The sequence below is a fragment of the Argiope bruennichi genome, chromosome 10, assembly GCF_947563725.1.
Source record: "Argiope bruennichi chromosome 10, qqArgBrue1.1, whole genome shotgun sequence".
Taxonomy (NCBI): domain Eukaryota; kingdom Metazoa; phylum Arthropoda; class Arachnida; order Araneae; family Araneidae; genus Argiope; species Argiope bruennichi.
The window spans coordinates 23,541,973-23,686,151 of record NC_079160.1 but is presented as its reverse complement, the minus strand read 5'-3'; the positions used below and the strand labels follow the sequence as shown (position 1 = coordinate 23,686,151).

The window sequence follows — 144,179 nt, the reverse complement described above, 5'->3', positions numbered from 1 at the left end:
AATAGTTAGAGGTGAAATCATAAACATGAACATTCTCCTTCAGTATTCCTCATTCATCATGGTCATTGATCGTGAACTGTCCCACCTTAAAAATGATAAATAGTTAGAGGTGAAATCATAAACATGAACATTCTCCTTCAGTATTCCTCATTCATCATGGTCATTGATCGTGAACTGTCCCACCTTAAAAATGATAAATAGTTAGAGGTGAAATCATAAACATGAACATTCTCCTTCAGTATTCCTCATTCATCATGGTCATTGATCGTGAACTGTCCCACCTTAAAAATGATGAATAGTTAGAGGTGAAATCATAAACATGAACATTCTCCTTCAGTATTCCTCATTCATCATGGTCATTGATCGTGAACTGTCCCACCTTCCAAATGATAAATAGTTAGAGGTGAAATCATAAACATGAACATTCTCCTTCAGTATTCCTCATTCATCATGGTCATTGATCGTGAACTGTCCCACCTTAAAAATGATAAATAGTTAGAGGTGAAATCATAAACATGAACATTCTCCTTCAGTATTCCTCATTCATCAGGGTCATTGATCGTGAACTGTCCCACCTTAAAAATGATAAATAGTTAGAGGTGAAATCATAAACATGAACATTCTCCTTCAGTATTCCTCATTCATCATGGTCATTGATCGTGAACCGTCCCACCTTAAAAATGATAAACAGTTAGAGGTGAAATCATAAACATGAACATTCTCCTTCAGTATTCCTCATTCATCATGGTCATTGATCGTGAACTGCCCCACCTTCCAAATGATAAATAGTTAGAGGTGAAATCATAAACATGAACATTCTCCTTCAGTATTCCTCATTCATCATGGTCATTGATCGTGAACTGTCCCACCTTAAAAATGATAAATAGTTAGAGGTGAAATCATAAACATGAACATTCTCCTTCAGTATTCCTCATTCATCAGGGTCATTGAACGATATTGCTGTTCCTACCTTCCAGATATAAAGAGACCGATAGCTTTGGAATTAGCAATACGATTACCCTTGTTAAATATTCATTTTATTTGACTGTGAATTTAGAATTTCGAAAGATCAAGTGCAGTGGGCTGACAACTAGAAGAACTCAAAATTTCCCAATCACCATCCTGTGGCCTCAGAATTGAAAGAAATTATATTCGCGATACGACCATCTTATTTCAATACAACTTATATTTTCTAAAATTAGTATTAGGTGTAATTTATTAACATTAGGTAAAATATAACAGAGAATCAACATTCTGTAATATCATCCAATGAAAGGAATGTAGTCATTAAACGGAAATATGACAATCTTATATTAAAAAAAGTCATTAACGTTCAAGAGTGAAGTGAGATTTTAAACTCAATAAATATAGAAATATGATTATCCTAAATTAAACTTCATCCATTCCTGCAATTTTGCTGAGGACTGGGAGAATTGAATCCATCTGTAAAGTCATCCTGTGTCAATATTCCTAGCATTTTGAAATAAATTCGACCACTCCCTGAATGTTTTATATATAATTTAACTTTTATATTACAAGTGATAAAATTTATTCATAAATCAAATTATCTTTCATTGAGGAATGATAAAGGATCTATAAGTGAAAACGCCATAAATCGTCTTCAAGACTTCATGTATTCGTGTGGTATTCTAAACACTAGAGATAAACTGTATCCACAAGACACCACAATAATCAGTATTTTCCAGTAGGCTCAGTACTGAAAAGTCAGATTTAATGTCACGGCTATTAAACAAAATTTCTAATTCTTTTTTGATAGAAATTAGAACTCTCAAAGATATTTCATAGACACAATGTCCAATGTCATTTTCTTGGCTACAGAAGAGGCAGTCAGGGTTGTTAGAAAGTCGAAATTTATTCAGTAAAGCTGGAGTGATGATTTTCCAGGTAATTTGACGTTATCTTATCTGATAGAAATTAGAACTCTCAAAGATATTTCATAGACACAATGTCCAATGTCATTTTCTTGGCTACAGAAGAGGCAGTCAGGGTTGTTAGAAAGTCGAAATTTATTCAGTAAAGCTGGAGTGATGATTTTCCAGGTAATTTGACGTTATCTTATCTGATAGAAATTAGAACTCTCAAAGATATTTCATAGACACATTGTCCAATGTCATTTTCTTGGCTACAGAAGAGGCAGTCAGGGTTGTTAGAAAGTCGAAATTTATTCAGTAAAGCTGGAGTGATGATTTTCCAGGTAATTTGACGTTATCTTATTATATCATTTCTTCTAAGTCATGTGGTAATGGAAAGAATGGTTGGAATATTTCCTAATATTTCTTGGTATTTGCTATTCTCATAAGTTTTGTGCAAATTTTGATGAGGGATTACTTGATAATAAGATATTATATCTTCAACAGCAATTCACTCAAAATATGGATACGATTCCATATCTGTTTTGAAAGTTAAGTTTCTATTTCAAACAATATTTGAATGTCCTGGAGTGCATAGCGATAATATTCTTTGGTTGAGAATTTTTCTAATTAGAATTATATTAAGCATTTTATGAATAACTCTCGAAGATTTGTTTGACAAATTAAATTTTTGAAGAATTTAAAGACAGAAAAATTATCTGTTAACAACAGTAGATTTTATTTTCGCACATACATAGTATAAAATATAATAATCGTCAAAAAATTTGAAATCAAGCTTTTGACGTATTTCTACGTTTTAGGCCTCCCTGAAATAGAAAAACACATTTTTTGAAAAATGTCTGTCTATCTGTGACAAAGATAACTCAAAAGCGCTATGAGCTAAAAGGTAGAAATTTGGCACTCGTTTTTTACATCACATTTTCGGATTTCTATCAAATTTTGAGTAAAATCCTTTCAGAGGAAGTACGGCTGTTCGAATATAAGTTAACACGATAATTATAAAAGAAAGAGAGCTAGATAGATAAGATTGGATACACAATTTTAACATCTATAGTGTAGATACCTGTCAAATTTTGAGCCAAATCGAACAAATTAATGATCGTCTGTTGATCTGCACTTTCAGAAACATTTCAACGCGATAATTCAAAAAAAACAATTATTTAAATATATCAAATTTGGTATGAGGTGTTTTTGATTACAAGTGCAATTTTTTGTCAAATTTTTATTTCAATCGGTGGGGTTACGTGTGTCGAAAATAAAAATTCGATTTTTGGATACAATGAACCGCATGTCAGAGATTAATCGCCAAATAATTCGCCAAGGATGATACGATGGATTCAGTAAAAATGCTTAATTCCCACTAAAGATAAATATTTCGTAACTATTGTACTCCAATATCATGTAAGCCATTATTACCATTATTACATAACAAGTTTGTTAGATAGTATGCGAGATAGTTTTGGGTAGACCACTCCTGCTGGTTTTTAGTTAGACCTATCTCTCTATTATACAAGAAGCAGCTCTGATTGTCAGTTTTAGAGTTGCTGGTGTTTGTATAAATGTTGATCTTATTATGTATTGCTCGATGGACACTGCATGATCGACTGTTTCCGGTAGCTGACATTTAGGTCTGGATGAACAGAATGAAGATGTCTTCCATTGACACTTCTAATTTCTGTCTGCAACACTGAAAAATCCAGAATTCCACTGCAGAAAAGGAGGAATATTAAGATTTTTTTAAGGCCTCTGCAATTTTACTTAATAAAGGTCAATCAGAAAATGTCACACGTGCAGGAAAATAAAAAGGAACAAAGAACTTTGAAGAAAGTAAAGGTTGAAAAAGTAGGGAGAAAGAAAAAAAAACATGCTTAAAAAAGAAAGAAAAAATTTAAGATGTGAAAAGCAAAGGAATCCATTTTAATGTAAGATTAAGTACCAAATTTTTCACCGTGGCTACTTGCATTTAGTTGCATCTGAATAACGTTAGATTTGGCGAGATTTTTTAGTTCTTTTTTCCTTCTGATCGGCCAGCCGAATTTTTCACCCCTCATTAAATATATTAGGAAAGTTTTGTAGGAGAGTCACAACTGCTTTATCGAATATTCCGAAGAATCCTTTGAGTGCTTTGAGTTTTTTTCATTAACAGTTTGAATAATAAAGTCCATTTTGTCATTGAATGTTTTTTCGATCTCGATAATTGCCGCATTTACTTTGATGCGCCAATTATTTTGTTGAATGCCTTGTGGATGCTGATTGATTAAAATTTCAACACGAATCACCTGTTATGTGATTTCGACACTTTAGTTCCAATATCAGCTTCTCTTTAGTATATAAGGCACAAATTTTCACCTTAGATGACTGTGCACCTTGATACTTTTTTGATTATTTTGATTTTGCGTTCTGTATCGTAAGCTGTATCATACAGGCGATAAAACCTTTATTTTATCGCAATTTTTTTTCTGATGAAAGAAACTAAAACAATTTGGACATTGTCTTGAACCCTCAATAAAAGGTTGAATTTTTTTTATTTGTGAAAGATCCAAGAATAGTGATAAGAATGGCAAAATTCCTCGCGTCTTATTTTGTTTTACAAATAGATGCATTTCGATGATTTCTATATCACCATATTTGCTTTATTCTTTTGTTGTTTCTCCAAGTGGTATTTCGGTGGAGATGTCAAATAAAAGAAAGAGAGACGTTATGTTCTCCCATATTGCGTTCGTTGTGACAGGAATATTCATACTCTATTAAGTTTAAGCAGTATTTCCGCACGAATTGGATCTTGAGACGTAAAGGTCTTTTTCCTTTGTCGAGTAAATTTCATATTTGAAATACTGAGTAATATTGATCCTTAATATATATTTCAGTAGAAAAGATTTCATTTGAGGAATCTCAGCATCAAAATTTGATGTAATAATACTCATTTCCCCGTATTGCTTTTAGCCAGTCTTACGGATTCCGCTTTTTTAAAAGCTTTTCAATAACTTGCGGATGCATTTTCAATTAATCTTTCACTGAATTCAATGAGAGTATATCATTATTGAAACCTTTTACAGTCAACTCTTTGGAAAAGGAAAAAATAAACAGATCTCGCCAATTTCCTTCAAAAAATAAATAGGAAACAATCCAAAAGTAAAAAAGAAACAGCAACAACGCTCTTTGCAGAAAGAATAAGTTAATTAGAAAATTTCCTCAGTCAGTAAAATAAAAGCAAACAACCGAAAAAAAGTCACTTATGTAAAGAATTCTGTATTTTTTAAAATTATATTGCCAAATTGTAAAAAAAAGAAATAAGGAAAATTTCTATGAAATAAATAGCGCAATTTGTTATTTTAAAAATGATTAAACTCACGTGGACTTAAGTTTAAGAGTTGGGAGGTAAAGAGATGGTCAGATGAATAAAACTTTTAAAAAACTGTAATGTTTTTCGCAACACATGCAGAGATTGATTGCAAATTTCTAGAAACTGCAAGTGTTTTTGTTTTGATTTTTAAGATGGGTTTACACTGGACCAGTTATAAGACGGCCAGTAAGACAACGCATGCGCAGAAAGGGACGGATTTATTTTTGCCACAGTTTCATAAGATAAATTCTGGCTTTCCATGTTCGGCTATAAATTGCCGTTTTGGCATCCCTGAATTTTTCTTTTTCATTGCATATCGTATTAGAATGATGCATATTTATACAAAGAAACATGGTAAAATAAAAAAAAAGCTTTCCATAGCTAATTTGGAAAACAATAGAAAAAAATGGCAAATAAAATGAAAAGAAAAACACAACCTCGCCTCAGAAAGGAAAAAAAAAAGGAAAAAAAATATCTGAATTAATCTATGATAAGTGGTTACTTTTTTCATGCCAAAAAAAAACGCCAAATTCTACAAACGCATGAGCAGTAAGAAAAAAATTACAATACAGCGGCTTGCTTACTTATTGTCCCGCGGAAATTAGTACTTGCCATGGAACGAACAGCATTTTTCAACCTTTCTACGCATGCGCTACCTATTGACCGTCTTATAACTGGCCGAGTGTAAATTCACCTTTGTATTTAATCTTGTTCTGAAAAAGCAACATTGTGAGCATTTCTTTTTCTTCAGAATTATTCGTTTGGATTCCAGAGAGTTCATATCTGCAATGATTAAAGCAGAAATTATTGTAATTGCCATCCTACTTCCTGATTTCTCATAGCATATTGAAATGAATTCCAATGTCTTAGAGGTATGATATTATAAATTTCCAGATTACATATATTTATGATGAAGAAAAATTTAAACTAATCAATTAAGAAATTATAATAAAAGCAATTATGAAACAAAATTATTGCTAAGAAAAGTAATGTGAATTAAAATATTCAAAATTAATTTGTAACTGTATATCTGAGATTTGGAAATTTATAAGGTCATCTATGTAATTTTTTCAAAAGTTCCCCAAGGACTTAAATTACTGAAGAATCTAACAGAATTAATTTGCCCCTGGTATTAGAGACGAAATTGAAATTCTTAATGGGTTCAAAAGTTTACTTAAAAAGAAAATACAATGTTACGCCGCAGTTGAAAATTTCACAACGTCTTTTTTGTAAAATGCTAAATAGTCATGAGGTGTTATTATAAAAAGTTCTAGCAGTAAATGTTAAAGAATCTTGCGAGTGCAAATATATTGAAGAAAACAATCCAAAAACCGCTTAAATGTTTTAAATTCTTTATATTCTGGAATGCAGCGTACAATATCGTTCAAAAAAAATTTTTTTAAACTGTACATATAAGAACAATATATATAAATGAATTAGGTAATAATTGCCAAAAAATCATTAATTAACAACAGTTAATGATTTTTTGTTAATTTTGAAATGAATTACAGGTAGGCAAAAGTTTTCTTGTTTAAAGTTGCCTTGAGGTAAAAGGTTTCCTTCTTTGTCTCTTATAAGATAAAAAAAGTTGATTTTACTAATTTCGGTAATCATTATCAAAATTCTAAAGTCCCCAAATTATGAAATTATAAGTGGAAGCTACTGTAGTTCAAGTTGTTGATTTTCAGCTCTACATGTATCATTTGGGTAAATGAAATGCTAAAAAACAATTTTTACTTCAAAACTGGTTCTAAACGCTGACTAGTCTAACTTTCAAACTCTACGTTACAAGTATTTACCATAGATTAACAAAAAATTTCGTCTTCTTTTTGAGTACAGAGATAATGTCAGAACTAAGAGGTCTAAATTCTTGAGACATCCATGTAAAATTGTAAAAATATAGTTATTTTAGGTTTAATTATGTTAGTTTTTTAGAATTATTCTCATTGTTAAAAAAAATTCATTATTTCATAAAACGAAGGAAGTACTGTTTATTGATCAACTATAACTTAAACAATGCATAAATTGTTGAAGAACTCTATTTTTGTGCTGTTGTTTTTAAAAGCTGACAATCTTATTTCGACGTAAAAAAGCGAGTTAGTTTTTTAAACTGTGTGCTTTTTGATTAAAAAATAAGTACTTAATTTTGTTTGCGACACAACGATGGAGTCATATGAAACTTTTCGTACTGTTGTGATTGCTGTAACCATCTGGATGTACAGCGCCTACCAAGTATTATTTCATGGCAATTTTTTCTATCTCATCAATTTTCTTCCAATAATTCCTTTAACCATCATTTATAAATTTGGATTTCAGAACGATCAGCATAAAGGCCAGCATTATGGGAAGAAAAAGGAAAATAAAAAGTCTACATCATCTGATGATGATTTCTATAAACTAAACTTGTTATCCAAACGTATCGGCGAAAATTCTGACCTCCTCATGTCTATGTCCTCGTCCCTTTTAGATGCATTTGAAATAATACCAGCAACTGAAAAAATTTTAGAGAAAAATTTTATTCCAGATTCACCTGAATCTGATGAAAATTCTGAAATTGCTCTGATTGATTTGAATGATAATAATATCTTAAAAAATTCACCTCACAACAATATACTAACAACCAATATCTTCGAAAATCAGATTCATAATGAAACAGCTAAAATCTCTGAAGCTTTTCAAGAAGATATCTCTGAAGCATTTCAAGAAGACATCTCTGAATTCGAAAACTTATATCGCCAAAACCAACAAGATGCATTCGAAGAATATGTCAAACCTAATTTTAATATAACAAGATTGCCAACCAATTCATACTGCGCAGAATGGCTTTTAAAACATGCTCAATGCTGTATCGGAAATTGGAAATTGGATAACTCGGACTATAGCATGGATTCTCTGTAATAAGCTGATAACAATATCCCTTTTCCCAATAAGAAACCTTTTGAAATATAAATTTTCTGTAAAATATTCAATGGGATGAGAACATGCTAAATGAATCCTCCATCTAGATTATATACACATAGACAAACATACTGCTTTGCAAAATATAAAACCATACAGCCTTCCAGACTGAAAATTCATCATCATTTTTTTCACTGGACTAAGTATTGGAAGAAGTACAATTAACAATACAACCATCTTGTTTCAATATTTCTCCCCACAAGTGGTAAGATGTGATAATATAATAATTATATGTAAAGAATAAATAATAACTTTCGGTCAGATAAGAAGTGGTAGGCCCTTCTTATATAACATGACATGAAAATATATTATGACAGTACTATATTAAGATCACAATGAGTTAACAATAAGAAAAGAATTTCATGATAGTAAATATACAGATATTGCAATCATATATAAATATTCACCATCTTCCATTGGGCTGAGAACTGGTAGTGATGAAATTAGAAATATGATCATCTTACGGCAAATTTAAAGATTTCATGTTGCCATGAGATTTTTATAAGTGCAAGACATGAATCCCAAGTATTCAGTATTCAGTATTCACCAGTTGGGTCAAAATAAGTAGAAATGAAACAAGTGTCAGGGAGAAGACGATATAATATGAAAAACAGTCAAGACGTATGGCCATACGGAATATAGATTCAATAATATCTATAGAAAGGACTCAGAGTCTATCGACAAGGAATTTCCAACTTGTCTATAATATTTCAAGATTTCTTATATATTCAGTTGTGGATTTCTATTGAAAAAATGAAATTATGTTATCATAACATATGAATATACCGTACTAACATCCATTGAAAAAGGACAGGAAGATAATAGAAAATCGTTCATCATTATTACATATTTATATCAGACAATCTTCTTAAGTATTGTAAAATTATTTAGTTATCCTACCCGAAAATTTCAAAATATCTACCAGAATGCTGTAGACTTATACAGGCAACACTAATGAAAAGAGCATCTTGTCTCATTACTCCTAAAGGAATTGGAAAATTCAAAGTATTGAACATCAACATAAATCCACTCAGAATATCCCCTTTCCCAGATATTTTACAGTACAATCGGAACACACAACGCTTAAATATCACCAATATCTTTACGTGGGCTGAAGAATGGAGAAGATAATTCTTAAATATACTCCGAATGAATTTTCCCGGATACCTCATAGTAAACTCAGAGTAAATAGAGCACAAATATCACCAATATCTTTACGTGGGCTGAAGAATGGAAAAGATAATTCTTAAATCTACTCCGAATGAATTTTCCAGGATACTTCATAGTAAACTCAGAGTAAATAGAGCACAAATATCACCAATATCTTTACGTGGGCTGAAGAATGGAAAAGATAATTCTTAAATCTACTCCGAATGAATTTTCCAGGATACCTCATAGTAAACTCAGAGTAAATAGAGCACAAATATCACCAATATCTTTACGTGGGCTGAAGAATGGAGAAGATAATTCTTAAATCCACTCCGAATGAATTTTCCAGGATACTTCATAGTAAACTCAGAGTAAATAGAGCACAAATATCACCAATATCTTTACGTGGGCTGAAGAATGGAAAAGATAATTCTTAAATCTACTCCGAATGAATTTTCCAGGATACTTCATAGTAAACTTAGAGTAAATAGAGCACAAATATCACCAATATCTTTACGTGGGCTGAAGAATGGAAAAGATAATTCTTAAATCTACTCCGAATGAATTTTCCAGGATACTTCATAGTAAACTCAGAGTAAATAGAGCACAAATATCACCAATATCTTTACGTGGGCTGAAGAATGGAAAAGATAATTCTTAAATCTACTCCGAACGAATTTTCCAGGATACTTCATAGTAAACTCAGAGTAAATAGAGCACAAATATCACCAATATCTTTACGTGGGCTGAAGAATGGAAAAGATAATTCTTAAATCTACTCCGAATGAATTTTCCAGGATACTTCATAGTAAACTCAGAGTAACTAGAGCACAAATATCACCAATATCTTTACGTGGGCTGAAGAATGGAAAAGATAATTCTTAAATCTACTCCGAATGAATTTTCCAGGATACTTCATAGTAAACTCAGAGTAAATAGAGCACAAATATCACCAATATCTTTACGTGGGCTGAAGAATGGAAAAGATAATTCTTAAATCTACTCCGAATGAATTTTCCAGGATACTTCATAGTAAACTCAGAGTAAATAGAGCACAAATATCACCAATATCTTTACGTGGGCTGAAGAATGGAAAAGATAATTCTTAAATCTACTCCGAATGAATTTTCCAGGATACTTCATAGTAAACTTAGAGTAAATAGAGCACAAATATCACCAATATCTTTACGTGGGCTGAAGAATGGAGAAGATAATTCTTAAATCCACTCCGAATGAATTTTCCCGGATACTTCATAGTAAACTCAGAGTAAATAGAGCACAAATATCACCAATATCTTCATGTAAGTTCAGGATTGGAGAGGACAATTCTTAGATATTCCAAAGGATTAAAATTTAAAAGATGTAACAAATTATAATTTGATCATAATTTGTGAACTTTCCGAAATAACACCCAATGGAATGTGAATGGGTAAACACAAGACAAACAAGTCTACAACCCTCCATCAGTATAGCATATATTCAGCTTACACAACGAAAAATGTTTTGTTATATTATGATCCTATCTGAAAAATCACCAATATCGTCCAGTGGCCTGAGGATTCGTATAGGTGAAAATGACGATATGACGACCCTGTCTCAACATTGCCAATTTTTTTTGCAAGTTAATGCAGCATTAGACAGAACTAGCTTTTGCAAATTTTTTACATATTCTAGTGATTTCCCAATTACAAGATACAATAGGTTGCACTATGTATCTGCATCATAAAGCATCGATTATTTCAAAAAGATGAGGAGCAGTAGAGGTGAAATTATGGACAAGATATTTGAAACTATCATATTTGTCACTAAATTTAGAACATGATCGAAATTTCATTCAGAGTCATAATTCACCGAAATAATTCAGCAACAATAAAACTGGTAGAGCAATATTACCAGCATTTTCCGAAGGCCTGAGGACTGGTACAGATGAAAATGGCGATATAACGAGGCTACCTAAATATTGCTAATTTTTTGGAAGTGAACTCAAAATCAGGGACAAATATCTTAGTGAAAGTTTCGAATTTGCAAGATACAATAAGTAGCACTATTAAAAACTACATCATGAAACATCAATATTATCCAGAGGGTGAGAAGTGGAAGAGGCGAAATTATTGGCAAGGCAATCATTCTTATCATGCTTGTCAATAAATTTGGAACAGCAGAATTAGAAAATGGCCATTTCATTTAGAATCATAATTCAACGATGTCCATCAACAGCTTTATAATTAGTAGAGCATAAATGTCATCAATTTAATTGTGGCCTCAGATCTGGTAGATGTCAATTTAGGAATTACCATACTATAAAAATATCCCACGCATTCATGAGTGAATTTTAAATTAGATTAGAATATTCAACATAAATGTTCTTTATGAAAGTAAAGTGATTTAATATTCCAGAGATTCATTTGAATCAACAGTCAATTATATCTTTCATTGGGTTGAGGAGTGGAAGCTGAGATACAAGCAAGACGCATACACAGTACCTCGAGATGTGATTCCTAAATGAAAGAGAAAATATTTATCTAAACAATCGATCTCAACCGTTAATAATCAGGATTCTCCTGTGGGCTTAGAACATACATAAAATAAATGAAGGTAAAGCCGTGTCACCTTTAAAAACTCCTCATCCTGTAAACAACCAAAAACTGCTAAAGGTAAAGCATAGCCATCTGGCCGCGCGTAATGACGATTCATTGTTAACTTAGCGAGCGACCTGAAATAACCAACGTATTGATTATATTTTTAATTTTTTTCATATTTTTGGAAAATTATACATGCTAGGAATGAAATTTGATAATGTGATCAAACGTCTGAACATTCTTAATAATATCTAAAGGAATGTGAATTGTTACATGAAATATAACACGACTCCATTCCTCTATCAAGATTAAACATATGTAACAAACAGACTGTTTAAAATGACATAATCATAGAGCCATTCTGCAAGAAAATTCAACAGTACTTATCAATGGGCTGAGGACTGATAGAGGTAATATTTGTGAGAAGATCTTCCTGGTTCCATTTCTTAATATTTACCAAAAATTTCATAATTAGAAATCAAATTCTTTTATTATAATTTCATATGTCCTTGTGATTAGCTTCTCACAATACAATAATTTGCATCTACCTACTTACCAATCTACCTACAGCAGAAGATATTGCAGCATCAGCATCTTACGACGGGCTTTGAAATGGAAGACTTGAAATGATGGTTTCCGAAATCCTATTTTAAAAATCTTCGTACGTGTCACTCAATTCACAATTGTAAAAGACAAAACATAGCCAATTCCCTCCAAATTGATAATCACAATATATCTGTTAGCAGACTCGGAACTAATAATGCTCAAAAATCATCTATATTTTCCAGTCGGCTGAGGACTGGAAGAAATGAATTTAGATACGGTGTCTTACTTTAATATTTCTTACTTAATTCAAATGATGCTAAAGAATGTATAATATTATGTTATCATAATCTGTGAACATTCTGTGACATCTTTGAGTCAACTGATGAGTGATAGAAGGAAAATTGTCTAAAAATTGTCTAGCAAATTAAATCCAATGCTAAATTTGCCAACCTTTAATTATTAATTAAGAATTACAGGATAATAAATAACAACATAGCAAATATGGAAAATCACCAATATATTCCGGTGGACTGCGAATTGGTAAAGATGAAATTAGAAATTGCCATCCAAAATGAATATTCCTTGTGTTTTTGAGTGAATTTAAAATTAGATGCATACGTTCTACATGATAATTCCATATATATTCTATTAATTTAAAACTCAACAGAAAAAAATCTGTCAAAAAGCATCTTTAATTAGGTTGAAGAGCTACAAGCTACACGAACATCAGGCTTCAATATTATACCCGTGATTTGATATTCTAATAGCAGAGAGAAAATATTGCACAAGACCGATCAGAACAACGAGTAAAAAATAATGTCCAGCGCATCGGAGAAGAAGTGTTGAAATAAATGTCAAGACCCTTCAGCATTATATTTCTTACAGTTACTCATCATGACATTTTAACATTGGTTCTGTTCCAACCTTTCAAATAGCTTAAAATAAGCAAAATGATCATTCTTCCTCAATATTCCACAAAGCCGTTTATCGTGCACTGTTCCAACTTTGCAACTGCCTGAGGACTGTAAGCGGTGAAATTAACAACACGAATATCCTTCTTCAGTATTCCTTATTCATCATGATCATTCAACTTTATTCATCATGATCATTCAACATGTTCTTACCTTCCAGGTGTAAAGAGATCTACAGCGTTAAAATTAGCAACATTATTATCTTTCTCAAATATTCCTTCTATTTGACTGCGAATTTAGAATTTCGAAAGATCAAATGCAACTCTATGGCCTTCTAGCAGAAACACAATTTTTCCTCAAGATTGAACTTCCAATAAATCAATAATGTTTTACATCCTACGTTGCCTCTTTCATTTAATTAAATTTTATTAAAAAAATTCCAATAATTTTAAAAATAATTTTGTTTCTTATACTTTAAAAAAGTTTCAAATTATGATGTAAATCACTTAGAACTGTTACAGTAAAGTTTAAATCGTAATCAAATCATTAGATACTATTCAATCAGTTTTTGTCAACAGAAATTTGATTGGTTTTTATTTTTGTCAGCATTATGTTTGAAGCACTTGACAATGAGTATTAAGGAGTAATATCTGATGAAGAAGTATTTTTTTAATATTTATGTCTATGAAGTTTACAAGAAGAATAAATAAGTGGAGTTACAATATCGGTAAATTTAGAAAACAGTTTAAATAAATATTTATGTTTCTAAAAACGCTATGATTTTATGAAACTATCACTATAACAAAGTTCCATTTCAATTATAAATAACTTAAACTACTACAATTAACTTAACACTACTTTAATATCTAACAATTTGGGAGAATCAGAGACATAAAATACCTAACGATTTATCTGAAAACAAATATAAACAATGTTATTATTGGAGAACCAGCTGATAACTTGAGGTGACTAACTAATTATAAAGAATGATATTGTGTGTGTGTGTGTGTGTGTGTGTGTGTGTGTGTGTGTGTGTGTGTGTGTGTGTGTGTGTGTGTGTGTGTGTGTGTGTGTGTGTGTGTGTGTGTGTGTGTGTGTGTGTGTGTGTGTGTGTTTCGGTGTGAGTATTGATGCTCTGCAGGTTACACTGTTTAGTTAGAAAAAGACTTAGACTTAGAGTTTGGTGAAAATGTATATCCCGAAGCAATTTTTTTATCTTTAATCAAAATTTTAATCAATTGAAAATTAAGCTAATTTTAAAAATTGTCCGTGATAATTTGAAAAATAGCACATAAATAAAATTTTATTTTGAATTTCAAAAAAAATTCCTTTAACCCTTTCTAGGGCCGTGGGAAGTATGCTTCCCACCAAATTTATCAATCTTTGTATGAATTTATCTAGGTTGGCATAAGTTCTGACAAAAATTTTTAGAAAGACAGAAACTTAGATGCTTGAGTTCTTTATCTTACACAAACTGAAGTGTCTTGATTTGTTACTTATTAATTAACCAAATTAATTAATGAATCAAATTAAATTTATCTAATAAGTTAAATGAATCCCTTTCCTTATTCTAATTTCAAGCCTAAAAATATTTTAACATAATATGACTAGAAAAAAATGGCCCTTTAAAAGGTTAAATCAAAATTTTAATCAATTGAAAATTTACATAATTTTAAAAATTGTCCGTGATAATTTAAAAAATAGCACATAAATAAAATTTTATCTTGAATTTAAAAAAAAAATTCATTTAATAGTTATGCCAAGGATTAATGGTCATATACGTATAGTCATTAAATAGACATGCATTTCCAACCATATATGTTATAATGGCTGTAACGTTTTTTCTAATACACTTAGGAAAAGACGGCAAGCAGTTTTAGAGTGAAAAACTGTAGTCTGCGAAAAGTTTTCGCGAAAGTGGTCGGATATTGATGCTTTCAACGTAATCGGATACCTGAAAATAAACCAACAGACCAATTATAAAACAAAAATATTGTTAATAAACGTAGTTACAGTGAATTAAAACATTCAAAATTAATTTAAGACAGTATATACGCGAACTCGGAATTTACAAGTTCTTAAGTGTGATTCTTTAAGAGAGTCTCAAAGTGAAGGGTATTGTGACAAAATTAAAATTTTCAACAAATATAAAAAATGATTTAATACAAAGCTATGGCACAGCTAAAAATTTAGCAGCTTCTTTTTTGTAAAATGATGCAAAATTATTAGCTTTTTGTGATCAATATCAAGCAATAAATGTTGATGATTTTTGAGAGTACGAATTTATTAAAGAAAGCCCTCCAGGATACGTGGAAATGATTCGAGCCATGATATTCTGGAATGCTGCATCCAACAATTTTTTTAAAAACATAACAAGTTCAAGCAATATAAAAATGAACTATTAAAGAATCAATTGTTGACTATCAGTTAACGATTTCTGTTTCTTTTTATTATATTATATTATTATTATTATTATTAGTATTATTCTTAAATGAATTATAGATATCCCTGAGATAAGTGTTTTTATTAACTTCCTTGATATGATGAAAATACCGTTGTCTTACTCAATTCGATTATTCTTACTAATCGATTAATGTTATCAAAATTCTTAAGGCTCAAAGTAGTACCATAAAGTTGTAATTACTAATTTGCAGCTCCATATGCAACATTTTGATGAATGTAATTCTAAACAGCTTAAATGGACTCGCCTTTTCTCGCATACTCACTAATAAGTTTTATCCGCTTTCCCCCGAATAAAACTGTGGATCTCGGGTAAGGCCATGTATATCTTGCATGGAAGTGGTGAAAGATAGTTGCGCTATATAGATCTTTGGCGTAAATCTAGCATTTTTACTGAAGGTATCTTGACAATATGTATTTTAGGCACTTTTTTTGCTCGCCAATTGGCATCAAAATTGACGTAAAATTACAGCTGAAGTTATAAGACAGCCTACCAATCTTTGTTTTAAATCAGTGTGTTTGGGAGTTATTTCGATTCATGCATGCAAAAGTTCAGATTGATACGAGCTCAACCATTTAATTAATATGGTTCAAAATTTAACAAGAATTTAAATTTTAGATACTAAATCTGTGCCCCAAAACTTATCTACTTAGCTTTCTGAATTTTATAGTGACGGTGTTCATATGTACTCAAACAGATGTACTAGACAGACTAACTCTTGTGAATGGATTTCTCTCAAACCCGCATAGAAATCTACAAATTCAATTTAATTTTATGTACCAAATTCCCGCCTAGTTGCCCAAAGTGCTCTCAGTTATCTTATTCATAAGCGAACCGACAAATAGGCATAATGCCAAATATGTTCGTTTTTCGGACTCACGGTGATCTGAAATAGAGAGATGTATCAAAATTTTGATTTCAATTTTTCAATTTTTATCAATTTTATCAATTATTGTATCAATTTTTTTGACGATTACAATACTTCCGCTGTACTTAGTATAGAAGAAAATAAAAATGCTTTTTACCATAAAACTACTGGTCTAACTATAAAACTCTATTTTAAAAAAAGCTTAAAAGTATTTTTTCAGAAATGAGCACAGAATTTTGTCCTCCTTTATTTTGTGCGCGTGAGCACAGAGCATTTTTATGGAAAAAACTTTAGCATTAATGGGTATACATTAATGAGACATCAGTATAAATTTTAAAAGTGTAGATTTTTTTTTATTCTGATTGTTCGCTGCGAATTAAACTCATTGTTGACAAATTCATTATTCCATTAAACAAAGAAAATACTGCTTATTGAACAATTATAACTTCAATAATGATTTAAACAATGCATATATATATTGTTGAAGAATTTTATTTTTTCTGCGTCTTGACAAAATATATAATTAATATTGCGCTGTTGTTTTTACAAGTGATTAATTCAGATTTTGAAGTGAAAAAGTGAATTTGCGTTTTGAATTACGTGATTTTTGATTAAAAACTATTACGTGATTACGAGATTTTATTTGTGACACGATGATGGTGTCACATGAGACTGTTCGCACTGTTGTAATTGCTGCCACCATATGGATATATAGTGCTTATCAGGTATTACTAAATGGCAATTTTTACTATCTTATCAATTTTCTTCCAATAATTCCTCTGGCCATCATATTTAAATTTGGATTTCAAAATGATCTTAAGAGAACCCGCCATTTTAAAAAGATAAAGCAAAATAAAAAATCTTCTTCGTCCACTGAAGACGATTTCTACAAATTGGATCTGCTGTCCAAAAGTATGGACGAAAATTCACTTGAAGACCTCCTCGTAACCATGTCCTTATTCCCAACAGATGCTATTGAAATAATACCTACAACAGAAAATATTTTGGAGGAAAACCTTATTCCAGAGAAAATTTCTATCTCACCTGAATCCGATGAAAGCCCTGAAACTGTTCTCATTAATTTTAATGATAATAATATCTTACAAAATTCTCCTCACAATAATACACTGGCAAATAATATGTATGAAGTTCAAACTCATAATGAAACAGTTGAAATCTCTGAAATATTTCCAGAAGATATCTCTGAATTCGAAAACTTATATCGCCAAAACCAACAAGATGCATTCGAAGAATTTGTCAAACCTAATTTTAATATAACAAGATTGCCAACCAATTCATACTGTTCAGAATGGCTTTTAAAACATGCTCAATGCTGTATCGGAAATTGGAAATTGGATAACTCGGACAATAGTATGGATCCTCTATAATCAGATCATAATAATATCTCCTTGCAAATAACAATCCTTTTGAAGTATGAACAATCCTTAAAACGTCCAATGGGTTGAGGACATGGTAGAATAAAGAATGTGCAATCCTTCATCAAGTTTACAAATAATTCAAACAGATATACTGCATGATAGAATATAAAATCATATGGTTCCAGATTAAAAATTGAGTGGTATCTTTTTTCACTCAGGACTAGAAAAACTGATAATAACATTAAAGACATGTTATTTTTGAATATTTCTAGTGCTAAGGATTATAGACTGCAAGTGGTAAAATCTGATCATATGAAAAGGCTGTGTGAACACTCAATAATACCTTTCAGAGAAATTGGAAGTGGTACGCACACAAGATATAAAATGACTCTCTTATATCAATATCAAAATGATTTATTTAATAGTAAATTACGAATTGTAAGATAATAAATATGAATATAACGTATTTCTATCTAAGTATTCGCCACTTCCTTCCAGTGGGCTGAAGACTGGGGGAAGGCGAATTAAAGAAAACCGCCATCTTATATCAAACTTCTCCATATAATGATGTGATTCTCTAAATGCAAGAAATAAAATTTATCCACAAGACCGACCTGAATCATATGTAACGAATTTTCTCCAGAGAAATCAGAATACATTCAGTTGAAAGAAATATCAAGGTGAAGTCGATTAAATTTTAATAACAGACAAATATAGAGAAAATACATATGGCCATACAAAATGGAGATTCAGCACAATATCTTTAAAAATACTCGTTTCTGATCAACCTTTGTGGATGATATTTCAAGATTTCTTATATATCCAAATGAATTCAAAATATCTTTAGATAAAATATAATAATGTGAACATAGTTCGTGACCATTTTGAAACAACATCCTTATTGTTAACATTGGTGACATCCTTATTGGGGAGCAACATCCATCCAACTAAGCTTATTGGTGATTCCGGAATGAGAGCAAGTAGACGCTACAACAAGAATCTACGAGGGTCATCCATAAAAAAAGTTTTCCATTGCCCATAGAAAGGAGCAAAGCACAATAACCTAGAAAGATTTATTGCAAAATACTGAGAAATGTATCAGTTACATGACAACATAAGATCTACCAGAATTGTAACACTTGTCATACCATGGATAAGTTTTTTTATTCCAGTATAATAGAACTCTGCCGCCTGTGAATGAAGCCAGCATATCACAGTTGTCTGCAAGTCAAGTCTGTGGGAAAATGATGCACGAACAGGTATTTCTTCAGGTACAAGAAAAGACAGAAGTCGGTAGAATGCAGAATCAAGATCGGGATTATAGGGTGGGTGGCAAACATTTCCAGAATAAAAAACATCTGAAACGAATGTTTTATGGAATTCACCATATGCGAGCGAGGGTTGTCGTGCAACAACACAACACTAGCACTGAGCATCCCATGCCTTTTGTTCTGTCTGGCTCGTCGCAACTTCTCTAGTGTTGCGCAGAAACGTTCAGCGTTCACCGTATCACACCTCGTCAAGAAATCAAAGAGCAGAATGCCATTTCTGTCCCATAAAACCGTGCACATCAATTTCCGAGCCGATATAGTCTGCTTATCTTTGGTTCTACACCTGTGAGTAACGCCAATGCGTTGGTTTCCGGAGGGAAATGAACAAACCATCACCCATAACTTTCCTTTTGAGGAACTCATCATCATCATTGTGGTATCGCTGAAGAAAAGTCAATGCCGCTCTCACGCATTTCGTTTGTTTTTCGATTGAAATGCATTTCGCAATTTTCGACACAACAGGTGTTTCGTAACGAGTTCATGCTTTACAGTTCGTGATATCTGCAGTGATTAACAATGACTGCAGACTAACAATGATTTTGCATAATGCACTGCCGCACTTGCTCCAACAGGTTGTCAACGATGTGAAATGCCGTCTGCAGAGCTGTTTGTAACGGACATTATGCTTACGTTTGGAAAATTCCCGAAGCAACGACGAACCATCTGCTTGCGCATCATATCCGGTCCATACACTAAACACGGATACGATGGATTTCAATCGGCATTACATTCTGTGCATTTAACATTATCCTACAGAAAACTGAGAACAAATTGATCTGAAATTACCAACTTATGAATCGTATTTCAAGATTTCATATGTGCTTCTTAACAACTGAGAACTCACGGTGATAAAATTTAATAAAGTGATTATACAGTCTTAATATTTTGCACTTCTATCTAATGGAATGAGAGCAGACATATTCTAGAATAACAAGTCTACAACTCCCCATGAAAATTAAATATCTTTGGTGAACAACATAAAATGTATAATTAGATGGGCATCTTGTCATATATAACAGTATCTTCCAATGGGCTAAAGAATGTTAGATGTGAAAGTATACCAATGATGCATCAATACTCCTTATATTTTGCAAGTAATACTCCTTATATTTTGCAAGTAACACTCCTTGTATTTGCAGATGCAGTTATCTTAATGAACATTTTACAAAGCTAGTGAATTTTTATCTTTTCTAATAAATTTTCCAGTTTAGACAATATATTAGCAGTAAGGCAATAAGTATCTTAAATCATCAATAATTTAAATTGGACCTAGGAGCGGCCGAGGCGAAATCCGTGGTGCAGAAATTTTCCAAAAAATTAAATTTGCACTATGTTTAATATTGTGTGAACCTTTTGTAATATCATCCAGTGAACTTAGGAGATATACATGCTAAAAAGAAATACGAAATTCCTATGTCAAGATTACCAGCATTTCAGTGTGTAGCATCACTTCGAAATGATTGAGAATTGATAGAGGTGAAATCATCAACATGAACATCCTTTTCCGATACTCCTTATTTATCGTTAACAATCAAAATTCCTTCTGTTCTTACCTACCAACTGAATAGTGTTGTAATTAATAACACGATCATCCTTCGTTAATATTCCTGATACTTGAATAGAAAAGTTTAGAATTTTAAAAAATCAAGTGCATCTGTGTAACTTTCCAGCAGAAAATGTCACCGAATCTTCACCTGGATATTGATAATCTGTACTGATTCTCATAAGTAATCAATCCTTCTTCAATATTCCTTATAATTCTTAACTGTTTAACACTTTGAAATGATTGAGGATTGACAGAGATGAAATCATCAACAAGAGCACCCTTTTCAAGTATTTCTTATTTATCGTGAACATTCAACATTCCGTCTGTTCCTACTTACCAACTGAATAGTGTTGTAATTAATAACACGATCATCCTTCGTTAATATTCCTGATAATTGAATAGAAAAGTTTAGAATTTTAAAAAATCAAGTGCATCTGTGTAACTTTCCAGCAGAAAATGTCACCGAATCTTCACCTGGATATTGATAATCTGTACTGATTCTCATAAGTAATCAATCCTTCTTCAATATTCCTTATAATTCTTAACTGTTTAACACTTTGAAATGATTGAGGATTGACAGAGATGAAATCATCAACAAGAGCACCCTTTTCAAGTATTTCTTATTTATCGTGAACATTCAACATTCCGTCTGTTCCTACTTACCAACTGAATAGTGTTGTAATTAATAACACGATCATCCTTCGTTAATATTCCTGATACTTGAATAGAAAAGTTTAGAATTTTAAAAAATCAAGTGCATCTGTGTAACTTTCCAGCAGAAAATGTCACCGAATCTTCACCTGGATATTGATAATCTGTACTGATTCTCATAAGTAATCAATCCTTCTTCAATATTCCTTATAATTCTTAACTGTTTAACACTTTGAAATGATTGAGGATTGACAGAGATGAAATCATCAACAAGAGCACCCTTTTCAAGTATTTCTTATTTATCGTGAACATTCAACATTCCGTCTGTTCCTACTTACCAACTGAATAGTGTTGTAATTAATAACACGATCATCCTTCGTTAATATTCCTGATACTTGAATAGAAAAGTTTAGAATTTTAAAAAATCAAGTGCATCTGTGTAACTTTCCAGCAGAAAATGTCACCGAATCTTCACCTGGATATTGATAATCTGTACTGATTCTCATAAGTAATCAATCCTTCTTCAATATTCCTTATAATTCTTAACTGTTTAACACTTTGAAATGATTGAGGATTGACAGAGATGAAATCATCAACAAGAGCACCCTTTTCAAGTATTTCTTATTTATCGTGAACATTCAACATTCCGTCTGTTCCTACTTACCAACTGAATAGAGTTGTAATTAATAACACGATCATCCTTCGTTAATATTTCTTATACTTGACTGAAAGTTTTGAATGTCAAAAGATCAAGTGAATCTGTATGACCTTCCAGCAGAAACTGTCACTGATTCTTCACCTGGATGTTAATATCAGTACTGATTTTCATAAGTAATTAATCCTTCTTCAATATTCCTTATAGTTCTTAACTGTTTAACACTTTGAAATGAGTGAGGATTGACAGCAATGAAATCATCAACAAGAGCACCCGTTTCAAGCATTCCTTATTTATCGTGAACATTCAACATTCCTTCCGTTCCTACCTTCCAGCTGAATGCAGTTTGCTTTAAATTTGCACTGTAATAATTCCATTAAACAGGCCCATTTCAAGGCCAAAAACATTTTGTATTGATAAAGGTGAAGACATCAAAATAAAATCAGTTTAGGATTTTTATTAATTCGAAAAGGTGACTTTATAATTTTGTCAAGACTTTACACTGCAAGTTCTTTACTGTTAAATTTAAATAACTTATTTTTAGGGTTACCTTTAAATAATTCTGATGTTTTTTTGTATTTTGCACATACATAATTTTTCTTGTTAGTTGCAATGCTTGCAAACATCATCAAAAAAAACCTCTTTCAAAGTCAAAATACCTTATTCAGTTCAGATTTGAATTAGTAAATGGATTAAGCTCAATCTTTGTACTTTGCAATAAATGTGTGAAGACGCAGTGTCTCCATTAAAGCGAATATTTTTTTCTTAGAAAATATGGGAAGATTACTATGAAATATCATATGCTTCTAAAAATTGACTATTTTGTTTTTAAATTTTTACTTTTTACTTGAAAATTGCGCAATAATTAGTTAAACAAATATTAAGTGTAACAGATGTTTAAAAATTCAGATTAGTTCATTTCATGGCGATGGAACGAGTTAAAAAATGAGTCATTTCAATAGTATAAGAATGCTTCATGAAAAATTCATGCGTCTTCCAGCAAATTCAGAAATAAGGCTATTCTGAAGTGTCTAGTTTTAAGTTGATAACTGATGGCAGCCCCGAGCGCAGTGGACGGCAAAATTCAGATGTTGTTGACGTTGATTGGCTTTTAAACAAAAAGTTAGGGAACATTATGTTTGAAAGGATGGCTAAGAAAAGGTCAATTAATGCAGAAATAAAATTCTGCACAACACAATTTTGAGAACTTATGAAATAATTGACTAATAAAGCTAAGTTTTTAGATGGTTTTAATTAGAATAAATTGCTATCCAGTTGCGATACTTTGCTGTAAATTCGAGAGAATATTGATATTAATGATTTTGTTTTATGAAAAAGAAATATTGTGTGATATTTATTTTATTAAAAGGAGGGTGGTTGAGATGATATAATCATTAAAATAATCGTGGATTATGCCCTTTTTTTTAAGAGTTAATCTTTATAATGCAGTGTTATTATTAACAGATTTATTTTTAGAAGATAAAATGCGAGTTATTTGTTGGTATCTACCATTTAAAAACGATCCACTTTAATTTTATGTATTGTAATTCGTTAAATATAGCCTCAAAGGTTAAACATTAACATTTAGATTAGCCTGTATAAGAAATATATAGATAAAGAGAATTAATACATTTGACTGTCACACTGAATTTCTTGCCGTGTAATTTCTATGGGCCAGCCGGTCATCGATAACCTCCGTGGCAGTCAAGATGTTAATATTGTTACGAATCTGTGAGGCGGCTTCCCAGCATAGTCGGTCCCATAGGAGGTCACAGAGCTTGGCGACCATTTGGCGACGAATTTCGCGACTTTGACGCCAAAATAGATTATACCCGAAACATCGAGAATTTTCCCGATCCGTCGAGTAGGAACGGAGATACGCCTCGAACGTTCCTGATTGGTTGAGAGGCGTCTAGCCCCGCCTCCTGAGACCTATAGAAGGAAGCAGCCGCAGCAGCCGGGCAGTCGTAAACCGGGACGGTGAATTGAGAAGAAGTCGTAAGCGGCGGAGCAGACCAGAATAGTGTGAACCAGTGGTGAGTCGAGTGGTGAACTGAGTAGTTGGAAGCGACAGAGAAGAGAGGTCGTGGACCAGTGGAGTCGTCGTAGTTGTGAACCGACGGTGGATTGAGTCGTGGACCAGTGGAGTCGAAGAGTGGCGGTGAACCAGATCGGGGAGCTGTAGCAAAACCCCCGATAGACTAACTAGATAGATAGATCTCTAACGGGGGTCGTGGCTGTAGTCGGAAGCGACAGAGTGAAGAACTGGTCTTCGAGGGACTAGCGGAGCAGCGACGGAGTCGAGCTGCTGTTGTATTCTGCTGTTATATGCTGCTGAGTATGCTGTTGTTGCTGCACGTCTCGGCTGAAGATAATCGTCTTCTGTGCTGTATATAGTTGTCGTCTTTGTGCTGTCCTGTGTGTCTTCGTGTAAATAAACGTCGTTGTTTCATTTTCTACTGCCACCTGGTGATTGAGTGTTCTCCACACCATATAACTCCCACTATCCAAACGAACCCCGGAAATTTGACAACAATATATATTTTAAAGAAAAATGTTTGAAATTTTCCAATCAATCAGGCCAGTTTTAAATGCATTACATTTATATGATTCCTACAAACTTTGCGTGCTGGCCCAATCTCTTTTAATTTCAAAATGCTGATAATTATAGGCATAAAAATGATGTATAAATCGTATATTGATGATGTATAAATGATGTATGACTGTGTCATCTTTTGAGATTATCACAATGTGATCGTTTACAGCGTCACCTAGTAGCAAAATTATTACATCTTTTCATCTTAAGAAATAATTCGAGATACTTAAAAAAAAGTTGAAGTGCATTGTGGCAGAACGTATGCGCGAGGATAGAACCTGGGACCTTGTGGTTCGCAGCCGAGTAACAAGACCACAAGACAAAAGTAATTACTTGTATCCCGTAGTTGTTAGCTGAGGATTAGCTATGGGATTACTGGCTCGACACCCGAGCAGCATCCAATACAGATGATTGTAAATCGGTCCTTCCGTGATATAAATAACCCTGCTGGGAAGCAACATTATAGGTTTGTAACAATATGTTTAGTTACTGACTGTTTATTTATTCATTGCTAAAACATAAATATGAGGTGGATCTAATTGTTATTCAGATCTAATATGAAGGTATTTGGGAGGGTAATAGGGTCGAATTATGAAATAAGCAAATTAACCAATTGCATAAGGGCCCATAACATTTAGGGATTTCAAAATTTTGATATATTATGTGAGGTTTAATTTACAAAGATCTTGAACTCGAAATGTTTCAAATCAAATTAAGTATCGTTCAAAAGTTAAGATATTATTCTTGTATTCCTAATAAATTATCTTTTACAAGTTTTATATTATGTTAAACTCTAAAAAAAATGTTGCTTTTTAATTTTAAAAAAAATGCCCGATATCAAATAGTATTTAGATTATAATCAAAGGTTGGTTATCTTTATTATTATTATTATTTCTTTTAAAAGTTAATCAAATCTCCTCTATATCCATAATACTGAAATCAAATGTCTCTGAAAAAACATATTTGACTTTTTTGTCAGTTTTTTTACATGAAATTACTTATATAGAGAATAAAAAATATATTTTTAAAATTTTGATGTAAGAAATTAGACAGGAGAAAATTAGATATTGGGTATTGTATTGTCTAAGGACTCCTACATGGATACAGCCCCGCTCAGAGGAAGAATAGAACATATGCAAAACTAAATCAACGGCACATTCTCAAAAGTTTCTTGACATATTTTGGGCATTTGAGATGTATTTTATTGTTTGCAAATAGTTTATATTGTTACAAAATTTTTCTTCTACAAATACCGCTAATCAATCGCTAGTTCAGCAGCTTGCTTGCTTGCTGTCTAATCCTCTGCTTCAATACTTGTCGGCGACTCCGACTCTCACACACGACTTCTCTGACGATCCACACAACTTCCTCCCAGCTTTAGAGTGCTCGTCTTTTATAGTTCCGGGAGGCGGGGCTAGAATCTTCAGACCAATCAGGGCGTACCTGGGTGTATCTCGGTTATTACTGGATGGATCGTGAAACTTCTCGAACTTTCCGGTATTATCCATTTAGTCTCCAGACTCGCCAAATTCATCGCCAAGTCGCCAAATGGTCGCCAAGCTCAGCACGCACAGGACAGATCTTACAAAGGTTTTAACGGTTTTTCCAGGATGACACTATTCATGCCGGTTAGCAAAATTACAGATTTGTAACAATATTATAAGCAAACAATAGTATAAGGAAAACAATTCTAGAAGGAAATTGTAGTGTATGAGATGTATTTTATTTTTTTAAGCAGTTTATACTATAAGGAAACAATAGTATAAGGAAAACAATACAAGAAGGAAATTGTGATGCATGAGATGTATTTTATTTTTTTGTAAGCATTTTATACAATAAGGATATTATGGCTTAGTATCTGTTAAAAGAAAGAAAACTCTAAAATATTTATTAAAAACTTATTATAAAGGAATTCAAAATTCTAATAAAGTTAAACTACGTATTGTTTTGAAATACTTTCCAAAACGCGAATGCAAAATATATATCTTTTTAATATTGCGTACAAAAAAGACTCATATCATTTTTACTCTAAAAATACAAACCACATCAGCCCTTTCGCGGAAATTTTTATTTTTTCCAATCCTTCCAAACATACTTTAAACAGAAGGGAAGGGTTCAAAATTTACTTCCACCCTTTACTCCCCCCCTCCCTTCCAGGAAGGCCATCCAATTGGAAATGATAAATCTCAATCTAATTTCGTTCGACTAACTCCAGAAAATAAGATGGTGGGAGGGTACATCCATGAGAAACTCGATCGTCTGTCCAAAAATAAAATCGAGTTTAGGAAGAGGAAAATAAAGAGGGGTGGTCGAGGGAGAGTGTTAATGAAGCTATAGCGTGCCTTGCTTATCTGAGGTGTGGGTCATCAAGCCAAACAGACGATCGAAATTTTTATCGGCAGACGAGAATGGAATGGCCTCGCAGATGAAGTCAATTCCGGATGCGTCAGTGGTTGTGAGAAGAATCCAAGTTGCCATTTGAAAACCAAAATGAGAAATAATAGCTCTCTTGTTTTATTTTTGGCCATTTCAATTATTTGTTGCACCGATTCATGTAGCAAATACAAGAGGAAATGGGCTCGGGTTTTCCTAATATATAATTTATTTCTTTATGAAATAGACAGTATGGTTTGTTATTTTAGACTTGGGTTATAGCCAAAATTACCAGTCTTTGGCTAGTTGTCTCGACTAGTTTCAGGTTTTGAGAATATTTGTAATTCTGTAGATGGTTTATGTTTTATTTTCTTTTACAGTTAAAATGATTTAACCCTCCAGCTGCATATCCCATGATTTCCTCAGGTTGTCCTTTAATCCATTTTCTGTTGCATCCCGCATTTTTTGCAGTTTAGAATGTTTATTTTTACGATTACAGATTTTTATTATATTATATTATTATCGTGTAGCATATAGTATCGGTTCACTTTCTTCGAAAAATATTTGACCTTATTTACAAATAACGCTTCTAAATAGTGATTTTAAAAAATTGCGTAGTCAGAGGGTTAAAACGTAGGTTCAATTTTATTTTTCTGCTTACTCACAATTATCATTTAACTCCAGCGGCCAGAAAATAAAGTAAAATTTTAAAAGAAAACTCAAACACTTTTTTAAAAAATCATACTCTAATATTAAAACTACGTAGTGCCATTTTATAATAAAGTAAAGACTTGAAACTCATTGGCATCAGAGCCTGAATGCTGGTGTAACGCCGACAGAATTGAAATTATAAACTCTTAAGTTTTAATTACGATGTTTCTTAACTATTAAAAGGCGTGAGATAAAGAAATTTGCAAATTCGATGTATTGTTGCTGAAAAAATGTTGTCTGTTTTGTACATTCATTTCAAATTCTGTAACTGCTAGATCTATTTATGTGATTTCTTTGATCAACCGAATCAAGATTCAAAGTATTGTTAAGAGCACATAAGTTTAATTTTCATCTCTAAAGTAGAGTAAGCAAGTAAAGTAACTTATTTGCAAACATCGCATCTAAATAGTGATTTTAAAGAATTACGCAGCCAGAGGGTTAATGTCTATCTAAAATTTAAACTATAAAATAAAAGATTTTTTTAGGAAAAACCAATAATATTAAAGAATGAGTTGCATTTCAATTAATATGTCAAAATAGATTTTTTAAAATAAACAGAACCTTATAACTTTTTTTACTTTTTCGTATACGTAGAATACTTAGAGAAGCAGAATTACTTATATATCGAACTTCTATACATTGAAAATATCTATTCATCAGTATTTTGTCAAGAATTTCGAATTCTCATTAGAAGAAATTTTTGTTTATTTAATAAAATTTCTGTATATTAAACAAAAATGTTTCGATTTCTCATTAGAAAAACAGTTTTCTATTTATTTAATAAAATTTCTATATATCGAGCAAAACTTTTATCGGATGTGGTAATATAAAGAAAGGACGAAATCTGTACTAATAATAAAAGCAAATGAGTATTTGAGTATTGTTCGCTCTCAGATTCTAAAACCCTCTGGGCTTTTGCGCATGCGTCAGGATGTGTTTAGTTAATCAAAATAGGGGTGAAAGAAAAGATAAAAGGAGGAGATGTTTGCACTTAACAATAAGGTAAACTCGGATTATCCGCGAACTTGGAAGGCGTAAAATCAGAGAATAACTTGTAATATTGTCGGTACAAGTATTAATTTACAATAAAACATTTCAGAAAGATTTTTATTTGTTGTAAGGAACCTAAACAATAAATTGCGATGAATAAATGGAAAATTTCTGTTCTTAAAATTTTATCATTCGCTTTTTTATAAAATAATTAATTATAATTTCCTATATCAAAACACTATTTTCGTTATTGAATTTTTTGATAAAATAAATAGAAGTTTATTTCTGGACAAAAAAAAAAAAATAGGGAAATAATTTACAGAAATCATAGAACATCAATTTTCGTTCTTCAAAGAATACTATAAATAGAAATCATACCATATATTCACATAAATTTGAAGTTTACTTGTGCTCTTGGAAAAATGAGGCTTTGCTAGTGATCCTTTAAAAACATATATTCACATTTTGCTTTATCTTAATTTGATTGATATAAGTATTAGTTTCCAAGCAGACGATAAATTCTAAACATTTATTTATTTTTTTTCTCAAGCAAATTGGTTTTAAACAAAAATGTAAAAGATTATTTTTTTACCTGCAAACGATAGTTATTAGAAAACATCATAAAAATAAGAATAAATCATTAAATACACATACAATTCTTTTTTAATTCTTATCTATTTTCAGAACGTGTTCGTGTTAGATGACAAAATTTCAGCAAACGAAAAAAAAAAAAATCACTTATTTCGTGTCAAAAGTTATTCTATTTTATTCGATATCTGGTCAAATCTCTCTAATGGTGATTGAAAAATTCATTAATTCGATATCTTGATAAGTCGCTATCAAGAGATCAGACATTTTTTTGGCACCAAAATATCGTTTTCATTATAACGTGCGAGAATTCAATAAAACGACTTTTTTTTTTCCCCTTTAGCGCTATTACATTTTCGTAGCGGAACGACAGCTGGAAGTTTTCGCATTTCAGATTAGAAGAATATAAAATAATAAAATTCAGGAATGGCCATTAGTTGACGTGATATAGCCTCATTTTTGCGCTGATATATGGACCCCAAGATTTAATATTTTGATCTTAATTACCTTGTGGCCACATTTCGGTTGTTATAGACCATTACTATCTTTATCGTCGAGAAATCGAACCGTTAAACGAGTACATGGATTTTTTTTTCTAAAAATTTTGATCATTGTCATTAATTCTTTTTTTTTTTTTAGAGGGTGGGGTTAATTTACGGGAAAATTAACTGATTTCGAGCGAAATTTTAAATATGAAGATGGAAATAATAAGCTTGATATTTCAAAAAGAAAAGGCTATCTAAAATAAATTTTAAAGATTAATTAAACTTTTGGCATAAGACATTTTTCATCAATTTCATAATGCTTATTTAAAACGTCATATAATTGTAATGAGAGTCAATGTCTAATCAAAATCGTATAAGATTTGTAAAAAATAAATAAATAAATATTTCACTAATATGCATAATTTTATTTTAAATAAAAATTTAATATTTTAAATAAAAAAAATAGAAGAATAATTCAGAATTTTTTATAGTAATATGTAGAAATAGTAATACGTATGTATGTTCAGTTTTATAGTAAATATAGAAAAAAAAATTTATATAATAAATTGAACAACTTCAGAAAAGGATACTAGTTAAAAGAAAAGATAGGAGGTTTGGACCAGATATAAAAAATAAAAAATTCTGAATGAAATAGTTAATTATTATTAATTTTTTACTAAAGTAATCATTATAAATAATACATTTTATTTTTATTATTTTATTTTTTATTGTTTTTACTCGAGGACAATTGACCCATATAATTTATGTTAGGTTGATCCTAATATAAGGGTTAATTAAGTTTAATTAGGTTCTAAGTATAGTTAAAATTTCAGAAAGAAAATTCATTGAAGGTAACTATATGAAAGAATTAAATCTTGCTAATATTTTTTGGTTTTTAAACTATATTTATATATTAACACATAAAGAAACTTAAGAAATGAAGAATTAAATGAAGTCTGGTATATTTATATTGAATTTAGGGACAAAGAGATATAACTTTAGAATGGATGGTCTGAGACGTCTAATAACTGTAATTATAATTAAGATTCGCCCATGAGATATGCAAATTTTTAATCGAAGCAAAAGAAATTTAAAATTTTCAAATTAAAAGGGATGTAAGAAGGATTACAAATATAAAGTTTTGCTCTGCTTTAAGGTCCGGGGTGATTGAAAGGCCGAGCTGCTGCGACAAATAACATTGGGCACCACTGTCGACGCATAAAAGACCCTCTTTTGAACAGCATAGGCACAGATTCCTTATACAAAGGTACCTTGTTGTAAAGGCAGTATCTTGTGTGAATAAGAAAAAAAAAAACTATTAACTCTTTTACTAGCCTTTTGTTCCTGATCATGAAATCTACTTTAGACTGAACCATTGTATATATTTATTTTTTTCATTTATTTATTTATATTTTTCTCTTTTCTTTAAAATTCTTTTATTTTCTTTTTCTGTTTCCAAAATTTAAACTGTATCTTTGGTAAACTTTTTTATTTGCTAATTGTGTTTCAATGCTACTGCTACTGAGGAATATTAAGTAGGCTCTTCTGCTTGAGCCATTTAGACCTTCTCCACTTTTTCTTTTTATGCCTCCTCTTTTATGTTTTTTTTTTGTTTGTTTGTTTGTTTTCCTGGCTTTTTGATTTTCTTTGACTGTCTTTGCACCTAGTACACATGCGTATGAAAGATTTTTTTTTGAGTGGCTAGTTCTTTGATAAATATTTAAATTCTTTTTTTTTAATTGTGAGCTTTTTTACCAATTAGTTTTTTTACCAGTGTAACGCCACTTTTGGCCTACACCTAATCTCTAAATGTAATACTTTCTCGTATACGAAGTATTGAGGGAAATTTTCCGTTAGCCGGGCGCAAGTGAAAAATCGGCAAATGTAGAATTCCGCCAAATTTCTTATGCCAAATTCGCGTTTGGTTCACAATTGGCGACATTTGCGCCCGACTAACGGAAAAGTACCGTATTGAGTAATAGTCAAAAAATTTTAATTCCAGATTTTGACGAATCTCCACTTTTTAGACCTCCTTGAGTTCAAAAAACACATTTTTTTATTATGTCTGTATGTCTTTATTATGTCTGTTAATCTATGAATACGGTAGTTCAAAACCGCTTTGAGCTAGATCAATGAAATATTGGTATGTTGACAAATTTGCAAATTTCTATCAAAATCCAATCACAGGAAATCTATCTATTTGCCTGTTTGGTTGCAAATGAACTCGATAACTCCAAAGCGCAAACATCTAGGGAGAAAAAATTTAGTAAACAGGTGAAGAATCTAAAATATAGAATATTAACAAATTTTTAACCGAATATGTCAAACGGTTGACCGGTACGTACTTTCGCAAGCATATAAGAGCAATAACACATCAAATCAATGTCTGAAATCAATAAAATTCGATTAGTTATCTTGTGACTATAGCTGTAGTTCTAAGCCAAATTTTGGCGTCATTCGATCCGCAAAATTTAATAAAATTATATATTTGCAAGATAAATTAAATAAAAATGATAAATTCAAGCCAAAGGTCGATATTTCATAACTATTTTTTGCCAAAGCTATGCATTTGCGGCCTTACAAAAGATCCAAAAAACCCCGGGGGGGGGCACCTCGAAATAAGGGTGAGATACTTCCGGCATGGTGGTTGGATCTCGCCACCCTGGAGGGTACACTAATAGGTGGGGGATCTGACTCCTCCCATCGATGACTGGACGTACTTCCTTCGGGGAGGGTTGTACCGTGGCCGGTGATGGCCCTTAGGACTCAACCACATTTCCCGCCAATGTTGCTGTTGCGGCGGTCCGGTCATTCAGTTTTTATGGTTTAAATCCGTGTGCCTTCATGGCAGGCCGGAGAGTCTGATGCTGACTTACAAAAGATCCATAATTTTATACGGGGAGAAAGTGATGAGGTTTTAATTGAAAAGAATGCAAAAAAGTTTCGGGGAAACCTCTCTCATTGGTGTAATTTTTTATATCCATCAAGGAGATGAGAACCAACCTTAATAAGAGAAGCTTCTCATACTCCATCTGAGGAATCCCGAATGGGCAAGTTGGCAAAGGAAGTTGAAAACCTAACAAAAAAAAAATCCTCCGATAAGCTTAAAGGTCGGTTAAGTATTGCAGAAACAGGTCTTTTTGACAGAAGAGCATGAAGTCACAAACTCAAAAGGCGGACATAAGAGAAGAATCTGATAAATTAAGTAAAAAAACTGATACGGTAGGTAACTCAGGATAGTATAATATAAAATTACAATAATGCAATTTTAGTATGACGCACAAATTATTTGAATACTAATAGCATATATCGCTTTGAATGGGAACACTTACCACAGGCTGTTTGTTAATAGCGTGTACCATTCTTCAATTCAGGAATCCGAGATTATCACTTTGGAGGATTTTACTTCACAAAGGGATCATGCGCAGTGAACAAAACGAACAACGGAGCTCTTCGGTATACCTTGGCCTTCGTCTTGTTAGATGTGTTTTTTATGGGGCAGAGGGGGGTCCCGCTTTTCATATTAAACTGTATTACTTTATTTTAGGGCGAAATTATATTTATTATTCATGGAATTTCAAATTCAATTTTGAAGATTATCTGCCACTGCTACGCCATCTAATACCATTGATAATCCGGCCTTATTCTACTGCTAAATATAATGTCTATCTTGTGGAAACTGATTACTTATTGTTCAGATGGCTAGTTCAATGCGAATTATCTGCCGTTGATCATCGGCCTTTATTGTATAACCAAATAAAATATGAATGTTTTATCATACATCTTTTTCCTATTCCTTATATTCACCTGTTTCACACGAGTGCTTTGCAGTATTGCAAAAAAAAAAAAAAAAAAAAAAACACTATGTATTTTAGACTGCTTTTGTTGCTTGATGCTTGTTTGTTTTTTTGTCAGATTGATATTAAGATTTATATAGGGCTACAATAGTAATAAAAAAAGCATACCAAATTTCATTTATTCAAGTCCATGCGTTTCTAAATTATCGAATTTCTATTCATACGAATTCCCAGAGATTTGGTTCAAAATTTGAAATGGAATAAATATACCTATGTACGTTAAAACTATGCATTTATATATCTTGCTCTTTACATTTTTCAATTATCCATTTCACTTCATTCTTATACAGGCAGCCAATAAACTTCCAAAAAAAATTTATGTCAAGACTACAAACCAAATTTCATACATCAAGCTCAAAGCGTTACTGAATTAGCATGTTCACAGACTAAAAGTTTTAGAAATGTATTTTTCGTTTCATAGCGATGTGAAAAGTAGAAATTCGTCAAAAGCTTTTAATTTTTTAATGATTATAAATATCAGAAAATAAAGGTAAGAAAGAGCAACAAAAATACTGAGCGTTATAGAGAAAAAAATAGAATAGCAGAATTATCTTTCTCAGGACTGCTCACATATTTAAAATGCTGCATAATGAAATGCTTCATTTTTATTATTAGATATAAAAAAAAACCTATTATTCATTTCAAATTTCTTTTTAACTTAAAAATTGGCAACATCAATATAATAAAAAAAATACTCTTATTTTACACAATATAAAACTTTATTATCAATTTTATATCTAATCACCAAAATACAAACAATACAGGTAAATATTTTTTTTTCAAAGAAAAAAAAATCCGTAATATTTCTTTAAAAAAAATGTTAATGTACATTGCTGTTCTGTTTGTTTGATTTTAAAATACAATGATTTACAAAAATAGATAGATAAAAAAAAAAATCTCAACTAAAAATTCTAAAAATAAAACAAAAATATTCGTAAAATACATAAAATACAATAACAAAAAGAGAATGATTTTTTTTTCTGGAAATTTCATATGCACAAAAGCAGTTTCAGTTGGTAATAATCAAAATTGTAATCAAATGCAATTGTTTTCAAGAAAATTAATTAGAAATTTTTAAAAGACAACAGTAGTCTAAATTTTTTTCAATATTTCATTTATTTGTAAAAATAATTATTAAACAGGATTATATGCAAAAATTACGAGAAGTATACCATCATTTACAAATGACTGATATTTTTTTAGAAATACGGCATAAAAAACCATTATAATTAAAAAATAAAAATTATTTGTGATTACAAGATTAATTATAATTATTACATAAAAAAAAACTAAAATAAAATTTTATCTTACTGTATATTGTACAATGAAAAAAATTTTTTTTAAGTATTTGAGAAAATAGTTTTCATCCTTTATATGAAATATTAACTATTAACGTTTTAATCCGAATTATAAATAACTTTGAATGACAATTAAATTTTGAATCCCACACTTCTTGGCATACAGAATTTTAATAATAATAATAATAATTCTTTGCACAGTGGCGTTGTTGAAAATTGATAAAATCATTCTGAATTCAGACATTTCATTTGAATTTCTCAATTTAACAAATATGAGATGAATTTTTTGAACATTAATAAATGCTTCAATTTGTTTGTTTTTTAATGATAGACTCAGAAAAAATATTTTAAATAGAAGTGAAATCTTGAAATAGAAAAATTTAAGAAGCCCTTCTTTAATTCTAACAAAAAAAAATCCATTTTTATTTCTTAAAAGGATTAAAATACAAAAAAACAGCAGCCATTCAAAAAAAAAAAAAAAATCCACATTTAACCCTGCAACAAAATTAATAAAAAAAGAAAATCAATTTTACAATATTTTTTAAATCTCTCTTTACATAACATTATCACGCACTGGTAAAATAAAAGCAAATACATAAAATAAAACTGCACGATTTAAAGAAATCGCTATGAGCAGTTGATGTAATAAACAAATAAATATGCTTCAAATAACTTTAAAAAGGTAGAAATGAAGTGATTTAAGTATGATATTATGTTTGAGATCATTCGTATTGATGAAAATAAATAGCCGCTATCTGAATTATGCTGGTATATTTATGAATGCTTTTTGTACTTTCGAATGTAATTACTATAAAAAAAATGGATATGAAAAAACATAGATCATAAATAAGTAGGCCTCAAATGTTACTTAAAAAAACATTACAATCATGTGCATGTTAATCACAAACATTTGGACAGAAGTAACTTCTAAAATCTAGTCATAAGCGTTTAATGTAACAATGCTAAAAATAAAATTTAAAGAAAAAATGTCTTAATTAACATGATATCCTATTTGCACTTTTGATGTAATAGATTATTAACTTACATATAGAAAAATCTTTGGACTTATTAAATAAAAATCACACTTGTTTGTAAAAAAAAAAAAAAAGAATTAAATCTAAAGAACCACTTTGAAAATATTTCAGACACATAATTTAGCAAAAAACTACTTAAAACTTTCTAAAGGTTTTTCTATTAGAATCATCAAGTTCCATACTTTCTTAGAAAGAATTAGGAAAAATACAAATTAAACTACCACTAGAAAATATTATAGTATAACTATTATCGGAAGTTAAAAATGTTGAAACATGTGCGTTATTAGTTGTAAACAAATTTTCAGTTAATTTTGCGAACGTTTCATTTAAAGTAGTTTTAGCTCCAATAGATGGCAGTACGATAGTATAACTTGTGTCTACAACACAAAAATAACAAATGTCAGCTGATAAAAAATCTGACAGACACTTCTTATTTATCGTGATCTGTAAAAAACAATCTTTCCATTAATTCAGATAATGTATCGGATTTCAGATCTGTTTTAAATGGTTTAAATTAAAAGCTATTTTAAAGTAAGTGAATTTTAATCTATCTCCATTTCACTCCCAATTTAAACTGTATTACATTTGTAATTTCAAATACAATATTGAAAAGATATAATACAAATGCTCATACAAAACGAGTGGCTGTTCCATTTACTTTCCAAATCATAAAGAATAAATATTTTAATAATCTTACACAGAAAGAAAAATGGATAAGAAAATGCTATGATACAAAGAATGAAAAAATCAACGGATGAATTCAAATTATCATGATATTGCGAGTGGCGCTATCTGGCGGAGACGAGTAAAACGAGTCGTCTGTCAGCTTGAACAATCTGCAAAGGAAAAGAATCATAAATGAATACATTAAAAATGTCATCATAAAACAATAAAAATAAATAATAAATATGGCAAATATAATCATCCCGTTTCAAAAAAATCAATATTAAATAAAGAAATTATAAGCCACGTTATTAAAACTTTATATAGCTAGGAAATGTATATATAGCAAATTTAATGATTCATAAAATTTGAACACATTTTCCATCAAGAATTATATATCTGTTGCATTATTTTTACAAAATATGTAAAAAAAAAATTTAAAGATACAGAAATGGTTATCTCTCAAATAGAGAAACAGAAAACAAAACTCATTTTAAATAATAGCCATTAAAAAAAATGTACAACTTTTTTTTTACAAAAAAATATTACTTATTATTTATTTTATCAATCACGAAATTTAAATATACGCCTTTTAATCGTATTTAATTTTTTTCTTTCTTTGAAATTGTGTTAAAATTATTTTATAATAAACTGCATTAATTTTTAAGGACATTTTTTTTTCAACTCCAGATGCTTTAATATATGAAAAAAAAAATAATTTTGCTTCCTATTTAGACAAATTACGCTACAGAAAACGACATGGTGAAAGTTGCCAATGACTCTCATAATTTCACATAATTATATGCAATAATTCATAATTATTTTTAATGTTTTGATTTTAAAAGGTCTTCAAAAATCTTTGAAATAGAAAATAACACCTCTCAATAAACGCCTCACTTTTCAGTGGATTCCATTTTAAATTCTAAAAAATTGGTTATTTTATTGAAGGAAAAAAATTTACTTAATTACTGAATTGTTTCTTAGCAACCATTTGCTATATTTTGAAAAAAGTTGTAATCCTAAGCGTGAAACGTAATGTGTTTTTTCAAATAAAATGTCACAAAACCATTTTTACTTCTTTAAAACCCAGAATCCATTTACTGTTATGGGGGGGGGGGGGGAGTTGGTATCTGCCGCAAGGGGAAAAAAGTATATATATATATATATATATATATATATATATATATATATATATATATATATATATATATATATATATATATATATATATATATATATATATATATATATATATATATATATATATATATGACAGTGACAAAGAAACAAGGTGGGTAATTACTGAACTCGAAATTTTTTAATGCTTCAAAATAAATTTATTCTGTCTTGTCTAATTATTGTTTTTTTTTTCCCCCTCTAAAATTAACGAAAAATTTAGTGACTTTAGTCCACAGATATAGTCAGTAGAATACTCAGACTAGTCAGAATATTCTACTGAAAAATCTTAAATGAAAAGAAAAAGAGTAACTTTTAAAAGCAATTCGCAAGTTTTCATCTTAATTTGAATTCATTATATTTGAAAGTTGATTTGAAAATTTGAAACTGTGATGACCAATGCAAACACTGTTTTGCATTGCTGTAAAAACAATGCAAAAATATTTTACTTTTCAAATAGCTTATCCATTAGCAAAATTGAAATTGAAAACTATTAATGCATTTTCATATGCCAAATGACAAAATTCACACAATTTTAAAACCGAAGAAAAAAATATGCCATGCTTTACTTTCTTGACACGCGCGCGAACAAGTATTAAATTTAAATTTATAACCGCTCTAAACAAGTCATCTTCGATCCTCGGTGGTTTCAGATGGAACATAAGAACACAGAAAGAAGGGGGGGGGATTTACAGATTACGTCGTTCCGAAAGGGGCGTGGCAGATTGACCTTGGCAGCGTGCCTCTCGTCGAATCAAAAAGCTCAGAGCTAATAGTGCGTTTTGTTCAAACCTTCAGGCGATTATTTCTTTCTGCCTTCATTTATTATTGCTTCGTTTTCTTTTCTTTTCTTTTTTTTTTTTCTTTCTCCTTTTCTTCGCTTATTTTTTTTTTAAATCTTATTAATTTTACCAGCTCGATCAATCAAGGCGATGCGGGTTCGTCGGTCGCTGGATTGCACCTTTCGCGACACAAGTGTTCGCAAAAAATACAAAGCGTCTGGTTTGCAATCGATTTTTATCAATTTGGAATAGATACGAATAAAAGGAGGGTGCGTTTCGAGTTTTTCTTGCGTGTCTAGGGAAGAAAAAGAAAAAAAAAACGGAAGGAAAATAAAAACGTTTATAATTATTATTATCGTATTTAATGATCTTTTCGAATATTATGATATAATTAAGCAACAGCAAAACTCGCCGTCACAGTCTCGGTTTAAACTCATTAGCTGTCACAATCCTCGTTTCGAGATTTTGGAAATTTTATGTACACCACTAGGGTATTTGGTACATTATATTTGATATTATAATTTAGCTTAATTCAATATATATATATATATCAGTCAATACTGTGTGAAGCAGAAAGTCTGTATTCTGTGCTCCGTTTTTTTATAACAAGCGAATTGATGTCATATTCGTCTGTAAGTTGAATGGAACAGAACTGTCATATTTGAAGCAATATATTTTTGGTTTGTGTTTTATGTTATAAAGAAATACCGCACAAAAATATGTAATTTAGTGTTATAAAAACGATCTTACTTACTCAGTCTCTTGTTTTTTCATTCAAATGATTTTATTGATTATTTTATAACAATATTATTATTTTTTAATTTCAAATATTTTAAAAACAATACATAATTTGAATATAAATATACTGTTAGATAACTTTTGATGCATATATATAACTTATCCGGTAAAAAATGTCAGTTAATGGATTAAGCTTGAAGCATTCCACCGAAATCTTCAGGAGCCAAATACTCGCCAATTCTGTCGCACTGGATTGGCTTATTTGGAAAATGAGATACCGTCTCCTAATATTTCCCATCGATTTCTGAGGAATGTTCAAAATTTTATTATCTGTCTCCATATGTTGTCGTATAATTTCTAAATAGAAAGTTAATCGAACAAATCAGTCGGCATTAAAGCAACCCCACCGGAAAAATAAAGCCAACAATTAATTTTAAAAAAATAAATTATCATCATTGCATTCGAAAAAACAAATACTAGTTTCAAAAATATGACTGCATATAAGACAAAGCCATATACTAAAGGTACAGTAAATAGTGGATTTTTTTTTATTTGATTGAAACGGATTCAATTAATATTCGCATAAGTCTAAAATTATTCGCATAATCTTAGATTGTGAAATCTAGAACATATTGTGTCATTGCTATTTGTAACAGTAAGAACACTTCTTTTATTGATTAAAAATAATTATTTAATAATATTCCTAATTTTTTTTAATAAGAGTACTCAAGTTCATTTATTATTACAGTTTACAGTCAGTTTTTATTTAAATAAATGCGTTTAATTTAAGATATAGCATGTAACTTGACTACTTTTCCGGTTTATATTAAAACCATTCATATTCACCAACTTTATGGGGGTTCATTCTAATCTAATCTACATTGACAGGGCATTTTTTTTAATATTTATTTAATCTTACATAAATTATTTATTACATTTTTTTCAACAAATTGATAGATATGCTTATAATATAAGTGTGTATATTTATAAGTTTATTATTACTATTATGGTCACGCTTAGAAGAAAAATAATATAAAGACTAATCTAGGTTTAAAAATCGTTTGGAATCCGCTAAAATTTGCACCAAAACAATTTTTTTTAAACATTAAAATGAAGTCAAAATTATTTTAATGCTGTAAATTTTAGAAATTTAAGTTGTCACACGTCGTTATTTTTTTTTTTAAATCGCTTTAGGGTGTGTATTTTTATCTTACCTAGTATATGAGTGGCAACTTTAGAAGTTTCAGATTATAGAGTGGCAACATGCACATACAGATACAATCTTCTTTATTATTAGTAGGCAAAGAGAACAATAGAATGTAGTATGCTAGTTCTTTTTCAGCTTCCTTAGTATTATAAGACAAATGTGTGTTTTTTTTAATTTGAAAAATAGCTATAAATTAAACTTAGCAATGAAGCTTTCCACTATTTTTATATATAATACTTTAATGCAGGCTTATTCAAAAACGGAAAGCATATTTAAAATATTCATTTCTAACGAAAGAATGTGACATGTACGATATATTACTGGATAGAGGTAAGTCCATGCATTCGAAGCTCAACTGTTTGATTACGAAAAAGATGGCGGCGTCCAGAAAAGTTGTTTTATATGTTATAGTATACAAAAAATGAATACAACTGTTGTACTGTAGCATACATTTCGTTGTAAGTTAAAAAAAGAGACGTTTTCTAATAAACAGATTTAAATTTGCTACAAAAAATTCTCAGAAGATTCGTTGAGTGTGTAGCGGATAGGAATGCGCGAGGATAGAACCTGGGACCTTGTGGTTCGCAGCCCAGTAACATGACCACAATACAAAAGCAATTGCTCGTGTAGCGTAGCTGTTAACTGGCTAATAAGCTTTCACCACAAGTGAATCCGAACTGCTTACAAACGTAAACCTAGGTAATTTAGCGCTATTTATGCGAGAATATAAAAGCCAAATTGTATGTACCATCTGTGTCTGTTATTTTCCATGATCTGCGAAATCGAATTGTTACAGCAGTGAATTCAATAACCAGGGGCCAGTAACTTCAAGTATGGCAATACTCATGCTGAATGTCATAAATAAGAATGCGAAATTTCTTTTATCTAGTGATGTGCCCCATGTGTATGTCTATATCTATTGTCGTCCATTAGAATTAAATATTTAAATGTGATCCTTTTTTGAATAACCTTGTATATACATGATCATACTGTTTACAAAATGTCTTATAGCCTTAAATCTTATATTATTATTCAAAAGTAAACAATTGTGTTTAATATTTTTGCTACTAAGCCAAACAAATGAATGTAGTCCAATTTACTACATTTTTATAGAATAAATTTTATAGATATTTATTCAATGAATCAAAAATGTATGTCACCTATTTGTTAAAGGACTTCGAATTGGCCCAAATACTTGATTATTTCATCATATAAACACGTAATCTGAAATGCCTGCACAAGCATCTCGGTTAAAAGGAGTGCGGGGGGGGGGGGTAATGCATGATATCAAAGGGGAAAAAAATTCCTTATGTAAATTTTTTGAAAAACGTTTTCCTTATTTTATTCCTTGCACGTGGGAATTTGCCTCGGTTTTTTTTCTTTAAAGATGAAATGAGGTAAAAAGAACACGAATACACAGATCACATTTTAGACTCCCTAGTTAACATCAATCGGCATGCCGACTCATTAGCGGGGCTATGAATATGTTAATTAGATCATTAGGACGCAATAAAACAGGTATACACGAACGTGACGAGTCCTTTAATTTAAAAATTTTTGCATTTATAAGATATGTGAGAAATTCTGTCTCTTGCGGGGAGGGGAGGGGAATAAAACCAATGTTCCCCCCACACACTCAGTTTCCAAAAATTAAAATTTCTGCTCGCCAAGCATAACGAACTCGCAGCTGCATGCCACCCGCAGTTCATTATTTGTGCGGTACAGTCAATGTATTAAAATACATCGAAATATTTCAAAAAAACCTTATAAAATAAGCTTTGAAAATGTACGAAATGAATGTAGTCTTTTCTCCCCCCCCCACCCTTTACCGCTCTTTTCAGGGTGCTAGTTAATGTAACATTACAATTACAATATTAATTTCCTTTCCTTTCCTTTGCATAGATTATCTATTGATTCTCTAATCTCCCCGTAGATAATTATAATTCCTTTGATATCATTATACCACTAAATATGCTATTAGATTTATTACAAACGAGCAGCTTTTGACGTCCATATGTTTCATCGGGAATACAGCGTTTACATTTAGTTAAACACATCTTATACAAAGCTTTCATTTTATTTAAGAATCTATTTATAAAGTATTTTTTGCTTCGAATTATGACGGTAGTAGAGATTTGTTATTTTGACAATTTTGCAGTAGTTCATTATGTCCACTAGTTCATCCATGTAATCAAATTAAACGTTATTTCCTATTATTCTGTAATTTCATTTTCTCACACGTTATGTAACCTGTTGAAGTAATAAACAAAACAATTCCTTAGCTATCAACAACAGAAGAAAATTGCGCGAGATTACATTTTTGGTGAAACATTGAAAATGGATTGAATCTATCTCACTGTAACAATAAAATTATGAAAATTATGGAAAAAGAATTTTTTTTCAAAAAATGTTCTTATTTCAAGAAAAAATTATACGGCGAATAAATTGATTGAAAAAATAATTTTTTTTAATTTGAAAATGGCGCAAAAATTATTTTTGTGTAAAAATATTTTTGAACAAAAATTATTTTTGTGTAAAAATATTTTTTGAAAATTGTGAAAAAAAACGCCAACATCTCATTTGCTTTTTAAATAATTAAAATTTCAAAAAATGCTTCTCTGAAGTGCACATTATCTACCCAAATTCTCAAAATTTTGGTAGCTCAAAGGTCTGACCTATACAGCACAAACACAAAAATCGATTTTTTTATAAACAGGAATGTAGGAAAACATGAGAGGGATAATTATTCTATTTTGAATTCAAAAACATTTTTTTTTTTTTTTTTACCACGTCGTTCAAACTCGAGCCGTAAAAAGTCATTTGAAATTTAACCTAACTTGTAGTATAAAGGTTCCTAATTTGTTAATATAGTAGATTTTCACTATCCAAAATCAATTTTACAAAAATTATAAATAAAAAAATGCATTTTTGCTTTTTTCATAGTTAAGGTTAAATACTTTTACGATCGCTTGATTATTAAAAGATTGAAAGTTTAATGATCGCCGTTCATTAAATTTTTCTCTTATTATTTATTCATATTTTTGTATTTTAATACCAGAATTTCATTTGTATTCTTTCACACAATTAAAAAGAAAATGGTTTAATGGCTGGGCTTAGAAAACAATCAACTGAGATCAGTGATGGTAAAACAATCAAGGAATGGACTAAGGATGGACTCTTATTGCAGCAGCTTCGAAATTATCGAACAACAAGATTAGTTTAGTTATTTATACTAATGTGCGGCGTTGGAGCAACACAAGACCCATTTAGAGATTTTGAGCCGCGGTCAGATGACGAGGACAACATCTGAATTACCACTCTCTTCTCCAAAGTTTGGAACTAACTCAATAGAAAATAATTTGTTCTACTAATGCCATGTCGCATTTTCAACAAATTTCAAAGCGTAGCCAAAGGCAAATGAATTGAGATTTTTTTCTGGTTAAAAAAAAGAATACATTATTATTATTATTATTTTGCCAGCATAGAACGCATTGTTCTATTTGAGATGGACTCATTGGAAATTGTTTCGCTTAAAGCGTAAGACTCGGGAACGGATTTTACACATTGAAGCGAGGTTCCAATACATGCAAACGCATGATTACAAACAATCTGTAACATATAATAGGAAAATTTTAAATGTTCAACAAAAGATGTATTCAAAGGGAAAAAAAGAGGGTGGTTAACTCACCTGCCCCTACGTGCAATCTATCCCGTAGGAGGAGGCATCGTTGAGATCCAGGGGTCTTCCGGCATCTTCGGCCTCGTTGAGCGCCCTATCACAGGAGACCGTCGATTCGGAGACCAGCGTCGTTGTCGTCGTCGTGCTTTCGGGTTGCGCCCTCCGTTTCTCGGGACGCGTGCATGCTGTGGAACAAAAGAATAAGCCATATAAAATCAGTTTTTAAAAATGCTTTTATTAGTGCACAGGAAAATAGCTTTTATTTTTAGAGAGGTATTTTGCAGTTTTAATTTATAACTCCCCAATTGCCTTTGACGACCAGCTGGCTCACCGAAGATACTGATTGCATTAAATTCAAACTAAAATTTCTAACATATAAATTTTATTTTGTTTACAATCCCTTAAAAGTATCAAATCGTGACAGACATTAGAAAGAATAATCTATATGAAAACAGTTATTAAAAGCTTGCTTTTATTAATGTACTGGAAAATAGTATTCCTTTTTACATTATTTTTGGAGAGTACTTTTATTTTTAATTTATAATTCACTAGCTGCCTTTGGCGGCCAGCTGATAACACAGCATATTCATCGTGTTAATTTTCAATCAAATCTTATGTATAAATTTCATTTTAGTCTTATTTCCACAAAAAAAAAAATTACTTTTAAGCATCAAATTGTAATAAACAGTTTTATTACTGTAAAAGACTCGTGTTTCTATGCAAAATAATTTTAATAGAATCAACTCCCCTTATACGATTAAATAATCCAGGTATTTCAACATAGACCCTTCAAATTATACGTCGCCTTTCGCTATACTATAACTTCTTTTTCTTGTATCCCACGAAAGATAAACAGAATACCTCCTTGGTTTTCAACAGAAGAAAAAAAAATCAAGCGATTAAAATGTGATGAAGTTCATTCAGATTTACGCTTAATTTAGAACTACACAAGGATGAGGCAAGATGGGCTTCGATATTCAAAATCGGGGTTAAACAGCGCTGACAACGAATGAGTAACAACGTATATTCCACGCTAAAGTCCAAATATTTGATTCACCACTTAAATTCATATTTTTAAATCCACTAATTGTTTATAAAAAATAAAAATAAAAACATTTGACTCATTGTAGTATAACCAACAGTATAATTGAATCTCGAAATCAAGATATTTTAAACCCATAATCGAAATTTGTGATCAGAATTAACGGTGAAAATTCCATATCCATCATAGATGATCCATAGAAACAAGAAGAGTACAGCATATCCATCATAGATGATCCATAGAAACAATAAGAGTACAGCATATCCATCATAGATGATCCATAGAAACAATAAGAGTACAGCATATTCATCATAGATGATCCATAGAAACAACAGAGTGCAGAATTTTTTCCAAACCTTGGTGAAAACAATATAATTTTCTTTATTGCTTTTATAGGTTAACAGAAAATTTACTCTAATGTATGATTATTGGTTTCATATTTTGAAACGCATTTCATGTCCAACGTAAGTATGCTTTGACATCAAATTTAAAAATTAAATATTCATTATTTTTTTCATTGTATTACTTTTTTTAAAGCCAAAATATACAAGCCAAACGAACACATTTTTTTTTGGAGGGGGGCTCACAAAAACCGGTTTTATGTCACATTTTACGTAAAAGTCTAAAGAAAAGTCGCCAAAAATTACAGTTAAAACATTTTTGTCTCTAAAGCCGAAAATTATCCATGTGTGTATATATGCGTACACATATACATAAAAAAAAAAAAAAGTGTGTTCAAGATCTTTATAAAAATATAATAAAAATCGTTTCATATTTATTAAGGTCCCGCTTTCGTCATGCTAACATGGCCGCTAACAATAGTTCCTTTCTATCTGTGCAACCACTAACTTCATCTTTTAACAAAACATAGTAAATCCAAATTCAACAGATTTTACTACAAAACATTATATATACTCCAATTGTATTCCTTTTTCCAAAAAAGATATTCGCGGCGTTTTCAGAAATGTTTGTAAATCAACGGCGTGAGCATCGAACTCGGCACCTATCTCACGATTTGACCATATTTCCGAGTTCAACATATGTCCGGAACTAAGTTATTCAAAGCGTTCTCAGGGATGCTATGCGAGCTGCTGTCATTTTTACGGCCTGCCGCACCCCCTTATGTCAGTGAAACGATTTTTTATGGCCCATAAAATAGACGACAACAAATAAGGCCTACTTTCTCCCTCCAGAGTTATGTATTAGGAAAGGGGGCCATATTTTAGGGCCCTTAAAAATGACATTCTTTCACTTCTTCTGTTATATCAGGTGACATTTTTTTTTAACTTATGGTGTTAATTTTTTTTCGTTGTCCGTTACACTGAATAATCGTAATCGTTTGGAGCTCATTCAAAAGGAATTCCATTGTATTAAATTGTGGGCAACTGCCGACGAATACACGCCTTCTACTTAATTTTCGGAATGCTACAATTCCTTAAAAGAATTATCTTGAAATTAATTTCGCTATCGTAAATTATATTTTAGGAACAGAGACTATATTCTAGAACTTAAGAAAATGGTACTCTTCAACCATTTCGTGGATGATTTTTTTAAAAACTTTTTAGGGTTTATTTTTCTTTCTGCGTTCATATGGGTTGGTAACATATTAAATCAAAAAGCCCACCCAATTTGTTCATTATGTGTAAGAAATAATCGCTCGTACACTCGCATAAAAAGGATGTTGATGATGATGATGATGTATCCGCGTTACCACAGAAAGGGTAAAAAGAAAGTAGACGGAAAGTAGCTCCTGAGGGTAAAGATCCCTGCGCACCCGAGGGCAGAAGTCTGACTTCTAGCTCATATGAAGATGAAATTCACACATTCGCTTGCACAACCCCTTTTTACAGGGGGGCACATTCACACACCTCACAGATAAAGAACAACCATGCCTGAACCAGGATTCGAACCCGAGACGCCCCGATCACGGGGAAGATGCGCTACCCCTATGCAAGGACGCCGGCAAAAAGGATGTTAAATCTACAGATACATAATGTCTATTTCGACGCTACCGTATTCAGGTAAGTCTTGACTTCCGGATTGAAAGGTGAACTGATTTGGAATAAGATTTTGTGTTAAAGAATCCGTGTGTGCGCAGCTCTGAATTTGCTACATGTACAGCTCATTCTACGAGTTTTAAAGACGGGTAAAATATTAAATAGAAGTATTCGCATAATTGTTCGTTTCATGTCAGAAAATAATCGAATATCCAGTGGTTCCTAAAGAGGATCTTAAAGCTGAAAAAACATAATTCTATCGTATTCTGATAAAGAATCTTTGATTCCGGGTAGACAGGTAAAAGGACTTGGAATAAGATTTGGTGCTAAAGACCCTATGTTATGCAGCAAGTACAATCATTCTGCGTGTACCATGGGGTAGGTAAAATATTAAATCAAAGTATCCATATAATTTGTTCGTTTAAAATCGAATATCCAGTTACCTAAAGGGAATCTTAAAGCTGAAAGTACATAATTTAGCGCTACTTTGGACGCTATCGTATTCTGATAACAGGCTTGGCTTCCGAATCGAAAGGTGAAAGAATTTGATATAAGATTTTGTGTTAAAGACCCTATGTTATCCATGCAGATCTAAGTATGCTGCAAGTACAATCATTCTGCGTGTACCATGGGGCTGATAAAATATTAAATTACCTTCAGAATTCGTACGTTTCAAAATAATTGAGTATCCATTTGTCTAAAGAGGATCTTAAAGTTGAAGATATATAATTCAACACCAATTTTGACGTTGCCTTATTCTGATAAAAGTCTTGATCGAAAAGTGGACGGATTTGGAATAAGATTTTATTGTAAAGACCCCATGTGGTTCCGGGTCTGATTTTGCTGCGAACATAACCCCCCTTCTGCGTGTCCTTTGGCCTGGTAAAATATCAAATCAAAGTAGCCGCATAATTTGTTCGATTCATGCAAACAAAAAAAAAGCATCCAACTGCCTGAAAAGGATATTAAAGTTGAAGATACATGTTACCACCAATTTTAATCAAAGTCTAGGCTTCCGCATCAGTATTTAAATGAATTCGATACCAGACTGGACCCTAGAGCTATTTTGTGTCGGACTTCGTAATTTTGAACCGCAGTCAAATAATGAGAATGACACCTAAGCTGGAACCCCCTCTCCAAACTTTCACGCCACAACAGCGGGAGGACGTTTGACCCTGACTGATTTAAAGCGCGCCAGGCCCGCTTACACGACAGTTCTTCGGTAGAATCGGGTCTGGAACCTAGAACCCTCCGGCTCCGCAGCCGAAACCTTACCATCAGGCCACCGCGGCCCCCCAGAATGTACTGAAGAGATATGACAATGTGTACGTTGACTGGAACATGCTGTTATTAAATAATAGCTTTCAATAATTCTATTTAAATTCAACATAAATTTTAAATATTCTGTTCAAGAATGTTTCAATTTTTCAAGTAGTGTGTATGCAGTACGCTCACGCATTGGTTTTTAATTCAATATAATACTGAATCCGTTCACTTTTCGATCCGAAAGCTAAGATTTACCAAAATACGGTTTTTATCAAAATGGGTACTAAATTATAAATCTGCAGTTTTAAGATCCTCTTTAAATTGGGAGGAGGGGTGGGGGGTGTTGATTTAATATTTTACCAGTCCATAAGAAGCTCAGAAGGGGTTGTACACTCAGCATACTCAGAGCCGCGTACACACGAGCTCATTATTACAAAATCTTTTTCCAAATTCTTTCGATGCGGAAGCCAAGGCTTATTAGAATACTGTCCCTTCAAAATTAACGCCAAATTATGTGTCCGCAGCTTTAAAGTATTCTTTAGATGGGGCGGGTTCTTTGATTTAATATTTTGCCAGTCCGTAGGACACGCAGTTGGCAATCAGGAAGCTGCAAAAGATTAACACCGCCAGAAAAAAAAAGCACAATGAAAAAGCCGAAAGTGATGATAAATGTATGCGCAAAGAAGAATTTAAAAAAAGGGAGGAAAACCTGAGCTAAAAAGCTGACAAGTTCAGCTGAATGAGGAAGGCGGTTAAACACAAAGCAGTACAAAGCCTCTCTTTGAGAAGTGTGAAAGAAAGGCACAAAAAGCCGAAAGTAAACTGCTCTTTTGTTTTACCAGCTTTGTTTCACGGTCAAAGCTATTGGTAGGCGGAATAACAAGTTTTACAGGGGTGGCGGACGATTCGTCTTTAAAAACACATAAATTTAAATTTTTACAATTATATTTATATACCAGCTTTTATAGATACTTTTAAAAAATAAAACAATCTATGATTTAAAATAAATTTGTATTTCTTTTTAGCGGACATCAGTAAATATGGTTAAAATTTCCCCCACGAGCATTTTTCCCCCTTTCTTGCTGCAAGGGGGGGGGGAGAATTTTTTTTATTTATATTCTTATTTGAAAAAAATTATCAAGATCCTGTTATTGAAATATTAATAAGAAAACGAATGCCCATCAATACTAAAGCTGGAAGAAGAAAGCATCATAAAAAATTTTGTGGTTCTAAATCGATTTAAGGAACACAGTTTGCAAAGATAACTGTATTCCACCAAGATTTCAATAATTTTAGCATCATGAGAATTTACACACAGTTATAGAAAAAGTGCATCAACACGCGTAGATTTTATACCACATTAACCAGAAGACATTTGAAAATTAACAAATTTGCTTCAGTTTAAGATATTAAATTATTTAATTAAACGATATTAAAAGTAATTTTCACTTTTTTATGTATTTCGCTTTGATACTAACAATGTATACAAGTATAAAATTTTGTACGCAATAGACTGAAAAAAAAGAAATAATATAATGCTTTTTTTTTTTTTTTTTTCTCTACGATGGAACTAGACACAAACCGTATCATATTCAGTAAATACACTAGAAAATCAAGGAGAGATACTTAGATGCACTTGAAAAGATATCACAAATAATAATTCGAAAACAATCATAGATCACAAAAAAATCAATTATTTACCTTCAAATATGTTACTTTAGCAGTTACCTTGATTTTTCTATCACTTTAATAAGTTGCTTCAATAGTCAAATCGATAATCTACTGCTAAATCTATTACCTCAATCGATACATCGATTATTTATTTTTAGTTCTACTTCAGTATTTACATCGGTTATTTACCTTTAATTAAGCTAATTCAGTCCTTATATCCATTATTTACTTCAATTCGGTTATTTAATCTTTACATCAATTCCGTTACTACAGTCTTTACATAAATTACTTACTTCAATTCTGTACTTTAATCTTTACATCCATTATTTACTTCAATTCTGTTACTTCAGTCATTACATCCATTACTTACTTCAATTATGTTCTTTAATCCTAACATCCATTATTTACTTCAATTCTGTTATTTAATATTTACATCCATTATTTACTTCAATTCTGTTATTTAATATTTACATCCATTGTTTACTTCAATTCTGTTATTTAATCTTTACATCCAATATTTACTGCAATTCTGTTATTGAATCTTTATATCCCTTATTTACTTCAATTCTGTTACTTCAGTCTTTACATCCATTATTTACTTCAATTCTGTTATTTAATATTTACATCCATTATTTACTTCAATTCTGTTATTTAATCTTTACATCCAATATTTACTGCAATTCTGTTATTGAATCTTTATATCCATTATTTACTTCAATTCTGTTACTTCAGTCTTGACATCAATTATTTACCTTCAATTCTTCTACCTCAGTCTTAGCATCAATTATTTAACTTCAATACTGTAACCTCAGTCGTTATTTATTATCAAAATAGGCTTGCATCATGTCTTTGCATTAATTATTTATCTTCAATTCAAGTCTTTACATCGATTATTCATTCATCTTTAATTCTATTCTTCGGTTATTTACCTTCAATTCTGTTACAGGGTTTCAACAATATCATTTTCATAATCAAAAATTTAATTAAAGCTATTCTGCTCTAAATAAGAAGAACACAAAATAGAAACTACATTACAAATTCAACGAAAGTTTTTTTTTTGAAGGGGGGGAGGGGGAGGGCAAACATTACTTCATGTTTATCACGAACTACGATGCCACATTTCATCTCCCTCACTCAGGCGAACACCCAACTCCGCCCATCAAACAGGTTTCCAGAAGAAGTCCCAAAAGATTATGAATTGCGCTGCCTTCCCACCCAAAGGTTAATGTGATTGCTGTATTGTCCGAGGGACAATCGCACCCTCCACGGCCACAACTGCATCGAGAAACGCTCGTAAATTCTTGGTCGCGTCATTTCGGATGAACCACCCCGCACCAGTTGCCTGCCCTAGCAGCAGCTGCGTGAGTTTATGGGATCGTAAAACCGAGTTCTGTAAGGGGTGCTTCGACCTTTGTCCAGTTGGAAACATTCCCATGATTACGGGGTGATGATGGAAAGATCGTTTCCATTCGAATCCAGAGGTGCAAAGAAAACGGACGCTTTATGGTGAGGAAAAAGAATAATCATTATTGCACAGGATTCCTATGTGCCATTGAATACATCTATTGTCAAGCTTTAACTATACCAGAAGAAGATGGGACTCCTCGATAAAGCACAGACCAAGCTTCAAGTATGTTGTCATACACTCAAATTGAATTCTTTGAGTCAGAATCATTTTAATCATATAAAAATCAGAATGCGATTGAAGTAAAGATTACAGTTCTGCAAAAGCCCCCAACCCAAAAATGTAAGTTTTATCATGGCACTTTAAGAGACGAGAAGCACTCGTGAATTTATTTTTTTCCCCAATGGTCAATTCAATTTTCGCCAGGAACAAAAATATTTCCAATCGAAAACTATTGTCCCGTTTTGTTTAATACTATCTTTTTGAAAGAAATATAAAAATTCGAACGATTTCCCAATCTTCAATTGAAATTTGAAGAAAAAAATAACGTTTGGATTTTCTTCTTGCAGTTTAAATTATAGTTTCTGTATACATGTATTTCATGCTAGTTTGATGTCAGAGGAACTAGTACAATTCCGCTGCCCGAAACCAATCACATTTGGTGTTGCTCTTTTTTACTTTCTCGTATGAAGTAGAAAGTATAGTAACCGTCAAAAAATTCGAACTCGAGATTTTGACGAATCTCCACGTTTTAGATCTTCCCGAAAAACACATCTCTGCGAAATGTCCGTCTGTGATTAAGATAACTGAAAAACGCTATGAGTTAGAGGGTTGTTGTTGTTGTTTCTTATGGCACTTGCCACGGACAAACCCGTTGTTCAAAGACAGCCGAAGCCTAAAGGGGAGCGCCTCTTGTTTTTATCGTAGAGCCAACTTGGGCCAAGAGTACGACTTAACTACTCACGCATCACTCATTCGCTTGCACAACCCCTTTTTACAGGAGGGCACATTCACACTCCTCACAGATAGAGCACAGGAGTAGGAGAACAACCATGCCCAAATCAGGACTCGAACCCGGGACACCCAGATCACAGGGAAGATGAGTTAGAGGGTTGAAATTTGGTATATAGTCTTCACACCAGATTTTCAGACACATTTTGGGCAAATTCCGTGCATAGAAAGTCTGTCAGTCTGTCCGGCTCTTCGAATATAAGTCAACACAGCAATTACAAAATGAAGAAAACTAGGTAGATGAAATTCAGTACACAGATTTAATATCCATAATGTGAACACGAATCAAATTTTGAACCAAATCCATTTGCGTGTTTAGACGCGCTTTTCCCAACCGATTTAAATTAAAATTTGTTAAAGAATTAAAAATAAAGTAAAAAAATTCCACACCAAATTGGACATATTTAAGTCATTGCGTCGTTGAGTTGTCACATTTACATTTTTCTGAACATACAGATCGAACGATGGTCAACCCCTTGTTGGATTTGACTCAAAATTCGAAAGGTGTCTAGACTATAGATGTTAAACCCGTGTACTATATATTTTTTTTCTATCTAAACATCTTGTAATTATTGTGTTAAATTATATTTCGAACAACCGGACAGGCAGACTTTCTCAAGAGGGCGAAAGAGTGGGAGGGGTTCTGAAAATTTCATAGAAATCTACAAATTTCGTATAAAGACCGTATACCAAATTTCATCCCTCTAGATTAAAGTGTTTCTGAGTTATCTTTATCACGGACAGACAGACAGACGAATATTTATCAAAAATGTGTTTATCGAACTCAAAGAAATCTACAACGTCGAGAATTGTCAAAATCTCGAGTTTGAATTTTATTGACGATTACTATATTTCCTCTATTCTACAAATACGAGGAAGTTAGTATTTAAACAAGAAATGGGCAGATTTGGGTCGACAAATGAAATTCAAAAATATTCCTAATTCATCAACATAGGCCGAAATAAAAAATAAAAATCCTTTTTCCTCATAATTTGTGGGAAATGTTATCAGATAAAAAATATATATGCATGTCCATTTTGATAATAAGTCTCATTTGACAACAGTACATAAAATGTATTACAATACGACGTTTTGATAACGACTGCGAGATTAATTGCCCCCAAAAAAAATCAAAGTCAACATAAAATAAAAGAGAAAAGCCATTTGAAGAAACAAAGAGTAACAGAAAAAATGAGGCGTATCGCAGTTTCCATCTCCACTTTTAATTCCCCCTCATTTCCCCTAATGGGCCCCGAGCCCTATTTACCTTCAATTTAGAGCCCTAATATTACCTTTCAATAATTGCAGTTACATTGAAAAACTGCATGCACGATCAGACAATTAAGACAAACAAACGTGTGGTTTATTTTAAAACGTATCACTGCACCTCAAACTTTTTTTTTTTTTTTTTGCATTAAGAGCAACCACTGCCAAACTATTTCCTCACGCTCCACCAGATATTCTATCTCGAACAGTACAAAGCACTTAGCACAAGGACAACACACATGTAAGTTGATGATTGCGAGAGTGGAATAAGTCAAGGCTTCTTCAGCTTTGTTTCATTCGTTATCCTTTCTTGGGTGAAAATAATCATCATGGTTTTATTTTAGCCGTGAGCCCAAAGTGAAAAATAAATACGATAATAAACCATTCATCAGTGATAATTAATTTTTAAAATTCATATTATTTTACTAAAAAATTTGTAAACATTTGAAAAGTGATTTTTTAAATGTGATGATTAAAATGACGAAAGTTTTAATTGTATTAAATTTTTTAGTAATTCTGGGGCTATATAGAAAGGCAGTCAGATGACGAGGACGATATCTGAGCAAAACTTCCATTTAAAAAGTAACTGATATATTCAAATAGAATTTTAAAATTCGTGACAGTACTCGCCGACTTGGGACGAAAGATGCTAGCATGCAACATAAAATACAATTAAATAATATATTAAGTGAAGAAAGTAAGTAATATATAAAAATTTAGTTCCCATCAGAAAAAAAAATCGATATTATATATAATAAACATTTAAATGAAAGTTGGATCATTTCACTTTCAAAGACGTTTAGTAAAAAATATCAGGTCATTCTAAGTTTTCTACATGTTGTTAACTTCAATCTTCATGTCTTACATTGAGCTTTATATTAACTTCTCGTGTACTTGGCTATTTAATTAAATTATTCATAGGGCATTGCTTTTTAAAAAGGACAAAACTAAACACTGATTATATATTAAAAAAGTGTACTCGTAACTTAACGTACACATCGTAATTTACGTTCTACAATATAATTATTATTATTAAAATGGGTAAATTGTGATTTTCAGCAGCAAAAGTTATCATCCCTTAATGCCAGAGAGTTACTGTTATAATAGATATCAAAAAGCTTCGGCGAAAGAAGAAAAATTTGAAGACAGTGCTTATAAAAAACAGTTTTGAGGGGTCAAAATTTTAAGAGACGAAATTTCTTAGTGATTGAAAATACGGTATTATTACTGTTTGGTTTCCAAATATCTAGCTATTATCTTTCCACAATATACATTTTCTCTCTAATAGCAATAAATATTAAACTACTCTGCTTTTGTCAGTTATAAATTGATTACAAATTGCATTTGAGCCTTTCAAATTACATGCAAGAACACAATAACCCTATTTAAAGGAACCATAATCTTGACAGCTCAATTTATACTACTTCGGAAGGATTGTTTCAGTCTAAGCTCAGCTGATTATGTTAATAATGTTTAAAATATGAATCAAAGGAAGAAAGTTTTCTGATTCTGTTCTCCGTTTGTTCTTTCAAACCAGCATTATTCGAAAATTGATAAGACTGATTGGTCTTTAGAAGTAAACTACTGGCTTGGTGCAGTCTGGTTGTTTACTGTAGGTTTTCAGCCAAGGGAAACGCAAATGTGTGACAATTTTCCCACTGGGCCTTTCCTGAAAGCAATGCATCATAATATATTGGAATCACCATCAGATAGTTTTAGCTGAAGTAATGTAGCTTTCATTAACAGAAGATGCCATCATTTATCAACAGAACTTGACTAATTTTGGTTCAGCATGCTGGACCAAGTAGATTAGGATCATAAGCATGAAATGAGCAAAATAAAATGATCAGATAATCAGAATTTCTAGTCACAATACTCTATCTATTACAGGGAGTAGTGAATGTAGCCGGACAAAATGATATTAGTTTCTAATGCTTGATCCTTGACGTTTAATTCAGTCATTTTATAAATGAGAAAATGAATTTGTGTTTTATGCTAGGTCACCGTAAATATTAGGAGAATTTCTTTTCTGTTCTGATCCAAAACATTTGGTCACTTGACAAAATGGGCCTGCATTTTAGACCGAAACACTGTATATATTAGGAGAATTGTAGTCTAATTGCATGAAAGATATTGGTCTTTCTTCTGATCCGGTACATTAGTCCCTTTATAAATGACAAAATGGGTCTGCATTTTAGATCGGAACATTGTAGATATTAGGAGAATTGGAATCTAGTTTCATCAAAGTGCCTGGTGTTTCCTGTTCTGATTCAAGTCACTTGATAAAATAAGTCTGCATTTTAGACCGGAACACTATAAATATTAGGAGAATTGGTGCCTAGTTGTGTCAAAGAGCCCATTCTGATCCAAGACATTTAGTCACTTTATAAATGACGAAATGAGTCTGCATTTTAGACAGGAACACTATAAATATTAGGAGAATGGGTGCCTAGTTGTGTCAAAGAGACTGGCCTTTCCCATTCTGATCCAAGACATTTAGTCACTTTATAAATGACGAAATGAGTCTGCATTTTAGACAGGAACACTATAAATATTAGGAGAATTGGTGCCTAGTTGTGTCAAAGAGACTGGCCTTTCCCATTCTGATCCAAGACATTTAGTCACTTTATAAATGACGAAATGAGTCTGCATTTTAGACAGGAACACTATAAATATTAGGAGAATTGGTGCCTAGTTGTGTCAAAGAGACTGGCCTTTCCCATTCTGATCCAAGACATGTAGTCACTTTATAAATGACGAAATAAGCAGTGATACTCATTTTGTCATATTAGGACACAAATTAAGCTTATTTCACACCGGGACATCGTTTCGGTGTTTGTATTACTTCACCACAAACATAATGAACACGTACTAATTATAAGCAAATAAGACTCTCTTTTATATACATAATAAAAAATATAACTTTTTAAAAAATTTTATGTTTGATTTTTTTGTCTTTAATGGATATTTTATTATTACAAATATGATATCATGAAATTTCAATCTCATTCTGAGAAGACAATATTAATACAAATTTAATTAATTCAATCATTAAACGGGAAATAAAATCGGTAAATTTTAAAATCTCTTATTATCATTAGTATGCAAGAATATAAAAAATTTTAAAACAAATGTACCAGATTTTAAAATAAGGACCAATAAAAAAAATCTATCAGAAAAATTTATCTTTACATTAAAAAAAAACAAGTTAAATAAATTGTGTAAAAGATGGAATATTCCGTAGCATTTCTTTATTAAAAATAAAAACTCTTTAACTCGAAATGAATCAAATTTGAGAATATCCATAAACCCCAAACGGTTTGTCACTTCAGAAAAACTCATTTTTTAGGCCCCTTGACTTAGATCACTTACGCAAGCGAATAGCTTTTTTAATCTCTAACCTTGGCAGGAGCATCATGAAGGTCAGAGAAAGCTCTTCTTCCGGCAAAGTCAAGGCAAGCAGCTCCCCCTAGTGATTATAATAAGAATCATATAATTATTAGATCATTACGGAGTTTGACTCCACCTTCTCCCCCACCCCCTCCTTTATCCAATTTCGTATTCCAAGAATCAGGTGTAATTCCAATACAAATTGCAAGAAATTTATGTGCAAAAATCCATCGGAACTGGTTTGAAACCTACACCACTCGTGAAATTAATGCTTTGACGACAAGAAACTGAAGCCGCCGATTAGTCACATCGAATCTGATTTTTGATACAAAGTTCCTAATTTGCCGGTGCTCAAAAACGATCACGTATTCAGGGCGGAATTCACACTCATTTGAGCTTGGGCAAGAGTGAATTGGTAAATTGTGTTGACATGATGGGAAACTTAATAAAAGAATGCTACCGGAAAATGGATACTCTGGAAGAGAATAACTGTAACTGTTTCGCGTTATAGTTCTGGCACTGCTTTTATATGTAGAAAAGTGTTGAACAAATAAATAACAAGAAGCAAAAATCGTGACCATTTTTTACCGACTCTTTTGAATACATTAATTAATTTGTTTCGAGACTAACATAGAAATATATGATTATTAATATTATATAAATATTTGATTATTAAATAAAAGAAATATTTGATTATTAAATTAAATAAATATTTGATTATTAAATTAAAGAAATATTTGATTATTAAAATAAAGAAATATTTGATTATTAAAATAAAGAAATATTTGATTATTAAATTAAATAAACATTTGATTATTAATATTATTTTATTTAAAATCGTGAGTGCCATCTTTTACAATTAAAGGTCGTTTATAAAATAAGCAAAGTAGGTGGCTGCTTATAACCTGCAACTTTGGGAAGGGGAAGGGAGTTGAATCTTGAGAATTTCTGCAATATTTTCAGAATAATTAAATTTTGTATTTTTATTGAATTTCCAAAGACCGTGTACTTGAACTAATATAAATTAAAATCAAGCACCGCTGAAATTTTGTAAGTTATTCTGACAACATTCCTAATTAATTGCCTTTCTTAAGTTTACATTACGCTGCTTTGTAATTTTAAAACAAATACTTTCTTCATAATTTTTTTTTTTAAATGTTCCAATTTTTTTTTTTATTTTAGATTTTTAGATTTGAGTTTACAAGGTTTTTTTTTTTTTAATAAGAATATATATGACATTGGAAGTTGAGGAGAGGGAAGGCGAGACTTCTAAAAGCCCCTAAGAGTCTTAATTCGGCTCTGCTTATAGCTCAAGACATTTATCAGTAATTCCTAAAGCATTTCTACAAAATTGCTAAAAGCTGTAATGAATATACAAATAGTTTATGTGAGACAAACTAAAAAGGTATCAAAATTTGAACATTCCAATGTTTTAACTTATTAATCGCAATGAAAGAAAACGAGAAAGCAAAATTAATTTCATTTTGGAGGGAGGGTGGATGTTTTTTATTTTTTAGTTTTTATAAAGAGAAAATGTCTGAAAAATAGCAACATCAGAAACACAAGATTTCAGAGAGAATTATCTGATTAGGAAGGAAAAAATTTTTCCCTTAACAGATTTTGGCATTTAAAACCTCAACAAAAATTCAGGTACACTCATATTTGATAGAAATAATAGTATAGCTATCTAGAGACGGATTTTGATCCTACATATATTAAACGACTATACATTCCAGTTTTAACCAATGTGATTCAGAACAAGTAATATATAAAACAAAATTTTTTAAGTCAATTCCTACTTAGGTCAACAATTGAAAAAACGGAACCCCAGGTGCACATTCCCGACCTCCAAGGTATACATGTACCAAATTTGGTAACTGTAGGTCAAACGGTCTGTCCCGTAGAGCGCCAACACACGCACACACACACATTGAGCTTTATATAAGTATAGATTACAAAATTGGTGACAAACTTGGCGACCATTTGGCGACATGACGACGGATTTGGCGACTTTTGCTATCAAATAGAAATTACTGGATAAATTTAATTAATTAATATTTGAAAAAAAATTGTATTAACATCAAGTGTCATCCACTGCAAGTTTCAAAAAATGTATTTGAACTTGAGTGGATGAATAAAAAGTATTTTATTAAAGATTGAAAATTTGAACAAGATGTCAATACCAATGATGTGGGTTTTTTTAAAAAGCTGCCAGGCTCGATGGCCTTTCATCTTCTGTTCGACTAACATGATGGATGAGTACCAGACAATATATGTTAAATATAATTTTAAAAAGCTTATATTATGATTATTTTAATAGTCATATTTACGTGATTTGAACAAGATATATATATAGAGAGAGAGTGTGTGTGAGCTAATAGTAGGAATTGAAAAAAGTGCTACGTTCGTTTGAGTCATAGAAATTACTGCAAAACTGTTTCTTCTATTTTCATTTAAAAAATAATTCATATTAAATTGAATTAATTAGGATTTATCTTTAATCAACAACTGAAAAAATCAATTTGCAAGGTTTTCAATCAACAGAATACCGTCATTCAATTTTATGGTAGAAAACTCACATGACATGAAAATATTAATTTGCTTAAAATTAATTTTTATTTCCGGAAACCAATTGATAATTTTTCAAAACTCTTGGTTCTTAAAACTGAATTCAATAACACTCAACGGGAAATACCAGAAATATAACTGAAATGTATTATTATTGATACATTAAAGTAACATGCTAAACCAATAAAAACTATTAGTAAAAGTAAGTGTCGTAACTGTCAAATTTTGAAAAGAATATTCATAACACGCATTTTGATGCATTAAATTTATAAATATCAAAAATTCAAATGCATTATTATTACGAAAAGACCGTATATTTTTTGCAATGCCATTTCCAAACGAACAAGTTTGGACCTGATAGCAATTTTCAAGAAAAATCAATCAAATCTGTGTAGGAGATAGTATATGGAAATAACCATAAAATATAAACAAAGCACAAAATTACCAAAATTTAGCTGGTATCATTTTATTATTATGGCGACCAGCTGGTTCTCAGGAATTAATAGCTACTAAAGCCTTCAATCAAGTATTTTGAAAACTAGGTCTTAGTGGCTCACAAAACAAAATATTTAAGCTTCAATTTTGATAGACATAAAACTCAAACTATTTTTTAAAACCTTCACCATTTATTGTACTGTATATTAACTTAATTTTCTATTTGTAACTTTATGTATCCAATTATACCACATGCAAGTAAGTATATTGCACGAAAGAATGAAAGCGAAAAAAAAAATGGTGATATATTTAAAAAATTTTAGAACTAGTTAAATCTGAATTAATTCTGAAGCTTAAGTTTAGTTAAAAGTACAACGAAATTTCAAAATAATATTAAAAACATACCTATACTGAGACCAACTCAACATGAAAAAAGAAACTGCATATGATGATAAAAAAAAAAATGCTTATGAAGTTTAGTCTAATTTAATAATATATTACTATCTCGTTTGAAAGCGGCACTAGGGTTATTTTGAAACGGACCTCGTAATTTTGAATCATGGACAGATGACGAAGACGACACATGAACTAGCACTCTACTTTCCAGACTTCTGCACCACACTAATGAAAGACGCTCGGTTGATGAAACTAGATCTAATGCACACTAGACCCGCATATAGGACGGAACCTTAATGGAACTGGGTTTCTAATCTGAAGCCCTCTGGCCCCGAGACCGAAATATTATTAATGGATCACTGCGGTTCGAATTTGTGATGATATATTAGTAGTAACAATAAAAACGATTTACATTAGACTTCAATAATAAAATAAATTGTTTATAATTATATTTAAAATACATTTTTTTACAATTAAAAATAGAAAAAATATTGATATATTGAGAGGATATATAATCTTAATTTCAACATGATGGAATAACAATTTTTGCGCTGTAATATTTTCGGAATTTATCGTGGAAAACTGCCAAAATATCTTTTAATTAAAATTCTATTTTTTTTAATTTCATTAATGTGCGCATTTACACTTTTCTAAATATATATGTAATAAGTTTAGTAACTCTAAGTCAAACAATTTAGACTGTAGAACATCAGAACACAAGCACACACACATTCTACTTTAATATTAGTAGATATAAAGATTATTAGAATCAAAAGATTTTTTTGTGTATTTTTAAATGCTTCCCACTCAAGTTTCTCCAAAACTCTTATGGCAAATCCCAAAACGAACGAGTTACAAGATTCAAAACAAAGTTCCGATAAATGATACCACATGTAGCTGGCTGGATACAACGTCCCCCAGCAAGCGATTTCTAATGAGTTTTCTCAGCTATGGTCGATTAAGCAAAATTCGTGTCAAACAAGTGCGGTGGGAACGCTCGTCAAAGCGAGGCTGAAATCTGAATTCGCGATAAGAAGTCGCTAAATGAATGGATTATGAAATGTACGTTGAAGTATCATTTGTCTCAGCAGTGACAGTGCAAGATAAGTATAGATGAGACGGTGGCCAGTCCACTTTCGTAACTGTGATCGGACGATAAGGCTATACAAGGGCAGTCAGTCACCCCCTGAGTGTTATTGTGAAGATTTTCTTAATAAAAACAAAACTACATGACTTTTAATAGGGGAAAAAGAAACGGTAAAGTGATCAACTGGGATTATTGATACCGTGATAAATATTTAGATAATTTGAGAAATAAAGAGAATCGGTATACAGTTAGTGAAGACACAATTTTTTCTAAATTTGAAGGTCATTACAACGATTTTGAACACGACAAATGTATAATAAAGGTGTGTGTGTGTGTGTGTGTGTGTGTGTGTGTGTGTGTGTGTGTGTGTGTGTGTGTGTGTGTGTGTGTGTGTGTGTGTGTGTGTGTGTGTGTGTGTGTGTGTGTGTGTGTGTGTGTGTGTGTGTGTGTGTGTGTTGGCGCTGTACAGACCAGACCGTTTGACCTATTTAACTTGGCACTACATACTCTAAAGGGTGTGAATATGCACCTCGAAGAGATTTTATTTTTAATTTTTCAATTACTTAAAAATTGAATAAAATATACGAGTTTCCCCGTGATGACTTCCGAAGATATTAAAGAGCAAAAGGGAAAAAAATGCTTTTCTCTATGTCTGTTTTTCAGAAACAAACAGAGAAGACACAGAGATAGTCTGCGTATGTGGGGAGGAGGGTTTATGAGTGATGCTTTTAATCAATTATTAATAGCGTCTGTTATTATTAACAACTGAAGTTTTCATATGAAATAGATTTTTAAATATGTTATGAATAGTTACCACGATTTGTATGAATTATAACAGGCAATCATTCCTATGAAAAGAATATATTTCTAACATATATATTTGTAATGAATAGCATTGTTTAATATTATATTTAAAACCTATATTAAAGAGGGAACATGCCGTATGTAATAAAGATAAAAAAAACAATAAAAAATTTTTGTTAAGTCTTTAATAACGTATTCCGATTACTTTTCAATTTTATTTTCTTTGTTAATTTAGTTATATAATTGTCTTGCTTAAAAACAACAATGGGGATGGAACTAGTAATCTTTAACCCTGGCCACTTGACGAAGATGACGCCTCAGCTGGCTCTTCCTCTCCAAACTTTCGCACTATGATTGGACCACGAAGTCGGATTCAATTTGTTTCAGACCTGTATACACGACGGAACTAAAGTAGAATCAGGTATCGAACTTGCAGTTCTAGTGTCCCAAAGTCTTGACCTTACCACTAGGTCACCGTTACTAAAGATAGATCGTCAGATGGGATATTTATTTACGATTTACAGATTACACTAATCTCCATTATACACAAGATACCAAAATTTGACCGAGGAAATTGCACTCTCGTGACGATTTTCAGATTACGCCAAGATCGCAAAGCTTCAATATACATAAAATGCCAAGATGGTTGACGAGACGACGATTTCACTTTTTTTTTTTTTTGTGAGACCAATGGGTGACACCAATGGATTCCCACAAATAATAATCTTCTCAATAGATTTTGCTAAAATTTGTTATAAAACCGCTCTTTTTAAAAAATGTATTTTGTTGATTATACTAAATCGTATGCAACGGTTATCGCGCCTAGTTCATTCTGCTCGTGAATGACCGTGGTTGCATACGTACGGACGAATGCACTTCTCGCAGACAGATTTCTACAAAAAAATATATATACAGATTTACAATTTTGGTACGAATAATAAACCAAATTTCAATCGTTCAGTTAATTAGTTATTGAACTATCGTCTTCATAAATACACATAAAACTGCTTCTCTCAGTTACATTTATAATTACTGCGACAACCACACAGTTGAATATATATTGCTCAAAAATTAATCACTAGAGATATAATTCCAAAACATTATTATTAATAAATATTATATACATACCTGCACACACACACACCCCAAAAAATATTGGCGGATCGGGAGGGGCTCAGTGAGATCTAAAATGTAGATTCCTTAACCCGTTCACTGTCTTTTTAGCTTTTTTTAAAAATTTTTTGGTTTGATAAATTATATATATATATAAACAAAAAGTTGTGCAACACTATAATTGCATCGAATTAATGTTTTGCTTTGAAAATATTTGATATTTTTGAAAAAGCGTATCGTTACAAAATGATCACTAAAATCATTTCAGTTAAAAAAAAAACCACAAGACTGAATAATAAACAATCATCATTATAACCACAAAAATCACATATTTATGTACAGCATTTCATTATAATATACAAACCAAAACAAAAATCTAATGCTTCAAATATGACAATTCTGTTTCGTCCAACTTACAGATAAATTTCAAATTTGTTGGCTTGTTGTAAAGAAACGAATGAACTTTTTGCTACAGATAATATTGACTGATATATATATATATATATATATATATATATATATATATATAGAATGAAGCTAAACTGCCAGGCGTACGAAATATACTTTTGGTGTCGAATGGTGTAATAAAATTCCAAAATCCCCAAATAAGGATCATGGCTACTAATGGGTGTTAATCTAATTTTTCTTAGCATATATTATTATTTTTATATAGTATATAAAGATAGCATATAATATATAATAATATAGTATATAATATATTATAATATACATATAGTATATAAATAATTAGTATATAATTTTTTTAATAATTCTTTCTAGTGTAAATTTTAATATTAGTTTTACCAATATTAGTACCATTTAGTTCTTAAAGTTATCTTGTTTTGTCTTAAGTTCATCATACAAAATATAAAAAGTTTTTTTAAAAAAATTGAATTTTCTTCCTCATAATGTAATGTATTGCCATCCAGAGCACGCAAACACAGAAAATTTCAAAATCCTGCCAGGGCAGAAAGTGAATGTTAAATCGATTTCAAAATTACATCTTTAGAATGAAGAAAAAAAATCAAGTTAAATAAAAATATTTGTAAATAACGCAAATAATAACAGCAAAAAAAAAAGGGGGGGGGGAATAGTTCATAAAAAAAAGTATTTCACTGACTAATAAGAAGTTAAAATTTTTGTCCTGCTAACAATCGTCACTTTCATTTTTTAAAAAAAAAGTTCTTAACTGAAGTACAATCTTATCAGAACTCATTTACATTTTTTAATAATCGTTTACATTCAGAATAGGGGGGAAAAAAAGAGAACAATTTTACCAAATTCATTTTGATTTTTTCTAACAATCGTTTTCACTGACAATAGGAAATAAAATTCTTTTTTATAGTTCAAATATAAAAAAAAGGAAAACAATACAGAAAAAAACGAACAGAAAAAATAAATATTTTTACAATATGAAACAATACCTTAAATGAAATATTCGTAAGGGTACATTAAATATTAAAAATATTAAAAATAAAAAAAAAATTCATGGAACTATACGGTCAAACTCAATAAATTAAATATTTGTTGTCCATTTCTGTGCTAGCGAGTGGCCGCAGAAATGGATATGTTTGAACAAGTCCGGTGGAAGCATGCATCACTTCTATCGAACTTCTAAAAAAAATTTTCTTCGAAGAAAATACCAAATGAAAGGTAAGTTGGTTGCCCTTTTGTTCATGCATGGGCATGTCTTGCCAGTAGTGTTGTACCACGTGATATCGAAGAATTGTTCATACAGGTTGTAAGGAGGAAAGAAGATGGGAAAAACATGATTAAGGAGTCATGCCTGGTCAAGTTTTGTCAGAGTTAATCGCATCTACGTGATGGAAAACTTTAAAAAAAAAAAAAAGATGCTAAGGTGAATCTAAATAGATATATGACTCGAAGGTATTGAGTATGAAAGATCAAAGATACAGAGGGAAAAGTTCACGGTGCACCTACTATTACGCTAATGAATTTCAGACCATACAATTCTTATACGATTTTGAATAATAAAATATATTTTTCTTCCAACAAATCTGTTAAGAAATGCGAAAAAAATAGGGAATAAAATGCTGTATCTTGGACATGAGTGATAAAAGGTATTTAATCCAGTTTTCTTGTAATTGGAGAACAATTAAAATGATTTTTGAAGATTAAAAAAAATGTGTTACAAAAATAAATCAAAATGTAAGACGCATTGTGGGATTGAGATTAATTACAGAGAAATCATTTTGTTTATACGATTAAATTACTTTCATATGATAATTAAATTAATTAATAAAAATTAACATCAAAATACTTCATTAGGATTTGAGATACGTAACTGAAACATCTATTTAATTAATTTAGTTATATTAACGTCCCATTTTAGAGCAACACTAGGGTTATTTTGGGAAGGATCTTGTAATTTTGATCCGTGATCAGATGACGAAGACGACACTTGAGCTGGCAACCCTCTCCAAGCTTCCACACCACACCAACGGTAGGACGTTTGGCCTCGACGGATTTAACTTGCACCAGACCCGCTTACACGACGGTTCTTCGGTGGAATAGGGTTTCGAACCTGAAACTCTCCTGTTCCGAAGCCCTTATCACCAGGTCACCGCGGCCCCTCTGAAACATCTATGATTTGATTTCATAAAAAGGTTTGGCAATAACACATGCCAAATTTCTTTAAAGCGTTAGATATTAGCGCATTAATATCTTAAAATAATAATTTGCAGCATTCGCCAATTAACAGTTCGCACATTATATTATAATATGAATGTGGTCGAATCAACTACCTTCAATGAATTATAATTTATCACAAAAAAGACTACTTTAATTTCACCACAAGAAAGTACTACTTTAATATATACTTGCACAAAAACAAACATTAGAGCGTTCTGATTGGATAGCTAAGCTTAGAAAGTTGTGAATGGAATTGGCGAGATTAGTTTAGTTGTTATGGTTAGGAGCTCAGTCAAAGTTTCCTTTAAATACAAAGTATCCCTTGAAAATTGAGGTGGTGGCCAGGTCTGGGTTTTGCAATCGGAGGGTTTTCGAGTTCGACACCCCGGGCCTGGTGCACGTTAAATCCGTCGGGGTCAAACATCCTCCCGCTGGTGTAGTGTGAAAGTCTGAATGTAGCCAGCTCAGGTGTCGTCTCGTCATCTGACCGCGGTTCAAAAGTACGAATACCGTCCCAAAAAAGCCCTAGTGTTGCTTTAAAAACGTTGTTAATATAACAAAACTAACCCTTGAAAATGAACGTGGAACAGGTTAAAATACAGTGATACTTAATTAGAATAAAAGGTTTTGCATACATATGACTACAGGAAGACTATTATTAATTTATTATTTTATGTATACCATGGACAAGGATCCTAACATCATTTAAACATAGGCTGGTGTTTCTTTTTTCCTCGGGTTTCAAGCAATACAGCGAATTCAATGATACCATGACAGGCACACTTTAAAGTGGAAAAACCAATTACGATAGATCTCATTGCCGTTGTTAGTATAGGAAAACGTCATCCCTTTTCAAACTTCTATCAAGTCCCTGTCACTTCAAAAAAAGTTCCCAGTCACCCATTATCACTGAATTAGCAGAGATGGACGTAGAAAGGCTGCAACATCCATCAACGATGCGCCGTTGCTGCATGCGTTGCTAATGGGGTGGCCGCGTGAATGAATGATGCAGCTTTCGTCAATGGGGAGCAGAGAAGTTAATTGAAACTGCTCGTCATTGTGGTCCTTTTAAATGGATGACGGAGTTGACGAACACGGGCGAAAATGGATTACAAAGACGAATGGCTTCATTTTTTTTTCAATTAGTTATGAGTGGGTTTTCAAAAGAATTATTTTTCTTTCTATTGCTTAACCAATGTATTGATTGGAAGTCTTATCAGCTAAAGAAAGGCGCGAAAGATTACAAAAAAATTACTGTAAAAAATATTATTACTTAGTATATGATTGCTTACAGTATATCAATCATCTGATTACTTTGATATACTGTAAAAGCATTTATTAAAATTTTAATACAATCACTCACATCAGTAAATTTCAATATGAGTACTCTTGCTGGCTAGAAGAATGCCAAGGCGATATTCTAATTCTCGCCAAGTATTTCGGTTGTCACACTAGACACAGCATCTATGATCCTAATTTTAAATGTATCAGTGTCTTCAATCGGCATTCAAAACACACTGTCTTTCATGTAATCCAAAATTGACAATGGGCCGGAATAGCCTGGTTGGTAAGGCATTGAATTCGCATCCCTTAAGTTGTGAGTTCGAACCCCGCCGGCCGGAGATTCTCCGTGTACATGGTGACTAGTGTACGTATAAATCTGTCGTAGCCACAAAGTCCTCCAAGTCGAGACAATACCACTAGGGATACTGGAGTAGCGATCATCGTTCTCTGATTCAGGTTTAAATTACAATCTATGGATGAGTAAATGAAATGTATAAATGAAGTCCATGCCGTTAAAAGGGCTGTGACACATGAGTAGATGAGACGGACTTTTGGCTCCAGATGGCGCTACTGAAATAAGAGACGCTAAAAATCGGCTTAAAAAATCGCTGACATCATCAGCGGGCTTGTCTATGACAAGTCCAATAAGCAACAACAAAATTGACGATGAACAGAAAGCTATGTTCCTATTCCAATTCGATTATTCATTCATTAATTTTCAGATTAGCAATTTTTCTAGAGCCCACTGAAACTGGAGTAATAGAGAGTATACGAGAAAGTTTCAGGGCTAACAATGGTGTTATCACCATCCGCATAAAATACTGGACATGGGGTAAAACCGCGAAAGTCACAAATACTCACATTTTTATTTTCAGAGTCCCGCACATGAAGGGTTTTGCTTCGAAATATATAGAAGAAAACCGAATATAAATTTCAGACATTTCTATTTTTCGACGGAATTAAATGAAAATTTTACATAAAACTATTTTTACGTATCAAATTTCCGACATTGCGTTCTTATATGAATACGACAATACAGATCAACGGACGGACGTCAACCCCATGACGGATTTTGTTCTAAATTTGATAAGTTAAAACTGTGAGCCAAATTTAGTCTAGTTCTTTACGTTTAACAATTATTCATGTTCAATAGAACAGGCAGACTTCCCTTGAATGAATTTCGTTCAATATTCTGGTGTATAAAAACCTATACCATATCCCATCCATCTAAAAGGCGTTTTGGAATTACCTGTTTCACAGACACATATAATACCAAAAATGCGCTGACGTCCTGGCCAAGAGTATCGCGTTTTCCCCGTGATCTGTCCAGGGTGCGTCCTGGTTCGGACATGGTTGTTCTTCTCCCTGTTTTCCATCTGTGAGACGTGTGAAAGAGCCTCTCTGTAAAAAAGGGGTTATGCAAGCAAGTGTGTGAGTGCCATCTTCATATGAGCTAGAAGTCAGACTTCTACCCTCGGGTGCTCAGAGGCCTTTACCCTCAGAAGCTACTGCACAAACTCGGCTTAAATCGCTGACTTCGTCAGCAGGCTTGTCTATAGCAAGTACCATAAGTAACAGCAACATAACAACAATGCGTTACGGATTTAAGGGGGTCTGAATTCGAACACGAAATTTTGATGGCGATTATAAGACTTTGTATGCTTTATATACACAGAAAGTAAAAAGCAAACGTCATTAACCACTAGCGGAGGAAAGACGAGCTAGCACGTCAAGATGCCCCCCCCCCTACACACACAGAGAGAGAGAGAGAGTGAGAGAGAATCACCACCAACGTGCTTTACACGTCAGTAGGCAACTGTTATAGAAGTAAAAATGATGTTTGGAAAACCCATCGATTGAGATTATTTGCCGAAACACTTTTTACAGTAGCACAGTCTTAGGTCGAAAATTAATTCCTTTAGAAGATATAGATCTTTTCCGATTATTGTAAGGTATCGGATATTTCATGTGGCCTCGCTGCAAGTTATAGTGCACTGTTCTGGCACACGCACCTACAAACTTCTTACCACCGCAAGTGGTTAAGTGGTATTATCACTTTAACTAACACAAGGCAAGTTAAAACGTAATAAAGAAAAGAAAGACATAAGGTTAGCGACCGAAAACGAAATATTAAGAAAGAAAAAAAGATGCTGGAGGCTACGTATTTAAATCAGAAAATAAAATCTGATCGATCAAAAAGTGAACTCCGTGAAGCAAATCTGTCAGTTTGATTGACTGCGCCATACAGATTTTTATGCGCTAATGGAGGGCATTCTTCTTCATTTTTTAACAGGGTTAAAACACTTGCGTGCCTCCGATTCGCTCCTCTCTAAGTGCCACGTGAGTTTAATAAGTGTGGAAAATCGAAATCTGTCGAGGACGGTATCAAGTTTCTGATTGGTCTGAGCGAGCAGAGAGCATTTATTGGTTTGACAGTTCGAAGATTATCGTTTTTCATGCATTCGATTCAGTTTGTCGGTTCCATACCGTGGCTCCTCCTCCTCATTCATAAATAAAAGGGGGGAGATTTTAAAACCCTACTCACTGAATGTAATAAGATACAGGAAAGATAAATGAAATATCACGGAAAGCGAAAGGCTGTCGTTCTCGTTTTCTAACAATGGTTCAAAATTACATGATCAGTCTCGAAAAAAAAAAAATACTACGCATAGCTTTAATAAGGAATTATAGGAATCAAAATGCAAATAATTCCAATGAAAGAAGAGGTGTAGTAACATTTCTCCCTGCTATTCATTCTCCTTCGACGTTAAAATTATTGAACTTGGGCAAGGATATGAACGCCACGAGTGCTCACATTTTTATTTTCAGAAATCCACATATGAACGCTTTCTGCTTCATGGTATAGAAAAGAAAACCGAATAAACATTTTGGCTGTATTTTCGCCGATCCATTGAAATCAAAATTTGAAACAGAATTATAATCTTAGCAGTAAAACACATATACCAAATTTCATTTACCTAAAATGTTGATTTATCTAAATCGTTTTTTTTTTTTTTTTTTTTGGATAACACGCTTACGTGCATATGCAAATATACAGACCTTCTTCTTGCGTACAGCCGTCCACCCCGCCACCACTGAACGTAGCAATATCGACAGGAGCAAATATACAGACCAATCGGAAAATGAGTTTAAAATTGAGTTAAGAGCTAGTAAAAGCTGAAAATTAGAATCCAAGCAAAATTAGAAATAGCATAGTTAAGAAATAGTGAAAATTTTGACCTAAAAAAAAAATCTAAAGTTAGTTGATGGCTTAATAAAGTGCCGAGTAAAGCAGAAGGATTGGTTTCTTTTTCACATCACTTGAAAGAGCATTTAATACTAAAAGTGTTCCCGAGGTTAGTTATATTAACGTCCTGTTTTAAAGCAACACTAGGGATATTTTGGGACGGACCTCGAAATTATGAACCGTGGTCAGATGACGAGGACAACACCTGGCTGGCATCCCCTCTCCAAACTTCCACATTGCACCAGCGACCAGACCCGCTCACACGACGGCTGAATCAGGTTTCGAATCTAAAACCCTCCGGTTCCGAAGCTGAGACCTTACCACCAGGCGATCAAAATGTCCCTGGGAACTTAAATGCCGAGATTCTATTGAATTTATTAGGTAACAGAGTTCTAATATTCTTACTTATATTAAAGAGATGAGGAAATCAAATCCTCATTGTTTTGAGGGAATTTGAGCTACCCCCCCCCCAGAAGTGTTTAAAAAATTTCAGAAATGCACACAGGCAAAAAAGAAACACAAGAAACGACATTTGGCCTGTTATGCTTCCTTCACATTAATACTTTTCTTTCAATCACTTTAAAGGTTAATTTTTTTTATTTATTTCATTGTCATTTTTTAACTTATTTTAATCAAATAATACCACAACTTTTTACTTACTCGTATACAAAGTAAATATAAACTGTCAGAGCAAAATCGAAAAGAGAAAATATTGCAATCGACAAAAAATTCGAATTCGAGATTTTGATGAATCCTCGAGTGAGAAAAACACATTTTTGGAAAATGTCTTTCCGTGGCAAAAATAACCCTAAAAAGCTTTCAACTAAACGAATGAAGTTTGGTATACAGTCTTCGCACCAGATATGTAAATTTATACCAAATTTAAAGCAAAATACGTTCAGAATAAGTCTATCTGCCCGTCTGTTCGAATATAAGTTAACACAATAATTATAAGACGAAGAGCTAAGTGGATAAAATTCGGTACGCATATTCCACATCTATAGTGTAGGCACTATTAAGTTTTGAGCCAAATACAACAACGGGTTGACCATCTGTCGGTCTGTGCTTTCAGAAATTTGTAAACGCGATAACTCAAAAAAGCAGTGATACTTAAATATATCAAATTCAATACGAGATTTTGTGACTACAACTAGTGGTTTTTTTTTAAAATCTATCTATAGTGTCATCTCTATAGTGTTTTATCTATCTATCTATAATGTATAGTGTAGTTTCCAATAAATATATCTATAGTGTAGACATTAATAAGTTTTGTGCCAAATACAACAACGGGTTGACCCTCTGTCGGTCAGTACTTTCAGAAATATGTAAACGCGATTGCTCAAAAAAGCAGTGATACTTAAATATATCAAATTCAATACGAGATTTTGTGACTACAACTAGTGGTGTTTTTTTTAAATCTATCTATAGTGTCATCTCTATAGTGTTTTATCTATCTATCTATAATGTATAGTGTAGTTTCCTATAAATATATCTATATCTATAGTGTAGACATTAATAAGTTTTGTGCCAAATACAACAACGGGTTGACCATCTGTCGGTCTGTGCTTTCAGAAATATGTAAACGCGATAGCTCAAAAAAGCAGTGATACTTAAATATATGAAATTCAATACGAGATTTTGTGACTACAACTAGTGGTTTTTTTTATCTATCTATAGTGCAGTTTCTATAGTTAGTATCTATAGTGTTTTGTCTATTTATAGTGTAGTTTTATATATATATATATATATATATATATATATATATAATGTAGACAGTAAGTTTTCAGCCAAATACAACAATGGGTTGACCGTCTGTCGGTCTTTACTTTCAGAAATATGAAAACGCGATAAATCAAAAAAGAGTGATAAATATATCAAATTTAATAAGAGATTTTGTGACTACAACTATGGACTTTGTTTTTTAATTTTGGCTTTAATCGACCAGGGAAAACACGTCTTAAACACAAATTCATCTTTATTAGACAATATGCGGGAAAGTTTTTTTTTTTTTTTTGGGGGGGGGGGGGATTATTCCCAGAGGGTTTTTTTCCTGTTTTGACTCTCCCTTTAGAAGAATAAATTCCGCGCTTTTTCACTAGCATGGTACTAGCACTAATATCCCAACATCTCACATCAATATTTGGCTATTATTTACACTATATTGTTACGTTATTGCCAATTTTTGAAAACAATTTTTTTTACGCTTGACAACTGGTTCGTGCTAACAGAAAACTGCCTCAATTCGAAACCAATGTCCTTTAAAATGTATTTCCACAGCTATATTTGAAGGCGACTCGTTCATTTAACTCGAGTTTAATTATGATGAACGCCAGAGTTATGGAACACGGGATTGATTTAATTGGGGGTGGAACGATTTAATTGGGAGAAAAAAATACACATTTAGAAGCCAATGCATCATAGCATGACAAGACTTGATGCATCGCCAGCAATTAGACCTAACGCACCCATGATGTTCGATCCGAAATTCGAGTGAAATAAGAGGGGGGGGGGAACGACAACAGGGAAATCATCATCTTTGATAAACTTGTTCAGCGAGGTTTTTAGTGATAGACTAATGATCTCCATTAACGTACTTTCATTGCTTTTTTAAACGTACACTGGATATTTTTAGGTCATTTGGAAATGAGAAACTGTAGTTTCCACCGAACTTTTGCTTGCCATTTAACACACAAGACCATTTAAGCCAACAGATAACACCAATGATGCAATTTCAAAATTAAAGCAGTTATAGTATATAAACGTGTATTACATAAATCGATTATTTTGTACAATATTTGTATACATAAAGCACAATTATCTATAAAGCAGTTTCAAAAATAATGATTCTCTGAAGACTTTGCCGATTCCAGCAAATTTCGTCAAGATTGTTCTTGAATGACTTCTCCGATTCACATAAGTCAAAGGTATAGATGGCATATGAAACCCAAATAACAAGTAAGCCAGTGTCACATATATTCTCTCTGGCAAATAAATAGAAATATCTTGCTTTCTACAGTTACGGTTATCATATGGTCTCCTGTTTGAAATAGAATATCTGGAAAACCGAGTTTATGAATTACATATGAATGTTTTTCCAATCTTGCCTACATATGGACTGGCCATTTAAATATTTTAAAAAATCATGAATGTTTAGTTTAACTTCGAAACAATCTGCCATATTGTAGAATTCATTTTACAGTTTATCTATCATTACTTATATTTTTGAACTTACACTCAGTTTTATCATGGAGAAAACGGGTCCGAAATGGCGCTGCGTGACACTGTCAGCATAGTTACAAAAAAAAATTTATTTTTGAGCAAAATAGCTATTTTTTTTCCTCCCTAAGAAAGACACCTATATAAATAAACTTAAAAAGCAAAAATATTAAATATGAATAAATAAGTTTTAAAAAAAAAAGCAAAAAGCGCGACTCAAACCGAGAACCCGCAACAGACGCATCATTCATGTTGTTCTGATCACTATAGTGCACTGCCCACACTTCGAAACAGAAATTGAATATACTTATTATAATAATTATACAAAAATGCTTTTTGTATGTGTAAAATCGCGCTTTTTTTCCAAGAAAGATAAACAGATAAACTTAAAAAGCAAAACCTTATCTAAATATAAAATTTGATCCAAATCATTAGAGCCGTTTCCGAGATACACGAAATAAATGTATATGTTACCGTTAAAGTATGAAATCCGTTATTTTATAGAATACCTAGTTATTCCATGAACTACTTATTTCATAGAATAACGATCTGCAGCCCGTTAAAGTGTAAAATAATCTATATGATACGAAGTTGAGCACAAAATCTGCAAATTGTGTTTTAATGAACTTAATGTTCAAAAAGAAAGAGAAAAGTCTAAAAAATGTTTAGAAATTCAAGCGAAAAAGATAAAATTAATGTCGGATAAATCTCATTCTGAAGCCTCTGTGGGGTTTACCGTCCTTATCCCAGTGCCTGAAGTGGACAGAGGAAAAGGTGATGCCAAATCTATTTTACCTATCATCATAAAAATAACAGAAGAAGGATTTTTCCAATTGGTCACAAGAAACGGCCGCATAAAACAATTATATTCTCGATCCCAGTTCAGTGTCTGCGAACAAAAATTAATTAAAATCGAAGAAGTACCGGATGTAGAAATATCGCTCCAGTCGGTTGCTACAGCTCAAAGTTTAGGTACTGGTCAGGGATTTAAAAAATGTTCGTGTAAAACCCAGTGTGTCAACAAAAAATGTTTTCATTTTAGAAATAATGTTCTTTGTAATTCCAAGTGTCATTTTAGTAATCCTTGTTGTAACAAATGATTTTATGGTACGTTTCCATAAATACCATTTATACGCTGCATAAATTAGATAAATTGCTTCTTTTTCATTTTAATTGTCTATCATTAGTTTAACTTCATTTTAAATAATTTTTTTATTTTACACTTTAACTGTCTCTCATTAGTTAATTTATAGAATACCTAGTTATTTCATAAAGTAACTAGTTAAAGTGTCAAATGAATAACATATTACACACTTTAACGGACACGATCAGTTATTTCATGGAATAACTAGGTATTCTATGAAATAACTGCATTATATACTTTAACGGTAACATATATACATGCAAGAATTGCTCGTTTAAAATTATAAGATATGTTCATGGAAGGGCAATACTTGATAATGCATCTCAGAACTCTCCAATTCGTCTCTTAACTTGGTCTTATAAAGCAACCGGAGGCAGAGTCTCCCCTAAACTTTCTCGCTTACTCTCTAATGAAGGTGAATTTTTAACTTAGATGCGTCTTTTCCCAATCGAATGGAGCTACAATTTGACGCAGAGCCACAATTGCAATCACACATTCACATACCAAATTTGATAAATTTAAACTATTGTGTTTTTGAGTTACCGTGTTTACGTGCTTCCTGAACTACAGACAGACAGACAGACGGTCATCCTCTTGTTGATATTACTCAAAAATTTTATCTCTCTTTGTTTTGTAATGAATGCGTGAACTTATATTCGAGTAGCCGGACAGACTGACTTCCACGGAAAGATTTTTCTCAAAATGTGATAAAAAATTTACAAATTTGGTTTAAAGATCATATGCCAAATTTCATCTGCTTGACTCAATATTCCTTTAAGTGGATGGACATTTTCCAAAGATGTATTCTTCGAACTTAGGGAGATCTAAAACATGGAGATTCGTCAAATTCTCGAAGTCAAATTTTTTGGCGATATTTTTGGCGGTATTTTTTGTATATTTTGTGTACAAGAAAGTAAAAAGTAAATATCTCCATTGCTAGCTTGAATATTCATGCCACTAGAATCAAATAAAAAGCAAATAAATTTTTTCGTGATCAAAAATGAACTCTTCTTTCATTTCTGTAACAGACTTTCACTTTGTTTCAAAAATTAAACTTAATTCCATCATTAGCTTCTGATTCTGAAATTAAAAATTTAAATATGCAAACCTCTCTTCATTAACGGATTCCAATTTTGATAAACTTGACAAAAAAATCGAGTTAAAAATTTTAGCAGAATTACCTTAAGATAGAATTGTAAGATCAGTTAATGAAATACGGTAGACAAAAGATATATCTGACAGACTTAACTCTCCTATAGTGTGTATTAGGCTTTATTATTAGTGTATCAATTGAGTAGACTAACAAAAAGCAATGTCATTTAGCAAATACTGATGATCATTTCCAGAAATGTCAGGAAACAGAAAAATATTCCTTGAATACTCGTTAGAAAGAAAAAATTATGTAAAACGTAATTACAGAAAACTCATGAACAGGATTTAGCAGGTCGATTTGTCATTCAGACGTCAGCCAAAAAAGATTTAAACGTTTGATTACCTAAAGGCAGAGTTGAGGATATGCTAACGTCTATGCTGTAACTATTTCTTTTGAAACTAGCACAATGCCTCAGCTGGTTTTAGTAGTTTCACTTTTTCCGCATGTTCGTCCTTTGGTAACAAGTATTCGTAGTAAACAGTTGTAACCAACAGACAACTATTTATCACGAATAGTGTCGATCGAAATGACTTCATTTCTTAAGAATCCATCCAATACAGTTGTCTTTAAAAGAAAAACAACTTATTGACTTCGAAAATTAAAATTCTTCGTTTTAAAATAAAGTCCGTGAATTAATCAAGATGTAACAGTAAGTATAAAAGTTATAATTTTCGTAATCAAATATATAAAAATAAATTTTAGTTTGTTCGTATTTTATGCGCTGCCTTACCATTCATCCGATTGCAATAAAATTTTACCAACTTATTGCTTGGCACTTGCGCGAGGGTTATAGGTATAGTACATTTATTATAACTAATATATAAAAATAAATGTTTGTTTGTTCGTTCTATTTTTTTTTTTTTTAATGCGCTGTCGTATTGTTCATCCGATGGCGATAAAACTTTGCTAATCTGTTGCTTTAAAAGTGGAAAATCCATGTTTTTCAAATGACCAGTTGTATGCTGGATTCTGACGAGTCGGACAGCCAAGAAATTTGTTTTTGCTGACGACGGAAAAACAAAAAAAAAACAAAAAATATTGTCTATCCTACAATATACTTGAATAATAAAGTAAAATATATATATATATATATTAAATATTATTTATACTTCTCCTTTATATATCATTCAATTTCAATGAATGTATTCATTGTCGACAAGAAAAAACATTCTTTCTATCATTCCTGATTAAACAAGATGGCTATTTCAAATTTCAAACGATATTCGAAAACGGTTGGAAACGGTTTCGAAAACGGCTGCTGGTATATAGTGCATCTAAAGCACCGGGCACCAAATAGTGTTATAAAATAATTATATCTTTTGATGAACGAGTCATGTTTTTTATTTTAAAAAAAAGCTATCAAATGTTAAACAAAAAAATCCATCCTCAGCTCATGACATTCCAAACCTCCCAGAATACCCTGGGTTATAATTCACCCACCCTTCTTTTCTCTTTTGCCAAACGATAAAAAACGAATCCTAAAAGAAGAAAAAAAAAAAACTGGAATTCAGATCCATTCTAAAAAAAAGTCAAAAAATTACTAGTACGGACTAAGTGCTGTTGAAAACGAAAACATTTCATCCGCGGCTCAAGGCTGGGGCACTTAAACAGTTTCCATCTTAGCCCGATGTGTCGCACTGTGGGGCCCCACTCACGTGCCTCCTAGGCCCCTTCCTCAGGGCCCCTCCAGAACTCGGCAACAGATATAAAACAGTTTCTTCATCTTAACTTTTCCTTCGCTTTTTTTCCTTTTGGGTTTTTTTTTTAAACCAAAAGACACTCGTAGCAAATGGAACGCGGAGTGAAAAAGACAGATTGTCACGAATCTCCCCCGACTGAGGGTGGGTGGAACCTTTTTTTTTTTTTCATTGTTTTATTTTTCTTTCCATATTTTTTTGCTCTCTCTCTCTCCTTGGCAAGAAATGAAAATAATTCGTTATCTCGAACCCTCATTCAGCCCCCCCCCCTCTCCATGTACTCCCTCCCCAAGAAAGACCTGCTAAAACCTTTTGTCGCAAAGGAGCATCATCGAAGGAAAAGAAACCTAAAAAAAAAAAAAAAAAGAAAGAAAGAAAGAAAGAAAGAAAAAAAGAAGAAGAAAAGAGCACCATCCCTGCAACGCATCAAACGATTAATGCCTCTCGTGTCCCCTTCTGGAGTAGGAAAAAAAATTGAGAGTCGTAGAGCGATTTTTCTTTTTGAGGGAAAGAGGAGAGTGGATGACAGAGTTGTATCGTTTGGCACTGTAGAGATCGTTCCATTTGCAATCCATCCACGTTCCTCGATGTTTTTTTAATTGATGCTATATTTCAGATGGGAAGGTGGTCAGGTGAAATAAGGCCAAAGCTTATAGCCCCCGGTTCGAGCCTTTATTTTCATAGAATATGTTTTGGACATCTGGGTTCTAGGTTTTTCTATTCACTCTTGAGAACATCTATTCTTAATCTGAAACATGTGTGCTCTCTCAAGAGAAACGTGCCAAGAAGTTCCAATTATTTCCAAAAAAAAAAAAAAAAGAAAGAAAGAAAGAAGAAGGAAACGAAGAAAAGAAAGAAAAAAATGGTGTAATGTGTACCATTAATTCATGGTAACATTGCTTTTGAAAATATATATATCATCACCCTCTCCTCCCTCCTCTTTCCAAGGAATTTCCGAGTAATTCTTTAAATTTTCAACATTTTTTTAACATGATTTAACGAGAAACACAGATTGTATTCAAAAACATAAGCAGATTTAACCCTCTGGCTGCGTAATTCTTTAAAATCACTATTTAGATGCGATGTTAGCAAATAAATTCAAATATTTTTCAAAGATAGTGAACTGATACAATAATAAAATAACATAATATAATATGTAATCGTAAAAATATAATAATTTTTCATTTCATAATATAATAATTTTTATTATAATATGTTATACGATAATATAATAAAAATCTTTAATCGTAAAAATGAACATTCGAATACTCTAAACTGCGAAAAACGCAGGATGCAACAGAAAATGGGCTAAAAACCAACCCGCGGAAATCAAGGGATACGCAGCTGGAGGGTTAATGTAAAAATTATACCAGAAATTTTATATTATATACATGTAAAATATTTTTTGATGTAAGAAGAAGAAAGTGCTGAGCTCTTTAACAATTCTTTAATTCTTTATGAATTATGGGAAAGAATCTTTAGCCATCATTAACCCATTATTATTATTTTGTAAGACCCATGACAGCGTGAAATGAAGCACTTAGAAGGCAGAAAGAAAAGGATAAGACAGAGAGATAATATGGAAAAATCTTTTGAATTTACATAGCTTTAGAATAGAAATTTGCAGAGGAGGCATTATTAGTTTTAGCAGCTGTTAAAGTCATCGTGGAAGGAAAAAAAAGGGGGGGCGCATCACTCAAAAGTTTGAAATGAAGCCTGTTCATGTGATTAAAAAATTATTTTTAGAACGCAGATAAATTAAAATTATAACAAATATGTCTAAATTCTTTTTTTTTCTCAACCTTTATCATTGCAATGGAATCGCAGCGGGGATATAAAGCTGCGGCATATTTTAAACTTTAAAAATATTAGAGGCGGAAAAATTAGAGGCGGTTTAAAAATATTAGAGGATAATGCATATTAAGACGACCTTGTTTTAATAAATTTATCGCAATTCATTTTCACTTTCCAATACATTTTTTGTTTGATCAACATGCTAATGATTTACTTACAGTTAATTCTTTTTTTTATCGCATACGAAGCATAGAGAAAGTACTGTAAAAAAATTCGAAATCGAAATCTTGACGAATCTCCAATTTGACCGTCCTGAATTCAAAAAAAGCGCATTTTTACATTACGTCTGTGTCTCTGAATACGATAATTCAAAAACGCTTTTGAGCTAGATGAATAAAATTTATATACAGACTTAACCCCAAATTTGTAGATATTTTTAGTAAGTTTTGAAAGCAATCGATTCAGAGGAAATCTGTTTGACTGGCTGTTGCATTTGGTTTGGATTTGGTTTGAGGTTTTATGGCACAAGAACCAATATGTAGGTTATACTGTGCCAAACAAGATTATTTCTAATTCAAAGTTTAATAAAAACAGTTTCTATAAAAGTGATATAAAGAACATTGGTAAAATGATGATAAATAACAAAAAGTCAAAACGAAGCTATAATGGTAAGTTCAAATTAAGGAATAAAAACCTATAGATTTTAAAAAGACAAAAAGGTTCTCATGTGGATCCCTAGCAAGCAACAAGGGCAAAGTCACCGCTGTTGTTTTGAAGTAAAATAAGCGCTGATCATTAAAATAAGGTCATTCAACAAGGATATGATAAACTGTTATTCCACAGTCACAATGTGGGCATGTTGGCAACTGATCATTTAATAGCAGATGTCTATGTGTGAATCTAGTGTGACCGATTCTCAGACGAGTTAAAACTGTGTCATGTTTTCGATAATTCAAAGAAGGCCAGTTTTCTATGATAGGCTTGCAAGTATGAAGTTTGTTTAGAGTTTCCGAATCCCACTGAATTTGCCAATTTTTGTAAAGACAGATTTTTGCCTGTTTCTTCAAATCGCACGCAGGTATGGGTGTTTCTAAATAATGAGTTGCGGATTTGGCACTCTTATCAGCCTGCTCATTCCCACAAATTCCCACATGGGATGGTATCCAACAGAATAGGACTGTAAAGCCACGAGAGATAATTTTATAAAATAGGTCTAAAATCTTTAAAATATTTGGATGAGCATGATTTTGAAGTGATTTTAAAGATTGTAAAACACTTAAGGAATCAATGTAAATAATATAGCTTCCACTAGGTCTATTTAAAATTTCTAATAAAGCATGCAAAACTGCAGTGGTCTCAGCAGTAAAAATGGAACAACACGTAGGAAGTTGAAAACATGACTTTTTATCTGGAAAAATAACAGCAAATGAGGCATGGGTGGATGTCTTAGATCCGTCAGTGTAAACAGGAACGAAAGACTGATAATGAGACCTGTGTTCGAGGAATAATTTTTGACTGGCTGTTGCAATGTTGGTTAAAACGATGACGATAAAATAATGGATATACCAAATTTCGCATGCGATTTTGAGATTCCAATTGTAGATCTACATCAAATTTTAATTTCAATCGGTTAGCAAAAAAATGTCTAACACAATATTGATTTTCAGATACTATCAGCGGCATGCCCGGGGTTAATCGCCAAGGATATCACGATAGATTAAGTAAAAATGCTAAATTCACGCCAAAGGTTTGATGAGCAGTAGTTACGAAATACAATGTCATGTAGCGTGTTTTCAGCCTTATCCAAAATCAAAATTCTATGAGGTGAGTGGGGCGAATATTAGAGAGTGAGTTTCGGGAAGACACTCTCACTGTTCTTTTTCATTAAATTTATGAATATGTTTTTACATATTTATCGTAAATCATGACTAAGCGACAACCACGTTTTTACATAATAATATTTAAGCAGATTCTCTATATCTGTAAATACTTTCATAAAAAAAAAAAAAAAAAAAAAAAAACTAATTTGAATGAAACGTATACGAGCTGGATCAGTTACATTTAACAAAAACTCAGGAATACCCTAATACTTTATAAAGATATAAATTCTGTAAACTATACATTTATTCACAAGGCAATCAAATTTTTACTTTTTCGTACAATAAGCACTCACAAAGAAAGTATTGGCTAGAAACATTTTAAATCGAACTGCTAGCAGTCTCCTTTCAGTCTCTCTCTCTCTTATGTTATGATATTTATAAATTAAAAATTAGCACAGAAACAGAAAACTTAAAGCAACGAAACATATAGGAACTTGAATCGGTTTCATTTGACTAAAGGCTATTTTTATATTTTGGTTTGGTTTGGTTTAGTTATATTAACGTCCCGTTTAAAGCAACACTTGGGCTATTTTGGGACGGACCTCATAATTTTGAACCACGGTCAGATGACGAGGACGACACCTGAACTGGCACCCTCCTCTCCACACCAAACCACACCAGCGGGGGGACGTTCGGTCATGACGGATTTAACGTGCAACAGACCCCCTTACACGACGGTTCTTCGGTGGAATCGGGTCACGAACCTGAAACCCTCCGGTTCCGAAGCCGAGACCTTACCACCAGGCCACCGTGGCCCGCTATTTTTATATATTAAGTAGTTCAAAGAATCCGATTTTTTTTTTTTTTTTTTTTTTTTTTGGCAACTAGACCAATAACATTTATAATCGTACTAGCAGTCTCCTCTGAATCTCTCTTTTATCTTGTTGCTCTTTTTAAATAAAAAATTAGCCGAGAAGAAAATTGACCGATTTTGTTATGAATGTTTATAAATTCTGAAATAATGAAGCGAATGTAATGAAACAGATAGGGATCTGAACCTGTTCCATCTGACAAAGCGTTATTTTTATATATTATGTAGTTCACAGAATTAGAATTATTTTTTTAATTATATAATTGGCAACTTGGTTTGTAATAATTTTAATCGAACTGCTAGCAGTCTCCTCTTAATCTCTATCTTATCTTGCACTATTTTTAAATGAATAGTTAGCGCAAAAGAAAAAAAAATGACCAATTCTGGTATGAACATTAAATGATAATGCTTTGATCTGAACTCCTGCGGTCAAAATTAATTTATAATCAATTTTCGACGGACTTGAGTTCTATTTTTCACTGCAGTGAACATTAAACTGTCATTTCAAAACCAATTTTAATTAAAAATGAGTCTCTACTCTCCCAAGAGTTCATCCAACAAGCACTCCCGATTCGCACTGGCTATGATGGATCTTTGTTCCTCACACATTTTTTTTTCAAACGTCACTGACCTTCCATCCAAAACAACACTCTGGCACGCGGCAGCACGTTGTAGTTAATTCACAAAGGCGGTCACTCCCGAAATGATTAACTTGTTGCAGGATCGGTGTCCAAACAGAACCGCCGAATGTTTGACAACCCTCCAGAACGATGCGACGTCGCTCCACATGGCTAAATCGTAGGGAAGGTGGTACCGATGGCCGAGCGCCGTAATTGCCGCCTCTTTTTGTTCTTTCACCTACGCATTTGTTTTCACTGGCAGCAGCATCACGTGCTGCGAGCGCGTAGTACTACCACGCTGGCACGGCGCCAACGAAGTCATCCACGCGCTCGCAAGGTCGCCAGGACATTGACCAAAAAGGTTCTCTCATACTTTTTTATAACCCCGCAACTACTTGTTGACGATTCCCTCGCTCGGCTCCGCTGTTTGCATCTTAAACACCTTTCGCCACTGGAGAGATGTTTCGAGGAATGGGACATGGATGTTTCACTTGCCCGGGAAATAATTATTTCCATTCACATATTAAGATTCTTTGGTACACACTATGAAATTATTTTGGATCAAAGATAATATTTCTATCTCTATAATTAAAAATTATTTTGGATCAAGATAATATTTTTATCTTATTAATTAGAAATTATTTTGGATCAAGATAATATTTTCATCTGAATACTCAGAAATTATTTTGGATCAAGATAATATTTTCATCTTAATAATTAGAAATTATTTTGGATCAAGATAATATTTTTATCTGAATAATTAGAAATTATTTTGGATCTAGATAATATTTTTATATCAATAATAAGAAATTATTTTGGATCAAGATATTTTCTATCTTAATAGTTAGAATCTAAAGAGATCAGGTTGGTCTAAAAAAAACCGTACTCCGGGTCTAGTGTCCAGGTTTTCGGAATTTCAGATCTTTTATACTTACTTGTAACAAGAAAATATTGTAATAATTTAAAACCAAATTAGAAATAAATATTAAGTTAATAGTCAAAGAATCAAAAGGATTAACTGAATCCGGCCCGAAGACTTTTTCAAGGGTCACCCTCAGGCAAGGATTCAAACCAGGGATTTTTTCTGTGAGGGGTCTGACTTTTCGTCCAACAAATTGACCCCTCGTGACCCGAAAATCCCAGAAAATTGAGGTTTTAGAGATAAATTAGTATCACAAGATTAAAACAAGTAAAAACACTAGCAAAAAACAAACCAAATAAGACCACAGCAAATCAAACCACAAGATACATGAAAAAAAAAGTAATATAAACACAAGGCAAATTACTTACAAAATGAAAGTACAAATCTGAAGAAAACTACTTGAGGTTAAAACGTGTTATTGTAGATGTATTTCGTTGAACTAAACTAAGATTTAATTTTTCCACGTTTACAGCTATATCCGCCTCCCACGTTTCGTCATAATGTATCGTCATCAAACTTGAAGCGCCATCTATTGAATTAAAACTCAAAGCTAACAAACCAGAGGAAGTCAGAAATTAAACAGACCCTCTCTTATCAAAACTTCTATATTGCAAAAGTTTTTGGGAAATTCGTTAATAGTTAAATTTTTAATGAGATTGTTTGTTGCTAAGATATAAGAGCTTTTATTATTGCAAATTTTTTTAATTCTGTTAAATTGTGAAAATATCAAATTTTTTAAAATTTTAGAGTTTAAATTAGAATGGTAGTTACTAAGTTTAATTATTTTAAAGTTAAATTCATCCCTTTTATCATAAATACCTATCAAAGTTTTTCCATTGTCAATTTCTATATTTAAATCTAAATAATTAGCTTTAAGTTGATTTTCGTTTGTTTGAGTTAAAACTAATTCTTTTGGGTAACAATTAATAATATCATTAGGATTATCCACATTTAACAAAATTAAGTCATCAATATATCTCCAGCCTATTATTAAGTTAAGTTTAATTATTTCTTTTTCATAATAATGTAGGAAAATATTGGCTAACGCACTTGAAAAAGCTGTTCCCATTGGAATTCCTTTTTCTTGTTTATAAAAATTTATTCCGTTAAAAACATAGTTTTCTTTAATATTAAATTTACATAACTCTAACCAATTAGTTTTTGTAATAATATCTCTATTTAAATATTCTTCATATATATTAGTACAGACATCTATTAACTTTTCATGAGGTAGATTAGTGTATAAATTTTCAAAATCATAAGTATTAAGCTTATTAAAATTGTTATCCTTTAGAAAGTCCAAAATATCTTTGTTACTATTGATAATAAAATTATCTTCCTCTTTAATTTTGTTTAGGACAATTTTTAAGTATTTAAAGAAATGTTTTCCCATATAGTAATTGTAACTGCCAGTGCTACAAGTTACGAATCTAAAATTTATTGGTTTTTTATGAAATTTTATTGTTGGGAAGAGGTAAGGGTAGTTTAAAGAGCAAGTTTTTATTTTAATTTTTTTAGCGAAAGCTAGCATCCTTTTATCCAATTCTTTTTTCCCGGTGTTAATTAATTTGTAAGTTGAATTAGAGTTATATTCCTTAGTTAGAAGTTCTTTATAATAATATTTACAAATTAAACCGAAATTATTTGCCGATTTATCTATTACTGTAATAACAAACCTCTCTTTTAAATTTTTTATTTCTTTTTTCAAAGTTTTGTTGAAATAAATTCCTCGTTCTTTAGTTCTAACGTTGTCTGCATTAAATTCTGTTTTAATGTCTTCTAAAATCCTTACTTTCCATTCTCTGAAACCTTCTGGAGGCCAATGGTATTTCCTAGATAATTTGGAAATAAAAATATCCAAATCTTGTCCGATAGAAATTAAGATTTTTTTAATGTTAACTTTTTCTCTTAATCTAAATTTCGTGCCCCTTTCCATCAAATCTCTTAAAGAGTTAGAATCTATAATTTCTAAATTCCCTGTTATAATATGTCCTTTATCAGCATCTATATAATCTTTATAAATATCTTTATTACAATTACAGTCTGTCTTGTCTATCTTATTTAAATTTTTGCTATAGTAATTATAGTTACAGATTCTTTTTCTTAAAGTTGCTGAATAACTAAATGCTATTGAAGCTATTGCATTATCCTTTAAAGGAAAAAATTCTTTATTGTTGTGCATAACTTTAGGTAACTTTAGGTTTTCGAAGCAAATATCCAAAAATCTCACTACACAGTATTCTTTATTTAAATTACTTTTAGTTTTAAATAGTAAATCGTTTTTTCCTATATTAAGCTTGAATTTGATAAGATCTAGAATTATGTATTTAGTGAATGAATTTTCAAACTTTAAATCTTCAAATTTGTTATTAATAAACCATCTAATTTTATTTTTTCTAAAGCCAAATAGATATTTCTTAATTTTAAGAATATTTTCATTATTATGTTCCAAATTACACAAATTTTGAAAATCCTCAGTTACTATATCAAAATTGCCGCCTCTACCTTTTCCTCTCTTAAATCTTTTACTTTTGTTTTCATTATCTAGAAAGTCTTTAAAGATGTTAAGTTTGTTATAAATACAAATGTTATCCAAATCCCCGTAACCTTCTCCATTTAATTTACTATTGAGTCCATAAGGAAACAAAGTTTTTAAATTACATATATAAATATTTTCCAAGTCTAATCTTTTATTTAAATCAATAATATTATCTTCCAGAATGTAAATATTAATGTTATCAAAATTATGACATTGGAAGTGTAGTAGCTCATAATCAAAAGACTCATTTTTACTAAAGTTTTTAATGGCAGATCTGTGGCCATTTACTCGTTTATTTAGTTCAGTACTGGTTTGTCCTATGTAATTCAAATTACATTCTTTGCAATTTAATAAATAAATAAGATTTTTATTTTTACAGAACAATTCTAGATTTGAAATTTCGTTATTAATTTGTTCTTTATTAGCAAGTGGACAAGTCTTACATTTTTTGTTATTACAAATTCGATATTTTTTAGTATTTTTAAATTTTTTTAAACGAAACAATTGTGCAAGTAACTTTTTGTCCATGGATGCTCCAAGCACAAAGCTATCCACAGTGCCCCTTGGTAAAGCGCGCGACGGGCCATGCGCTATGAGAAATTCTTTTATTGACCTTTGCATAATTTATTTAATGGTACCTAAAAGAAAAAAAACTCTCCTTGCCTCAACAATCCGGAAATTTCGAATCAAATCCAAAAAAGGGGGAATTTTTATTATTAAAGGATGCATTTAGTGGAAAAGCGCAAATGCAGCTTAATTCCAACTAGATGCAAGAATAAGAAACTATCAATCCATAAGTAAACAATGTGCAAAAACACCTATATAATTTTTCTGAATCTATATAATAATAAAATATAAAATATACATTGTATTTAGAGAGCGCTAATGCTGCTGCAACTAACACAAATGAACTTAACCAAATTAGAAATAAATATTAAGTTAATAGTCAAAGAATCAAAAGGATTAACTGAATCCGGCCCGAAGACTTTTTCAAGGGTCACCCTCAGGCAAAGATTCAAACCAGGATTTTTTCTGTGAGGGGTCTGACTTTTCGTCCAACAAATTGACCCCTCGTGACCCGAAAATCCCAGAAAATTGAGGTTTTAGAGATAAATTAGTATCACAAGATTAAAAACAAGTAAAAACACTAGCAAAAAACAAACCAAATAAGACCACAGCAAATCAAACCACAAGATACATGAAAAAAAAAAAGTAATATAAACACAAGGCAAATTACTTACAAAATGAAAGTACAAATCTGAAGAAAACTACTTGAGGTTAAAACGTGTTATTGTAGATGTATTTCGTTGAACTAAACTAAGATTTAATTTTTCCACGTTTACAGCTATATCCGCCTCCCACGTTTCGTCATAATGTATCGTCATCAAACTTGAAGCGCCATCTATTGAATTAAAACTCAAAGCTAACAAACCAGAGGAAGTCAGAAATTAAACAGACCCTCTCTTATCAAAACTTCTATATTGCAAAAGTTTTTGGGAAATTCGTTAATAGTTAAATTTTTAATGAGATTGTTTGTTGCTAAGATATTTTTTAAATACTTAAAAATTGTCCTAAACAAAATTAAAGAGGAAGATAATTTTATTATCAATAGTAACAAAGATATTTTGGACTTTCTAAAGGATAACAATTTTAATAAGCTTAATACTTATGATTTTGAAAATTTATACACTAATCTACCTCATGAAAAGTTAATAGATGTTTGTACTAATATATATGAAGAATATTTAAATAGAGATATTATTACAAAAACTAATTGGTTAGAGTTATGTAAATTTAATATTAAAGAAAACTATGTTTTTAACGGAATAAATTTTTATAAACAAGAAAAAGGAATTCCAATGGGAACAGCTTTTTCAAGTGCGTTAGCCAATATTTTCCTACATTATTATGAAAAAGAAATAATTAAACTTAACTTAATAATAGGCTGGAGATATATTGATGACTTAATTTTGTTAAATGTGGATAATCCTAATGATATTATTAATTGTTACCCAAAAGAATTAGTTTTAACTCAAACAAACGAAAATCAACTTAAAGCTAATTATTTAGATTTAAATATAGAAATTGACAATGGAAAAACTTTGATAGGTATTTATGATAAAAGGGATGAATTTAACTTTAAAATAATTAAACTTAGTAACTACCATTCTAATTTAAACTCTAAAATTTTAAAAAATTTGATATTTTCACAATTTAACAGAATTAAAAAAATTTGCAATAATAAAAGCTCTTATATCTTAGCAACAAACAATCTCATTAAAAATTTAACTATTAACGAATTTCCCAAAAACTTTTGCAATATAGAAGTTTTGATAAGAGAGGGTCTGTTTAATTTCTGACTTCCTCTGGTTTGTTAGCTTTGAGTTTTAATTCAATAGATGGCGCTTCAAGTTTGATGACGATACATTATGACGAAACGTGGGAGGCGGATATAGCTGTAAACGTGGAAAAATTAAATCTTAGTTTAGTTCAACGAAATACATCTACAATAACACGTTTTAACCTTAAGTAGTTTTCTTCAGATTTGTACTTTCATTTTGTAAGTAATTTGCCTTGTGTTTATATTACTTTTTTTTTTTTTTCATGTATCTTGTGGTTTGATTTGCTGTGGTCTTATTTGGTTTGTTTTTTGCTAGTGTTTTTACTTGTTTTAATTTTGTGATACTAATTTATCTCTAAAACCTCAATTTTCTGGGATTTTCGGGTCACGAGGGGTCAATTTGTTGGACGAAAAGTCAGACCCCTCACAGAAAAAATCCCTGGTTTGAATCCTTGCCTGAGGGTGACCCTTGAAAAAGTCTTCGGGCCGGATTCAGTTAATCCTTTTGATTCTTTGACTATTAACTTAATATTTATTTCTAATTTGGTTAAGTTCATTTGTGTTTTAGTTGCAGCAGCATTAGCGCTCTCTAAATACAATGTATATTTTATATTTTATTATTATATAGATTCAGAAAAATTATATAGGTGTTTTTGCACATTGTTTACTTATGGATTGATAGTTTCTCGTAATAATTTAAAACTTTGACAAATCTCTACATTAAAAAAATCCTTGAATAAGGAAAAACGCATTTTGGGAATTACGCCTGTTTGTCTAAGAACACGATAAGCCTTGAGCTAGAAGGATGGAATTTGGTATGTGATCTTTACATCAAAATTGCAAACTTATGTCACATTTTCAAAGAAATTCATAAAAAGTCTGGCAGTCCGGCTGTTCAAATAAAAGTTAACACGATAGTTACAAAACGAGCTAAATGGATGAAATTTGGTATGTGATCTTTATACCAAATTTGCAAATTTATGTCACAATTTGAACGCAATCTATTCGCAGAAGTTGACTATACAACTGTTCGTATATAAGTTAACACAATAACTACAAAACGAAGAGAGCTAGATTTAACATTTAAAATGTCATTTATCAAATTTGGAGCTAAATGCGTCACATTATTTTGGAACATGAAAATAATTTTATCTTAATAATTAGAATCTGAAAAGACCAGATTGGTCAGAAAAAAAATTCGTACTTCGGGGCTAGTACCCATTTTTTCTGAATTTCAACCCCTTATTTTATTCGCTTATAAAGAGAGAGAGCGAGAGAGAGAGAAATATTGTAATAGCTTAAAATTTCGAATTCGAGAATTTTGATGAATCTATACATTAAAGATTTCCTTGCATTAGGAAAAACGCATTTTGGGAATTACGTCTGTCTGTATGAGAACAAGATAACTCAAAAACGTCTCGAGCTAGACTGGTGAAATTTGGTATCTTTACACCAAATTTGCAAATTTATGTCGCATTTTGAACGAAGTCTGTATATAAGAAGTCTGCCAGCCCAACTGTTTTAATATAAACGATAACTAGATGGATAAAGACACACAGATTTAACATTTTAAATGTACATACTTAACAAATTTTGAGCAAAATGTGTCAAAGGGTCGACCATCTACCGCTCTGTACTATTTCATGCATATATGTATTTGAAAGCGCAATACTTACTTATTAGTGAAATGTAGAATGTGATCGAAAATTCGAAATCGAGATTTTGATTAATCTTCAGCTTTCATACTTCAAGGCGTCCAGGAAAACGAATTTTGGGAATTATGTTTGTCTATATGAGGAAACGATAGCTTCAAAATGCTTCGATCTAGGCGGATGAAATTTGGTATGTGGTCTCTACACCAAATTTGTTCAATCCATGAAGAGGAAATCTGTTTGTGCGGTTGTCAGAATGCAAGTGAATACACGATAACTTCAAAGTAAACAGTTAAATGGATAAAATATGGTAAATAGGTTTACCATCAAAAATGCAGATCTGTATACATCAAAAGATTGATCGTTTCTCAGTCTGGCTTCCACACGCATGTAAAAAAGATCATTTAAAAGCGCAATGTTATGTGATTTTATTATTGTAACTGTAGAAGTGTCAAATCTTGATTTCAATCTATAGAAAAAACGACATCCAAATGCAAACTAAATTGTGCTTTACTGTATAACGAAGTACAAAACGTTCATGTGTAAGAATCTGTAAATAAAAATCTGAGCAGTTATGATTGCCACAGCCTTGTCCAATATCCATAATTTTATACCAGCGGAATAACACCTTTATTAGAATGCATACGAGAAAATTTCGTAAAGATTCTTACTGATTTAGAGGGGGTGTTTTTTTTTTCTTTAATATGTTAATATTTAAAGAATATTGTACTAAATAATGCAAATAATTCCTAGAATGTATAAAAATTTAGACCTTTTAATTTTTTTCAGGGGTAAATTTTTTTTCCACTAAAGCGACGTGAAATATAAATCTCTTAGTCATTTAGAGTTTTCCAATTCTAATGATGCTCCTATTTCAAAAACTATTTAGAAATTAGAAAATTGATTAATAAGTAGATTGGATCCCATATACAATTACTTTTTTTTTAACTTTGTGGTGGGACCCCCGGGGGGCACCTCGAAATGAGGATGAGATACTTCCGGCATGGTGGTTGGATCTCGCCACCCTGGAGGGTACACAAATAGGTGAGGGATCTGACTCCTCCCATCGATGACGGGACGTACTTCCTTCGGGGAGGGTTGTACCGTGGCCGGTGATGACCCTTAGGACTCAACCACAGTTCCCGCCAGTGTTGCTGTTGCGGCGGTCCGGTCATTCCGTTTTTATGGTTTAAATCCGTGTGCCTTCGTCGCGGATCGGAGAGTCAGATGGCTGACTTAACTTTGTGGTGGAATGTAGATTATTATGATCCGTTCAGGATGCAACAGGACGAATGTTTTTAGGAACATTTCTTTTAATAATCACATTCACACACTAAACAAGGCAAACACAAAGACAAGACCTTCACACGCGCAGCTTAACAGTACAACATCACATCTCTAATTACACTCGCAATGCATTATGGGATGGCCTAATCGGGCATCGCCATCTCGCATCCAAAAGAGAAGCTAAGAGAAATGCAACTGCTACAACTTCTTTTGAACACCTATTATGGATGCCTTTGTCCCGACCTATCGAAATATATGAAATTTAATTTATTTAAATCATTACGTTTACACGTATGCGGAAGTACAGACAGACGGTCAGCTTAGACACATATGGTTCAAAATTCGATAAAAATCTTTATTTTAGCTGGTAAACCAGTATAACAATTTTTTTCTACCTAGTTCGCGTTTAGTTATTGCTGAATTCATTTATACTCAGACAATCAGACAGACAGACTTACTGTGAATGGATTTCACTGAAAATTTGACAAGTCATATATACACCAAATTTCATCCGCTTAGCTCCAAGCGTTTTTGAGTTATTGTGTTCACGAACATAGACAACAGACATAATATGAAAAATGTGTTTTGCAAGTTCAGGCAGATTTGAAACGAAGAGATTCATTAAAAATTTTAAACGAGGAGATTCTATTCTAAATTTTTTTTGGCAATACTTCTATACTTCATATACGATAAAATTAAAATATATAGGCAATATTTTTTAAAAAATCCATGCAATAATAAAAAAAAAAAAAAACATGGTTGGAAATGTTCAATACAAATAAACAGCTGTATAATTCCCATAATTGTTTCTCATTAATCAACGTTAAACATAAGCAGCACTTGGAACAGAAATAAATGTCGGATTTCCACGCATCTAACAGCCATAAAAGAAATCTATTAAATTCATTCAATTTTTAATATAACGATCCTACTTCTTTGTCTAATATATTAGAAAGTAGTGACTAAGTTTCTGATCTAAGCACACTTTCCAAATATACAAAGAAATATTTAAAATCGTCATAAAAATTTGAATTCGATTTTTTAAACTCTGCATTTAGGTCTTTCTATGTCCTTAGAAATCCCGTTTGCAATTATGTACCTCAGTTCGCCTGTCCCTGAATATGTGAACTTAAAAAGAAATGGACAAGTGAAATTCGGTATGTGGCCTTCAAACCAAAATTTTACACTTCTGCCAAATTTTAAATGAAATCAGCTTTTGAGGAATCTCTTTGCACTTTATTTCGCAAGTAAATACAATAATTCAAAACGGCAATCAACTTAATAGGCAAAAACTGACACATGATTTTTATCTGCAGTTGATAAATTTATAACAAATCTTGAACTTTGTCCAGGAGATCAACAGGTGTATTAAATTTGGTAGGTCATTTTGCAATTGCAATTGCAATTGTAAATCTGTGCCAAATTTTGATTTCATTCTGTTGGGGGGGGGACACGTCTCAAACGCAAATTCACCTTTATTAGAGGGCGTGTGAGACAATTTGGGGGAGATTACCCCCGCTGGTTTCATCAACAGAGTTGTAAATTTGTGTCGATGGAAGTCGATTGAATTTTGGGGGGGAGGGAATCTAAAATGCCAGCGCAATTCTCTTTAATTTGCTACACAGCGAAGTCGAAATCGAACAAATTAATGGGAAAATAGAGAAAGGAACGAACATTTCCGCCGGTTTCTTAAAGCAGTATAACGAGTGTAAGCGCCACTCGAAGTATGGTATTTTTACCCCCTCTCCCACATTATATTTGACTTTAAAAATTAGCACAAAAGCACTAACGTTTTTTCGGCGTGGTGCCCACTCCAAGACTGGGCTCGGGACTTCTAAATTCCCTTTGCACCCCCCCCCCCACTACGTCTTCATAATGCTTTGAAAAGAGATACTTCAAGTCTAACTGCAATTATCGCAAACAATTACTTCCATAATTTTTCTCCCCTAGATGGCACAGCAAAAAAGTTTTCAAAATTCAGGAAGATAAAAAAAAAATAGTCACGCAAAGCAAAGACAAAAAACGTTGAGATTCCCATTCCAATGTGCCTCAAGACGAAAATTCGAACATCCCTCCTCACATTCAAACAAACGAAAGTCCGTTAAAATCTGACCACTCCTGTTTTCATTTTTCCCATCATGAGAGTAAAGTCCCATTGCCTATGCTTACTCACGTACAGTTCCCGAAGAGACCGCATACTTAACGTGCGAAGTCCTCCGTTTACGTTTGCAGCAGCACGTTCTCGCGAGCCAGATAAGTGGAATGGCAGAAATCGGTTGCATTGTTCTATCGAGCAGACGATTTGGGAAACTTAATTAACCACCACTTCGACCAAAAGACTTTCACTATAGTAATGCGCACACGCACGCCGAAGGAGAGCATGGAAGACTTTTTCAAGGACGGACGAGCTACTAGTTACATAGCGATGCGATCAGTTTTTATGTGCATTAGTTTTTGCTCTTGCTCGATGAGAATTTAGATGGCAGTGAATAGTAAGGAGATAAGAACTTCGGTTTTATTTATCTGTTTGTTTCGACTTTTTTTTTTTTTTTTTAGATAAAAGTCGTTGAAGGAGTAAATCATTTATGCTTTCAAAAAATAAGAAAATTAAAAATTATTATTATTATTTCATTCTTATTAAGAATCGAGATTCAGCTGTCATTTTCAATCTGCTAAAGGGAGGGGGGGGGACGCTCTTCTGAAAAACATAAACTCTTAATATGGCATTGATTTTATTTTAATATACTATAATATATACTACTTTCCTTTTATTTGATTAAAAAATAAAATTAAATTAAAAACATCATTCGAAGTATTTTACATTAAAAATAATATCAGAGCATAACTAAAATGAATCAAAAACTAAATACGAAGCACAAAATGACAATTTTTAATAACAATTAAGTAAAGTTGGGATACAAATGTTTTAAACTAACATCAAATACTTTAAAATGATTCCTTAACTCCTTTTGATCATTTTTATTTAATAAGAGGGGGGGGGGTTCTGAAAAACGTAAACTCTTAACATTACTTTGATTTTATTTTAATATTTCATAATACACTACTTTGCTTATTACTTAATCAAAAAACTAATTAAATTAATCTAATATTAATTAAACTAATTAAAAAAGCAATTGAAGTATGTTTACATTAAAAATAATATCAAAGCATAACTAAAATGAATCAAAAATTAAATACAAAGCATGAAATGTCAGTTTTTTTTATAATAAGTAAGAAAAAATAGGATAAAAAAATTATCTAACATCAAATACTTAGAAAAAAAAAATTCTTAACTCTTTTTGATCATTTTTATCTGCTAAGGAGAGGGCTGAGCGCTCTTCTGAAAAACAAACCTTTAATATTAAATCGATTTTATTTTAATATTCCATAATATTCTACTTTGCTTATTATTTGATCAAATAACTAATTAAATTAAAAATATAAGTGATAGTACGTTTACCTTAAAAATAATATTAAAGCATAATTAAAATGAATCGAACTAAATACGAAGCAAGAAGTGACAATTTTTAAATAATAACTAAGAAAAAACAAGATAATGTTTTAAATACTTATAACAGAAATAATATCTCAGTCCATTCTTTAAAATAATGAGTCTATAATACAAAAAACGTTGTAACAAAACATTTTGCATTTAATAAACATCCATCTTTGCACGAAAACTTGAAAAAGTATGAACTCATATTTCGAAAACAACCTTTTTTCTTTTTAACATAAACTTCAGATTTATGTAATGTATGTTTATTTTTAAGAACAAAATATGATGAAAATAATTTAATGAAAAGCAAATTATCTAGAACTAGTCTACCATTGTTTTGAACTTCTGCAAACGACAGCAATTTGTCCAATCAAAAACGTTTTGTTGAGAAAAAAAAAGCAGAAACGGTGAGACCAATTTAACTATTAACAAGGCGGTTTAATAACCTGTAAATCTTTCATACTTTAAATTGTTTTGCATTTTCGTAAAACAGGTGAGCATCTAAGTTCAACCATTTCAAATTGCGTTAAAAACATCTACATTTCGGATATTTCAAGATTGTGGAAGCATTGCAAACTGCAATAATTTGTAGCCAAAACATGTTTATTTAGTCGTTAATTGATGAAATAGGATAATAAAATATTACACTAACCGTCTTTCGCGACCAGCTTGTTCGCCTAGAGTATGAACTTTTTAGGCTGTTAATGATTCATATAAACTGCATATTATATATTTAAAATCACTTCATTATTTGATAAATTGGGAAAACATGAATTCAATTGAATTAAAAACAGTACACATTGCGAAATAAAAGCGAAAATGAAAATTCCATTGTAAAAATAATAACAGGAAAAAGCACACAATTATATGTTGTAATGAATGAATTTTAATTTTATTATAATATTTCAAAACATTTTATCAAATCAAATGCGTATCAAATTGAATTTTAAATATATCTTTAAAATTAAGAAGGAAACAGTTTGGAAATGAAACTGATAGCATCAAACGTATATTTTTTGTGTTTAGTCTTAAGAAAATACAAATGCAATTTTATAAGATAATTGTTTTGGAAGATAAGAACATCCATTTCCATAGGCAAGTAATAGCGATAATTGCATTTGGCAGTTAAGCATATTATCGTGCTCGATAAAACTTTGTTTGAAGCGTATTTCTTGATATTTTTTTTCCCCCTCAAACTGGTAAGACTTTTTGGAGCCACGACAAATATTTTCCAAAACATTTCTATTAATATTTTACACCTTCTTTAATTACTTGAGTGAAGCATTGAATTCAATGCAGTTGTTAAAACGTTCCATAAAGCAGTCTGAAATGTGTGCAATGTTGGGAATTTGATTGTTGATCTCATTACTAGATGTCTAATAGAAACTTCTGTGCCACTGCGTTAGAGTTTTATATATAAATTTTCATTTCTTCTACATCCTTTTTTTATAAATAAAATGAAAGTGTAAATATGATATTGACATTTTTGAAAATAAAAGTATAAATATATGATATTTTTATTATAACCATGATTATTGACCAACTTTCATCAAATATTTCAAAATAAGGATTTGTAACCATGGCATATTTAAAAAAAAAAAAAATCTTAACAAAAAAAAATCGCAGACACAATTTAAATTTAGAAACTTGTATTTCAATGTATTGTTCATCATTTCTCAAAATAAATAACAAACCGCTAATCGCAGAATATATTCTTGCTTTCCCAAGCTTCATCCAACCTCTTGGCTTGTGTTATTTTCCCTTTTATCTAATTACAGAACATTTTGAATGATTTATTTAGCATAGATTTAAAAAGCATAATTTGATGCATGTGTAAAGTAGGAGTATGATAGTCAAGGAATTAGATATTCGTTTCTTTACGGCAATGGAAACAATCTAAAGTCCACCTTTTTTTTTTTTTTTTTTTAATCACTGATACATTGGTAAAATTGACCGAACGAAAAGAAAAACGAGTTAATGTATCCTTCATATTTTAAAATGATATTTCAGCAACAAGAAAAAAAAATCGTTAATTCATACACTGTCGGTATACCATATGCATTTTAAAATTTTAAAATTTTTTTAATTAAATGTACGATCGCAAATTTTAAGTTATCATGTGAGAACATTATTATTTTTAAGTCATTATTTGTCTTAATTAATTAAAGTCATTAACCAGTTTGAAACAATCACGAGACTTTTCTACCGGTCTCTATCCCTATATTATATGTATAATAATTTTTTTTAACTTTCATTTTCAGTTTTTCTAGATGGCAAATAAAGTTTTGGAGCTCGACCGATTTTGAGATGAAATAACAGCTACGATGTCTCTGCTGTCAAAGAAGTATACGTAATAATAAAGTAATACTGGTAAAAGCAGGTCAATCTTTTAAAAACACATCTGCTGTCAAAGAAGCATTCATAATAATAATGCAATACTGGTAAAAGCAGGTAAAAAAATATATGCGATTAAAAGACGATGATGAAAATTACCATTTATGCTTTATTCATTGCCTACGCGATTTCGAACTTCAAAAACCACCTAACCAAAACAACATCATGTTCTCAAATAACAAAACATTAATTAGCTTTACGCCGTTTTTGGAACTACATTGAAGCTATAAATTCCGTTAGGATATTACTAGTAGGCTCTACCGGTATCTGTTATAAGCCATAAAGAGGGAAAAAATGAATTATTTGCTATCAACTTATTTTTTAATTTTTTTAGACGTAACTGAAGATTTTTAAATACTAATTGAAAGATTGGACAAATTATGAAATAACTGATATCAAACGCATAAGTATAAGACCATAAATATGGATATAATAGTTTTCATAAAAAAAATAATAAAAAAAAGAGTACTTCCTAGTGTACGATGTTATACTAGAAAAGTAAACAACGTAAAGAGAAACTATTGTAATTATCAAAAAATTTGAGCTCGAGATTGTGACAAAATCAGGCACCTCCCTAAGCCCGAAAAACTCAGATATATGTCTGTCTATGAACATGACGAGAGACAGTTTGTCTGTCCAGCTTTCTAAGTACAAGTGAACACGATGACTACAAAATGAAAAGAATTAGATAAATAAAATTTGGTACACAGGTATAACATAAAAAAAAAATGATTTTATCAAATTTCGAGAAAAATCTGCCTAAGAATTAACCGCCTGAGGCGTATAAATAAATGAAATTCGGTATGGGATCTTAGTACAATTGTACTGAAGTCAAAATTCGGTTTCAAATGAACGCTGTAAAAAGGCATCCAAAATACAAATCTGATTTTCGGGTACTTGTGTATTAATTGCAAGATAGTTATTAATAGCCAAAGAACATACAAGATATTTAGTAAAAATGCTAGATTCACGCAGGGATCAAATGTTCATCAATGGCATACAAGACACAGGCAAGCTTACCTAAAGCTTATGAAAGTCCAAAATTTTATGAAAGGGGGAAGGGGACAACAGCTTTGTTAGAATATACGAGAAAACTTTGGGGTGGCCGCTCCTGATGGTTTTGTATAAATTAAATTCATAGAATACGATAAAGCGTGAAAGTGAATAAAATAAGCAACAACAGATTCCCAAGATTTATTTAAGAAAACATTAGGAAATGCAGTTACAAGTTGTTTAATAAAAGTACTATATAATTAATTTTAGTTATACATGAATACTTCGTTTTTATTGCCGACTTGAACTAAAAATAGTAAAATCTTTGAGGCATCTGATCTTGTCCAAGATTTCTGTTACATAGATGGTCTTCGGGAATTAGAAATATATAAAGTACTTATTTAGTGATACTGTAGCAAAATAAATCATATTAATAAATGATGAATATTTTTTTTTGAGTCTACATTTTTGATTGTAAATACGGTATCTCTTAAGTACGACAAGCTTACATAATTTTAACGCTCAATTGCAAATTACTGTCCAATTTCGGTCGGAACCCGTCAACGTACGGTAAGCGTATCTGTCCAATCACGTGCAAGTCAACACTTCTATCAGTAATTAAGCCAAGGTGGTTATGAATTTTAAAAAAAAAATCATCCATGCCAGTTTAAATGTCTTAGATACCCTTAACATTCTATGAAGAAATAAAATAACAATAAAGTAAAACAGGATCTATTGTCTAATTAGAAAGTTAAATAAACCCATAAGTCAAGGATTTAAAACATTTTCTCTTGAAAGAGTTTATAAAGACTTTTTTTTCTTTCGCACAAAATGCAATGTCTTAGTTTTATGGAAATGCTTAAGTAGGAAGTCTAAATGCGCGTGTGTTTGTAAAGCCATTATTTATTAGTTAAATGTGAGTGAATTTTATACAGTGACCAATTAGAAGCAACATAAAATAATATGGTTTAAATGAAATAAATATTACCGTCTAATACAGAAAACGATAAAAATTAAAATTTCTTGGCATTAAATGAATGAAAAAACATGTAAATATATATATATTCATGAATTCTAAAGAGCACTTTGCATATTTTATTCCATCGTCTTTTTAAAAGGACTACCTTTATTTCACAGAAGAAAATATATTTAACTATGCAAATTACCATACATTCTTTTCAGTCTTAACTTTAATGCTTAATTTAATTTTCCTAAGATAACTTCTCATGGGAATGATTCAATTTATATTAAGCATCCAAAAAATAAATTTTCAAAGGACAAAAAGGAACCTTTATTAAAATATCTGAATTATTAGCATACTACAACCAATAAAATTTGTTTTTTTAAAAATAATAAAGGGTTCGTTATCCACATTCCAAGCCGCTTGAGATCGACTTTAATTAAGCAAATTTATGCCTAAAGCAATAAATATTTCCATGTGGGTTTAGTTATCCCGCTCGTACTATTTCATGAGGGGGAAAAAAATAAAATAAGGCCAAGACGATCTGGCATATATTCCGTAACACGCTGTAAGTACCAATTCTACGAATAATACATTTCAAAGCCGTAGCGCTTTCGTTAAAATTTATTTTATAGCCTTTTACATAAATGTCTCTGAAGCAGACGTCGCATTAAAAGTCCAAATGACGAATATCATCAATTATTTTCTTCTTTTACTAAATAAGCGCTGGCTGCACTACTAAAGCAAACGATAATAATAATAAAGAAAATAAAAATAAAGAAAGAAACGAATGAGCGCATGCGCGCGAAGACAAGTGGGAGAAATACAAATTATTCTGGATCGTAAAAATCATGCGGTTACAACTACGAAACGTCAAACAATTCTCTGCTCAAACCTCCAGCAGGCATTAACAAAGACATTTTTAAATTTGAAAAATTCAGCAACAGGTTACGGAACAAGTCTCAACACTTCCATTTTAGATGTTAAGGTAAAAATAAACAAACAAGAAGACCCAGCTAAAGAAAGAAAGAAGAAAAAAAATTAATGAGCCTGGAGACAAGCAAAACTCCAAGCAACCTTCAAGTCGTTCCTCAACCTGGGACCTCAGAAAAAAAAAAATACCCACCTGACCCATAAACCTGTTTGGCCTTGAATACCCTCCCTCCCATCCAAGAAAATTAGTTGCGTCATGATAGAACGCGTTCGCGAATTCAAACCCCCAAAAGGCGGATCCCAGCTCGTAGAATTCTGACTTTTTTCTTCATTTTGTTAATCGGGAGATGGCAACAAGAGTTTTTCTTTTACTTGTCTTCGACACAAAAGAAAAATGTAACTGTTTTTTATCAGTTGGGAAAAACGATTTTTTTTCCCCTTCGCACAGCAGACGATATTTATTTTTTATTTTATTTCGGATTTCCCGACAGATTCGAAATGTTAAGATGCATTTTGCGTTATTTATTCATCTATTATGACTTTTTATTTTTTATTTATTTTTATTTCCCCATGTTCGCTTTTTTTTTTTTTTTTTTCTATTTTCCTTGTCGTATGTGATGGATGAGGTGGCTAAACTTGATTCGCTTTTACATTTGTTTACGTACTTAAATTTATCGGGGGTCCTCAACAAGAGGACCATTAACTCGAAAACACTGTCTTATCAGTGTCTAGCTGAGGATAGAGAGAAAGCTATCGAGCATTTCTCCCCCCCCCCCCCGTCTCTTTCTTTCTTTCTTTCTTTTTTTTTTTTTTTTTCTGAAGTCTGTTGTCGATGTTATTACAACAAAAAACGAGATTTTATTTTAATTTATTCTTTAGATAACTGCCTCAAAGAGTGAAATCGTGTTGTTTAGAATACTTGAGTAAAAATTCATTAATTATAATTCAACAAGTAAATATTTCTTCAGTCACTGCCCCCCCTACCCCTTTCAGGCATTAGAACTAAGAAATGCAAACAAAGATCTATTTGCATATTATTGCATACATAATAATTATTAATATGAAACCAACATTTCTAAAATATGTGGCACCTTGTAACAAAAGTAAAATTTAAAAATAATTATAAAAATAATTCGAGTAATAATGAATGGCATGTTATAAGAAAATAATTAGTTAAAAAATGACACAGTTAAAAAACATACTTAACATTTTCTCACACTTTTAACTCTGGTATTAAAAAAAATCTAATATATAAAATTCTCGTGTCACAGTTTTCGTTGCCATACTCCTCCGAAACGGCTTGACCGATTTTGATGAAATTTTTTGTGCTTATCCGGTATCTATGAGAATCGGCCAACATCTATTTTTCATCCCCCTAAATGTTAGGGGTAGTCAATTATTAATTAAAAACTAACTTTCCCGCCAAAAAAATCTTCCATTTTCCCACCGCCAACTTTTCCGCCAAAAAAATCTTCAATTTTCCCCAACGCCAAATGATTTAGGCTTTAGTTCTTTTTTTCTCCCAACAGTAATGAGGCTAGGGTTAAGATTTTTCGGCGGATTATTTCAAACGATTCTGTTTATTTTCTTAATGTTTTATGCATTTAAAATTAAACATTGTTAATTAATCCATGTTTCAGATTCATTCTGAAGTACTTTTGAATTAAAATAGCACAGAATAAAGGAAATTAAAAATGTCTAATCTTCATAGCGTTACCCCAACTGGCGTAGAAAAATTCACGCATTTGCGTTACGTAAAAGGCGAAGAAAATTCACGCATGCGCACTGTGTTCTGATCGTTGGCATGGCAACCATTATCAACGGACGATTTAAATTACTTTTAGGTTAGTTGTATGCTTTTGTAAGTAAATTGTATTTATGTTATATATTTTTTGTATATGCTTATAGTTTTAAGTACATCGTTTTTTAAGTAGTTTTTTTTAACCTGTTTACAATGATTTAAATTATTTTTAGGTTAGTTGCATGCTTTTGTAATTAAATTGTATTTATGTTAGTTATATATATATTTTTTATATATGCTTATAGTTTTAAGTACGTCGTTTTTTAAGTAGTTTTTTTTAACCTGTTTTCAATGATTTAAATTATTTTTAGGTTAGTTGCATGCTTTTGTAATTAAATTGTATTTATGTTAGTTATATATATATTTTTATATATGCTTATAGTTTTAAGTACATCGTTTTTTAAGTAGTTTTTTTAAACCTGTTTTCGACAGATTATTTTAAACGATTCATTTTATTTTCTGAGTGTTTGATGCATTTAAAATGAAACATTGTTAATGAATCGATCCATTCATGATGAATCTGAGAAAATTTTGTTGACAAATGCTTGAGATATTACATAAATTAAGAAAGATATTCTTTAGTGCCCATAAAGTTTAAACGCTCAGTGACTCTATTATCAGTAATCATATTATTAAAAAAATGCTTTGTTTCAGTAAAAAATATTGTTATATTAATTGCAGATTAATCCTTTACACTTTAATTTAAAGCATAAATTCTACGAGGGGTAACAGAAAATTAGAGAGATACATATCACGTTATGACTGAAGGCCTTTATAATATTATGAGTGAATTATATGACTATCAAAATTTGAAGTTTTAAAATATTTTGCTGAAGAATAAAATATTTTGCTGAAGAAGTTGGAATTGCATAAAATATTTAATTATTAAAATTTTAACGAACACTAAGATTGGCGAACCGGCTGGTCGCCAAAGGCGGCTAGTAATTTATAAAATATAAGTTAGCCGGAGAAAATTTAAGACTATCAAATGCCTACATGAATTTAAACAAACAAAAAAAAAACACATATTTCGATTTTGAAGTTGGCAACGACAATAAATGTATACTCGCGTTTCTGATCTTATTAAAAATGCAACAAAATAGGCAGTGTAATCAAGTAATGGCCATTCTAACCAAGAACTAAACTGGGTTCAAAAAGCAAAATTCTTTTTCGGGAGTATTATCATTATTTCTATTTGTCCAGTATTAATATATAATCTGTCCAATATTTAATAAGGCATTTTCGAATTAAGAGTTCATCTACAGGGTGTTTCTAAAGTCATGGTCGGTCAGGCATACATGGAGTTTCAAACGCTAAGGGGACTTTTTGTCAAGTGAATTTAATAAAAAAGAAACACCAAATGTATAGCATAGATATGGAATACAAATTTGCAACTGCAAAACAGTTCAGTAGCATGAAATAAAACATTATAATCGAACGCAGCATTACAAATATCGTGATAGCATCAAAAGTAGTATCAACAATAAACCTTTGAAGTATATAATTTTAATGCTGAAAGAAATTGCTGTTCGAAGTGATGTATGTTTTAACTCGTATAGCTGTGTTATTTGCTATTGTAAATTTGTATTCTATTATCTCCTTGGCTATTTTGCTCACTTTTTTTTCTTTTTATCAAACTAAAAGATTTTATTTCCTTTACCAGAATATGCTGTTTTATTGATTCAATTAAGATTTCATTGAATATTTGAAATGTTTGTGGATTTTATGTAATTTTTGAATTAAGTTATAAGATCTGAGAATGATTTCCTTTCAGTTTATAAATTTGTGATGCAATAATTTGATACCAGTGTGACAGGGACATTTTATCTCCCCCAACTTTTTAAAAAATTTAACTCAGTAATTTCAACAGCCAGTAATGGGAGCACTGTCTATTAAGGACCCCACATTCTATCAATTTTGAAGTTTACTCCATGATTTTAGAAACATCACATACATTCCACTGAAGACATTTTTATAAAGTATATTTCTAAGAGTAAAAACTCGCATTGTCTTTTTTTTTCCCTTCAAATATTCATTTTATCCATTAGGAATGCCTTATTAAATCAATTGGAAGCACATACCAGGAATTAACTGACATTTTGTGGGTCACTATTGAAAACCGTGCCTACATGTGCTTATTTCGGAAGGAAACTGAACTAACTGTAATCCTTCTACAATGAATAGCTAAAAATATAAAAATTTGGAACAATTTCTAACTACGTGAAAACAGTTACACTTTAACAATACTCAAAAATTTGTATTAGCATGGAAAAACGGAAGCAAGCTTCGTGAAGGGAAGCAATACAGTTATTTAATATGTAATACGTATTTTTCAATTTATGTTTAAATATTAATTGAATGCAATTCGATTAACACCCAGAATTGAAGACTACTTAGGATGAACCTCGTTATTTTGAGTCATGATCAGATAACATTATGTCACCTGAGCCGGCAATTTCTTTTCCTAACTTTAACATCAAATTAAATGTACAATCCCATATACATGATGGATCTTTCATGGAATCGATTTGTAAACATTAAATCTCCGATTTCAAACCAAGTCCTTTTTCCTTTTCTTTTCTTTTCTTTTTTTTTTTTTTTTTTTTTTTTTTAATCGTCAAACTGGGCTTCTAATATTTCGCAAGTGAGCTAATTTTTTAACATATTTTGAAAATGGGTAAATCCAGTGCCGTATATATCAAGTACTGTATGTTTCTATCGTGAAACTGAGTATGCTATCTCTTATTCACAAACTTTGTTTCTTTTGGAATCTGTAAGTAACAAAAACAAGTCTCCGTTTTGCTGTGAAATATTGACTAACAGACATTGATACACCGATATATTGAAAATACTACCAATTTTTATTTATTGCTCGTAAATATTTGTCGTTATTGATTTTCACTTGTTCGCATACATTTGTAAGGTTACCAATTATCACGTGTTTAAGCATTTTTGAAATGTTACCAATTATCAAGTGTTTAAGCATTTTTGAAATGTTACCAATTATCACGTGTTTAAGCATTTTTGAAATGTTAACGATTATCGCTTGCTGCTCAGCTATTTTTGAAATGTTACCGATTATCGCTTGCTGCTCAGCCATTTTTGAAATGTTACCGATTATCGCTTGCTGCTCAGCCATTTTTGAAATGTTACCGATTATCGCTTGCTGCTCAAGTATTTTTGAAATGTTACCGATTATCGCTTGCTGCTCAGCCATTTTTGAAATGTTACCGATTATCGCTTGCTGCTCAGCCATTTTTGAAATGTTACCGATTATCGCTTGCTGCTCAGCCATTTTTGAAATGTTAACGAATATTACTTGCTGCTCAGGTATTTTTGAAATGTTAACGATTATCGCTTGCTGCTCAAGTATTTTTGAAATGTTACCGATTATCGCTTGCTGCTCAGCCATTTTTGAAATGTTACCGATTATTGCTTGCTGCTCAGCCATTTTTGAAATGTTACCGATTATCGCTTGCTGCTCAGCTATTTTTGAAATGTTATCGATTATCACTTGCTGCTCAAGTATTTTTGAAATGTTACCGATTATTACTTGCTGCTCAGGTACTTTTGAAATATTAACGAATATCACTCGCTGCTCCGGTATTTTTGAAATGTTATCGATTATCATTTGCTGCTCAGGTATTTTTGAAATGTTATCGATTATCACTTGCTGCTCAGACATTTTTGAAATGTTACTGATTTTCACTTGCTCAAGAAATTATGAAATGATAGCACGTATATAATATTTTATGAGGATAATCTAGCAATATTATATATATTTAAATAGAATGGCAGCAAATAACATGCAAAATGTTTTCATATAATCTGCATTACGTTACAAAATTGTAGACCTGAAGATCTATGATTTAATCTCTACTTCATATTTGTTGGAAAATTTTTTATATGCAATAAAAGTGGTGAAAAACTTTAGAACCATTAAATGAAGTCAAGTAACTTATGTTTGATTGACGTTTTTAGAAGAACACTAAAAAACTGGGGGCAATATATGCGCTTGAATCTAAATTTTCTATAAACTAGTTATTAACAAGAATTCCAAATTAAAAGTTACCGTTCCAATAAGAAACTATGAAATCCATTTTTCTAACAATAATCATAACATAACTGAGAGCTCTCTAAAACAAAGGCTATAAAATTGTTTAAATGTTTTAGAAGTAAATTCAAAATGCGTTAAACTAAAATAAAATTACAGTAATAGAGAAAGTTAAAACAATCTCTAAAAAACTCTTACTATATAATTCATGCCCTTACAAATAACTAAAGCTAAATAACTAAATTTTAATTCTTTGAAATCTTAATGAAGTAGTTACAGCAGACGACCGTTAAAAATCATTTGCCAGACTGAACAATCTTAACCACAGATGCACCAAGGACTTAGGAAAACCGCAGACGATATTTACGGAAACGATCGATAGCGGTTAAATCAAGGACAAATCCAAAAATTCTGTCTGGCAGGAGAGCAAAACCTTTACAATAATTTTCTTTTTAATTTCATAAAATAATAAGTTACATAATCGTTAGAAAGTTTGTTTGTTATAAGCAGAAGGTGCCAAATAAAGAAACAAAAGTTTCTGAAAAAAAGTTCCGGAATTCTCGCAAGTAGCATAGTAACATTTCCGTTTTAGACATTATTTCCGTTTTAGAAACTATTTACATCCGCATTGTTGTGGCTACACCAGTAGAAAGTATACATTTGTAACAAATTATGGCTCGTACACTGCGAGCTCAAAATATACGGTTGCTTCTGCATCTATATCAAAACTTATATCCTCCCCTTTTTGAAATATTTGTCAACTTCTCTATACTGACAATTCAATGGATTGATTAAAATTCAAATCGGTACTATGGATAATTAGATATACTGAATATATAAAGTCGCATGTTCAAGACCAGATTCCAAGAACGATCTGCTAAGAATACAGGTATTGTGGGCAGTTAAACTAGCGAAGTCACACGTTCTCCTGTTGACATCGTAAGAAAGTGTGAACGACGGGATGAAGGTTAGAAATTTGTCTTACTTCTAGAATTCATACTGGCAAAGTTAATTCCAAAATGCTTCGTGTTACTTCAAAAACGGTAAAGGATTAGTTTAGCTATATTAACGTCCCGTTTAAATGCAACATGAAGGCTATTTTGGGACGGACCTCGTAATTTTGAACCGCGGTCAGATGACGAGGGCGACATCCGAGTTGGCATCCCCTCTCTCCAAACTTCCACACTATACCAGCGGAAGGATGTTTGGGCCCGACGGATTTAGCGTGCACCAGACCCGCTTACACGACGGTTCTTAAACGGAATCGGGTCTCGAACCTGAAACTCTCCGGTTCCGAACCGTACCGCCGGGCCACCGCGGTCCAAGACGGGGAAGGAGGTATTAATTTAAACAAGCTAAATGGAACTTCAACATTCGTGCAGAAAAAATAATTCCAAAGTATGCATATTGTTTTAATTTTGTCCTGAATTCTTTGATTAAGAACCAGTTAAAGTTTTGTTTATACTTATATATTGATTTAAAATAACGGGAGAAATAATGTGGGTTAAATTTTATAATTTTGAAACGAGTCATATGATGAAGACGTATGATGTAAGGGCATCCCAATTACATCAAACTTTCGCACCTCACCAGCATTTACCCAACCGGACCCCGGTTTATTTAACACACATCCGGCACATCTCTGGCAGAATCAGTTTCGAACCTCATACCCTTCGGGTCCTGAAGCCGAAACACTGCCACCAGGCCACCGTGGTTCAGAAGAAACGACTATAAGCAAGCGAAATTTTTTGAACGAACCTGAATTATTTGGTTACAGAGTGTGATTAGTTACGCGTCGATAGATTAGTCTTGTAGAGCCATGTCTAAATTATAAACTTATTTTAAAATAACTAGAATGGTCACATATGAATTGCGGCAAATGCAGAAAATTGCGTACTTAGAACAAACACTAAGAAATTTAGTCAACTAAAAAGTAAAACCATTTTCTTTGGGAGAGAACAAATTTTAGGTATTTTACGGTTCCAAGTAGGAGGCATTTTGAAACCATTTAACCCCTTCGCATACATTGACGAGTCTGACTCGCGTTATCGAAACAATGAATTTTTAATTTAACTATATTAAGTAATTAAAAATGCAAAAATAATTTTAAAATCCTTCATTACCTCAAATACCTGTATATTATTATAAGAATTAAAATAAAAATTGCCTCAGATAGGATATATCATCCAATTGGGAAATTAAATAAATTCATAAGTCAAGGGGTTAATTTTTGAGAATTTTTTTTTTCACATTTTTAACATAACATGTTGATTTATTTTAGTTTAATTTTTCATATTAATATTATAACTACGTCTTCATTTATTTTCATATGAATATCTCATTAAAGTTATAAAATTCTTAAATTATCTATAATTAATGATTTCTTTACTTATATATAAATTACTATGATAGATAATGAGGAAATAAGCTTTAAAACTATAACAATGAAAAATTATTATATTACAAAATCTATCATGCGGAATGCAGCATTAAGTATTAAATGAATAATTAATATACTAATATATTATTAATATGCAATCATACTTTATTTAATAATGATTTTAATAACTCAACGTAGCAAAATTTGTAATCCTAATTTTTTACAAATTTATTTGGTAACTAGGATAATAATACTATGAATCCACTTGCCTGCAGCCTTATTCCACCTAGTGATAGAGACACCTGACAAGAAAGAAATTCGAAACTGCATCTTAGCGTCTGTTATCTTAGCCTTAGGGAAACAACTGTTGCGATAAATACAATTAGTTTCTTCGGTACAAAGGCATTTTGTTACAAAGATAATTAATTTTGAAATACCGAATGTTACACAAAAAGTTACAATTTGTATCTCTTCAGGCTACCACGCCTGCAACATTATTTCAAAATCAGAGGAGTGGAGGTGGCTGTGGTTCCATTACTCATTTCAACACGTCCCTCCCTCTCCAAAGCAATTCCCAGAGGGAATGCCTTTTCTCTACAAATATGCATACCAAGTGAATAAAAGCTTATTAAAGAGAAGAAAAGAATAAAGAATACCGCATTTGTCACTAAAAATCGAGAATGACTATTGAAAACCCTAATTATATATATATATATATATATTTCGTCTGGAATATTCACTTTATAGGCTATTAAATGTTAATGCAGAAAGCATAAACATTTTACCTTGTTATTTGATAAGAAATCGTGAATTTAACTGAATAAGCCAAAACAAATTATATTACATGCAAATTAAAAAGCGTATAAAATGGGGGAGGGGATCCTACTATGGAGAAAGTAAAAATGAAAATAAAAATCCTACTTTGGAATTGATGTCCAAATAAAGAGCTTTTTTTTTATTCGACTGAATATCTTGATGGATGAGTTATTATTTCATCATAACATTAAAGATTATTTGATACTAATTATGCATTAAATTTTTAAAAAAATTATTCAAAATAAAGAAACACTGTACAAAGATGTCGATATAATTATAAAGATAATTTTCGACTTTTAAGATAATGCAATTATTATTTTTTGTGAGATAACAGTTCTGGGAGATATTGTAATCAATCTCAATAAGTCCTAATAATTATCTATCTGGGAATGGTTAGGAATATTTTGGCGCAGGATTCAACTTTATTTGATGCCTATTTATTAATTTCTTTCACATCATCTTTCCTCTAAATGAATAGATTTTTTTTAGTAAACCCTATACAGAGCCTTTCTAATAATATTTCCCACCTTCATTAATTATCTAAGAGAAGCGTTGAATTTAACGCAGTTGCAAAAAGTTCAATGAAACAGACGATAATATGTTTAAATTAGACAGTTGCCATTCGACAGTAAGTAATAACAAAACAATGTCTCTTTCATATATGTTAGCATTTTATATAGAGAAATTTGCGATTTTTCCGAAGTGTTAAGTTCGCAGTGGCTTCACAGCTCATTCTAGTTTTTATGGCTGCAAGTTTAAGGATTTCGATATCTCATTCGAAAGAAATTAAGTCATATATGCGCACCTGATGCCCGTTACATCGATCAAAGTCAAATACCCCCCCCCCATTGGTTTAATATGGAAATTAGAAGAAAGGGTGGTGCCTCGGGTGTCGTAGTCGTCATCAGACTAGTTTCTAAAAAAACAGTCCATTTTAAGATTTTCACACCCATAATGTGGGAAATTAATATATTAACTCAAAAATCAGTCAAATTTCAATCATTTTACACAAATTATAAAAAAAAGTTCAGCTTCTACTTATATATTTGTAAAACTCGTGATGGCATTTGGTATCATCATACTAACGTGATTTGTCATTGTAAAATTGAGTTGGACAATTTGATAAAACCTAAATGCTCCGAATTCTAATGATTAATATACAATATTAAGAAAACCATCAACACTAAAAAAAAATATAATTCATAAATTTTTTTCAAAAGCTTAACTTTTTTATAGTAAATTATTTGAATCGGAAAGAGGTAAAACAGATTGTTTTAATTAAGCTTTTTTTAATAAAAAATAATTAATCTTTTTTTTAACAGGAAATACCTAATTTTAAGTAAAATCCAGGTCATTTAAATCAAGTTCTAAATATATATATATATATTTTTTTTTTCAGAATAAAGAGCAATTGAAATTTGGAACTGTCTTGTTTTATACAAGGCATCTTGTAACCGTACTTTTAATTTACACTGATGTGAAATTACAGCAAATAAGTAATGCATATTATTGAATTAATTATAGCAAAATCTCCAAGTCTCAATTTTTAAAAAAATAAACATGAAATGGAATGGATCGAAATTGCTTGCATTCAAAAAATAAACAGATTTTGTAGTATGTATGTTATGATAAATGTAATGAACTGGTGATTCTTCTTAATCACCAATAAGCTTAGTGGTGACTAAGAATAATCACCGGTCATTATACATAATCACGGGATTATTCACATTTATCTTAACATACATATATACATTATTGTAATATATATCTTAACATATATAATACAATAATATAAGAATATATTATTAATAATATATATAACATATTATTAGTTTATTATTGCACATTTTACGTGATTAATCCGTTGAATATGTATAATTACCAGTGATTATAATCACTACTAAACTTATTGGTGACTAAGAATAATCACCGGTAATTGTACATAATCACCGGATTATTCACATTTATCTTAACATACATATATATACATAATTGTAATATATTTTGCATATATGATATATATTACAATAATGTATATATGTAAAAATAAATGTGAATAATCCGGTGATTATGTATAATTACCGGTGATTATTCTTAGTCACCAATAAGTTTAGTAGTGATTATAATCACTGGTAATTATACATATTCAACGGATTAATCACGTAAAATGTGCAATAATAAACTAATAATATGTTATATATATTATTGGTAATGTACTTTGTTATATATGTTATATATATTATTGGCAATAATATGTTATCTATATTATTGGTACTATATTTTGCATAACATATTTTTAGTTGATTATTGTATGTTATACGTGATTAATCCGTTGAATATGTATAATTACCAGTGATTATTCATAATCACCACTAAACTTATTGGTGACTAAGAATGATCACCGGTAATTATATATAATCATCAATTAAGGTCCACATGTTACCTTTACCCGGTCTTTATTGATACAATCGTCATTCGTAAGCATTTACTTCCAGTTACAAAAAATTTTTCAAATTGGATAAACATCCATGTTCTAGTATTTTTAAAAGAAAAAAAAATAATAAAAATTACAAAATCTAATTTTTTATACGTCTCCTACTTCCTACAGTTAGTAAAAGCAAACATAGATCCTAACAAACATAGCACAAAAAATTGACTTCCGTAAGACACATATATTTCATCTTAAAATTTGTTTGGACTCATCAGTTAATGGAAATTTTGATGTTAGATTACATTGAAAACGTCAAATTAAAATGAAATCGACAACGTAATAATAAAGGTAGGCAAAATTAAAATTTTTCTTAAAATGAAAAGTGCCTATGCAGAATAAAACAGACACAATACTTTCAATAATACTGTTGTACTATTGTACTTTCAATAATACTGCGACATAAAAGTTTAGCACATTTTTTACAACGATAAGTACGTGTTCAGACCGACGATAGCGAAAATCAAGACCGAATAATGATAATACATTGCATCCTGTATATATAAAACTTGCATATATAATAAAATACATCCTGTATATATAATATGTACTCGATTACTCTCTTAATATGCTTCATGCATCTTACTTTACACTGATGAATACTAAATAGAAGCGATAACCCAACACACGTGTACACCTTCCCACATGTTACTCGTCATTTTTATTCGCACATTTTCAAAAATTTTCTAAAAGATTGCATAAATTAAGTGCGCGTAAAATTACTGAATAATATGATGAACTGACACTCATTTTACGATCCAAATTGCATATAAATGTACATCTAATAGAAAATAAAAAACGTCATTACCTTTGAGTTTTAAACTTTTGTTTTTTATTAGGATTATTTTTATGATTCTTAGCTAATCTGATTGTCAAGTTTATAACCCGTTTTGAAACTATACGAGAGCTAGTTTCAGTTAGTTTAGTTGACTACATTTACTCAAGTTTCGAAGTAACACGAGAGCTATTTTGAAATGCACTTCATAATCATGCGACACGGTTAGATTACGAGGACGGCACTTGAGCCGGCATTGCTCTCTCCAAACATCACCCCACATTAGTAAGAGGGCAATATGCCCCGAAGGTTTAAATGTACCCGATACTAGTTTTTTCGGTAGATTCTGTGATCTGATAGGTGTTCAAAATTCGAGTAGTTCATGTGTTGCTTTCGAATGGGTCATTAATATAACTATATTAAACTAATCAGAGGAACGGGATTTCAAATTTTGAACTCTCCTGTTCAGAAACCGAGACCTTACCATCAGAGCATCCGGAGAAACATTTTAAAAAGGATATGAATATTTTGAACCTCTTAATCCAATTTAAATCCTAATTAATTTCCCAATTTTCATCTTAACTTAGCCCATTTAACTGTATTCTAAAATGTTCTCTTATTTCCTGATCCAATTCCCACTTTTTTTTATTTAATTATTTCTAACGCTCGCTTAACAAAATTACTGATACCGTTGTTCCCACACCAGGAACGTCGCGTTAAAAAATCTTTAACAGCTGAACATATTTTTAAAAAAACACTTAAGATTCACTTGCCTAGATAGACACTGCCCCGAGGTGGGGGGCACCTCGTAATTGTGGATGAGAAGCTTCCGGCATGGTGGTTGGTTCTCGCCCCCCTTGGGGGGTACAGAAAAAAGTGGGCCCGGCTCCTCCCATCGATGACAGAACGTACCTTTCCAAGGAAAGGGTTGTATCGTGACCGGTCCTTAGGATTTAACTTTAGGACTCAACCACAGTTCCCGCCAGTGTTGCTGTTACAGAAAAATCAGAATGATACCGCCACGTGCCTTCCGGCGGGTCGGAGTAGCAAGTTTAAGATTAAGGTTGCCTAAAACAACACGTGGCAAAAAAATCCCTATCAGAAACTCATAATAAAATCAGTGAAGGGAAAAATTCTGTCACTTTTGCTCTTGTACCGCGATGCAGACGTCAGTTTCTCATCGCCTCTGTCCTATACAAATTATGACTCAGTGGAAAATAGATCGAACTTAAAATTTTAAATTTCTTCTTCACCATGCATCTGCAAAAATTTAAGTTTACATATATTATATATAGATGGAGGGTTTTTTTTTTTTTTTTTAATCCCCGTTAGGACACGAATTTGAGATTACTAGAAGGTAACTGAATACTTTCAGTTTCCCAACTATTTCTTGATCTATTTGTTAATTTTACTTTTGTCTAATTACTTTTTTTGGTTGGGGGAGGGGGGGGGGTAAAGGTATACTTTAATGTGAAAAAGAAACAAGTTAAAAATGACTTTCATTCAAAAAAGGAGAAATTTTATAAATAGATATATAAATCAACAGAATCGAAATTTATATAAAATCGATAAAATTTAGAATTATAGAAATTAATAATTTTTTTTAGAAACACCCGGGTTAAAAGTTACACATTCCATTTTAAAAATGATAAACAGAAAGAAAAATTTTATCCCTGAATAAAACCATACTCGAAAAAAATTGGAGAAAGTTTTTATGTATTTAAAAAAAAATTCGTCTTCCCCCCTCCCATGTTCAGGGGTTACAGACTCTTTTAAACATAGTCGAAATAGTTATCTAATCATACGAGAATGCTTACACGCCCAGGCGTCATTTGCAATTCTTATGCAATTAATGAGGCAAAGAGCGCAAATATGTTAAGCCCCGGGCGCTATTTCAACTGGCTACGCCACTGATCAAGAGCCTATTCATGAATATAATTTCATTGGCAGATTCATATGATATTAGATGAAAAAACATCGCAAGACACATTCATCAACTGGATAATCATAAACCAATGAAAACAAAGGAATAAGCATCGAACCCAATTTGAAACCCGACTCTTGAGCAAGTTTCGATGTCATCGTGGATCAGATGATGATCCGAGGATTCACGAGACGATGAGTTCTTGTTTCCGAACACACCATAAGGATGGCAGTTAGAATCCTCGAAGTGGGTCGGAAAACCGGTTTCTGGGCCAAGGTCATTACAAAACGGTTTTCGTTCCCCTCCCCCCGTGGCAAATCTCAGATACATTGACGCAAATGCTGTTGGTTTTCCGTTATTATTGTTATGATCTGCTTGCTCTCTTTTGATTGTTTTTACGCTTGCAGGCGATCGGTTTTTAATTGCCCAGCAACCTGTTGCAGCAATCGTAGCGTGACCCTTTTTCTCACTGCTAGCAATAAATTCGAAGATTAAAAATAACAATAATAAAAGTAACGGGGCTTTCCTTTGGCTTAGGCTTCCCCCCCCCACCAGGTACAGATGATAAAAGACAATTAATTTTTGCTGTTATAAGATTGCATCTTTGACACCATTATTTCTCATCCTTATTACTTACATCATACGTTTTTTCTTATATACCACGACAGGAACCACTTAATTTCAGGAGGGGAGGGAGGGTTACCCTTTGGCCTGGATTGAAAAATTTCGTTTAAAAAAAGGTAATAAATATTGCGTCAGACGGACATAAAAACATTGCACTTTATTTTGCCGGATATAAGATATCTTCATTTAATCCTCCAACTTCAAAACTTTTTTTTTCTATTACTGTTTAAAATACCAGGATTCTTTTTAATTGTTATTTACATGCAAGACTTGTTACTGAATCCTAATACTCTTCTTATATAACGAAGCGAATTATTTATATGCAATGCAACAACAAAACTGTGCGGAATACACTAAGATGCTTTTTCTTAAATGTATTTACTAAGTCATCTTAAATTGAGCCTAATTGGAAGTAACCTATATTTACAAGGTTCCAAAACTAGTGTTAGAAAATCTCGTTTATATATTACTTTTACAATAAATACATAACAGTAACATGACATGGGATGAGAGAAAAATTGATTTTCAGAAAATATTTATTTTCCTTGCGAAATTCTGGTTCTCAATGAACTCCATGAATCAATCTGTATGAAGTTTGGAGTATTAATAACATAAAAAATCGTTTGCGCTTTATATGGCCAATTTATATAAATTCAATTTATCGCCTATTTTATTATAATCTGACTCCTCGTTTGGCAATGGTACTTGTCAAATAAATAGATTAATGGAAACAAATTGACAAAATTCTCCGTTCTATATGATAACCAGAAACGTAAACAAAACGCAATGTAGACGCATTGAATGTGGTAGAATTAGAAAAATCAGATTGGATTCGATACGAGAACTTTTAATATTAGTAATTTCTTATAACAGCAAGCTATCCGGCTAGATGGATAAAATAAATAAATATATATGAATAACATTATCATTAAATAAGAGGGAGATATATCTTCCAAACTTTCTTGCACACTCCCTGATAAAGATGCTATATTCACAGATAGACTGATCGACAAACAGACAGGCTCGTTTTCAAATATGTAAAGGCGGGAAGTCTGGAAATAAATTCATCAAAATCTCAATTTCGAATTCTTTTTTACTTTTCTTTCGTATACGAAAAAATAAAAAGCATCTTAACTCCTTCGTATACAATGACGAATCTTATTTGCGCAACGAATTACTCAATTTTAAATTTTAAATCTGAAATTCAGTGAAAGTATTAAATGATTTAAAATGAAAAATTAACTTAAAAATCCTTCAATGTCACAAATGCTCTTTTATATTATTACATGACTTAAATTATAATAAATGCTCGAAATAGAATGTGTAATTTAATTAAGGAATTAAGTAAATTTTCAGATCAAGGGATTAGCCACTTGCGCGGATATTCACAGATGCGCATGCCAAAACAGCCAACATGCCAGACAAGGAACATATAATATCCGACACCAGAAATCAGAATAAAAAATTATATCTTCTAAATTAATTAATTTCCGACCTAAAAATTTGCTCCATCAAACAATCTGAAACAATGGTCGCAAATATCATTTTTACTTCAGTCAGAATTGCCTGCCATCATTGGCGACTTTGTGACAAATGCATTTCGCCATACTTGACAAATCTTTCCAGCGCAAGCTTAGTTTAGTTATATTAACGAACCGTTTTAAAGCAACATTAGGGCTATTTTGTGACGGACGTCGTAATTCTGAACAGCAGTCAGATGACGAGGGCGACACCTGAGCTGGAGTCCCCCCCCCCTCCTCTCCAAACTTTCACACCATACCAGAGCGAGGAACGTGCACCGGACCAGCTTAAACAAGGGTTCTTCGGTGGAATCGGATCTTTAGCCTGAAACCCTCCAGTTCCGAAGCCGAGATCTTACCACTAGGCCACCACGCAAGGCGTTTAATAATTAAAATTGTGTCTGAATTAATGAATTATATTCCACATCACACTAAAAGGTCAAATTAGTAACGTTTAAATCCAGGATAAACCAGCGGGTGTTGTCTCTCCAGAACTTTCTCGCATACTCTCTAATAAACTTATTCATGCCAGAGAGCGCCTTACATGTCATTGGCGTAGACATTAGTTACGAAATATTAATTTTTGGTGTCAATTTAGCATTTTTACTAATTTATCCTGTCATCCTTGGCGAGTGATTTGGCGATTAATCTCAGGCAACCGTTAACAGAATTTAAAAATCAAATTTGTGTTTCAGATACGTTTTTTTCTTCAACCGATTGAACAAAAATTTGACACAAAACAGCACTCATAGTCACAAAAAGACATACTAAATATATTTAAGTTATTGCATTTTTCAGTTATCTCGTTCATATGTTATTAAGGGTTCAAACCGTCAGAAAATCAATACCCTTCTTGAGTTTGGCTCAAAATTTAATTGGTGACTACAGTAAAAATGTAAAATCTGTTTAGCCAATAGATGTAGAATCTGTATATCGAGTTTTATCTTTTATCTGTGATTATTTTAAGCCAAATTTTGCGCAGTAGCTTCTGAGAGTAAAGACCCCTGAGCACCCGAGGGCAGAAGTCTGACTTCTATCTCAAATGAAAATAGCACACACATACTCGCTTGTACAACCCCTTTTTACAGGGGGGCACATTCACACACTTCACAGAGATAACACAAGTAAGAGAACAAGCATGCCCGAACCAGGACTCGAACCCGGAACGCCCAGATCACGGGGAAGACGCGCTATCCTAGGCCAGGACGTCGGCATCTAGCTCTCTTCATTTCATAATTATCATATTAACGTATATTCCAGTCGGATAGGCGAAAACAATCTTTAAATTCGGTGGAAAGACCGTATACCAATTTTCAACTGCCTAGCTCAAATCGTTTTTGAATTATCTTTGTCACAGACACTCAGACAGACGGACATTTTCCAACTCAGAGATGTCTATAACGTGGAAATAACGAATTCGAATTTTTTGACGATTACTATACTTTCTCTGTACTATGAATGCGAGAAAGTAAAAAATGACAAAAAAAAATTCTGTATAATAATATTTGAAATCAAAATCTTTGAAAAAAATTGACACAATTGGCTAAATCTGGCCTATCAAAGTCTGAACAGGGAAGGAGAAAAATCAATGTGAAAAAAAAAAGCTGCAAACGCGGAAGAATCGTGTTTCGTACAAGGATATATTCCACACTTATTTTCTTCCCACTTTCCATTTTCTTTTATCACCCAACAGTAACAATGGGTTGTTTGCATACGACATGCGATTAGTGTGCAGCTCTCTTAGGACGGATTAACCGAACAAAGCTATCGGCGAGAGATGAAAATCTCACCTTTCCGACGCTTCACGTCACACTGCATTGGCCTTCCACGTCATTCCTCATGACGCAGCCACAAATGCATGCAGCACTAAACACAGTTATTTTTATACGTGATTCAAAATGCGTTTTTATGCATGTCACGACGAAGATAATCTACATCTAGATTATTCGTAAGAGGTTTGGTATGCGGCAGAATCCCTCTGAATTCCCAATTGCAAATAATAAGCCAAGACGATGAAACTATCAGGGATTCTGAAATTCACGAACTTGTGTTTGCGAATTGTCAGATTTTTCGGGATTTTGGTATAGGATGCGTCAAATACTCATGGATAAGGGGGTGGGCAGGATACAGGACATAAATCAATGTAGGACTGTTCCGATAAATCTGGAAAAATCTAATCGCTGTCCAAGTCCTGGTTATTTGATTCCTATTAAATCTTATTATTAACTAATTTGCTTTCATCGCAAAGCAAGATTAACAATTCTTATCTTCTACTTATTATTTATTTATTTATTACTTTTTAAATAGTGTCCCCCCCCCTTCTTTTTGATATTATACATTAGTCCTCTCTTCCGCGATCATTTTTATTTTTTAAATGATAATATTAATTTTGTGGATAAAAGCAGCTATTTCATTATATATAATTTAGAGAGAGATAATTTACCATTTATATTTATAAAAATTAGTCCTAGTGAAAATGCGAATGCAAATATGTGAATGCAAAATTGTACAAATGCAAATATGTAAAAATTTACTTGATAGTAAAGTGATAGAATAAAATAACAGGCAATGGATTTATCTAACCTCAATACGCGCGTCTATTGGACACTGCGACTAACAATTTTGATAATTTACCCTTCATAATAATTAGTCCTAATAATAATGTGAATATGAATGAATATTCTGTAAGAAAAGTTCAATTAGTAATAAGATAAAGATAGAATAAATTAACAGAAAAGAATTGATCCAACTAAGGATTAAAAAAGCATTACAAAATGTACTTAAAAATGTAAAGTTAATAAATCAGACAGATACTGTAATGATACAGTTTTACAGTAATGATAGAATGTATCTATTAATCGTAGAGATTAATAATGTTCAAAGTTAGTAAAATATTGAACAAGAATTATGTACTAAAATAGTGTGGCCATATTTATTGTTAAATAAAAACTATAAAAGAGAAATCTTCAAAATCCATTTTTTAATTAAATCAAGTTAATATTTCATTTAATTTTTTTAATGCCCTTTTTAGGATATATAAAAAAATTAAGAAAAACCGAGACATCTTTTCAAAGCAAGCTATAAAATCAAAATCTGGGATTTATTATTGACAAATAATAATTTTCTATACCTCATTTTTATTGTCACCCTTAAATATTACAGGAAAATAAAGGAAAAAACCAAGCTTTATATTCTATAATAAAGTTCTAGTCAATGCATTTACAAATAAATAAGAATTAATAAGAAATATTGATTTTAACCCTATCAAAACGACATGAATCGATAAAAAACAAACGAAAATTATTGAAATAATTAACATCTGAATTTTTTAAAATCGTTTAGGAAATTTTTCGAAATAATCATGGTTAATCATTAGAAATGATAATTTTCTATATTCCATTTTAATTTCCAGTCCATAAATATTACAGGAAAATAAAAAAAATAAAAATACATATTCCATACTCTATAGTAATGTTTTTATAATTGTTATACAATACAATTTTACAATAGAAAGCTTCATAAAATTAACTTCAACCATTTTAGGCAATGTGAAATTTATTCAAATACATAAACGAATTTTTAAATTACTTTTGACAATTTTTCTTGGAAATCTGAAAACCTTTTTTCTATTTAATCTATACCATTTCAGAACTATATTTATAAGAAATTTTTATCTGCCACAGTTTATAAAAGTATCTCATTAATTAGCGATTAAATCTGAAATTCTACTTCAAAAATATGATACAACTAAAATTTTATTAAGTAAAAATATTTTTTTACAATTAAAAAAAATTAGTTTTACTTACTATCATCCATAAGAAAAAGGTTTGCAAAAATCAATCATGAGATTATGCAGCTCATTTCTTTAAATTTTATTTTTCAATTGCAGTTGCAAAAGCAATTAAAGGAAATAATATCACGAATGAATTTATTAATTCAAATTACTTAAAACTTGATAATAAATTTGCTACAACCAGTATAAATTTCAAAAAAAAAATAGATATTTTATTAATTACTAAAATATTCAAAATTAATTTTAAAATCACAAATTCAGAATTACTGAGAAACGCATATTTAATTTTTATGTTAAAGATTTCAAAATCACAATCAACAAGTAAGTAATTGGCTCCTTAACGAAAAAATTTTCAGCGGCAATTTTTGTTGATATCATCTGCTCTGCTTTGCTTTTCGGATTCATTCCAGATCACGTGACATTATTTCTGAGTGTGTAACCGGACAAAACTCTAGTTCCGTCCAGAATTCCGTTTGGTCGAATGATACAAAATAGTTCAAGGTCACAGCGTTTTTCCTGTTCCAAAAACCAGTCATTTGCCAAGCTATTGACCGTCTGTTCGGAATATCAAAACATTCGTAACTTTTTCTTTAAACCGTTTTCATCCGCTCAATGATTAAATGAGGTAGAGTTAGGTAATGAAGAATTATTTGAGTAGAATGTTTGGCTCAGTGCCAAGCCTAACTACAGCCGAGATGCGCGCGATTAAAGAAAACGGACACTTGTTACTGACAGTCCTTTTTTTTCTTCCGGGTGATGTTCACTTCAGTTGCCGTTTCGAGTGATGCGAATGAAGTGGTCGGATTTTTCTAACTTTCCAACTCGGGACTTGCTACATATTGGGAAAGAATGAGGGAGGTTAAGCCTCGATAATTAGTAAATATACGACTATTTTTGGTTAATCCTAATTTTTATTTTATTACTGGCACTATGTAAAATTTTGTAGAAGAGGCCAAAAAATAAAATGAAAAATTTGAGCCATTATTATCTAAATATAAATTTAAAAAATCATTGTGGCAATTTAGATATGTTTGTATTTTCGCCATTTCTAAAACGACTAGGCGGGTTTCAACCAAATATTGCAGATTTATTGTTTAAGGCAACAGGAAGAGTACAATCAACTTTTCAAAGTGCAAAAGCAAATTAAATAATTATATTATTTAGAAATGAATTAAATTTTTAAAGGGTTTTTTTTAGTAGTAAATTCATGCCAAATTATTTTAAAAGAAATATTTTGAAACCGTCTTAAAATTAAAAATTTTACTTTTAGAGTGATACCAAATTAATTTATGTGCAAATTTTTTTTCTTCAATTTTTACGAATTCTTAAAAAATTTAAAGCAGACTGTTTTGAAATATAGTAACAATAAAAAACTGATATAGTAATATACCATTATTTTTTTAGATTTCCCTTTCATAACTTTTGAAATTTTTATTGATTTAAAATAATTATTTAACGATATCTAAAAGAACAGAAAGAAAGAACCAATATACTTTTCATTTCCAAATGATTACAAACGACCACAGCCCAAGAGTAGGCAATCAAGTGGAGGTGTTAAAGAAGAGATCGTGAGTATTGTAATAATTTGTACAAAATTAGTTTTCACATTAAAAAATAATATACATGAAATTATTATTTGAAGCAACTCTGGGTATATCAACTAATTTTCTAATAAAACTCAATAGGGACACAAAATAAATATTTTCACAATTTCTAAATACTAATGCGATAGATGATGCCGGGATTGAATTTCCAACAGCTATATTTTGCAATATATATAGATTTTTTCTGTAAACGTAACATTTCTAATACCTATTAAATTTCCATATTATTAAAATTTGTGGTGTGATGGGCGCAATCTCTAAACAAGCTCAACACTGCAATAGCATACATTATGGAGCTGAGATTATTTACTAACATGTTAACCATTTACTACTCATAGTAAATGGTACGAAACAGCTTTTAAAAATCAAATTAACCCTTTCAAAAGCCATTTTTTTCTAGTCATGGTATATCAAAATATTTTTAGGAAATATTTTTTTATTGAGATTGGCTTTAGAAAAATGATTCATTTAGCTTATTCGATAATTATTAATTAATCAAATTAAATTTAAGTAACGAATTAAGACATACCATTTTGTATGAGATAAGGAACTGAAGAATTTAAGTTTGTATCATTGAAGTATTTTTCAGAACTTATGCCAACCTAGTATATAACTACATACAAAGACTGAAGAATTTGGTGGGAAATATACTTCTTTCAGCGCTATAAAGAGTTAAATTAATTATAAGTAAATTATCACACTTAAAGAATACAGGTAAAAAAACGGATAAATGGAATTGTATTCAAAAGCAGCTCAAATCTGGAACTTTTTTCCTATCCAGAGCAAACAATTTAGAAGCTGTTGAAGTAGAGGTATCCGGTCCCTATAATTCAAATTGAAAAACCGTATATCGAAAACAAATCAAACTCGAAAGCTAACAATGATTGGACAAACATTAATTATAAGAGGCAACGAAGGGGGGGGGGGAAGAAAAAGGTGAAAGAAGCATCAAATTTTATATCATCAAAGGAATTTAAAAAAGTTCAGTTTCAAAAAAAAAATCAGAATTCATGAATTTAAAACTGGAAAGCTCTAGAAAGAGAAGAACAATCCAAAAAAGGTGGCTGGGGATCGGTGAAGAAATATTATAGCAATATAAAATAAAAATTAAATATGTGATAAAGCGAGAAGTGACAAAGAAATATAAATATATATTTATCGACAGTTACCCTTGGATTGATTTATTCACACTTCGGATCTCCCTGGGAATCACTTCGTAATTCAGGATTCACTTCGTAAGAATGAGAATATTCCGGTATGGTGGTTGGTTCTCACGACCCTGCTGGGTATAGAGAAAAGTGGGGGTCTGGCTCCTCCCTTCGATGACGGGGCATATTTCCCAACCGAAGGGTTGTACCATGGTCGGTGATTCAGATTTCAGGGCGGATCGGAGTAGCCAGTTTAAGGTTATCCACATTTTGGATAGTTCTGTCCTGTGTACAGCATAATTTGGGAAAAACTTCTTCAGAGATTAACTTTTTTGAAAAGTTAAACACAGTTACTATTAAGAAATATTTATTGATCAATGGAAAATGGAACATTCGGGAATATTTAATCAAGTGGCGCATTTTTTCAATCGATGTATTTCCGACTAATCAGGGATATTTAATTTAACTTCCGGCCACTTTTTAATCTGCTAAAAATTACCGAAAATCAAGACTATCTTTGCTAATCCAGTAAGACTAGAAGTAGCTTCTTACGTGTATAAAGGAAATTGAAAATTATCTTTATAAAAGTTAAATATAGTCAATATTTTACATATTCACTAAAATATTCGGAAAATTGGCAGCACTCTGAAATCCGGACCGAAGAGTCAAACTTCGGACTAATTCGAGACACATTATTACCTTACGAAAGAAAAGAACTTTAAAATTAACTTCATTTAACTTTTTTTTCCTTGGTACTAGATAATTTTTTGCAATACCCTCCCCTTGCCACATTTAATTATGTTTTCTTACGAAACTGACCTATGATAAATGTAAGAAATTCTTGCGCTAACAAGTGTGAAAGTTATTTCTTTTCATTAGTGTAAATGCGGCCAGCAAGCTTGCAGAGCACCTTATGTCCTTTAAAACTGCTTTTTTCTTTCATAACGTTTCCATATTTAAAAATTCAAAAGTCTGAACCAAGCATATAAATGTCAAGCACTCACTATAACGGTAATTTCAATTGGAAAAAAAAAATTATTATTCTTTATTCAGCATAAGCATATTGAAAAATTAAATCATACAAACTTCCCTGAATATTTTGAAAATCAAAATCACACACGATCTCAACTACCATCATTTATATGAAATAAAGCATGCACCTCACAAGCAAATAATTGTAAATTCAATCAATCTGCTGGTGTGGTATGGGAGTTTGGTGAGGGGGGTACCAGCTCAGGTGTCGTTCTCGTCATCTAACCGCGGTTCAAAATGACGAGGTCCGTCCCAAAATAGCCCTAATGTTGCTTTAAAACGGGACGTTAATATAATCAAATTAAAAACTAAACTAAACCAACTTCAACAAACATATTTGAAATCATATTAGTTATCAACAACAATATGCATAAAATAAAGCATGCATTTCATAGTTAAATAACTTTGAATAAAATGAATATGTCAATGAATATATTTTAAATCAAAACCCCATTGCAATTATTGCTTCCCTTTAAATAGAATAAAGCATGCATTCTATATTTATGGAAGAAAAATCCTAAGGTAAAAATACTTTCAAAAATAGATTCAAAATACACATATAGGAGAGAAAGATTTTAAATTCTCCTCGCGTATTTCTGTTGACATTTAATCTATATGCATAATTACATACATTTTTTAAAAGTTATTAAATTGATATATTAGTAGAAAGCATCAAAATATTAAATTTTTTTTACAAATAAATGCTATATTCTATTGATTTTTTTAAAAGTAATTTTTATTAAGAAACACAAATGATGCAGACAATTGATATTATTTTATTTATCTTCCTGTAATGGTTTAGAAATTGTTTTATAAAAAGCACGCATTCGAAAGCTAAATTAATTTTAGTATTCTAATGTTGACTTTCACCATAAACCAAACAAGCGCAAGATTACAAGGAATTCTAAGCAAGTAAAACCGTTGAAGTCAACGGTGAAATAAAAATAAACATAAGAAAGTTGGAAAAGGGAGGGAGAAATTTGCTGCTCTGCGTGGGGGGGGGGCAAGCAGGGGAATAGGGAAATTGTGAAGAATCAGAACAGGGATTAGGAACCACCACAAGACCTCCCCGTTCAGTAGATGTGTCACTATTTTGTCAGGTTCCTCCCCCCCCCCTTCTTTTTATCCCCCTTACTGTTGCTGCATATAATAGCATGTGCGCACGTGCGCAACTTTTATAGATGCGAAGATGCACGAAAAAAAAATGTAATGCAGATCAGATAGATTTACAGAAAATATTTTCTCGAATTTTCCGCAAGTTGCTTGAAAAAAAAAAAAATGCAGACGATTTTCAAGTACAAAAATAAAATCAAGTACTATCTTATTTTTTGGATTTAAATTTATTCTTATCTGAAAAAAATTGTATTGACTATTTATTATCTAGTTGAGTAAGATTATAAAAAGTAAAACTATGAATGCATTTATTTATTTAAATAAAATTATTCAGTGTAAGTTTACTTTTTAAAATATATGAATATTTCATAAGTGCAGTCTTAATAATATGGATATAAAATTTCTTATCAAATTTAATCACGGTGTTAAGACAAATTTTGCTTCACCCCCGTTGCATTTTTGAATATTAAATAACATGAGAAAATTTAAATAGTTTAAAGGGGATATTTTTCTGCGAAGATGCATTTGTTTCTAATATTGATTTAAATAATCGATTCTTTTCCCTTAAATGTTATAAAAATCTAGTTTGTATATTTGCTTCACTCTTATCAAACATAATCCTTAGGCTCAGGACAAGAATCATTTTTGTACTTCACTTAAAAATAAAGTTAAGTAAAAATACAAAATGCATCTTAAATATAATTATGTATATAATTTTATTGGTTTTGAATTACAAACCCAAGGCACTGAAATTCCAGGACAGAAGAAAAAAATTATGATAAATATTTTTTTCTATAAAAGTTAAATACCTAAAAATAGCATGTATTTAATAAAGTTATCTTAAATATTAGAATACGGCGTAAAATTACACAGATATCACAAAAGAAAGAAACTGTGATAAATACTTTTTTAAACAAAAAAAAAGTTGTTTTATTTTCAAACATAGAATAGGTTGCACTTCCTGCCCCCCCCCACTTCCTTTTTTTTAACTTCAGAAATGAATTATTTGTTTATACATCATTATAGCTTTTTATTGCAAAAAAAAAAAAAAAGAGTATCAAATTGACCCTCAAATTCAATGTTTCGAAAAATTCTAACAACTAAAAAAAAATTTAAGAGAATCAGAATGTAAAAACATATGATGCAGAAAGATTAAACAAATCCAAATCCGAAACCCACACCAAATAATATTTTCATAAAGTATTTATGCAAGAATGTATGAGTCATTGCTTGATGACGTTATCCCACAGAATTTCTCATACTAGGCTAAATATTTATGTTAACTGCTATCACTCTTACTACAGATAGGGCAAAAAAGAAAAATAGAATAAAACTTTGAAATATACGTTTCTATAATGAATTTACACTAAATATTTACAGTCCCCGCCCCTTTTCACCTATAAAATATACTACACTCCTCACAAAAAATAAAGATTACATTTCTACGTCATGCAAAAAATTACGAAATTTGATCAGAAAATATCCCATTTTTTTCTGTTATTTTTGCCACAAAATCTTCTTAATTTTACATAGAATTATTAGACAAATATGCTTAAATGTTAAGTTCTTGGTTTTGAATTATATTTCGAAAACATAATTCTACCCCCTGGGAAGAAGGGTAAAAATAAAAAAGCCCTTCAATCATTTTCACCTAAAATATTGCGAATGAAGGAAAATATCTAACTAATCGCATTTAACAGAACCATTCAAATACAGATATCCAACAATTTAAAAAAATTCGAGCAATGTTATAACATGAAATGAAAATATGATAGAATTTTAAATAAAGAAATTATTCAATCGAAACTATACAACTAAATTACTTGTACTAGATATACTAAACGGTTCAGAAATATTGAAAGGCTAGAGATCTAATGGTAGCATTGCCAATCTTCTGGGCATTTGTAATAAAATAAATATACTAAGCGTCCCAAAATAGCTCCGGTGATTTCGGAGAGCAGTCTACTAAAAACCTCCAATGGATACGGCATGTACGACTGTTTTTCTTTTTCAAATTTTTGTAAAGGAAATTTTAACTACAAAAACTTTGAGACAAAGTGAACAGCATAACAAAACGACTAAAAAGGAAGAATTCTAACAATAAATAATTACTAAAAATAAGACACCATGAAAAATGTCCGATATATGTATAGATGTATTACTTGGAATATTCACAAGTTTTACTATACAATAAGCATTGGGATTTTGGGAAAAGCTATACGGCTCAATCACACAATAGAATTTATATTTATAACCGAGCAACTTCAATCAAACACTTTAAAAAACGTTTTATTTTATTCAGCTGAAAAAATTTAGTAGATATATGAAATCAATCAAAATCATTCCTAAATTTCATGTTTCAAATATCCTTAATATTAGAGTTTTATTTTTATGGATTTAATATTTTGTTCAATATTAATATTTCATTCAATATTAATTAAATATTTCATCCATGGCCTGAAAAATGGCTTTCCGTAATAAACAGTTCAAGACATAACCCTCTTAATATAATAGAAATGAAACACAAAACAGAAATTAAAATTATAAGAACGCGTTTCGAAACAAACAAAATAAATTAATTCCGATAGTGATACTACACTACTCAAAGCAAGTACATATTATTAAACTAAATGAATGAAAATATGAGAATCTCCACTGAAACGTTAATCTATTAGCATAGTCAATATACAACATAAGATGCGAAACATTGAATTAAAGATTGTTAAATTGGAAACGAGTTCTAAGTCCAATTTAAGCATATTTCAAATACAGTACTTATAATAATCAATTAAAAAGCTTGAATTCTTTAGTTTTTCACAGCAAAAAATATTTTTGTCTATCATACAAATTTTGCAACATTTCATTTCAATTTCGTCATTAAAAAAATAGCATTGATACATCCATGTTTGCTCACATTTAATCTAGACGACAATGATACAATTTTTTTAGTACTAATAATTTAAAAAGTAAACGATAGGAAATTAACATGCACGGAATAATTTAACTAGTAATCGTTCCTTATTTCAGTGCACTGAAAATTATTTGGAACTCCAAGCCCAACTAAATGACATTGATGTCATATAACAGTTTAGCCAATGTACAAAAAAAAAAAAAAAAAAAAATGGCATTAGTGCACTTAGAATCTTGCAGAATTTAATGCAGTCTAAAATTTGATTTTAGAATAATTAACATCCAAAAAATAAATAAAAATTCATATTTAACGAATTATAGAAACAGAAGTGCTATTTATCACACAGTGAAAGTTCAGATAATGCGTTTTAATAATTCTCAAAAAAATAATAAAGCATCTGCAACAGGTACACTCTATTTGTAAACAGAACGTCCAAACCCAAAGAAGTGGGCGTTAAGATTGTCAATAAAAAATATGCCTACTCACGTGACGGGGACGTTTGCCTCTTTTGACTGCTTTCACCGCCACAAGGCCTTTTCCTTTCAGGTTCGTCACTCCCATTCTTCCGGTGACCATTGGCCTCGCCTGTCCGGACCCACTGGTAGCGCCCCGGCAGGGGCGTCTCAGTCTGAAAATCAAAGTTCCATCTGAGCCTCTGTTCTTCCCTGGTTTCGGCGGTAATTTCCGCGGGAATCGCAACGTCCGAAACGGTCCAAGAGAACAGTCGCCGGCAAGTGGGAGATTGAAGAATTCGAACAACTGCATTTTCTTCCTTTTCTTCTTCTTCAGTAGGCAGAGAAAGGTTCTTTTTGCGATTCATCATTTTCACTAAAAAAAGAACTAGAAAACTACGAGAAAGCAGACATCCTTGTTAAAATTCGTTCGCATTCAAATTTTTGGCGGGAAAATTTATTCAATTCTTTCGTTAAAAATCCAGAATCGTTTGCACGTGATTCTGAGGCTGATATGAATGCTTATTGAAATAACCAGTTTTTCGGTTCATAAAATATTTTATTATTATTTTTTTTTTATCGTTTGCACTTTTCTTACTAAGAATTTAAAAAATAAAATTCGTTAAAATTGAAATAAGTAAAGTTCGCGATTAAAAAAATGTTAACTTTTCAACAAGCACTTTTGTCAACAGTAAATATTGCAAACATTTGCAAGAAACATCAAATTTTTCACATGCACACGTGGAATTCTAACCAGAAAATTTCTCCAAACAGCTTTGAAACTCACTACACGTTTCATTTCAGTTTATAATAATTACTTTAAATAATTCACCAATAATTCTTCTTCTAAAGTACTTTCTATACTGAAAAAAAAAAAAAAAATACCGACGAAAAATATTTAAAAACTTGAGCTGAAATATCACCAGAAATTATTCTTCCGAATTTCTGCAATCGCACACGATCTCACCGCACCTCGATTCAAACGGCACTCTGGATGTAAACAAGAAGCACATGGCGCGAAACACAAAACGTTCGGGAAATATTTCTTCTTTTCTTGGCGTTAATTGAGCTCCAAACGAATAATTTGCAAACAGTTGCTGTAAATTCACTATATTTTGAAACGTGACGTTAATTTCGGAATTAATTAGCTGATCAGTGCAATCGTAATTTTTTCAGCAATAAAAAAAAAATGCACCACTTGTACAATTTTCGGAAACGCATCAGCATCAGAAAGCAGCCACTGTATCACAAAAACCAAGGATCAGAAGATACATTTCACCATCAATCTCTCACGTAAACCGAAAGTTCACGGGTAACGCCTCACTCGCAAATGTGACATCGAACCAGGACTTTGCGTCCTGAAGCGAAGGTGCCCAAGACGTTGCATAGAAAAAAAATCACTCTTCTTGAAAAAAATCAAGCGCTTCAAATTTTTGAAAAATATCTCTCATCCCTGCACTGATTGCACCGCGGAGCGAGTGATACGCTATACCCTGTACGTCACGCGGTTGAGAAGTGTGCGACGACGTAAACAAAACTTATCGCTCACAACCAACGGTTTAGATTTTATTTTACTTTTTTATGCTACTACTTTTTTTCCCTCTCAGCGATTGCTTCTAGCGTCACTGGACGCATGCGTCATGGTCGCCACAAGGCGAAAATCCGGGGACCCAGGGTTGCTGGAGAATCAGCCGTTGGCGATGAACTCGAATGTCGCCAAGCGTTCAAAAATTCGAAAAAAACCGCGAAGGGGAAAATTTTTAGAACCGTTGGTGTTGCGTAACCGGTAAATAACGTGGATGATTGTCGCTAGCAAAGAAAAGAGCGTATGAGGTAAACAAATGAAAATATTGGCCTGTGACCTATTGATTGGTGGACCAGAGATTTGTTTACAGTAGAATTCATCGTTTAGAAGTAATTTTAGGCGTAATCTAGAAGAATTGCAGATGGATTTTTCTTATCTTAACGTTATATACGACACGTTTTATTTCAATATCTCATCCTTCGCTCGCGTTCTTAAAACATAAACAAGTTCGACGAATGACTATTTTTTTTTTTTTTTTTCTTCTCTGCGCTGATGACAGACAAACGATTTCTTTTCGTTCCTTTTAGAATGTTTTTATTATTGTGAACAGATGTGTGAAGGCTCACTCGTTCAGAATTTCAAAGAAATAGGTTAACACTTAGTGTCTTAGAAAATAATCTTTTTCACTTTTTAAGCGCCTTATCTGATAACGAACTTTTTCTAGCTTTTTTTTAAGTGCTTTTCCACAGATTATATTTTAACAACGCGAGTTCTTTATTATCTTTTGTTTTATCCGTTGTTTGCGAAAATCCCCAGATTGCGAGTGATTTTTAAATGATTATTTCACACGCGTGCAGACATCTGTCAGAAGTATTCAACCGTTTAAAATTCCGTTACCATTTAATTTTTGAACAGATCTCTTTTAATCTTTTATATGATGAATTGCCGTGGGAGAGAAAGCACATTTCGAAGTATTTCAATTATCTTTCCTGAAAAACGGAAAAAAAAAATTCGAAATACATTTTGATATTGGATTTTTTTTTACCTTGACTTTCAAAACTTTTACGTAAAATTACAAATTATCTACAGGCAAATCATTTTGTGTATCTAGATTATTAATTCATTGATAATTACTTCTAAAATTTAAATATGATACTAAAAATATTTTCAGAACAAATGGCTCATACTCTATGATAAAGTTAAACATGAAACCCAAAGAAAATGTCGAAATATTTAGCGATATCATTTTCAAATTTCCTAATCAATGTATCATCTAGTAATAATATATAAGAATTCATAAATTAATCATGAAAATGACAGAAAATACTTGCTGAATTTCTAAAAAATTATGGCTTTTAAAAAAGAATTTAAAAAGTCGTAAATTGCAGATCACATTACTCGAATTTTTTTTTCTTCTTCTTCTATTTATTATAAAAGCTAAATAAGCTTTCTTTTATTTATTTGATTTTCTATAGATAAAAATTACAGTTAAGCACATTGCCCGTCGCTTTTTTTCCAAATATTGTTGAAAGAGTCCCATTAACTACTGCCGGAAATAATTTTTTTTTTTCACTAGCAATAATATAAAATATGACTGCATTTTATATATATATAAAGCATTTTATTAAAAGAAAACACATAATTAAAAAAGTAATCGTGCAATTTTCAAATAATTTATTTTTATATATCGTCTGCTTTTATAATATCAGCAGTTTTTTTTCCCCGCTCTTAACTGATGTGATTTGAGATGGTTTTATTGCTGAATTAAATTGTTGTGGAATTCTTCAGTGGATAGTTATAGTTGTTTACTATCTGTAACAATCCAATTCCGAAAAGGATGTTGAAGAAATAAAATAGCATTTGCATTTTATTATTGTTGTTGTTTACTTCTATTGAGGCAATAATTCCAGGTAAGGAAAATCATTCATAATAAAACGAATGCAAACAATTGAATATACTTCTAAGAACAAAATGTTTACATTTTTATTTATATGTTTTTACTTTACTCTGTTGTTCTGCTTTTCAAATGTTCATATCTTTTATTTTGAAAAAATGTTCGTTTAATGTTCTTGCCAAAATATTTTCTAGTTCGATCTTTAAATTACACTTTAAATAAATTATTCATAATGCAAGTATGAATTCTTTGCATATAGGTTATATTAATAATTGCACATCATAATATTTTGTGATTTTCGTAATTTGTTCATATTTTTTCGATTGTCTTTTTCCACCCAAAAAAAGTATTTCATTTTTCTTTAATTCTTGGATAAGACTGAATAGATTTCTGATAAATTTAACATTTTGTTTTCCATCATTATATCGTAGATTTACAGTTCTAGATGTGTAAATAAATCTGCATCCGAAATAAATGGATGAACTTTTTCTTCCAACTATGGCTAAATTTTCAAATCGTTTGCAAATATAAAATTTAATCTTAAAAAATATCTGCTATTTTCGATGTTTGATTTCTCTGTATTGGAACGTTTTAGGAAAACAAAGACTAAATTTTTGACCTAGTATTGAACATAATTAAAAAATTTTATTGTTAACTTATTTGAATACCTACGAGTGCGTAAAAATATTTTAGTATTGAATTCATCATTGTTTGTTGTCATCATTGTTATTGAAATGTTAAAAAAAAAAAAAAAAAAAAAAAAAAAATTGTTCTGCGCTCTGTACTTCAATATTTTCGTTATTTTCTCCTTTAAATGCATTCTACTGCAAAAAGAGATTTAAGATGAAAAATAAAGCCTTAGTGAAGGACCTATACATAAAATTTCAAATATATAATTTAAAATTGCTTTTCGAATATAGCAATGTTTTCTTCATTTTATTTAAAAATAAACTTCATCTAAAATTTCGTTATGGAAATTATAAAGAAATGCCAAAATTTTAACTTTATTATTTCATCCAAATAATAAAGCGTAAAAGGTTATCAAAATAATAAATTTACTGCAATATCCGTTTTACAATCTGCCCTTGAAAAAAGTAAAGATTATTTTAAATCAATTATAATTTTTGACCATTTTTATTTTCTTGTCTGTAAAATAAAAAAAAAGTTGAAAAAACAAAAAAAACCTAGAAAAATAGCTTTTGCAGTTATTACATCAAAATTATAAATTTCTACCAAATTTTGAATGAAATATTTAACATTTTTATTTTCCCGTATACGAAGTACAGAGGAAATATTGAAATTGTCAAATATTCGAATTCGAGATTTTGACGAATGTTGATGTTTTAGACCTCTGTGAGTTAGAAAAATATATTTTTGAAAAATGTCTGTCTGTGACAAAAATAAGTCAAAAATACTTAGAGCTTGATGGAGGAAATTTTGTACAGTCTTATACATTTATTTATGGATTTCTATCAAATTTTCATAAAATCTGTTGAGAGTAAGTATAATTGTCCGGCTTTTCAAATATAAGTTAACTCAATAACTATAAAACGAAGAGAGCTAAATGGATAAAATTTCTCTACACAAATATAACAGTTATATTGTAGACACCTATCAAATTATAAGCCAAATGCAATAAGCAGTTGAACGTATCAGTCTATACTTTTAGAAGCGGGTAAGGGGCCGTGTTGGGAGGGCGTTGGATTCGCGTCCCTTGGGTTGCGACTTCGAACACCGCCGGCTGAAGTCTCTCCGTGTGTGTGGTAGCTGGCACACGTCTAAATCTGTCGGGGTCATAAAGTCCTCCGTGTCGAGAGTAATACCACAGGGGGTACTGGATCAGGTTGATCATTCTCTGATTCAGGTCTAAATTACGATCTGTGGATGAATGAAGGTAATGCATGAATGAAGTCCGTTCTGTAAAAAGAGTTGTGACGTGTGTGTGTAGCTAATTCGTACTCTTGGTCCTAGATGGCCTCTACTGGAAAACAAGAGACGCACCCTTGGCTTAAAATCACTGACTTCTAAATTCAGTGGGCTTGTCTATGACAAGTGCCATTGGAAACAACAACAGAAGCGGGTAAACGAAAGTCTAAGAGGCAATGACTCATTTGATATGTGATTTTGTGACTTCATTTGTAGTTCAGTGTCAAATTTTAGTTTCAATTGGTTGGGAAAAGACGCGTCTAATTCACAAATCGCCTTTATAAGAAAATATGCGAGAAAGTTTTGGAAAGACCACTCTCTATGATTTATATACCATAGAAAATCGAGGGGTGATCATGCCCATTGGATTCTTAAACTTATTTCACCAGAATTAAAAAAAAAAGTTCGTCAATTTAGTTGTATTAATATCCCACTTAAAAGCAGCACTAGGGCAATTTTGGAATCGACCTCATAACTTTGAGCCCCAATCAAATGAGGAGGACGTTACTTGACATGGCATTATTCCTCCAGTCCAAACTTTCACTCCATTCCAGAAGATTTAATGTACACTAGTCCTCATACACCACGGATTTTTGATGAAATTTGGTATCGAACGTGAAGACCTTCAATTAGGCCACAGTGATCGAGGAAATTGTTAAAATCTCATTCAAACTGGAAATGTGACTAAGCTAAAGGAAAACATAGAATTTTCTTGAGAAAAAAAAAGATTTCGAACCTTTAAGCTGAAATATGGTAACACAGTAATATTTTAAACTTGATTCGCCTATTTTTTTCTTGTCTAGCTTGACTGCATTAGTGAAATGACTTTTATCACTCAATTTACAGAAAGAATATTCGTTCATTTTATAGCCACTCTTTACTTATAGTACCAACTTCTTTAATTATTTTTCAGTAAATAATTTCCCAATCACTCATGTTTGCTGTATTATGTTAGCGTAAAATTGTGTCATTAAAATAATAGTCGCCTTTCACGACCAGCTGATTCGCAGGTTTTGTTTACTTTCAATTAAATCTTTTATGAATAACTGAATCATACGATTCATTTATGAAAATATTTTTAGGTATTAAATTGTAGCAGACATCAAATCTGTATTATTTAATAACCTTTCACATGTTCTATTCTTTGTGTATATGAACCAGAGAGCATCAGGTCACACAATGTCACTTAGCTATTAAAAACGTAAGTTCCGGGATAATTTTTTCTAACTTTCGCGATACAGTAACTTCACTTTCTTACTCCTTAACAGATTTTAAATAAAATCATACTTCCTCAACTTTCAAAACTGAAAAAAACATTATACGTTTAAATATTTAAAGAAGCAATCAAAGTGATTTGATTGTAGTTGAAATAATGAAATATATAGCAGAAAATTAACAAAAAAAATTGCATATATTTTAAAAATTGCCAAAAATTAGAAAAATTTTACGCAGTAGGTAAATTGGCATCATTAAAAAATATTTTAAAAATTTCGAAATGCTATTAAAAATTATTTTGATTCAGTAGCATTTTCATGAATTTTCGCTGAAAAACACCTCAATCTCATTTAAATTAATTAAAACTCTTATTTGAATTTCAAAGAAAAAAATCGCTCCGAGATGCGCATTCTTCCTCTCCAAAATATATATACACCAAATTTGGTTGCTCTAGGTTAAATGGTCTGTTCTGAAGTGCGCCAACAAATCCTGAAACAAACATTCTCTCTTATTATTAGTAAACATTATTCGAAACATTTGCTATAAAAGTTTATATACTTCGATATTATACAATAATTTTTTTACAATATTGTTCAAAGATAATATATTTTTTTCTTTCCTTTTTTCGAGTTAAATAAAAGACTAAATTTCAGGATCTTGAAAAAGAACGCAGAAAATAAGAAATCTATTGTGTACTAATGTCTAAAATGTATCATTTTACTTTGGGATTGGTAGGCCGTCACTTCCTTCCGCAAACACTCCTAAAAGTATTTTCCCTCGCCTATTTCTGAGGATTTTCCTATTTAAAGACTTTGCGTGTATTGTATCTCGTCGTAAATGTTCAAAACAATATCCAAAACTTCTGTTTCAGATGTTTAGATTTAATTAGAAGCAACAGAAAAATTGAAATAAAAACAAATGGGAATATATTTTTTTCCCTACATTTTCTCGTATACATCCATTATATGGTGCAAGTTTTGTATTTAGCTTCGTGGAATAATGAAGGGAGTCAATTAAGTATATTAGATCACTTTCCGTGGATATATCGAGTTCAGTATTTAATTCCGATTTAAAATTTAATCCAGATACAAAATTCCATTTACCTAATTTATTGAGTGATTTTGAACTACTTAAAAAATAGGTAGACAGACAATTCTGACAACAAATTTGACAGACAAACAAAAATTTGAACCCAAATCGAAGACAAATGGATGAAACTATAAGCCAGATATGATCAATCAAATTTATTCACTTTTTAAGAAACTGTGTTCATATTCCCACACACCGACAAACATACTTCGTCTTGATGGACTTCGTTGGAATTTCGAAACTTCATGTAAAATTCAGAAATTAAATTTATTCGTTTAGCTTTATCAAGTTCCAGCTCTCGTATGCATTGATATTGTACATATATGTGAACATAATTTTTGTATCAGAGTCGTGGCCGAAGACAGAGAAGACACTTTGAATTTTTAACTTCGTTTTATTTCATCCCGGGAGGCATGATTTATGTACAAGCATAAGCGACGAGCACATCAATACAGAACGACACAGTGCGAAAATGAGGAAAAGCTTATTAAAATTTTATCCCTGTGAATATACTGTGAGATTGTGGTAGGAATTTTCTACACGTGTCGAATTTACGTAAGAGAATTAATTATAGGGATCTTTTAAAAGAATTTTGGGTCAGCAATTCTTTATCCCTTCATTCGGAGCGTGGGAACCGCTGACGAAAGCATTTTTACAAAGCTTTATATTGCATTAATTAAATAGAAAAAGTGGAATGGGATCAGGAAATAAGATATTTTAGAATGAAGTTAATATGTGTTGAATTGAGCTAAAAATTAGGAAATTAACTAAGTTTAAACTAGATTTTGAAAATATTATTACATATATCTGTACGCATATGTGCAAAAAATGTTTTTTGTTTTTCTCAGAAAGAATAAGAGGACTGACTCATCGTAAGCTCGAGACACTTTTTACATGTTTATGGCCTTTTATTATTCTTCTATAACAGAAAATAAAAAAAAGAGGAAAAAAATCACAACTCAAAAGCGCATTTTACCTATTTGAGACTAGGTCATTATACAGCCTATTATTTTATGGCAAGGGCATTATAGAACCATTAAATTCACATCTTTCCTATTCCATGATCAAAAGTTTTCTACTTTTGTTTTATGAATCAAATTTTGACAGCGATATTAAATAAATATGTAAATTAAAAAAAAATCTTTTATATGCACCGGAAACCCTGAAGACAGATTCCTTTGTTCAGAGATAAGGAAAAGAAAATTCACTTAACTTCCCATATTTCCTTCTTTAATTTCATAGTTATTGGAAATAGGGGGATAAAAGAATGTGAAAGATAATACAATTGATGAAAACTCGAAGAAGTTTACTCAAGTTAAGGTTTGAAAAAAAAAAAAAAAAAGCTAAACAGCAGGAATGGTCTCCGCAAAATTTTCTCGCATATTCTCTAAAAAACTTGCCACGTCAGAGAATTCCTTGCATGACAATGGCGTATAATAGTTACAAAATGTTAACTTCCAGCTAGAATTTAGCATTTTCATTGAATCTACCGTGTCATCCTTTGAGATGAATCCCTGGTATGCGTTATTGGTATCGAAAAATCAAATTTAGGATTTAAACATGTTTTTCTCAATCGATTGAAACAACGATTTGACACAAAACAGCATTTGTATTCACAAAATGCCATACCTTATTTGATATACAGTAGACTTCCGATTATCCGCGCCTGCCGCACTAAGTTTTCTTTTTGCTTCCAACCAAAAAGAAAATACTTCCAAAGCAAGAAGCAAACACAAATGACTGATTTCTTCAAAAAGGTGTAGTTTTACAGTCATGCTTTTGTAATTACATAATACATTACAGTATTAAAACAGTACAGATGTATTCATTTTTCTGTGTATTCTTGACGCCTCTCGTAACTACAAAGCACTTTTCTGTTTTTATTAACAAAATGCATTTTAGGTTAGTTTTGAGTGATATACTAAAATATTAAGCGTTAGTTAAACATTTCCTGCTGTTTATTTAACGTTTTATTGTACATAAAACGATTTTTTCAAAGTTGGAATGACTTTTTTCTCTTTTGCTATACCCGTTTTTAGCTTTTTTCGGATTATCTGCGATTTTTGTTATCCGCGGCGGCCGCGCCACCCAATTCCGCGGATAATCGGGAGTGTACTGTACTTAAATCATTGAATTTTTGAGTGATCGCGTTTACATGTTTCTGAAAGCAAGGCTGACAGACAATTAACCCGTAGTTTTTTTTTTCCTTTACATTTTGACAGTATCTAGATATTTAATCTGTGCAACGAATGTTATCTATTCAGCTCTCTTCACTTCCACTGAATAGATTTTATTTAAAATTTGATAGAAATTTGCAAATTTGATGTAAAGACCATTTGTCAAATTTCAACCGCCTATCTCAAAGCACTTTTGAGTTATCTTTGTCACAGGCAGACGAACGGACATTTTCCAAAAATGTGTTTTTCGAATTCCAGGTGGTCTAAAACGGGGAGATTTGTCAAAATCTCCTGTTCGAATTTTTTTAACGATTCCTATACTTTATACTATGCATACAAAAAAATTAAAAACTGTTCTTAGTGCACTAAAAAAAATCACAATATAAAAGTATTTATGATGATTTGCCTGATTTAAATCATTTTTCTCTCTCCAATTTTAAGGGAATTATGGGGAAGTGAAAAATTCAACTTCTTCCCATATCTAGCCCAATTTGACCTGGAAAGACTAATCTATGAAATCTGCCGAGATTTTCAACCTCCTTATTAAAACATATCACTCATCAGCTCTGACCCAATCAAAACAATTCTGACTATCATTCATGCATATTTATATAATGTCAATGAGATATTTTGAATTACATTAATTTTCTTAATTACTTTTGCTTCTAATAATAAAGAATAAACACCAGTAGTATAGGGATGATGGCTCTCATATAAAAAGTACCTTTCACTAGATGATGGCTCTCATATAAAAAGTACCTTTCACTAGATGATGGCTCTCATATAAAAAGTACCTTTCACTAGATGATGGCTCTCATATAAAAAGTACCTTTCACTAGATGATGGCTCTCATATAAAAAGTACCTTTCACTAGATGATGGCTCTCATATAAAAAGTGCCTTTCACTAGATGATGGCTCTCATATAAAAACTTTTTATATGAAAACCATCATCTCTATACTACTAAAAGAGCGAGCAATGTTTTCTGCAAGGTTATAAATTTTATTCCCACTCAAAAAAAAGAGGCACAGACTGATAATTGTTGAACGATTTTTATTGTATATATAAGAAAGAAATATATGTATAAAGAAAGGATATGAATACAAATTATTTTCATTTCATTCGAAAAAGCAGTGCAAACAATTAATACAATATTAAGTAAGACAAAACAACAACTTGAATCATATATATATGTACATGCAAAAATAGTATAAAAATTGATTACATTAAAAAATAAAATGTTCTTGGTATTTATTAATAATATCTCATGGAAGATCTTATATTGGTTCGCATTTGCGTTATAGACTGAGAAAACCATGAAAAAACTCAGTCCAACCAGTCGATCTGAGTAAACATTTGATTCACTTACAAAGCATGTGAATATAAGAAAGAAATGTATATAAAGAAAGGATATGAATACAAATTATTTTCATTTCATTCGAAAAACAGTGCAAACAATTAATACAATATTAACTAAGATAAAAACAACAACTTGAATCATATATATATGTACATGCAAAAATAGTATAAAAATTGATTACATTAAAAAATAAAATGTTCTTGGTATTTATTAATAATATCTCATGGAAGATCTTATATTGGTTCGCATTTGCGTTATAGACTGAGAAAACCATGAAAAAACTCAGTCCAACCAGTCGATCTGAGTAAACATTTGATTCACTTACAAAGCATGTGAATATAAGAAAGAAATGTATATAAAGAAAGGATATGAATACAAATTATTTTCATTTCATTCGAAAAACAGTGCAAACAATTAATACAATATTAACTAAGATAAAAACAACAACTTGAATCATATATATATGTACATGCAAAAATAGTATAAAAATTGATTACATTAAAAAATAAAATGTTCTTGGTATTTATTAATAATATCTCATGGAAGATCTTATATTGGTTCGCATTTGCGTTATAGACTGAGAAAACCATGAAAAAACTCAGTCCAACCAGTCGATCTGAGTAAACATTTGATTCACTTACAAAGCATGTGAAATAAAATTGAACTAAGAGACAATTTTCCCCTTAACAGAAGGTAGCTATTGAATGCTTAATAGTTTTTCAAAAAAATTTTTTTTTTGAAGAACATAAAAATAAACGAAAATTTTACTACCATTATTCTTCAAGCAAGGAATAGTGACCAAAGCATTTTCCGGTCACACCATCCTCATTCAAAAATATTTTATCGTAAAACGGAGATAAAGAAATTTTGTTTGATATGGTTGTAGAAAGAATATGTGATTTTGACTGTATAGAATATTGCTCGTGACGATGAATCGTTTCATTAAGTAAAGAGGTTTTAAAATGTTCATGTGTTATGTTTCTTAAACAACTCTGTTTTACACCTTTTGCCTTTTTCGTTTCAGTATTTTCACATTTGTAGCTGTACATTTTGCATCGTAAACCGATAAATTCTGAAATAGGTTTAGATTTCGTTTCGTCTTTTAAAAACCCTAACTTATTTTGGTTCTCCGAATTAAAAAATTCACTTGAAGATGGATAGTTGCTTAGATCCATGATATCAAAAAATTCGTTTTTAAAATCTTTGTAAACATTATTTGTAAATATTTGCATGAATAGAGAATCAGTATCTGTGTATAAGAGTTTGCAATTTTCTTTATAATATTTTTTGAACTTAGAGTAATATAAAGTATACATGTGTAATTTAGCTAGCTCAAGCACGCAAAATCCTACATAAATTGGTTTGTCGAGAACTAGATTAATTTTTTTCATCTTAAAGACAGCGAAGTCTTCGTTTATGCTCTCAAAGTATTCAAGTAAAGGACTTGCTAAATGCTTTCTACATTCAGCGGGTGTAAGAGCAGTCTTTAAGTTAATTCTTTTTCTGACGTTTTGGCATGTTTTGCCGAAAAAAGCATTATTCATTTTTTTAAAGAAAGATTTTTCAAACTCGCTTTTGGCTTGTTGGCGTTTTTCATTATTAAAATTTATATAGCTTCGCAACCAGTCTGATTGTGAAAAAGCCAAGATCCGATAAATTTTTTTTAAAGACATCCCATGCTTTAAATAGTATTTTAAGTTCCTGTAGTGTAAAATGTAGCGTTTCTTTGGATAAAAATTTGGTGTTAACTTTTTACACTCGGTGAATGGAATATTTTTTTCAGACAATATTTTTTTTTGATAATCTGATAACATTTGTTTATTTATATTTAAGTGTTCTGCTGCTAAGGGAAAATCATGGAAATCATGAGCTGATTTATCATATAGTAAATCTACCTCTAATAAATATCCCGTTTCTGAGTATCGAGATACATTTGCTAAATCAAAAACAGCTATTTCTTCAGGTGAAAGCCAACGAAAATCCCCCACAGGTAGATATTCAGACATGCAATGTCCGTAAAGATTGTTAACATCTAAATTCACAATATAATTTGTAGGTTCATCGGGGTTATAACAAGAAAGATATGGATTATTTGCCTGGGCATATCTTTGACCGAGAAAGCAAATTCCACCTCTCATTTGAGTCTCAAGTAAGACATAGTCTTCTACATTCGATAACAATTTTAATTCCTGACCTGTGAATTTTAAACCAGAATGCCACGTTAAATCAGCAATAGTTAGGAAATGAGCAGGGTCCAAATGATAGTGCATCATGCTTGTTTGTCGAAACGATTGAAATACTTCAGCTAAAAGAATTGTATCTGTATTTTGATACAATTCAAGGTAATCTTGAAAATTTTTACAATGAAATTCTTGGTAAACCCTCAGTGCGTGTTTGTATTCTTTTTTTGTTATGTTCGAATTCGTCAAAATGTTAAAAAAGGCTTCGTGAGGTGGAAATGTCTTTTGTTTTAAAATATCTTTTGATGAAAAATAGCTATAAGGAAAAAATCCTTTTTGTTTGAGTAAGTTTCTATTTGTTTTATTTTGGAAAAAAGAATCAAAAATGTCAAACCGATGTTCAGAAATTTTCAAAATTTCTACAAGAGAAGATAAGGAAGAATCAAGAAATGCGTACGAATCAATAAATTTAATGTAATTATCGAGGGTGAAACTAGTAAATTTTTGACTATTCGTCGGAATTATATCAATCTGATGCGCGAATTCTGGAGACATATGTTTTAACAATAAGTGGGAATCGTACCCCTTAAGGTTGTGAATGACTACAGGAATGAAATTACTTCTTTTTAAATTTAAATTGCATGAATTGTGACAGAAACCTCTAAATATGCCTAAAACATGGCAATGATCTCTGACAATGCGATCACTCGGTTCAAATTTTAACTTGCATATGTAACATGTGCTAGGCTTTCCCGTTGGTATATTTTCCTCGATCATTGGTTTATTGCATGATAGTCTTTTAAATAAAGATTTTGCTAATTTTTTTATTGTTTTTAAAAATATTTGTACTGGATTTTCTCCGCAATAGAATTTGTGATATATTATTTCATTTTTTATATTAATTGCTATTAATGCGAAACTGATTGGTTCGTGATGCTCTAGGTTGGCTGAAAAACTCTGAGATGTATTTGGTAAAACAGTAGATATATTTTTCGTTATGCATTCAAAATCCGCATACAAAATAAAAGGATGGAACAACATTTTGTAAATGCTAGTAAATTTTACAGTGTTTATTTTAGGCGGTGATAGTTTTTGGGGGGCATTTTGGCAACACACTCGCTTATGATCTACAAGACTATTTCGCCTCTGAAATCCAATCAGGCATCGCGAGCAATAATGATGAATCCCTTTTTTGGAGTTTAATAAACGATTTAGATTTTTAATTAAGAAGTAATGCTCTTTATACAGAAGTAAATTTATTTCCGAACCCAACTTTTTATTACTGATATATATGGGGAAAACTTCTTTGTCATAAGTAAAAATATTTATCTTTAAGCTGTTGATACTTTCAAAATGCTTTATGTTAGAGAGTTTCATGGGGAAGGTTACATTTTTCAATTTTAAGTATTTTAGTTTATTTTGGTAACTGCTTGGAGCATTAGGATTTTTTTCAGGAGGAAAGAGAT

The 144,179-nt window shown here is 31.3% G+C and overlaps 2 protein-coding genes across 4 annotated transcripts in view; both read right to left on the bottom strand.

The window, feature by feature from the left end:
- Positions 1-34,697: 34,697 nt before the first annotated feature.
- LOC129989154 (uncharacterized) lies at positions 34,698-130,934 on the bottom strand. Its single transcript, XM_056097504.1, has 3 exons — positions 129,383-130,934; positions 44,456-44,631; positions 34,698-37,037 (listed from the first exon to the last, which is right to left on the bottom strand). The coding sequence occupies exons 1-2, from the start codon at positions 129,717-129,719 to the stop codon at positions 44,462-44,464; spliced, it is 507 nt and encodes a 168-aa protein (XP_055953479.1). The 5' UTR covers positions 129,720-130,934; the 3' UTR covers positions 34,698-37,037; positions 44,456-44,461.
- Positions 130,935-140,223: 9,289 nt separating this feature from the next.
- Positions 140,224-144,179, bottom strand: part of LOC129989243 (uncharacterized) — a 5,415-nt gene continuing 1,459 nt past the window's right edge. For all 3 annotated transcript variants that reach the window (XM_056097633.1, XM_056097632.1, XM_056097634.1), the window contains one exon: positions 140,224-144,179. This exon is cut by the window's right edge and continues 862 nt beyond it. In XM_056097633.1, the coding sequence (XP_055953608.1) occupies positions 141,307-144,179 (2,873 nt within the window). In that variant the 3' untranslated portion in view covers positions 140,224-141,306.

Excerpts from the sequence above, each read along its gene's own strand:
- LOC129989154 (XM_056097504.1), bottom strand. The coding sequence starts at position 129,719 with ATGATGAATCGCAAAAAGAACCTTTCTCTGCCTACTGAAGAAGAAGAA. Across the intron at positions 44,632-129,382 it reads GAGGCAAACGTCCCCGTCAC|CATGCACGCGTCCCGAGAAA; the intron begins GTGAGTAGGCAT and ends TTTGTTCCACAG.